Source organism: Archocentrus centrarchus, chromosome 5 (assembly GCF_007364275.1).
Source record: "Archocentrus centrarchus isolate MPI-CPG fArcCen1 chromosome 5, fArcCen1, whole genome shotgun sequence".
In the NCBI taxonomy this organism is placed as follows: Eukaryota; Metazoa; Chordata; class Actinopteri; order Cichliformes; family Cichlidae; genus Archocentrus; species Archocentrus centrarchus.
In genome coordinates this window covers 22264930-22379904 of record NC_044350.1, presented here as the reverse complement: position 1 = coordinate 22379904, position 114975 = coordinate 22264930, and the positions used below count along the sequence as shown (strand labels likewise).

The following is a 114975-nucleotide window of genomic DNA, read 5'->3' as shown; positions in this document are numbered from 1 at the left end:
CCCTCGTCCCCAGACTCTGCTTCCACTACAGAAGGCATGTCAGTGGGATTCAGGAGGTCCTCGAAGTATTCCTTCCACCGTCCGACTATAGCAGGGGTAGGGAACTCCAGGCCTCGAGAGCCGGTGTCCTGCAGGTTTTAGATGTGTCCCTGATCCAGCACACCTGAATCACATGTAGAAGTCATTAGCAGGACTCTGGAGAACTTGACTGCAGACTGAGGAGGTAATTCAGTCATTTGAGTCAGGTGTGCTGGATCAGGGACACAACTAAAACCTGCAGGACACCGGCTCTCGAGGCCTGGAGTTCCCTACCCCTGGACTATAGCCTCAGTTGAAGTCAGCAGCACCCCACCCGCACTATAAACCGTGTGAGTGGAGCACTGCTTTCCCCTCCTGAGTCGCCTGACCGTTTGCCAGAATCGCTTCGATGCTGTCCGAAAGTCTTTTTCCATAGCCTCACCGAACTCCTCCCACACCCGAGTTTTTGCTTCGGCCACTGCCCGAGCTGCATTCTGCTTGGCCTGCTGATACCTGTCAGCTGCCTCCGGAGTCCCACAGGCTAACCAAGCCCGATAGGACTCTTTCTTCAGCTTGATGGCTCCCTTCACCTCCGGTGACCACCATCTGGTTCGGGGGTTACCACCACGACAGGCACCAACCACCTTGCAGCCACAGCTCTGAGCAGCAGCCTCAACAATGGAGGTGCGGAACGTGGTCCATTCGGACTCAATGTCCTCAGCCTCCCTCGGAATGCTGTCGAAGTTCTGCCGGAGGTGGGAGTTGAAGATCTCCCGGACTGGGGCTTCTGCCAGGCGTTCCCAGCACACCCTCACAATACGTTTAGGTGTGCCAGGTCTGTCCAGCATCTTCCCCCGCCACCTGATCCAACTCACCACCAGGTGGTGATCAGTTGACAGCTCAGCTCCTCTCTTCACCCGAGTGTCCAGAACATACGGCCGCAGATCTGATGATACGATTACAAAATCGATCATCGACCTGCGACCTAGGGTGTCCTAGTGCCATGTGCACTTATGGACATCCTTATGTTCAAACATGGTGTTCGTTATGGACAAACTGTGGTTTGCACAGAAGTCCAATAACAAAACACCATTCGGGTTCAGATCTGGCAGGCCGTTTCCTCCCAATCACACCTCTCCAGGTCTCACTGTCATTGCCCACATGAGCGTTGAAGTCTCCCAGCAAGACTATGGAGTCCCCAGATGGAGCACTCTCCAGCACCCCGCCCAGCGACTCCAAAAAGGGCGGGTACTCTGAACTGTCATTCGGCGCATAAGTGCAAACAACAGTCAGGACCCATTCCCCAGCCCGAAGGCACAAGGAAACTACCCTCTTGTCCACTGGTGTAAACTCCGCCGTACAGGCAGCAAGCCGGGGGGATACAAGAATACCCACCCCAGCTCGCCGCCTCTCACCAAGGGCAACTCCAGACTGGAACAGAGTCCAGCCCTTCTCCAGGAGGCTGGTTCCAGAGCCCAGGCCATGTGTTGAGGTGAGCCCAACTATATCTAGCCAGTATCTCTCAACCTCACGCGCTAGCTCAGGCTCCTTCCCCACCAGAGAGGTGACATTCCATGTCCCAATAGCCAGTTTCGATAGCCGGGGATCGGTCCGCCAGGGCCTCCACCCTCGGCCACCGCCCGACACACACTGCACCCGACACACACTGCACCCGACCCCTGCGACACCTCCTGCGGGTGGTGGGCCTACAGGAGGGCGGGCCCATGTAACCTCTTCGGGCTGCGCCCGGCCGAGCACCAGGGGCTAATGCCCGGCCACCAGACGCTCTCCCTCGAGCTCCCTCCCCAGGCCTGGCTCCAGGGTGGGGCCCCAGTAACCCTATTCTGGGCAGGGTAAACTGTTCCCTTGCTGTTTCAATCATAGGGGTGAAGAGAGAGCTTAGTGTAAAAGCGAAGCTCTCGATTTACCGGTCGATCTACGTTCCTACCCTCACCTATGGTCACGAGCTTTGGGTAGTGACCGAAAGAATAAGATCGCGAATACAAGCGGCAGAAATGAGTTTCCTTCGAAGGGTGGCTGGCCTCTCCCTTAGAGATAAGGTGAGGAGTGCGGCCATCTGGGAGGGGCTCAGAGTAAAGCCGCTGCTCCTCCACATCAAAAGGAGCCAGTTGAGGTGGCTCGGGCATCTGATTAGGATGCCTCCTGGCCGCCTCTTGGGTGAGGTGTTCCGGGCATGTCCCACCGGGAGGAGACCCCGTGGTAGACCCAGGACATGCTGGAGGGATTATATCTCTCGGCTGGCCTGGGAACGCCTTGGGGTCTCTCCGGATGAGCTGGAGGAGGTGGCTGGGGAGAGGGAAGCCTGGGCTTCTTTGCTTAGGCTCCTGCCCCCGCGACCCAGCCCCGGATAAGCGGGAGAGAATGGATGGATGGATGGTACTGGTGTCACTTGGAGCATTTTTAATGCAGTTATGTGACAAGTATTGTGACCTTCCTAACTAAGCTTTGCAGTGCAGGCTAATAATTTAGCACTCCACCTTCCTGTCCACACAGGGCCATTCCTGACTTCAAAGACAAAGATGGGGGTGGCCTTAACCTACACTTGAGGTTTTAAAAAGGTAGTCCACAAACCAATGGGTAATGTAATTGTGACTGTGTCCAACTTGTACAGTCCACAATTCTAAGCCACAAAATCCCTTTGCAGTTAGAGAATGATTTCTACATGATTTAGTCATGTTTTACATTTAAAAAACAAACAAACAAAACAATTTGCACTTTTAAAGGAGAGGCTTGCGATTGCATCAGTTGAGACAGTCACTTTAATGGCAATAATAACATATCTGAGTCACAAAAATAGCAGTTTAGATAATTACATAGCAGCAGGAACATTCATAAAACATCTTAAACATCTGAAATCTTGCAAAGCAATAACATTTCATAAATATTCATTTAGATAAATAAACTCTAAATGGGTATACAGGTCAAACATGTTCATATATAGCAAAAAATGCATTTCTAGTTGGTCTGTAATTTCAAAATGACACCGTTTCACAATTTAGATAAATGTGATGCTAAAACTAAGTGGACACATTTTCTTTTGTACCTGATTTTCTGCTGTTTAGAACATCAAATATCTACAATAACACATTTTATTTTATATACCCTTGTTCAGTTAACTTTGAACTGTTGCACAAAATATGAAGTTTAACTGATTCCTCTTCTAACAATCATCCAATGTTGCATTATAACTTATGAGATTCCTCCAGCATTGCTTTGAAATGTACCATATTGTTCAAAGGACAAATTTGACATTTTGGGAAAGTTAGCAGAGGGGTGATACTTTGCCCGGTTCAGCAAAAAAGTTGAAACAGTAAGAAATCTCTAGTCAATCCAAAGGTAACCAATTTGCCTCAAGTTATACAAAGAAACCACCCTCTCTAGTGGTTAAAACCTCATCTCTTGATAAAACTGACTTGGTGACCCTCTGCTCTAAGTTTAAATTATGCTTACAGTCTGCCATCAGTGAGCACAAGCAGCATTCTTCACTAGAAGCGTGAGAAGTGCTTGTTCAAATGCTGCCACAGTTTCTCTTGCACGCGCAAATCATCTGTCATAATTCTTTCCTCCCTCACAATCAAATCTGTGTTGACTCAAAATTTTGTTTGTATCCATATGAAACCTTTGTTGTTGATATGCAAAACAATTCTGAACAAGGTTAAGCTTATCGGCTCACCCACTTTAATTAGCTTCCAGGGCTCTGACAAGCTTTAGGAGTCACTGTGTGCCCATCCATGTACCTTTTTTTTTTTTTTTTTTTTTTCTGCTACAAGCTTTCCACTAAAGAAAGAACCTACAGTGCTAACAACCGCGAACTGACAGCTGTCAAACATGCCCCGGAGGAGTAGAGAGATTGGTTGAGAGTGGCCTTTTTGTGGTTTGGACTGGCCATGAGAACCAGAAGTGCGTTCTCTTCACCAAACAGCTGAACTCCTACCAGGTAGCTGACCCTCTTCTATCACTATCCTATCACTCTGGCTCAAAAAACACTGAGAACTGGAGAATGAAAAAGACACTATCCTCACACTGTGACATCAGGTTCAAAGTAAAATAGCCACACAGTAGGTAGCACTTCTCTAAGGAACGGTCTTGTCTTTGTCCCAGCTCTGCTTTCAGCTTCTCCAATGGGGCCATCCCTGCTGCCTGTCTGCCTGCACCCTTTATCTTCTACATGACTGCTTCTGGTGGTCCACCATGGGTTGGATGTGTTTGTTTCTGGCCTCCATTCGGGGGACGGTTCTGTCACAGTTCATTCAAATTCTAACCTGCCATTTCCACCTGCCCTGGGATAACCCCTGCCTTAGCAGTTACCAGTTCACTCAACAGAATTATTCAAACCTTTCTCAGCTAGACTGTCTTTTGAGCCACACTGCTACATTTTCAGACTTGGTGAACCAAGTCTGCCTGTTAATTTCATGTCATTGTTCCCATCTGCCTTTGTTTGAATTACTGATCTCACTATTAAGAAATTCTAACAATTTAATACTTGTTTGTTTGTTTTTTTACCTAGCTGTGACAAATTTAGATCTTTCTTAATTTAAATATGATGCACACTGACTTTAGACACAGGCTCACTATTATTTACCCCCAAATACATTCTTTTCCATACTGTAGCCAAGTGGTACAGAAATGTAGGACTTTCTTCAATTAAAAAAAACAACAGCTTCTGAACATAATGCAGCCAGAGATTATGCTGGCCTCTGGGAAAAATGTTTAATATATAAAGTAACTGCAATTTCTAGTAGACACGGTTGTGATTAATGAAAGACAAAGGTGCTGAAAGGTAGATTTTGTTACCATTAGTCAGAGGTAGCTTTTTCCTCTTTCTCATTAAATGGACAAATGCGGACATTTATATATTTTAAGTATCTAATTCTTTTGCAGAAAGCAAATAAATACATTTACTAAAATGTCAAACATTTTTCTTTGAGACAGCAGGACACCATCAGCACATACATTCTGGGGAAAAATCTTTCAGTAATATTTCCTCCACCCCTGCTAAACACAACAGTTTATATGCCAATATGCAAAGACTGAGAGACAGACTGAGAGTATAAAGCTTCAATATGCACATTCAATTTGGCAGCCTCTGCTGAGACCTAACAGTCATGTTCAGTTTACCAAGGCCACAATAAATGTGACCAGTGACAGCGAACATTCAAAACCGTCTGTGTGTGTGCGTGTGTGTGTATGTTATCTGTGTTTGAAAGCTCTCTCCAGCACAAAAATGTTGGCTTTCTGCAGCCTGTGTCTCCATCCCCTTTGATTCTCCTGTCATTACTTGTTAATAAAGGTAGAAAATAACAGTCCTGGCCCTGGCCATCTTGTTAATGACAAACCCCATTCTTCAGTGCGAGCTTGTGGATCAGCTACAGCGGCCACCACGCTTCAGCACACCGCACTCCGTCCTTTCATCTCATACGACGCTGATCAATGCAAGATCAGAAGGCAAACCACTTCATCTGCTGCCTGTCCATGTGTATCTGAGGAGTTTTCTCCTCATTTCTCCTTACCATGTAATTGGAGGATAAATGTGTGTTCATCACTATGTGAGTTTTCACTCATGTGGGGAAAGAATGAGCACAAAACTAAAAACCAAGCACTATTTTTGGGTTAAATGTAAAATTACAGCCTTTTTCATACAAGTAGACAAAATGAATGTTAGTTTGTGTCATGTGACAAATGGCATGTGTTAGGAGTTTTGAGCTCAGCTCTTCATCAACATTTGGGAACCTCTCCAAATCAGGTAAAAGGTGATATGTGTGGAAGCAGAATAAGAGCGAGGCAGCACGCTTCAAAAACACAAAACAGCTGGGATCTAAACTGATTACAGTCAAAGGTGAGAGTAACCAATAATGCAATTAATATCATTGTCACGTCACTCTACCTCCAACAAGTGCTGTTTGTTTTCTGACAAGCTAGAAAGAAACAGGCCACAGCAAAGTGTCATGATAGACAGTACATATATAGTACATTTCTGTAATGAGTGTCGAGAAACAATCATTTGCAAAACATGGCGAAGAAACTTAGAAAACTGCTTAGCTAGCTTTGTAAATGTTAAATATCTATCCACGCTGTAAGTGTAAAAATGTTGAAAGCTGCAGCTCCCCCACAATGTTAATTTAAGGTTAAAGCTGCAAAGATTTAACAGTCTTAAAGTCTTTAAGCAATTTGTTTTCACATAACAGTGAATGACCAAACTCTCAGAGTGTGACTAATTCCTTTGTAGCTTTACTTCAGCAAAGCCGCAAGTTCTCATTTATTTCATACTCTTTAGCCAGAGTTAGATTTGCTCACCATTATTCCTTCTGAAGCGGCACAATGTCTTAAAAACAGTACATCAGATGAAAGGCTACACATTAAATCACAAAAATCCACGGAAGAGATTTAAGAGGAATTTGTTCGACAAAGGCTGGTAGGGCATTTAAAGTCAACATTATAAACCTTTTCACAAAGTCTTATCTTTTCCATGTAGCCTTTTTATTCATGTACCCTGATGTGGGACATGAAAAACAAAGCAAAAAGGAACAGCTGACCTCTTTATCCACAGACAATGCTTCAAACTTGAGAAGCAAGTTTCTTTTTTTATAATCTATATGCTTTAAATTTAAGAAACTATAGTGCACTGTAGGATGCTATCAGTTTAAAATACATCTACAGTACCGTATATGCACATATCTGTGTCATCACTCAGCCCCAAGTAAATTGGAATAAGTCATGAGCTGAATATCTCTGTGGGTTTAAACGTACAACTTATTCTTCTGATTTGAGTTGCCCGTCTTAAGAAATCAACAAATCTCAGGAGTTCTACCAGACCCGACACTTCATCTCAGGGTTCATTGGACTGCCTTTTTGGCACTGAAAAGCTTCTGAGAAATCTTCAAAATTCTGGAGCGATCCAAGTACCCTGAGGACAAAAGAAAAACAGAACATCAAGAATAATAAAAGCTAAAATATGCTGACAATGTTAGAGGAGGACTGCTGAGTGTTAGTCCAGTCTCCAAGTACTCATTTGAATGAAAAAATTGAACTACACTGCTCCAGTATTTGAGTGTGGTGAATCTTGTAGTGTAGTGTAGCTGCACTGAGACTGGAGGAAAGGTGATGCAGTCAGTCCATCCAGAGTAAAACCATTATCCAACTATGAAATACAAACTGAAGTGCAAATGAGTGATAATTATACTTGCAGTGCTTAAATTTTTGAACCATTGCCACACCTACACTGCAGCTTTAAACCCTTCTAGGACTTACCCCACAGAGGTGCATGTGGGAAAGCAAATGTCTGATGCACTCAGATCAGACATTAGTCGATCTTTAAGCTCCCTAGCTTGATGTGATGTTTGAATATCCCAGTGTATTCACTACTAATGGTTGGGTATCATGTGTTGCCTACTACACTCTCTGTCCAAGCTCACCTAAACCCCAGAGTATATTTCCAGAAGTAAAAAATGTGTCCACAAAGATTCACCAGAGAAGTCTGAATCAGTCATGATGCATACAACTGTTCTCCTGATATTGCACTACGCTGATGTGTAAGGTTAAATGGTTATCACTTAGAAAAATATCAGCATTCATGTAAATATGAATGTTTTTCCCCCTCAATTTCACAGTAATAAGCTACATTCACAAGTGATGAAATATGATTAGATTAGAAAATTAGTTTGATGCAGAGAGAATCACAACTAGAAAAAAATGAGTCTGCTATCAAACTGTAATGTGGTATATGTGGTATAACTTGTTTTGACCAATTCAATTCAATTCAGTTTTACTGATATAGCACCAACTCACAACATTTTCACTTTTGTTCTTTCTGCTTTGCAGGGTTTGCATTAACACACGCTGTTTTTAAATGTGCATATAAATAAAATGCCTTCAGATCTCTAGTTAAATATTAGATCCTAAACACAGGAAAAGTAAAGTACATTTTCCCTGTGCATAGAAAAAAACATCAGTGAAATAATACTGCACCAAACTTATATATGAATGAAGCAGGAGGACTTAAATAATATGTCAAAGGTACTGACATAAATCTTATTATTGACATTATTCCACACTAAAGCTCCTTACCTGTATTCTAAAGGACTGTGTGAGTCAGTCTTAATGGACTGGCTGGCATACTCAGGCCGATAAGCACCACACCAGACCTAGAAAAAAATAATATATTAGTGCAGTGGTCTATTTCTAAAAAGGTTTGTGCAAACTTTGAACCCTGCACATGATTTTTCTTTTTAATCTAACCCAAATATAGCTTAGAATCTTATAGGTATTTAAAATACTCCCCATCTAATAAATCAACTCTCAATTTGTATATGTCCAATTTTGGTGCCTCATTGTCTCATTGGGGAACAGATTTGATTGGTCACACATTTTATTTATTTTTTGGATCTGTTTTATCATTGATGGCAGCTTTCTGCCTTTGCTTTATGTTCTGTGGCACCAGGATGCTCTTTACTTTGGCAGCTCCTCGCATCTCCTGCATGTGTTGCTCAACAGTGATTTGCTTCAGGATTGCTCCACCGTCTCAACACCTGACCCTCTCCTTCCGCTGCTGCAAAATGTTGCTCATGAGACCTGGCATTGAGCTCATGTTCCCTCATGACTTACTTGGGCAAAGTTAAGAAAGAAAAGCTGCTTGTGATCCATGTCTAGACCAGGTAGATGAGACTCTTCACCCTCCATCTCCACCCACTTAAGATAAGCCTGTAAACACATGTGCACACAGAGAAAGTTTATTATAAGCCTTTTGGAGATTGTCATTGCTGCTGAAATAGTAACATGTGGGTTTGTGTGTCTAACATCCAACCTTATATGCTTGACGAACTCCTCCATTGTCTGCAATATTCTCCCCCAAAGTGCTGATTCCACTGATCTGCAATCATACACACAAAACCATTCTCACACACCAATGTGAAAACATTCATTGTGGCACTTGCCTAATAAATGGTATTACATCCAAGACAAAACATGTAATTTTGTGCATACCACAAGTACTTACATTTTGTCCACCTGCTAGCTTCCAGTTGAAGTTGCCATATTGTTGCACCATGCACTGTGACTGCTCTTTGAAGTGCTCAGCAGAGTAATTACTCCACCAGTTCAACATATTACCATCTTTGTCAAAATTACGCCCTGCAAGGAGACACAATGCATGAAGTACTGTTTGTACTAACTCATCATTGTCATGAGCTGGCAATAACAATTTTTAAAGAAAATGTTACTTAAAAATAAACTGTCTTTGTCGCTTCACCGGAGTCTCACCGTTGTCATCAAATCCATGTGTGATTTCATGTCCAATAACCATCCCTATTCCACCAAAGTTAAGAGCTTGATGCTGATGCTTACTGAAGAAAGGTGGCTGCAGGATTCCTGCAGGGAACACTGGATGGATACGACCAAGTAGGGAGTGAAATCACAAGTACTGGCAGTGCTGAACAGGCATGTGATGAACAGGAGTATTACTATAAAAAAAACATCTTTAATGTGTCAGAGAGGCTGCCGGTGGCCTTGTGTGATTCCTGTAAAGCTCTTACCAATCTGATTTCTGTTGGGTGAGTAGAATGCATTCACCACAGCAGCACCAATGATCCACCTGAGGAGTGACAAGCTTTATTGAGGAACCCTTCTTTTTAATACAGAACCTGTACAGTCCATGTGAAGAGCACCATCAAAAATAAATTTAAACCGTCCCTTTCAGTATCCTTTGACTTATTTTCTGAGAGCAGCAGTAGTACATTCAATGCACCTGGTCCATTTTAGATAGATAGAACTGCATTCTGAAACAGAAACAGGACAATTCATATCAGTCACTTACAAGTCTGGATCAACAGGCTCTCTGAGCTTCTTCAGACTTTTGTGTGCTTCTGACTTGAGGTTCTCCAGGATGTTCTCAAAGTAGTGTTCTTCACTGAAATTTAGCTGAAAAGAGAAATGTGACACGTCAGCGGTAAGAGCATCTTTCAGTTATTTACAATGTGACATGGAAACTAGGCTTTTACTTACATGAGCATACTCTTGGTCGAGTTTCTGGTTGGCCTCCTGCAGGATATGATCTGGATAGCCGATATGCTCCTTGATTGCCATGGCCTTAAAGTGATGCAGAACAATTAGTATGATAATATGAATCACCTTCTGGAGAACGAAATGAAGAACTTTGTTCATATTATACCTTTTCTCTCGCCTTCTCCTTTGAGGGAGTGTCCATCCAGCTTAACTCTTCCAGTGTTTCTACATACGCTGCTTGGATCTTGCTGATGAGGTCACTGACCTGTGAACATGTGACGCAAACACAAAGATTGCAATCACAGTCTCATAAAGACTTCATCTATGAGACCCCAGGAACAAATGCCGCATGTTGTGTGTATAAGTGTCTTAAGCAGTGCATGTGTCAAGGCACACATTGTAAATAAACAAATAAATGAAATTCTTTGCCACTGGTGCATCATGGTGTGCTTTTCAATATCTGGCATGATATCAAGATAAGAAATACTTTATCCCAAAAGATGGGAAATTACAATGTTACAGCAGACAAAACATGAAAAACAAGTTATTTCCATGAAATAACAAGCAGCACAGAAAGGTAAAATTTACTCTAAAGAAGGAGTTCAATTAAATCAAAAATACAAAAAACTGAAGCACTCAATAAATCTACATCTAAATATGAAACAATAAGGAGCTTAAGTCTAAAATAAATGAAGATAAAACAAAATAAAATATCAGCCAGTATCCCAGACATGGATGAAATCTAGTCCTACACTAGAAGACAAATTCAGTGAAAAAATATGCAAAAACATATGTTTTGAGTCTAGAAATCTGATCAGTGTGATTAAAGTGTTTGGCATGGCCTAATGGAAAATCATAAGTTTAGCTTCTTCATTTTGTAGCACTGCAAAAATACTGCTAAAAAGCACTGACGAGGAAACAAATTATCCGTGCTTTTACATTTTCCTGCATTGATCACTGCAACACCTTTTTTTCTGTTTTTGCCTAAGTAAAGCTGCATTTACACAATTCTGCTGGTTCAGAATGCAGCCAAATGTGTGATAAATGCTAAACAATTAGAGCACATCACCCCCATACTGGCCAGCTTGCCTTAAAATCAGATACTCTGACCAGTTCTTCCTAAACATCAATGCTCAAAACTAACAGTGAACAGGGAAAATGCCATCCCCTTAATGCCACCTGCACTTGCACTTTTTGAAAATTGTTACATAAATCTTTTTTTTTTTTTTTTTTTTTTTACAAGTTGGCACTTGAAAGGGAACCATATGCTGCGCATATTCAACAAACATCTAACAACAAAGCAGAATTTGTCTTTTACTGGTTACATCATAGTTTGATAGACTTCTGACTAATTTCCATCCTTAAAGGACAACTTCTTTCTGCTTTCAAAGCTATTTCAGGGCCAAAAGGACTCACCATTCGTTTACTTTCTCCTGCAAAAGTCTCGCGTACGTAGAGTGCTCCAACTGCGTTCTCCATGCTGCTCTGGACGTAACGGACACATTCTCGCCACCAAGCATCCTCTACAGTGGTCCCATAGAGAGTCTAACCACACACACACACACACAAACACGCAGTTATTCTGTCTTCAAACAAGCTCATGTTAACATGTATTGTTCTGTTATGTCAAACCTTTCTGTATCGGGCTCTGGCATCTTTGAAGCGGCGGCTCAAGCTATTAACTCTGTCAATGATGAGCTGCCAGGTGAGGTAGTTCTGCACAGTTCTGCAAACATTAGTAGTTTTTGTTGTGAAACTGTGCTCCAGTGTGCATTTATAATATAATCTTTATGGACTCTTTCTTGGATAATGTTCCTGGACTGACCTGATACTGTGTCTGGAGAGAACATCATTCATCTTCTCAAGATATGGAGAGCTGTACACCACCACCTCCTCGTCCAACTGAACATCAATGGACACACTCGACAGCACGCCTTGAATAAATCGCGTCCAGTTGAAACCCTTGAAAACAAAAGCCAAGACTTTAGATTTTTTTTTTAACATATTTAGTTTTATTTTTTACATAGTTAATATTCAATATGGTTGCATATGGCAGGCCTTCCAGCTATCCGTTAATTTAGAGGGTGTGGGGATACTCATATTTACAACACCAGAGCCAGTTAAGCAACTTTTCAACTAAGATAGTCAAAGCTTCCTTTGTTTAAATTAAGGTTTAATGATGGCTGATAAGTAGTATTTCTTAAAGGAACATGATAATTACTTATTGATTTTTTTGCTTTTTTACCCGAAGCCATACAATCATTATGAATTATATTCATTAATATGGTGCTTTTCACTGAAGCAAGCCACATTCATTCATTTAGAAAGTATGCATACAAAACTTTTCCCATCACACAAATGCACTGTAAAAGCCACAACGGGAAATTTACTGGGGTTCAGTATCTCACCTAAAGAGAGCATAGAGCAGATTAGAGGAGCCAGAGATCAAACCATTAACCTTCCAATTAGTCAGCCTGCTCTTTTATTATGTGTGTTTTTAGGGGATGTTTATGAAACGTTTTTGTTCTCTGTAACAATGTAACAGATTAGCATTTTTATATTTTGTAATATTCCTAATCCCCAATGTCTTTATCTTGATAAAGGTATGACAACAGCAACAACAACAACAACAACAACAACAACAACAACAGTCTCAAGGTCTCAAAAGCTGTGTCCAAAATAGTTAAGCACAGTTACATATTTAGCCTCCAGGCACAGCAAATCAAAGTGGCACCATGAATTACAATGTGCTAGGTGTAAACATTTTACAAGGTGTCATTAGGCACAAAAATAACACAACAAATAAATACACTACTTCAAACACTGTGTTATTTTCTATATCAGGACGCTTGGCCACATGGTGTACAAGAAGTGTTTCTACATCCTTTGTCTGCTGTAAATATTTTCAGCTGCATCAGTATCACATGCAAGAGTCAAAATGGTTAACTTGAGTAACTCAGAAGCAATGCTGCGTTATTTACCAGCGGTTTCATGCATCTTCATGCTGCAGATTTTTGGAAAAAAATTAAACATTTTGAGAACTTTTTCAAGTTTTATGTTACACTAACCAAACTAGTTTCTGGCTGTGTTTTCATATTTGTTCTGCAGGGGTCAATTAATTTTCTCATCTAACGCTTAGTAAGAAAACACATTAGGTAATTTTTCAAAATATAAATTATACATTACATATAAATGATCAGAAATTGGTGTTTTCCCATAAACAGTAAATACAGTCATGTAAAAAAGAAAGCTCTCAAAGGACTCTGAACACCACCACAGGTAGAAAAACTAAGTACACCATATGATACAGTAGCTCATAGAGCAACCTTTTGCAGCAATAACTTAAAATAATTATTTTCTGTATGACTTCATCAGTCTCTCACATAACTGTGGGGCAATTTTGAGCCACTCTTCTTTACAACGTTGCTTTAGTTCATTGAGGTTTGGGGGCATTTGTTCATGCACAGCTCTCTTAAGCATTTCAACCGAGGTCTGAGGTCTGCACTTTGGTCCATTGATTCTTTCCTTCTTTTTTTTTTTTCAGCCATTGTGTTACAGATTTGCTGCTGTGCTTGGGATCATTGTCCTGCTGCATGACTCAGTTTCAGCCCAGCTTTAGCAGTCAGAAAGATGGTCTCACATTTGAGAATCTCACATTCCAGAATATTTTGGTAAACAGAGGAGTTCATGGCCGACTCAGTGGCTGCAAGGTTCCCCGGGCCTGTGGCTGCAAAAAAAAAGCCCAAATCATCACCCCTCTACCACTGTGCTTGACAGCTGGTATGAGGTGTTTGTGCTGATGTGCTGTGTTTGGTTTTCTCCAAATGTGGCACTATGCATCATGACCAAACATCTCTACTTTGGTCTGTCCAAAGGACATTGTCCCAGAGGTCTTGTGGTTTGTTTAGATGTAACTTTGCAAATCTAAATTGTGCTGTCATGTTCTTTTTAGAGAGAAGAAGCTTTTTTCTGGCAACCTTTCCCAACCAGTCATACCTGTTGAGTCTTCTTCTAACTGTTCTATCATGAACTTTAACATTTAACATGATAACTGAGGCCTATAGAGTCTGAAATGTAGCTCTTGGGGTTTTTTGTGGCAGCACAGCCAAAACATCTTTTATAAAATTGCTCACACTTGCTGATGATCAGTTAATCAAGTGAATTTGATTAATAGCTCCTGGCTGTCACTTACCCTCTTAGTTCAAATGGAAGCAGTAAGGGTGTACTTAGTTTTCATTAGACTCAGGACTACAGAGAGTCTGATGAAACCTTTCTTTTTCACATTAATGTGAATCGTGGATGTAGTTATTATGATGTAATCCATATTTATGTAAGTCCTATTTTGAAGCCTCTAGCAGAGCTTTTTGGCTCTCAGCATTTTGGTGTTTTGAAACTGGACAGAGCAGGAGAGGAAGGAAATCTGACTGAATTACAACCCTAAAGCACACCTTGCTTTATTTCCCTTTAAACTACAATGAGGACCATAATTTAAATCATGTTTTATAAATTAAGATGTAAAACTAGTAAATGAGACCAAAAATTAATCAGGAAAGGATTTACTGAGGTCATTGATCAAGCGAGCATTAGGGTCATTTTCAAACAGACTTCTATGCAATTTGACATTTTGCAACCAGAGGCCCCCTGCTGGCCATTAGGGGAAACAAATGCAGATTTAAAACACTTATGCACTGACTTCATTTTTCAGACCCAAAAGTTGCATCTATCTTTTATATACAGTCTAAAGTTTCCATGACTGTAATATAGTGGTCACCTGCCCAACTCAAAAAACTGCATAAACAGAAATGTACTCACCCTGAGTGGTCTGCCTGCACAATAACGAACACAATAATGAAGTGAAATCATGCTTACATTAAGACTGTATGTGCTCTGCAGTTCGCCAAGTGTCATCTTGTTGTAAAGAACAGTGACGTCTTGGCGTTCTTCTGCTGGTGATGTAGCCTGTCAAGCATCAGGGAGAAAAAACAAACAAACAAAGCTAAGCTGATTTTTTTTTTCTTATATATTCATATTTTCCTATCCTTTCATCAGCAGAGTCTCATTTGTTATGCTCCTGGCAGGCATGAATTTAAAAAAAAAGATGGTTAAGAGCTTGGCTGATCTCCTGCGTTCCAATATGTATTTGTCTGGTTCTCTCATTTACTGGAAGGAGAGATGAGGTGCTCATTTTTCATCTTGTCATTGTTAATTTTCCTGAACCTTGTTTCACAGTTCTATTTCCTGTTGCGGCTGGCACTCACATTGGCGATGTCTGTCTCCAGCTCCAGCACTTGCATCATTTCCTCCCACACTCGGTCGTCATCCTGAGTCAAATTCTTGTCCTCTCGGGTTATCTTTGCAATGGAAACCATGAAATGTAGGTAGGCCTCCCGAACCTGTGTTACAGTTAAAATAAAATTTATAACATATGGATTTTGTTTTAACAACAGCAGGTTTGAAGGAATTATATTAGTATCACTTGGTAAAAAAGTGCAAAAGTGAAAACTCTGCAGCACATTCTTTCCCAGCCAAAATGGTCATAAAACATTAGACTGAAGGTTCCAATAGATCTTTATTCAGACACTAGGTTTTAATATTGATCATTTTCACTTCCACTGTATTGTTATGGAGGCAGAAATCTGACACATGGATATTTCAAAATCAAATACAAGAAAACATATCTGCATGATTTCAGGCAGATAACTATGTTTTTGTTAGAATTTGAGTAAAATGTTCTGCATCACCTTTTTGTAGTTTCCATCATTGAAGTAATAGTCCCTAGATGGCATCCCAAGCCCGGGTTGGTCAATCTAACCAAAATACAAGAATATTTGCATAGATGTGTTTTTAACAGCATAATAATCAAAAAAGCCACAAGCTGAGCTAAATTATCAACTACATCTGTCTGACTGGCAAATTTGATGATGTTTCAGAGTTGAAGATGTTAAGATTTTCATTGGGAGTGACCAAGATGGACAAGATTAGAAATGCATACATCAGAGGGACAGCTCAGGTTGAGCAGTTTGGAGACAAAGTTAGAGAGGCAAGACTGAGATGGTTTGGACATGTTCAAAGCAGGGCTATTGGACAAAGGATGTTGAATATGGAGCTGCCAGGCAGGAGGAAAAGAGGAAAATCACTGAGAAGATTCATGGATTTAGTGAAGGAGGACATGCAGAGGGTTGGCGTGAGAGAAGAGGATGCTAGGGATAGGGTGGAGGTATGGAGGTAGATGATCCACTGTGGTGATCCTTAAAGTGAGAAGTCAAAAGAAGAAGAAGATGATCTGTCTGATTTAATGGGCACCATCAATTTCATTGTAATCCATCAGTGAGCTGTTGAGATGTTTTAATTTTAAATGAGAGCGTGGACTGACGGATGGCGCAGCACTGCCATGGCGCTAATGTCTCTGTAAACATTAAAACACATTAATGGGACACACTGTTGGACTGGGAGACATGTGTCTTCATTATGAGTGAGTGATTGTTTATACACTGTCCTTCTGCCACAAATACCATACAGCACTAAATCCAGCTGAAATATACTCGGCGCCCAGTCATTTTAGGATGTTAGTCATCCTTCTTAAGAAAAGAATCTAGACAATTGTGTGAGTAGGCATGATTAAGATTGAGTCAGTGAACAGTTGGACAAATTGTTATTTTCCTTTTTTTTCATGGATCTTGTTGACAACAAAAAAGTCAGGCTTATCTGTAATAACAGTATAATAGCTGTTATGTACTAATTGTGCCTGGACAAATTGTTTTCTCACATAGATAATATGGCGCTGAGAGTCCCGGTCGTCAGTCCACACATACATGTCCAGCACAACCTTCTTGTGGAAACGAGCAGTAAGTGTTGCCAGTGTGTCCTCAAGGCTCCACGCTTCCTCTGCAAAAAAAAAAAAAAGGGAGAAATCTGTACTCAGTTTAAGAACCTTTGTCTAGCTGTAAAGAGCTGTTCAGCATACCCGGCTGCAGAGATCTCAGTGCCTCTGCTGCACATTATCTGGGCTCGCTGTGTAAATCTGTGTGCACAGATGCAGCTATGCGTGGCTAATTCTGTTTGAGCCACCATCCATGATTACATTTAATTAAAGTGGCAAGAGCCAGGAGCATGGGGAAGAGCGGACTATTTAAAGCATCCTTCACAGTCCTGATTGAGGACTTGCTCCTCCGCCCACGCATCACCCTCCCAGGCTCCACACCTGACTGCTCGACTGAAAAGCCTCAACCGGCCTCTTGATCCCACCAACAAAGCTTATACACAGCTATTCACTGAGAGCAAATATAGCTGCACAGGCTCTGCGTGATGTTTTTGAGAAAAAAACAGCACTTGTCTGCGTGCAAGTGTTACATGTGCACACGTGCCTGTTTGTAGAGAGCGTGCAGGAGGTATTAATCGGAGTGTGATTTCTACCTGTGGTGGTGTTCCAGTCCTCTGACGCCACAGGCCAGTCTCCAATACTCTCAATGAGTTTCAGGAGGGGCTGCGAGTCACGCTGCTCTATGAGGCCTGCAGGAGAAAAGAACAGCATCAGGTTGCAGAACATAACAGGAACATTATGGTCTCACTACTAAAAGAAATCATGCCATGTTAAGTTCAGACCAGTAGCAGGCACCACCACTGCTTTGAGATGCAAAGCATATTTAATGACTCAAAAGGCAAGTTTTCTTAAATAAATTGCTCAGTCACTGCGACCTGTTACTCTATCAAACCTTTTCATGCAATTTATCCAGACCCAAGTTGCAAAGCAGAAATTACTGGCATGCACAGCTGGTAAGTATTAAATATTAAGGTCTTAAAAAGTCTTCAGTTCAAGCTGGGGAACCCTGCTGGTACCCTGGATCAGAAAGGTCTGACTGATATAATAAAGAGCAAACCGTTTTTGTCATTCTCTCATTCTTTCTTGCCACTTTATTGAAAAAGAAAATGAGCAAAGACAGCCTTACTTTCATTCATACATGAGCTGTAAAGGACTTTGGCCTTCTTGATGGCATCTCTGTCCTGTTCATTCACTGTCTCAAGAACACCTGCAACGACAAAACACATGCAAACATTTGCTGTCTGAATGAAGCCTGTGCATCCTTTTGAAATACTGCAGCCCACACTGACCACTAAAGATTACACCCAACTGACCTTTGAGGACAATCTCCAGCTTGTCTCGCAGAATGTCAAAGACGCTGTGACGGGAGCTGGTCTCTGGGATGACATGTCGCTCCAGCCAACCCCCACAGGCATACTGGTAGAAATTATCACAAGGCTTCACGGACTTATCCATGTTCTGCAAGAGCCGAGCAGCTTTAAGACCACGGAGGGAAAAGGGAGAGAGAACAAAAGTATGGTAAAACTTCACAATACAGTTTTATACAGTGATGGAGGGGTGACTGCAAAATATAACAGCAGGAGAGCAAAGAAAAAGCAGCTTTCTCACCTGCAGTAACACAGTCTGCAGTTGTGCACACATTGTTGGGGCTGGAGCGTAACAGCTGGTCTGGAAAAATTTGTGCGAACAATTACAAGAGAACATGTGGACTCTGATAAAATGCATCCCAACTGAGAGGGAGGATGTTGATGTGTGAAGTTCAGAGCCAATTTTAAGTAGCCTAGATCTGTAGTCTGTGTGAGAGAGGAAATGTCTGTGTCAGCAGTGACTGTGTTCTTTCACTTTTGTGTGGTTCTGCTGATCAGGCAGTAAAGGGACTTACAGTATTACAGTGTCTATCAGAGGTGCAGGCTCAAATATGACACATGCCATCCCACTTATCCCACAGAGCATTCTGTATTGAGCTTAGAAGATTACACTCACCATCACCTGTTGAGCTCCTGGACACACTCGGCCTGTTTGATTGTTCTGAGTTGGATGGGGGGGGGGAATAAAAACATCAGACACACTCTGGATTCATTTATCATGAATTTCATAACTGGGTTGAATGAGATTTTCTTTTGCTAACTGGGAATTTTTAAGCAAACTAAAAAAAATTAAACAGTGTTTTAACTGTATTTGCAAGGCCACCAAAAGAAAGCCAGTTGCATTTTCCAACTTAATTTGTAGTGTACACATCACAACACCCGGGGAAGTCCTTATTTCACTCATTTTTGTGATTAACATTAAACATTAAACTTTCTAACAAGGTTATCTAAAAACATATGAGTCATTATCACATAAAGACCGTCAAGATCGTTTCTGGAAATACTTTCAAGATTATTTCCTGTGTCAACTTTGGCTCACTGTTATGAACAAATAGAGTCTGGAGACACATGCCATTACTGCTGTAATATCCAAAAATTTCCATGGTGATCCTGGCAGAGCCATTACCTTTCAAAGCTGATGTGTAGAGGACTACAAGCCCGGCCAAAGCACAGCTGACTAACAGGAGCAGCACAGACAGACCGATTTCTGCAACAGTCCAGCGACGCTTTCCAGGTTTACTTGATTTCTCCATGATATCCATTTGGCTTTCGGATTTGCCCATATTCCTCGTAACTGCCGGCTCTGTAGGAAAGACACCGTTGGAGTGTGGGATGGTCCAGGCAGAGAGCTACCACTGTGTGTTTTTGTGTGTGTATGTGTGTGTGGGCTGTGCAGTGATCCATCAATAAACTGTGCCAGCTGACCTGCAGTGAGTGAGCTTCAACTGCCGAACACCTACAACAACTTCACTGACAGGAGTTGTGAAACTGTTGGTCTTGATGCACAAATGCAGTTTGTTTTTTTCTCTTTTATAAAGTGATATAAAATGTTTTAGCTCAGGTTTCATCCCGTAGTGTTTTATTAAGATTTCTGAACCTGTTGAATCCGCAAAGCAGGTTTACAGATTTTCTTTACACAGCTTCAAAATATATCATCAACTCAATAAAATCTAAGTAGTTAGAGGGGTTAAATTGCCTTCAATTTATTTTTGATTTGAGGGGGAGGAATGCTGAATTATAAATATAAAAAAATTAAATATCCTCCATTTTCTTGTTTTAAATTTACTCCACTGACAATGTTTAAACTAAAAAGGTCACCATGTGAGTGAGGGGTAATGTAGAAGGGGGGAGAATATCATTTTGCAGAGTTTTTGTCTGATTTAAAGGAGAGAAACTATGAAAAAAAAAAAAAATTTAAATTCTGTGTCCACTTTTTGGGTACTTTTGTGACTTTTGTGCACATCTTTATCTCTCTAGACCTTCAGGAACCAAAGTCTGTACAGTCTGATCCAGTAGATGCTTCAGTTTAAGAGGACATGAGCCAAAATGATCAGGAACCACAGACAAAGATCACATCTTTGCTGAAAAATGAGCAGACAGATATGATGACTGTGCTCGAGGCACCTTGGCCTTCTAGTGAAGCAAAATGTTTAGCTGGACACCTTTGATACACAGGTGTAAATGACTGTGTCTCAACTGTTCACTTGTGAGCCCATCACCCAAGACACATTTTAAGGCCAAGTGTGTGGGTCAAATATACTCTGCAAAAGATCTCTGCAGCGGGCCTATATGTGTGTACTTTTACTATATTCCGTATATTTTACACTGTGTAGGAGTTCATTTAGAGCACATCTTTATCGCTGAGCTCCATATGTTATCAATCCAGCAAGAACAGAGTCACTGTGTATTGAATGTTAAGTTCATGTTGGGAACAATTTGACAAGCAGTAAGTTTAACATTAAACTTACTTGGGCCATTGTTTTATTGATATTTTGAAGTATTTGGCCCAACCTTACAGCACCACACACATGCACATGCACACCGAGCCATGCTTACTTCAAGAGAGCTCATTTCTATGCACAATAATTATGTATTTGTGAACACAATATTGCAAATGAGCATTTGTGCAGGGGACAAAACAACAATCACCCATGGCTTTCAGCAGCATTGCTTTGCATCTATTCACTCTGCAGCACCTGTTTCTTCCATAACCATTTCCATTGCCCTATCATTAGGCCTGACAGGGACGGGCTGTAAATCAGAGGTTCACACTGCTGTGGCCCATTAGCCCTTCCTGATGAATACTCATGGGCACATATCTGGCTCTACAGTGATGAAGAGCAGGCAGGGGCTTGTTAAAGCTTCACTACCATCCACAGATTGTATCAGCATTAGACCGTGCAGAAACACCCTCTGAGACTCGATCCTGACATAAAGAATTAAAGACCAACCTCATATTATAGAATACTGTTCAGTAATGTTCAGTCTGCTGTGACAATACAAGATTTGCTGCTCACTACAAGGACTTATTTACATATTTCAAATCTTCTTAGATAGTTTCACTGCTTCCTCCCTGATATGGTAGAATTAAGGTTTTTAAAATCTGGATTTTCAGATGAATATTAAGTCCATGGTTCATTTCTAACTAATGCAAAATTGAGTTGGCGTGGAGAATCGGACAATAAAGAAGAAAAAAATCATTATTTTTCACAGAATTACTTTTTTAACAAAAGAAATAATTCAGACCCACTGGCCCTTCAGTCAACAACATTTGAAATTTTAAATATATTTTAGACACAGTAAAGTCAACAAAACTAAAGCAGTTTGTCAGCAATGAATCACGTCTATATGATGGTTATTTCTTGTATTTTTTAAAGTTTTTATAATGAAAGTGGTCTTTATAGGTTTCATAATCATGGCAGTCTAAACTAAACTAAACTATCCCGACTGAATCTCCTGTTTTCTTTGAATAAATGAGACAAAGTAAATAAATGAGACACACAGGTTCACCTAAAAGGAGATATTCCTTAGTGCTGATTTGTTTGAATTAGTGCATGTGAGAAGTAATGTCTAGGAGCTTTTTAAATTTCATCTTATAGATGGAAATCAATAACAAGCAGATGACTATGTGCACATGCATGTGCTTCATATGCACTAAAATTAAATCAGTGTTGATTTTAGGTTTCACACGGCATCTGAACCGTGCTCTGCCAAGTGATAACCTTCTTTAGAGACCTGTAATTGGACAGCATCTCCTATCAAAAGCCAGAGAGGAGCAGGAGTCTAATTTCTTCTCAGATCACTTTCTTTACAATGTGGTGAAAAGTTCACTTATGTCCAATGAAGCCAAAAACATACTGCTTACCCCAGCTTTAATCTGAATAAATCATGGGTTAGTCATAACCATCACCAAGCAGATGGTTAGAACAGGATTTTTGTAGCCTGAGAGACACAATTTGAGATAAAAAAAAAATAAAGACCCAAAAACACTTAATGCTGTTCATCGCTGTCAGTGCAGGGTATTGATTTAGCTGCATTTTACCAACTATAAAGCTGGCAACACCTTTACAGACGGCAGGGATACCGTGCTTTAGGTGTTCAGATGTTCAGAAGATTTAAAAAGAAATGTTAAACACAGACTTTCAAAGTGAGATGATGACACTGACTCAATCAGGAGCTTTTAGCAGCAGAGGACAACTTTTGATTGAGAGCACTGCTGTCAGCTTAGCTGTGATCCACAGGGTGTTACTCGCTCAGCTTTTTGAAAGAAAGGTAAAAAAAAAAATCACAGAAGCAATCTAGGTGCTGCAGTTTAGATTAACCTCATATCCTTTACTGAAACAAGGCTTAAACTGGCAACATTAAGTTAGATTCCCGTACCAACAGCATTACCAACACTGATGCATTCACTTTATAGTTTTGATTGCAGAAAATCAACAAAGACAAAAACTTGGATCAGCTGAGAGAGTAAGAATTTCCAGCTCTACAACCAGTGTCACTGAGCGAGATTATTACTGAGTTTCTTTATCTCTTTATTGACTCAAATCATTTTGTTTAGTGCAGTTCAAAGGCTCACATGACTACCTGGTGGGTAATCATATCACCACTCATAAAACTGTGAGATTACTGTGCTCAGTTTAGTATAATACTAAGCCTTTATAAGCACCATTTAAAGGACTCACAGCTCAGAAAACCCCAAACTGCCACAAAATTGTCACATCATCAATATTCCTGTGTCCATCACAGTCTGTCAATAAGCTTTTAGCAAGACAGGATAACAATATCTGTCACAACTGAGATTTCATTTCCATTTCCATCCTCCTTTGTTTGATCAGGTAATCATATTTGGAGATTTGGCCCAAGAGGGTAGCAACATTGACAAGAGTAAAGACAATATATGGTATAGATCAAATTATTAAGTTAAAACAATACATTTTAAAACAAATTTTGTAGGGAAACAACATCTGCAGGCTAATGTTTTCATTTCTACACATGTATATGCAAAGGTAAGTGAGAACCAGCTCAAGGAAAGGTTTAAGTCAGTGGTACTCACAGTCAGCGGTGAGATGAGCATCCATGCAAAAAGCAACTCATTTGTTCAGTGCCACCGATGACTCTGTAGATTCAACATTAAAATTCTTCCAAACATCTTCAGAGGGATTTCAAATAATTTTCTGAAGATGTCCACAGCAGCTTTGACATCATATGCTACGTAAAACAAAGCCTAAAAGTACCAAAAACAATCTAATGGTCAGAGATTAATAAGAGCCTTTCTCTGAAAGTGAGACTAATCTGTACTAAATGTCTTATGGAGTCTTTGTTTTAAGCACATTAAGATTATACGGTGCTTTGTTCAGTGACTGGTACTGTACTCCTCTGAACTTTGTCTTACAAACCAAACAAGGATTATCAGGTCAGCCAACAATCTGCACACTTTCACACCAGTTCAGTCTCATTCCCTTACTTTGCCATGAACTGTGTGAGAGTGAGATCTATATTTTCCATGTAGAGATGTCTGAACAGCTTTAACAGCTTAGTGTTTTTAATCTGTCCTGGGACTGCTGCGCGCTGACCTGATACCTAAAGGCTGCAGCTTCATGGGGTAAGTTTAACCACTTTGGCACTTGACAGTAAACAAGAATGCAATCTAAAGGACCCAGAGGCTTACCTTTGTATGTGGATGGCAGAAGTCCCTGAGCCGTTCCCCCACAGCGTGCTAATATCTCAAACACCCCTGCTGAGCATCCACTCAGAGCTGGTGTGTAGAGAAATGAGTCTGTGCTGCGGGTTGAAGGAGACGTTATCCAGTTCAGTGCGCTGCTCAGGGAATGAGTGAGGCAGCCGAGAGGGAGGGAGAGTAAAAGAAGGAGAGGAGAGCGGGAGGGAGGAAGAGGAGGCAGATGGGAGGTGATAGTAATGGATTGTTTTTGATTGCATGACTGTGATAAGAAAAAAAAAGCATCACGGACATGTGTGTGTGTTTAAAAGGGCTGAGGTGGCTCTGTGTGTAACTGAGGGGTCAAAAGGATATTGGTTGTGTTACATTGAGCATCAGTTTCTTTTCTCACTGTGGAGTGTGCTCAGCTGCTGAGCGGAGAGAGCAGAAATATCTGGAAAGCTCTTAGAGAGATAAGACAAACATGTCCTTAAATCTCTCTGCTGACAGAAAATTCAGCAACACAGTGTGTTTAAACCTATTTTAGCTGTTTTGTTATCATCCCGCCAGCCACAGACATATGGATCTATACTACCATCAGTACAAGCACCACTCACTGCTGATTTTCCTGTTGCGCCTCTGTCTACGAGTGTCCGGAAAAACTTGTCTTTAGGGAGCTCTCAGATGTCTATGGTGTGCCTGGTGGGGATCTGAACCCTGGCCTGGTGTCAAATCGAAATGGCAAGACGCCTGGGCTCATTATCAGCCTGATTAACCACACTAATTAGCTGATAATAAAGAGAAAGTAATGTGTTTGGCTGATGTTCTTAGACTCCCAGTCAGGTGTTGTTGCCACCCAAGAAATTTAGAGCAACTGTAATGATTGTTAAAAGAGATCTTAATCAAACCAAAACAATAACAACAAAAACAGCATATGTTGAAGACACACTTGTGTTTCTTACTTACATCACATCATTTAAATTTAGAAAGGAATCTCGCAGAGATGTTTACAAGTGCAAAAGCTGCAGTCATTTAGCACGACTGATGGAGTGCAACGCAGCAGGGATTGGAGGTTTGAAACTGAGTTAATAATTTATTCATAGATTTTATTTAGCAGGAGTTTCCTCTCTTATAATGTTTCTACAAGAGTGCAATTAATTTATTCCAGTGTTAATCTTGAATTTGATAATCAGTTCAACTAATTTTCAAAGCTGATTACATGTAATTAAAGTTTGAAATGATAGAAAACTATTAATGCAATGTCCTCTGATATCTTGCATATCCCATTAACTTCAGTAACTAGTAATCAGTAGAATAATTTGTTAGTGACAAATAATCCTGCAGGAAAAACTACACATGCCTTTTAAATACAGTTTGAAACATAATCCCAAGCCATCATGATTGTAATTTAATGTTGGGTATATGGAGACTGGGCACGGTCCACATGTAATTCCTGCAGGGGAGTGCTGAGATGTAATTTCTTGCTCACAGAAGTCTGAAAAGGCTAAAAGAGAACATGCAATCAGGCATAAAAGTGTTAGGTCATCGCACTCGCCTTCTGAACTATGAAGTCATCCCACACGAACAGATGCTCATTAAAGTGTCGCAAAGAGCTGTGAAATTACTTTTTATGCAACAAAAAGATTTCTGCTTTAAAAGAAAGTAGCTCTATCTCAGTGAACGTTTGCAGAAATGCATGTGTTTTTGGGTTTTTTTTTTTTTGTCTGTTTGTTTGTTTTTTAATGTTTCAACTTATATGAGCTTTAATTCAGAGGAGGCAAACATAAAAGGTTGGTTAATTTGGCTGACCTCTCTTTTTCTTCTATTCCCTCTATTTTTGAATTTGATTCCACCACGGTCAGCTAAAGTGTTGCTTATTCCATTTTGCCACAATTCAAACAAGCTGCTTTGCTTGCATCAAGTCTTTGCTGCAGTTTCCAGTCTACATATTGCATGTTATACTCAAGTCCAGAGTGTATCCGCAGTTTTGCAAGAGTGTAATTATGTATAAGTAGTAAGTAGGAAATCTAAAATTAGATTATTGGAGATTTATTTGCTGTTAGGCCGTTTGTTCTCACATAGTCCATAAACAAATACTGGACTGTCTTGGTGATTAGTGGATCTGAAAAACAAGCTTGAAAGCTTTTTAATTAGGCTATTGTTGATTAATGCTACTGTACGCATTTGATGGAGAAGGCTGATTTACTTTGCTAAAAGCTTTTGCCCAAAAATGTAATGTGCAGAGTGAGGGAAGGATGTTGTTGTTGTGGGAAGACAGTTTGTATATTTAGGACCCGTAACTAAGAATGATAATAGATTATGTGTTATGTAATTTGGACAAAATGGCAATCTTTTGGGGAGGGGGTTACAATAGACAAACTAGACAAGAAAACAGCATGTTCTAACTGTAGACAGCTTAATTAATAAGCATTTGAAAAACAGTTTTTAATTTCTACTCATTCTGGCTTTGTCTATTTTAGAGCTTGTTGCTCGACAATAGCAGCAATCATGGCTTTACATTCTCGTCTCCCTTTTAATTATGTCCTGTGTGTTGTTGGATTAGCCCTGCAGTCAGCATGGGCTTAACGAGCTCAGAATATTTTAACTGCAACAATTAAAAACATGCCATTTTTTACAAAAAGCTCATTTATTGTGACTTTCTGATGAGGTGATATGAACTTATATTTGTCTCTCCTTACAAAAAATACTATAGTCTCTTGGTTATGTAAGAGTGGTTTGCTGAAAGAGGCAGCGATTGCATGAAATGTGGCATTGAATCTTGTTAGAAGCAGGTGGATGCTGAGGCTGTCTGCCTGTCTGACAGTGTAAGTTGTGCTTAAACACTCTTTGTCAGCTTGGAGGCATTCAGTTAGATTCATTGTCTTCCCTCAGCCTGAAACAAAGGCTGTGATTAACTGATATGTTCCTCCTCTGTTGATTTACTGCATGTGTTTAATAGGCCCCCGGAGAAGGCACACAGGCCATTAAGCACACCGCTAACATAAAAGCTCCAAAATGAGGTCCCGCTGCAGACTAACTCTGAGGAACCAAACAGGAAGCAAAGCTCATGGTCTCTGTCCTCGTCTTGCAAATCAGCATTCATTAGATCACAGTTTGCAGGTGCAATATGTTGAAATACGAGTGACCGCTGGCATATTCACTCCTCAGATGAAACATAAGCACGGCTGAGTATAATTGCTTTAGGAATAACTTCTTTGGAAAGGAAAGGATGAAAGTCTATACTACTTTTGTAGATTCTGCTATACAAAAAACAAAAATAGAAAAGTGTTTATTAGTATTGGGTTTGTTTTTGTTTTCTGCTACACTTTAAAAAGTCTATTATAGATGGAAAGTGTGCTGATTTCTGCTTTAGTAAAAAAGCCTTTTCATGGTCTGGTCTCAGTTTGTGAATATTATCTTTAGCTTGCCAAAGACACTAATAAGAACAAATAGTTTTCCCTTGAATTATTTTGTCAAGCAGTTGTAAAACTGCACAGAAAAGTAATAACAAAAAGAGGAAACAGTCATAGCAGCATGAAGGGTTTGAATTGGGTTAAGCTTTGTTATAGAAGGCACTGGGATACCGTTTATAATGGTGCATTTATGGAAGTAGTATATATGCTTTATTGAAGTCTATCTTCAGGCTGACATCTAATACTTCCAGTATTGCAATTAAAATAAGAGACTTTTAGCACAAACATTGGGAAATCCCTGTGTTAGTGCAGCCTACACACAAAACACAACTTAACAAAATGCCTTAAAGTTGAAAAGCTCAATAAAATTAATTCAATTCAGTTAAATTTTATTTATATAGTACCAAATCACAACAAACAGTCACCTCAACATGCTTTATATTGTAAGGCAAAGACCCTACAATAATTACAGAGAAAATGACCCCCTATGAGCAAGCACTTGGCAGCATTGGGAAGGAAAAACTCCCGTTTAACAGGAAGAAACCTCCAGCAGAACCAGGCTCAGGGAGGGGCAGTCATCTGTCGCAACTGGTTGGGGCTGAGGGAAGACAGAAAGTACAAAAAACACACAGATTAATAATAATTAATGATTAAATGTAGAGTGAAGTATAAACACAATGAAAAGAAGTGAAATAAAAGAAACACTCAGTGCATTGTGGGAACCCCCAGCAGCCTAGGCCTATTACAGCATAACTAAGGGATGGTTCAGGGTCACCTGATCCAGCCCTAACTATAAGCTTTATCAAAAAGGAAAGTTTTAAGCCTAATCTTAAAAATAGAGAGGGAGTCTGTTTCCCAAATCCAATTTGAGAGCTGGTTCCACAGAAGAGGGGCCTGAAAGCTGAAGGCTCTGCCTCCCATTCTACTCTTAAGTATCCTAGGAACCACAAGTAAGCCAGCAGTCTGAGAGCGAAGTGCTCTATTCGGGTGATATGGGACTATAAGGTCTTTGAGATCAGATGGGGCCTGACTATTCAAGACCTTGTAGGTGAGGAGAAGGATTTTGAATTCTATTCTAGATTTAACAGGGAGCCAATGAAGAGAAGCCAAAATGTTAGAAATATGCTCTCTCTTTCTAGTCCCTGTCAGTACTCTAGCTGCAGCATTTTGTATCAGCTGAAGGCTTTTCAGAGAGCTTTTAGAACAGCCTGATAATAATGAATTACAATAGCCCAGCCTAGAAATAATAAATGCATGAATTAGCTTTTCAGCATCATTCTGTGAAAGGATGTTTCTAATTTTAGAAATATTGCACAAATGCAAAAAAGCGGTCCCACATATTTGTTTAATATGTGCATTGAAAAATGACTCCAAGATTCCCCACAGTGTTACTGGAGGCCAAGGTAATGCCACCCAGAGTAAGTATCTGGTTAGACACCATATTTCTAAGATTTGTGGGGCAGAGTACAAGAAATTCAGATTTATCTGAATTTATCATATTTAAAAATGACAAAATGTCTCAATAAAGTGAAAATTACACAAAATTACACTAAAATATTTATGATATTGCTTAATAGTGGGTTAATTTTTCTACTTTTTATTTTACTGACACATTCATAACAGATACATTCAGTAGTGACCCCTGACTATAAAATACCCAGTCTGCTGTATACAATCATTGAAACACCTCTTCCTATGATGAAATACAGTTCAATAAACTCTGTATAAAAACAGTTGTTCTTTGATGGTGTCAATCAAAACTGAATATTGTATTTGCAAAGGTATCACTTGTGCTGAGCAATTGGGATACATAGACTGAACTACTCAACAGTGTACACAGCATTAAGGAATTGCTTTTAATATATACTGGAAGGGACACATGCCACCAATTTTCCAATTTGCTCAAAATACAGCCTACATCTTAATAGATCATAATCAATATTCATTATTTTCTGCATTGATGATTTAACTAATGTACTACACCTCTCCCTTTTCTAATGTCCTGTAGTTCACTTTATTTAAACATTAGGGTGCAGTGGGTTCTTATTTACACATCCAGCAATTAATATCCCAAATTTCTGCATTGTTCACTGCAATATATGCTCTACTGTGTTCACAGGGTAGTTTCTACAGTTACATCTGTTTACTGTTTCATACTGAGTGGGTAATGTAAAGGAGCATTTAGAGCTTTTTCACAGCTAATAATAATAATCACAAGAGAACAGTGAGAATCAATGGGCTCTTCATTAATTCATTATTATGGAAATATTAATGGTGAGAGTTTTTTAAGGCTCAGATAGAATTTCTCATTGTGACAAAGGATTTGCATGTCCCTAATTACATTAATATCAAATTAAATTATCACATCAATGTGAATGAATCTGTTTCTTTGGTCACAGAAAGGTGAAGTGACAAAATACCTTCTACTCTCCGCCTGTCCCTCAGGTTTTAGCCCGCTAGGACAGCACCGCGGCAGGTCTAATCCTCCTTATCTTAATGGCATCCGGCCCTATCACTGGAGCAGTAGGGAAAATCGACCCTTTGCCTTTCTTTATCAGCAAAAACCACTTCCCTCACCAGTTCTGTTAGTCACCCTGCTCTATCACCATCATTGGGTCTGTCGCTCTCTGAACTTACCATATCTTCTCATGCAATGTCATAATCCCAGGCTCAGTTGATGTCCAGATGCATGTTTCCAGGAAAACATAAAAAAGCTTCTTGGGAGACGTTGCTTCTGCTGAAAAGGGCAAATGGCTGATGTTTCTGAAAGAACAAAACACTCACACACATGCACACATACACACATATGCCACACATAACACACAGGCTGGATATGTACCTTGGCTCTGGGTTATTTTCTTTGCCTCCCCATATTCCCACTGTGACAATAGGAACTCTGCAACAGGGGAGTCAAGAGAGACTTTTTAGATCCGATTTTTAAAAAGCAATAGCTGCAAGCAGTGGACCATGCTCTAATACCATATTTTCTTTGCAAACCCTTATCACAGTTTGGATTTTATAACAACAAATGCTGGGTTCCCTGGACAATTGCTCAACTAAAAGTAAGTGTAGAAATGATGTTTTTCCCAGGCATAACTTTATATACCGTATGGACAATGAAACTCAGGAGAACGTGTACTCAGATAAACTTGAGTTCAGCCGAAATACATTTCTGCTCCTTTGTCTTATTCTGTCCTTGTCTTTTCAACTTGAACCTGAAAGTATGAAAGACTTTCACTGTCTAAAGTACTCAGTGTGCAGAAATAATTTACCATGGATGATAATCGGTTCTGGAAAATAATTACTGCTCAGGTGCTGATAACTATCAGCATCAGTTGGATTATTTTTTGCTAGTTCTGTGTTTTGCTGTGAGTTATTTTGTCTCATCCACAAGGAAGCTAAATTGTCTTTCTTTGCCACATCTTGTTTGCATTTAAATTAAAAAAAACAAAACATTTCTACAAAAAAAGCACCTTAATTTTGATTTCAGGATATCAACTGTCACTATCTACATACACTGTGTGACTACAGTCTGACACAAAAATGTCCTGAGTGTGAGGATAACAATTCCTTTTGATCACCACTCATCAACAGTACAGTAGGCTGACTGGCAAAACACAAAAGCTGTATACGCACATTCATATAGTGCTTTACCTTAGCACTTTTATCTAACATGCACACACACACACACACACACACACACACACACACACACACACACACACACACACACACACACACACACACACACACACACACACACAAGTGTGTTTTGCTATCTTTGTGGGGAATTTCCATTGACTTCCATTCATTTCTACAGCCTAAACCTTACCTTTACCCTTTTCCTAACCCTAACCATCACATACCTAACCCTAACCCTAACCTAAACTCAATTCGTACCTTAGCCCGAACTCTGACCCCTGACCCAAAAACAGGGTTTCCCCTTGTGGGGACAAGGCTCCAGTCCCCACAAGGAGCAATTGGTCCCCACAATGTAGTATATGTCAGGAAAATTGTCCCCACAAGGTATTATAAACATACGCACACACACACACACACACACTCTGATGGATGCATCAGGGGCAAATTTAGTGATCTGAGGAGGCTTTGACACATGGCTGTAGGAGCCGGGAATCAGTCCACTGACATTCTGATTGGTAGACAACCCACTCTACCACCTGAGCCACAGCTGCTCCACTGGAAGCTATTTGCAGCAATGTGGTGACCAGACAGCACAGAATGTGACATTCTGCAACTTCAAGCAACTATGGGCAAAATCACGGCTGGTGACAGGAAGTGGGCGGGATCCAAGGTAAACTTTTCTCAACTCCAGGCAAGAGATTGTGAAGCAACTATCAATGAGAGTGAAGAATACCACTGATTGACATATGACCTAGTAGTAAATACATTAGAGGGTCACCTAGGCAACCGATGGCTGGAAAGTTTGTAAGCGACCAGCCATCAGCTTCAAAGTGATGTGTGGCGAGCGAATCGCTTCTGGTGTGTACACAGCTTAAGATTTAACAACAAAATTGGCAAGAATATCATGCTGGAGAATTGGGTGACAATATCACCTGTGGTTTCAAATTGTGCTGCTTAGTGACCCCATCTGGACACGCCGTTCAGTGCACCACTGGTGGCCACTTGAGGCTAGTTCCAAAATGCCTATAGAAGGTAACTTTCAGCCAGCTTAAGAGCAAATATTAGCATGTTTATATCCTGGCTTCCTTTTTTTGTTCATTACAGCTAATTTCCCAGCAAACATTTTGAAGCTTAATAACCATCGGTTGGTGGTCTTTTCACAATGTTTAGTCATAGCTGAAAAACCTCTCCAAAAATGAAAGGTGAACCAACGCCACAACATCGGTTCAAGTTACATCTTCAATGATACCTTGACAGTCTTATTAGACTTTATAGTTAGAGAAAGTTTTCATTTTCTATTATTAGAATAAATTAAATAAACCATAGAAGCTTTATCAGTTAAAAAGAAAGAAGGGAATACAAAACATTACCACAAGGGTGATCTGAACCCACAACTTCCTGTTCCAAAAGTCACCGCTTAACTTACCAAGCTTAGTGGTTTCACATGGAAAGGAGTGCATTCCTGAGTCTATGATGTTGGCATCGTGGGCAGGGAGGCCCTAACTGTAAGAGTCTGATGTGTTACATTCATCATATCGCAAAAGAAATATAATTTATATATGCAAAACCATAAATAGCATAAAAGAAATAAGCTCCAGTATTATTAGTCTGTGTACATGAAAAGATATTCTGTGGATGTCTGTTCACAATCATGTCCCAACCATATTGGTTGTTGTGTTTGTTTGTTTTGGTTTTTTTGGGGTTTTTTTTTTTTTTAGAAAATAAAGATTAATTTCCTATTTTGTAAGCGACAAGCTGAACTCTGTTCTATGTGGAAACAACACTGACACCCGGTTGTCTACGATTCAGTTTTTATTATCGTACTGCTACCAGTTTTGACCATAGAGATGACGTTGGGGTTTCAGTCACCTTTACTGGGTTCCGTATTCATAAAAGCTGCTGGGGTTGTCTGTGTAGATTCTCAGTCATCCAGGTCATAGTAGTCTCTGGAGCTTGAAAAAGGCGACTGGACTTCTTTTTGTTTCTTGAAGACGTTTCACCTCTCATCCGAAAGGCTTCTTCAGTTCTCAACCAAATGGTGGAGAGACCCAGGTATTTAAACCCCTGTGGGCGTAGTCCCCTGGAGGTGGTTATGACCCTCTATTGATCATGTGCGTGTACACATGTGCCCAGGTGTGAAGGGTGTGAAGTGTCCCTTCCCAGACGTCTCAACCCCCATTCACACCTTTGTTCCAGTGACCTCAATAGGCCACAGGAAACAATGGAGCGGAGTCCTAAATTGGTTTCAACTGAAACCACTGATTAAATATGACCCACGCCCCCTTCACACCTGGGCACATGTGTTCACGCACATGATCAATAGAGGGTCATAACCACCTCCAGGGGACTACGCCCACAGGGGTTTAAATACCTGGGTCTCTCCACCATTTGGTTGAGAACTGAAGAAGCCTTTCGGATGAGAGGTGAAACGTCTTCAAGAAACAAAAAGAAGTCCAGTCGCCTTTTTCAAGCTCCAGAGAAGGTGCTGGGGTTGCATTTTTATATAACTCGTGTTGTCTAAAAGTTATGCATTACTAGGGTATGGCTGTTTTGAGGGTTAAGGGAGTCCGACTTGGCAGCTTTCTGTCTGCTGGGTATCACCTCAGCTAATATGAGTTACTGTTGGTGCCTTTTGGAGCATTTTTAATTGAATTGACCTGTACAGGGTATACCCTGCCTCTCACTCTATGACAGCTGGGATAGGCTCCAGACTAGAGAAGGAGTCTGTTTCCCAAATCCAAATTGGGAACTGGTTCCACAGAAGAGGGGCCTGAAAGCTGAAGGTTCTGCCTCCCATTTTACTATTAAGTATCCTAGGAACCACAAGGAAGCCAGCAGTCTGAGAGCGAAGTGCTCTGTTGGGGTGATATGGTACTATGAGGTCTTTAAGATAAGATGGGGCCTGATTTTTCAAGACCTTGTATGTGAGGAGAACTTTAAATGTAACTCTGGATGTAACAGGGAGCCAATGAAGAGAAACTAATATGGGAGAAATATGTCCTCCCTTTCTAGTCCGTATCAGTCCTGTACCGTCAGCATTTTGGATCAGCTGAAGGCTTTTCAGGGAGCTTTTGGGACAGCCTGATAATAATGGATTACAATAATCCAGCCTAGAAGTAACAAATACATGAATTAGCTTTTCAGCATCACTCTTAGACAAGATGTTTCTAATTTTAGAAATATTGCGTAAATGCAAAAAAAAGCAGTTCTACATAATTGTTTAATATGTGCATTGAAGGACATATCCTGGTCAAAAATGACTCACAGCATTACTGGAGGCCAAGGTAATGCCATCCAGAGTGAGTATCTGGTTAGACACCATGTTTCCAAGGTTTATAGGGCCGAGTACAATAACATCAGTTTTATCCAAGAAGTTTGTCTTTCAGTTTTGGTGAATAAAATTCTTGTGTTTATTCCTATAAGTAATCACCAAGGTATCTATGTCAGTAGTTTGCTAACTAGGCTTGCTTGTTAGTTGATAACATTCAACCCTTTCATCTAAATATGATCAATTCTGGCTCCAAAAACCAAGATAGCATTGGCTACAATAACAAACTCTAGGCTACAGTGGCTACGTGCAACTTTTATACACAGTCTATAGTTTATTTCTTTAAATTACTAACGTTTGACTAAATGCTTTAATAGGTTTACATTTACAACAATGAAACAATGTAAATGTAACTACCTGTAATGGTGAACAGTTTTTTCCTTATATGTGAACCATTTGCACTATGCATAGTATTCATTACATAGAACTAAACAGGACAGGATAGAAAGACTTCAAATAGTCCTCCTGAACACATCATGACAAATATAATGCTTTCACTGGGTCATGGGATTCATTTTCTAATAATTGCACCACCATTCTCCTGAACACATCACTGGTCTCTTTGAAAACAAAATGCCTTTCTCAGATTTCTTTATCAGAAATATGAATATTTTCAAGTTTTCTTTTGTTTTTGTTGTTGATGTGTCCGTTATCTGTGCCTAATGAACAATGAAGCGTTCTGGCGGCGGGCAGTAATTGCTCAGAGCCCAGCAGTGGGGGTGTAATTAGAGAGACAGGGAGAAGTATATGACTTCATGACTGGCACCGTTTAATGATAATGGGGTGCAACGCCACACTACTGTGGTCAGCTAATCATACTGGGCTGGCCTGGACAGCTTTCAGTGCAAACGAGCTGTGACTGGAATACTGAGCAGCAGCTCGCCCACGCAGTTCCACACCATTCGCTCCGCAGGGGATCGGGCATATGATTATAGGTGTGACCCTGCAACACCTGCAACAATGTCATTAGTGCTACCACGCATGGACAGTTTAATGTAAATAAAATAATGTCATCAAGCCACCCAGTAAAAAGATGACCTCATGCTACTGTGTATGCTTTAACAAGCACAGGTTGCCCTTGAAGAGTGATACAGTGAGAGGAAAATGAAAGTGTCGCTCTACAGGAAGCTGGCAAGAAATTCTGATTATCTCTACATGCTTACATCTGACAAGAATATTATCAGCTCACAGCACAGTGGCAACAGGAAAAGAATGTGCTGATTTGGTAATACTCAATGTATTACGAGAACTGTAAAGTTCTGATGACGATATCACATTCAAAACTGAGAAAAACAGGAAATAAACTGCAGTGTGCATGCTCCTTTGCTGTCTGTCCTATCAGTTTATCTTCATAAAGACTATTGTGTTATCATAAAGTATAATTATGTGCTTGGCACTAAGGCAGACAAACAGAAACATTTAGCTACTAGATACCCTGAAGCACAAGTCCATTTACCCAGTGTTGTAAGCAAGTGTTTGCCAACACATTTCCATATTAACTTTATAACTCTGAAACAATTCGGTGTCAGTTACAGAGTGTATTTCAGCAGTTGAGGAAACAAACAACAAAAAAAACATCAGCTAGGTCATGTTTATATACAGTCATGACAAAAACTGATTTTATGCTGGATAAAACTATTAGATAGACTCATATATTTGAATGCAATCCAATGCAACAGGTTTGTCTCTTAGTGTACCTTTATGAAGTTTGTTATTGCAGTTTACTGTTAAGACTCAGAGAGGCGTTAATGCACTATAGTGAAATATGTTTCTGCTGTTCATCTCCACTCGTTTTTGCAAAATGCACATGCAAAATAGTGCAAAGACCATTCAGTAGAACAAAGTAACACTTCAAATTACATAAAAATAGACATATAGTTAAATGAATGCCTCTCTGGCAGTGTTAGTGAAAACTGAAGAACTTAAACAAGAAATATGTCAGACCCTGAAGTAGATTAATTCTAGTTTTCTGGCAACTAAGGCACATTTGTGCCATGATGGGTTTTGCAGTTATTAGGGAGCCTGTCTCTCCAGGTACTATTTTACTTGCCAATATCCTAAATTCTGTATGACAGAAAGGCTGTTAATGTAAGTGTTTTAACTACAAACCTCTGACTTTTAGACCACCAAAGGTTTTATTATTTTGTTTTGGCACCTCATGTAGGGGCCTGTGGAGCTGCCTGGTCTTCTTTGCACCTAATATGGATTTCTTGGGAGTATTTTGTCCCTGTTTTCTTTAAAGCCCCAATGGTACTGTTCAGGCTCAACTCAGCTTTTGAAGGCTTGTTATGTTCACTGTAGTCTATCATATTTTGTTTTGTGTTCCTTATGCTATAAATAACTACATTTAACGTTTCCCCCCATCTATTAGTTTAATCTATTTGAGGTTTACCAAAATAAATAAATAAATAAATAAACCCTTCATAGTTATGGATTAAACAACCAAAAAAGTGCATTGGAATGTAACTTAGGACATCATAAGCACAAACTGTGTTATGTGACTTGATACTCCACTACATTTTACTCCACTGTCAGCTTTAGTTACCGCTTGCTTTTAAGGTACATTATCTTCATGCCCTTGCTATTTTAGAACATTTATAATAAGCTGAAAGATTACATTCTCCTTTATGGCATTTTTTTTATTCTCCTACTTTAAAGGTAAATACATCATTTCTAAACTCCTCTATTATCTGGACAATGAATTGTCCAGAAGGTGATATTAATCCAAAAAACATCATATATAATAGTAAATCACTAACAGGAACTATTTTACTGCACAGAGGTTCAAACCGTATCAGAATGGGGAAGAAAGTGACTCTGAACGTGTCACGATTGGTGGTGCCAGAAGGGCTGGACTGAGTGTTTCAGAAACTGATCTACTGGGATTTTCCTGCACAACCATCTCTAGAGTTTACAGAGAATGGTCTGAAAAAGAGAAAATATCCAGTGAGCAGCAGTTCTCTGGGAGAAAATGCCTCGTTCATGTCAAAGGTCAGAGGAGAATGGTCCGACTGCTCTAAGCTGATAAGAAGGCTACAATAAATACATACCTGAATAAAAAATAACTGCTCATTACAACCAAAGTATGCAGAAGAGCACTTCTGAATGCACAACACATTGAACCTTGAAGCAGATGGGCTACAGCAGCAGAAGACCACACCAGGTGCCACTCCTGTCAGCTAAGAACAGGAAAACAATTCACACAGGCTCATCAAAATTGGACAACAGAGGACTGGAAAATGTTGCCTGGTCTGATGAGTCTCAATTGCTGCAGCAAAAATTGGATGTAAACAACATGAAAGCATGGATCCATCCTGCTTTGTATCAATTCTGGTGGTGGTGTTGTGTTGTGTAGTCTGAGGAATGTTTCCAGCACTTTGTTGAATGTGTGCCATGAAGAATTAAGGCAGCTCTGAAGGCAAACGAGAGCTCAAACCTGTACTAGCATGGTGTGCCTAGTAAAGCAAGGGGATAAACTAGCCAAAATAAAATTAAACTTAAGATCAGCAGCAGTTAAATACAACACAGACAGTAATATCAATCCAAAAACATCTTATACAATCATAAAACACTGACAGAAACCATGCTACTGCACAGTGCACTTTTACTTTGATGCTTTAAGTACATTTTGTTAATATTATCTAAATGGTTTTACTCAAGTAAGCTTATAGAACCATCATTAAAGGGTAAGGCCGGTAATATTTTATATCTAAGGGCTATAGGATAACGTTATTGTTAGATAAATGAAGATTTGACCTCTTTTAGACTTTAGTCACTCCTTGATGCAGCTTGGAAATAGCTAAAGTAGTGCCAGTCACCTCTACCCATGCATGTGAAAGGGTGAGTGTGTCCAAACTTTTGACTGGTACTGTACTGAAAACAGAAACATAAAAAATTATTCACAAAACTGTTTCATTAAAAAAAATGAAAAGTAAAAGCTCGATAATGTCCTACATTACATTGTGGTTTCTTGGAAAGTCACTCAAACGGGAATAATAAAATCAAATTTGAGGGGGAGCAATCTCGTGGGATTTAATCATATTTCACGACCCGAGTTCCTGGAAAAGAAAGTGTGGGATTCAGTGCAGGAGACCTTATTAAACTGATAGATCTTGTGATTTTGACAACAGCAGGTCTATGGCAAGGAGGAATAAATATAATGAGAAAAAATTAATTAAACATCACCAGTATGATTATATAATGCAGTATGACTTACACTGTCGTAATTATCCCCTTACCAAAGTTAAAGATCGGAGCACTTCTTTCAATGTCGCAATAAAGTGATTTTGTTCACTGTACTCGAACCGTAAACGCTCATTAGTGTCTCCAGCGTGGACGTATAGCGCCCTCTGTTGTTCGAACTCGGTCGTGTCGCTTAAAGGCAAACGTGCGTCTGTCGCTTTAAGAAAAGCTCAGACTTGTGGGTCGAATGTTAGCAGCCAATCAAATCGCTGTTGTCAACGCGTTGTTATGGCGTCGGTTGATTTAAAGCACAACAGAGCCCCAGACTTCCTGTGCTTGTTTCATATACTTTCAGATAAAGCTGAATTTTAGTTGCTTTCTCCATATATTAAAAAAAAAAAATGTCCATAGATCGGCTGGGGTTGTTGCGAGAGCATAACAAACAGTTACTGGACCAGCTGAGGCAGCATGGAGAGAAACTGGAGCGGCTGTGCGGCCGCAGTGAAAGCCGCAAGAGGGAGAGAGAGGACGAGGCTGAGGAGAGGACACCACCTAAAGAAACGGTGACAGTGACCGGTGGAGACCGCGAGCCTGCGAGGGCAGCTCTAGCCAAACCTTCCGTGAAGTTTGCCGGTAATGACACTGTTTAATAACACGAGAGAAGTCTGCGGCAGTAAGCTAAGTTAGCCTCAAAAGTGCTGCCTTTCATTATGTTTGACCTAATCCAGACCCCACATCACAATAAAGCAAAGCTTTCGTTTTGTTTACGAACTAGCCAGGTTAAACCCCCTCATTCAAACAACCTCGACTCCAAAAGATGTGTAAAATGTGAATGAAAACGGAATGTAATGATTTGCAAATCCCATAAAACCACATTTTATTCACAACAGAACATAGAAAGCTTATCAAATGTTTTAACTGACATTTGATGGCAGCAACACAACTCTCAAAAAAGTTGGGACAGGATCATGTTTACCCCTGTGGAAAAGGAACAAAGGAGGTCAGCTGTTGGAATTTTGGGAGAGAAATGTTGTCCCATTCTTGTCTGATATACGAATCTAGCTGCTCAAAAGTCCAGGCTCTTCATTTTCATATTTTTCATTTCATGATGTGCCAGATGTTTTCAGTTCTGGACTGCAGGCAGGCCAGTTCAGCAATCGGATTCTTCGATGGAGCCATGCTGTTGTACTAGATGCAGTATGTGGTTTAACATTATCTTGTTGAAATATTCAAGGTTTCTTTGTTGTCATTGTATATTGTATATACAACTAAATTTTAGCACACTCTGGGATAATGCAGTAGACACTTATATAAAAGTATGCTATATTTAAAAAATAACTATTAACGACTATAAACAATTTTAATCTACCATCTGGCTGGGGCCATTCTGTGTGGAGTTTGCATGTTCTACGGGTACTCCGGCTATCTCCAACAGACCAGAGACAGTTAGTGGGGTTAGGTTGACTGGCGAGTCTAAATTGCCCGTAGGTGTGAATGTGTTGGTCCTGTGACAGACTGGCAGCCTGTCCAGGGTGTAACCTGTCTTTTGCCTTATGGCAGCTGGGATAGGCTCCAACACCCCCACAAGGCTGAATTGGATAAGCAGTTGAAAATGATGGATGGACAGTTGTACACCTATAAATATAAAAGATAAGATATAAAAATACAAGGGGAAAGTATTAAAAAACTAACTGTATTGCACATGTAATAGACAAGGTCATTTCACATGAGACAGATTATTGCGTATTTGAGGAATTATATCAGTTCATTAATGGCTCTGGGAATTAAACTGTTTAACAGTCTTGTAATGCGTGTTTTGATAGCCCTGTATCACTTGCCTGAGGGGAGGAGCTGAAACAGGGGGTGGGCAGAATGGGAAGAGTCCTTAAGAGTGTTTAATGTTTTGGTCTGACAGTGAGAACTGAAGATTTCCAGGGCAGGTAAGGGTGAGCTGGTGATTATTTGGGCCATGTTGATTACTCTTTGCATAGCTTTTTTTTGGCAGCTGCCAAGCTGTTACCAAACCACACCAGGATGCTGTGTGTCAAGACACTCTCTATGGAGCAGTGGTAAAAAAGACGCCAGTGTCTGCTGTGACAAACTGACCTTTCTGAAACTTCTTAGCAAGCAGATATGCCGGCGTGCCTTCCTGACCAGTTGGGCTGATGTTCTGAGTCCACAAGAGGTCTAATGTGGTTAGTGTGCCCAGGAATTTACAGGAAGAGCCTTTTGTGCACTGTTTCACCATTTATCTGCAGAGGGAGGTGGGCTTCCTTCTTCTTCCTGAAGCCAGTAATCAGTTCTTTTGTCTTGCGTGTGTTTAAGAGCAGGTTGTTTTCTGTGCTCCAGTACATGAGTCTGTGTACTTCCCATCTGTACCCTTCCTCATCTCCCCCAGTGACAACTGCTAGCACTGTTGTAGCATCTGCAAACGTAATGACATTTTTGGTGCTGTGAGAGGCTGTGCAGTAGTGTGTGTACAGAGAGTAGAGAAATGGGTTTGAAACACAGCCTTGTGGGGACCCTGTACTGAGTGAAAGTGAAGAGGAGTGATTGAAGCCCAGCCTGACAGTCTGTGGCCTGTTGGTTAAAAAGGTCCCATGTCCACAGGGAGATGTCACGTGGAAGACCCAGCCTGGACATAACATGTCCAGGCTGGGTTAACAGGCTGCATGGAAGGATGGCATTGACTGCCAAACTATAATCCACAAGTAACAGCCAAGAGTTGTTTCCAGGCTGTTGCGGGTGACACAGTTTGTGAGGGGCAGTAAAGGGCAGTGGAGAGGGCGTTGTCCATTGACGTGTTTGTTTTATGTGCATATTGATGAGGGGACCAGGTTGGGGGGGCAGCCTTGATGTTCTTTAAGACCAGTCTCCAGGCATTTTGCAATTATAGGTGTCAGTATAACTGGCCTGTAGTCGTTGAGGCCGGCTGCTGTCCTCTGCTTGGGGACTGGCACAATCACTGATGTCTTGAGGTAGGAGGGAACAGAACACTATGCCAGAGATGTGTTCAAAATATTTGCGAAGACTCCAGCTAGGCTCAGGATCCAGCCTGGAATTCCATCCAGAGCAGCTACTTTGTGCACGTTGATGTTTTTTAGTGCACGCGTTACCTCTGCAGTCTGGAGGATGAGACTCTGGCTTCCAGGGCCTGGTGCTGGAACATTGACAACATCTGTTCTAGGGCTGCATAAAACGATTATTTTAGTAATCGAGTATTCTATCGATTATTCCAGCGATTAATCGAGTAATCGGATAAGAAATACTTTTTTTATTAACAGTTTATCTGCATATTTTAACTTCCGTAATGCAGTTTCTCGCCATGTGAACAAACAGCGGTGAATGGAGCAGCTACAAAGTTCTCTTTTCTTCACCTTAACACTTGCTGATCAGGTGCTTGATGAAGGACCTCCAGCTGTTTCACAGATTTAATGGTGGTTACCAGAGGTGGGAAGTAACGAAGTACAAATACTTCGTTACTGTACTTAAGTAGATTTTTTAGGTATCTGTACTTTACTTGAGTATTTATTTTTCTGAGTACTTTTTACTTTTACTCCCTACATTTTTACACAAGTATCAGTACTTTCTACTTCTTACATTTTCAAAACAGACTCGTTACTTTTTAACACGTCAGAGAGAAGTTTGCGTTTCCGGTCAGTGCGCCGTCAGTCATCAAGCGATCTGAGCCTAAACGGAGGAATATTAACATATAAGAGACAATCGTACTGGCGTATCCTCCATCACCGGGGCTTATCGGGTACAAAGGGATTAAATACACAAACCCATATAATTAATGTCTCATTTTTAGCGCTATAATCAGGGGTCACAGCGGGCCGGACCGAATCCGTAAGTTATGCTCGCGGGACATAAACAGCTTAGCTAGCGCTACTGAAGAGGAGCGAGCATGAAGGAAGTAACGTGTGGCAGGTAAATGCAACATTTTTAAATGCTCAACAAATATCAGCAAACACACAAAGTGTGTGCAGTTTGTCACACAGTGTGTCTACTAGCTAAAAGAAGAGCTGCTGCATTTCAGGGAGAGCAAAGAGAGAGAAGTTCACTCAGAGATGGAGAAAGAGGACAGGAGAGGAAGAAGAGAGGTTAGAATTAAAGGTAAGGACTGGAAAATAAACTGAAGTATGCTGACTTTGTGTTATTCAAAGATTGTATGAAAATACTGCAGTTTAGTACATAATAAACGGGTTAGCTTGTTGTACTGTATTTACAGTAAAGCTCTGTGTTGGTGCACTTTGTGTTCATGGTCAGAGTTACAGGTTCCATCAGTGCAGCAGAGATGAGTTTGAATCAAAGCTGCTGATGCTGAGATTCATTCACTGAATCCAACATTTCTACAGCCTGTATGCTGTCAGTGTAGGGGATGGAGATCAGCTCAGAGAGCTGTGAAATACTGGGTTACATCTTTATGAGTTCAGTTCATCCACACAGAGCAGTAAACCTCAGAGCAGCAGCAGCAGGTCAGCTGATCACAGCCTGCACACCAACATCATTTACTGGAGCTCACAATAGAAAGTTGTGATTCTTCTCCCCATGCAGAACCACTACAGCTGATCTTAGGGTTCCTCCACCTTCTGAATCCCACTGTAACCCCTGAGTATCCTCATGTTTGTGTTTAGGTGGAGGCACAGTCACCCTCTACTATGGAGGACACAGAGAACAGAGCTGTGTTTAAATTCCCTTTCACAGTTTGTGATTCAAGCTGAGAGCATTCATTAAAATTAAAATTTAGATTGGAATAATGTTTGTGTTCTCATGTATTATTTTATATTATTACAATAATATATAATAAGGTTCAGTTAGCTTTACACAAAAATAGCAGGTAGAAACGTCCTCCAAAGAGCTACTTTTACTTTCTTACTTTGAGTAAATTTCAGAGCCTGTACTTTTTTACTTTTACTTAAGTAAAGAACTTGAACCAGTACTTCGACTTTTACCAAAGTATTTTTTAACACAAGTACTTGTACTTCTACTTAAGTACAGAATGTCAGTACTTTTGCTACCTCTGGTGGTTACTAAAAGAAAAAGCTGCTGTTTTGGACGCTGGAAAAACGTTTCCTTTTTCACTACTTGAGCTCACCGGCACAGCTTCGCCTCTTTGCGCTTGCGCAGTTAAAACCGCTGCCTGCTATGAGTGTTTTGAAAAACTAGTGGCTGCGGGAGCCATGGCGCATGTGTGAGTAATGGTGTAATGCTTTGTATTCACAAGCATTCTCGAAAATACGTTTCTACTGCAGGTCTATATTTAGTCACTAATAAGGGATTAAAGTATAAAAAATATTTTGAAGGAGCCCCTCGGTCCTGGGGGGCGGGCCTTCCGGTACCGAACCATCGCTAGTGCTAATGGCCCGCGCTCGCTAGCAAACCTGGTAGCTGGTAGCTACAGCTGAAGTAAAGACAAAAATAGCAGCTGAAATTCTCAGCGAGCACAACACACACAGAGAGCAGTGGAGGTGTGGAAATGCATGTCAGCGACAGTTGCCACCCGTCCCGTAATGTTACGGAGCCGTATTCCACGGAGTCCCGTAACATACGGGGTTCTGTATTTTACGAGACAGGTGGCAACTCTAGTGATGATCCACTCTGTGTTAAATGAAATCCATCGCAGCGACGGAGAGCTTTTTAGAATGTGTGCTTGTGTATACGTGAGTGATTCACACTCCAGTCCAGTAGGTGGCGGTAATGCAGTTCTATGTTGGTTTGCCAGCCCCCAATAAACCCACAAAAAAACGTCAGCACTAATGCTGCTAATGCTAGTGAGGAGCGCCGCTTACACCGAGACAGCTGAGCGCGGCAGAGTTTAAACGAAGCATCGACACAGTAAATTTGTGTCGATAAATTTTTAGAATCGATTTAATCGAGTTAATCGATGAATCGTTGCAGCCCTAATCTGTTCCCATCCTCTCATGGCGGCTGAAGAAGAGGTTGAGTTCATCTGCCAGTGTGGCACTGTAGCTAATGGTTATGCTAGTTCCAGTATCCTGGTTCAGGACATAAACAACACAGGCCGTTGGCTATAAATTGCAAATACTGCCCAGTCATATGTAAAGTTCCAATGTCAATATGTATATGACCCACTTGCCACTGGGACACAAACTTCAATACAAGAGCAGTAAATTTAGGTCATAGAAATGAGCAATGTCACAAACTAACCACCTCCTGTTACCAGTTTTAATTCATTTTTTTATATAAATAAATACATTTATATAAATATGTAACTATGCATACTTGTGAGTAATTTCAAACTGAATTTTTGTTATTACTGCAGCCCCCCGCAGTGCCTTTGGACCGCGGCCCACACTTTGAGAACCACTGCTCTAAAGCCTATCCCAGCTGTCATAGGGCGAGAGGCAGGGTACACCCTGAACAGGTCGCCAGCCTGTCGCAGGGCCAACACAGAGTGACAAACAACCTTTCACACTCTCATTCACACCTATGGGCAATTTAATGTAGCCAGTTAACCTAACCCCAGTTAGTGCATGTCTTTGGAATGTGGGAGGAAACCGGAGTACCCGGAGGAAACCCACCCATGAGTAATGTACAAAAAAATAATAATACAGTGAAAGTGCGGGTTTTATCAAATGTTTCTCTAAAAACAACTAAAGAAAAATTAATATGTTAATGATATAATTGCCGGGGACTGTGTGGTCCTGAGAACTTATACTCAGGTGGAGCGCAGGATTTATCCTGAGTGTTGCTTTATTACAAACTATTCCTCCATATAAACACGTGCGATATATAGAAGAACGCAAAACTGTCAGATCCCGAGCCATCCGTGTGTTAATGAAGATACTGTTACTGTGCCATGTGGGTTTTTCTACAGTGTGTGAAACTGAAACAGGGTATTATGTACCAGGGCTGCTGTTTCACATCAGTTGGAAAGCCTTGCTATGTGGGCGTCTATGAAGAAAATTTATGTTGGCTTTGCAAATGATGGTGCAGCTGCTGTGATGGGCTGATGGAGAGGAGCAGTCACACTTCTGAGTGAAAAGACCCTAACCTGACCATCAGTCACTGCATCGTTCACAGCTAGAACCTGCGGCCCATGATGCTGTAAAACGTGTTACAGAGCCAAAGAATTTTCACATATTTACTCTAAAATCCTGAAAGTCTGCTGCTGACTTCAGTAAGGCCTCTGTCACGCTAGAGGAAACAGACTGGCAACCTCTGTGTGACCACAAAAAACTGGTGGTTGGTTATTATATAGAGTAATACTATTTTTGGCTGGCTGGGACCGATTGCAAGTAATTGCAGTGACCATGCAGCACCCTGAACCTAACCAGTTTTGGTTCCAAGATGATTTCACAGGTCATGTTGCGGGAACTTGTATCTGTTCAGCTCGGACTGACTGCAGTTACTCTCAAACAGATTGCCAAAGGTCTGCAATTAATTGCTGTCTAATTTATAAATAGCAGACAGATTGCCAACAGGTCAGTCTGTGTGAATAAGCAACTCATCTGCTCCATCGTTTATTTCTCCAAGTGAGGTACAATGTAATGAATCACACAAACCTGAGTTATTAAGGTTTGTGGCAGGCAGTTTACTGTAAATTGCACTAAATTTAACACTGAAAAACATGGCTTATTTTGGCCTGATATGTGTGCAACAGTTGCCATTAGGAGTGTTTATTTATTTTGAATGAGAACTGGAAATGTTATGAGAATGAGCGCATAATTGGCATAGCTGGGTTGCACAACGCTGAGAGTTCAGTACCAAAACTTTGGCTCTGTACAGTAACATATCCTGCTCCTGAATAACACTGGGATTTTACTGAAACAGAGCAGAGCTGAACTGAGCTGAACTTTAACGGAGCGTTGGAAGGAGGGAGGAGGAAAATCCTGATGCAGGATACAAGGATACATTTTGCTTTCCTTTTTTACAGTGAGCAGAGCGGGTTCCAGTGTTTCAAGCTTTCAGTTGGTGAAAGTTGGTTGGTGTTTTTTTTTTTTTTCCACTATACAGAGATTGGTACAAAGTGAAAACATCTCTCCCCCCTTTTCTCAACAGTGCGCACACACAAAGCAACATTCATATTTCTTTCTTTTAACCCCCTCAATAGGCGCTATTACGTAACATGCGACCATTGATGGGACTGTGTTAGTGTGTTAGAATAATGTCTGAATGTTACAGTGTGTAGTTGAAAGTACCCGAGAAAAACTAAGTGCACCTTTATTATCATTCTTCAATGATGATATTTTACTGATAAGTATTAAAATGTAATTACCATTTTAAGAACTGTATTTCAAATTATAGATTTGTAATATTCACATTAGGGTTTTTTTTTGTTATGCAGCCTTTTAATGCTATTGTTAGTTTCCATTTCACTGCGAGGCTGTGGTCTGCATGTAATGTGTGAAATATCCACTTAGAAATCTTTTCCTTCCTGTCTTCATCAGATGCTTGTGAGAAACAAAGAGGCACCAAAAGACTGTTTTCGTACCATCTTTCCCCAAACACAGAGAAGGAACTGCTGAACAAACCATTAAATCAGACCTCACCAGAGGCAGCAAGACACAGGACACAGGACCATTCAGCACCACGTCCTGTCTAGTAAATCACAGCATAGGACAGGTAAGCAAAGGAGCATCAGCATTACCCATTACTACATGATCTTAATCCTATAAAGGATAATAGTAATAAATAATTCATCTCAAACTGAAAAGGCACTCACTATTATGTCACTGACAACCTTGCTTTCAAAAAACTGACACCTGAAGTGGTTTGGGAGTATTAAATTTATATAGTTACAACGAGTTTATAAACTACAACTCTGCACCAGGATGTATGTTCTGTGACCACTGAAAAGGTGGAAAGAAGTAAAATATGGTGATTACTAATGCACTGCCTGTTTTTTTTTGTTTTGTTTTTTTTGTAGAGGAGTGTGCAGAGTAGGGTCACATTTCAGTCTGATGAATGTGAAGACATTCCTGCCTCAGAGAGGCATCATTTGCCGCCCTTACTCGGATATGACTGGATAGCAGGTAAACGTCATCAGTCTGTCACACAGCGCATGAGTCTGCAGCCAAAATTCTCCTGAAATAAAGGTTATCTCTATTTAACTTTTTGAACTCTACTCTGACCTTTGATTTTATCTTCCTAGTCATAGGAAATCTATAATACTGCAAAATTATGTTTGTTTTTAAAGCACATTAAAATATCTCACAAATAGTATATTTTATTTTCTCTCATAAAATGCTTTTGAAAGTACTGTGACTCATAGAACCTACACACCAATGAAACAGATATAACCTTTGCATTTCCTCTTTTGGTGCCCTACATTAACAAATAATTAAATATGTCTGGTTGTGGGGACATTCACAGACAGACATGCACCCAAGTTTATGAAACCAACTGATGAAAAAAATTTCACCACATCACAACATCCCACATAGACAAATCCTGACCTGGCCTGTGAGGCTGGGCTCTAAATAAATTTATTACAGCTTTTTGTGTGTGTGTGTGTGTGTGTGTGTGTGTGTGTGTGTGTGTGTGTGTGTGTGTGTGTGTGTGTGTGTGTGTGTGTGTGTGTGTGTGTATGTGTGTGTGTGAATTAAGGTGAAATAACCCTGCCGTGCTTTCTAATATAATGTTGCATAATAAGTTCTATATATAGACCTTTTTCTGATTTAAAAATTGTTACATAATGAAGAAAGGTGAAATATTTCCATATGAAGTGACCAAAAACACATAAGAAGCTATAACTAAACAGTGTACATGGGTATCCCAACGGGAACCATGATAAAGATGCACGAACGTCAGCCGCAGCAAAATACCTCCAGAAGGTAAGGCAGGGTGCTGAGAAGTCAGCTGTACAGTAGGAATAAGATCCAAGCCATCAATATATACGCCCTACTGGTCATCAGATACCCAGCTGGAATAATAAATTGGCCACAGGAAGAGATAGATGCCACTGATGTCAAGACATGAAAACTCCTCACAATGCACAGAGGTCTCCACCAGAAGTCCAGCACCCTGAGGCTCTAATGAGAAATGAAAAGAAGGAGGGCGAGGATTAGTGAGGGTCAGAGCCACAATCCAGGGTGAAACACTGAGCATCTGCAAATACATCAGGAAGGAGGCCCCCTGAGATAAGCTGCACCAAGAATGCCTCAGGCAGCTGAACACAGACAGTGATGCGGAACAGGAAGAGGAACTATCATGGATAACCAAGCCCCTGTGTGGGATGTACCATCGACAGATAGAGGAAGTGGTTGACACCAAGAAATCCTACCAGTGGCTAGAAAAGGCCAGCTTAAAGGACAGTGCGGAGGCACTGATCATGGCAGAACAAGAACAGGCCCTAAGCACCAGATCCATAGAGGCAGGAGTCTACCACAGTCAACAGGACCCAAGTTGCAGACTCTGCAAAGGTGCCCTGGAGACTATCCAACACATAGTAGCAGGATGTAAGATGCAAGCTGGGATCCTGTACACTATCCCAAGTGGCTGGGATAGTGTACAGGAACATCTGTGCCACATATGGATTAGAAGTTCTCAAGTCCCAATGGGAGACACCACCAAAGGTGGTTGAGAACAACAGGGGTGTCCTGTGGGACTTGAATTCCAGACAGACAAGCAGCAGCTGGCCAACCAACCAGACATAGTGCAGGTTGACAAGAAACAGAAGACCACAATAGTGCTTGATGTGGCAATCCCAGTGGACAGCAACATGAGGAAGAAGGAGCACAAGAAAACTGACAAGTACTGGGACTGAAGGAGCAACTGGAGCAGATGTGAAAAGTAAAGTCCAAAGTGGTTCCAGTGGTAATAGGAGAATAAGGAGCTGTAACTCCAAAACTGGGAGAGTGGCTCCAGCAGACTCCAGGCACAACATCAGAGGTCTCTGTCCAGAAGAGTGCAGTCCTAAGCACAGCTAAGATACTCCACAGAGCCCTCAAACTGCAAGTAGAGGTAGAGGACCCAAGCATGAGGGACACACACATAACACCCCCAAGGGATTGAGAGGGAATTTATTTATCTATATAGTTCTTGGAAACTTGAAATAACCTATTTTAATTGTCATATTTGGTTTTAGCATGTGAAAATCTGTCAGGAACATCACTTTTTTATCTCTGAAGCAGAAAGACCAATAATAGCTGATGTTTGTTTTAACCCTGTTAGGAGTCCTGGATACTGAGGACTCCTTGATGGAGCGCTCGGACGAGTTCTTCAGCGACCTCTGCGTATTTCGATCACTCAATAAGGACGAGTGTGTCCACAGTGCGCAAACACAGTGAGTGCTTCTCTTTATATTGCAGCTCTGAAAGGTATCATGTGTTCCTGTGGTTCACAAAGACTTCCCCTCCTAGATTCTCTGAGGAGAGCAATCCAGTCACACCACTGCTAACAGACAAGAACGACCCAGAGGCTAATATGGACACTCATCAATGTAAGAGGGGTCATTTATCTGAATAGGCCATTTTCTATTTCCTCTCATTGCAGCTGAACTAACACTTGTCTCTGCTTGTTCACCTTTTGTGCAGGTACATTCTCTTACAGGATTAACAGCAGACTTTTCCCGGTCCCCCTTCACTCTCAGGAGTGCTGCCCTGTGTGCAAAAAACCCAAATCCTCCCACCCTCACACTGTTGCTGAACCTGCTCTAATCAGGTACTGATAGTGTGTACTTCAACTGCATTTTCAAAACCACTTATGAACATTAAAGCACTTAATTGGCACCAACCAAAAGGCATTAGTCTGTCACTCTCAAATGAGCACAGGAGGCAACAGAGTTACTCGGTGCAGCAGGGACTTCACATGTTTTACACTTTAAAAGCTGAAGCTGTTCCTGAATTCAGTAAAACAGTGGTGTCAAATAAAATGCAAGCTGTGGTAGTTTTAATCCTTACTTTAATATACTGCAACAAGACTATCATCCTGTGGAACCACCACTGAAACAAGTTATAATAACTAAAAGCAACAGTAGCAGTGTAGATTATCATTTTCACATTTTTGTAAAAATGTGCTGTAATTACTAGCAGTGCTGTGTGATAATGTCAAAAACATTATCAAGATCAGTTAAAAAAAAACAAAAAACTGGGCAAATTTCTATCATCTCACATTAGATTTTTTTTTTCAGATTTCTCACTCATCATCTTACTCTTTTATTTCTAAGGGTCAGCATTCCTTGCGCCAGACTCTTGCCACCTTACAAGCACAAAGCTCATCGGCGAAGCAGCTTTGATCCTTCTGACAGTTTGGGATTACCGTCGGTGAGTTACAGATTAATTTAAATGACCAAAGATCATGGCCACTGCTTGATTTGACTCAGCCGCTGTCCTGCAACAATAAACACACCTTCCAGGCATTGCTTTTTTCCATTAATTTGGCAGCATCCGAAGGTGCAACAAGAGTTTCAGTAGGTCGGACCAAGGAATATTTTGAACACATCACTTCCTAAAAATAGTTAAAATAGAAATGCAGATTTCACTTACTGCTGGTATCTTTATTAAACTGTAATGTTTCAGTCCATCTGATCTTCAGTAGGTATATGAGTAATATCCCTCCATTCTCATAGAGACAGAGATGCACATTCATTGGCTTTATTAGGTGCACCAGTTTGACAGCATCTTAACACAAATGTCTCATCAGCCAATCACGTGGCAGCAAGTCAATGCATTTAGGCATGCAGACATGGTCAAGATGATCTGCTGAAGCTCAAACCGAGCATCAGAATGGGGAAGAAAGGTGACTTAAGTGACTTTGAACATACCATGGTTGTTGGTGCTAGACGGGCTGGTCTGAGTATTTCAGAAACTGCTGATCTTCTGGGATTTTCCCACGCAACCATTTCTAGTGTTTACAGAGAATGGTCTGAAAAGATAAAACATCCAGTGAGCAGGAGTTCTCTAGGTGAAAATACCTTGTTGATGTGAGAGGAGAATGGCCAGACTGCTGATAGGAAGGAAACAGCAACTCAAATAACTGCTCGTTATAACCAAGGTGTCATGGCCGGGGAGGAAACAGGCGAGGAATGGCTGACACAAAGGACTCCAGAAGTCAGCGTAACTTAAAAGGGATTTATTTCAACGGGAAAAAACAATACAAAAACCGTTCAGAAGGGAGACGAAGGGGAACCACAGGGAGCACAGGAACACACGGGCACACAACATCAACGACGCGACAGAGAACAAATGAAAACTGAGGGCTTAAATACACAATGGGTAATCAGGGCAAGAGGAAACAGCAGGGAACAGGTGAGGCAAATGAAACTAATTACACAGGGGAAGCAAAGCTAAACACAAAGCACAAGGAAATCACATTGGCAAAATAAAACAGGAAGTGATAAACCAAGGAACACGCAGACAAGTCACAACACTGGGAACATGACAAACATACAGGGAGGACAAACTCAGGAAATAAATAAACACAAAACGCTGGGCCAACGGCCCAGGACATGACAGTACCCCCCCCTCAAAGGCCGGCTCCCGACGGCCAAAACCAGAAACAAAACCAGACAAGGGCGGGAGGCGGGGGACCAGGAGGGAGGGCCCGAAACAAAAACAAAGACAGGGAGCAAAACAGAAATCACAGGGCGTGAACAAAACAAATCAAACCCGGACAGGAAGAAAACAAAAACACAGGACCAGAACAAAAGGCGACGGCACAAGGCCGGAGACAGTCCAACAGGGGGCATCAAAATGAGGCAGAGCAGAGGCAACACAGTCCAAACAAGAACAAAACACGGGGACGAGAAGCAAAAAAAAAAAACAACCGGATGAAACAAAAAGCGACGGCACAAGGCCGGAGAGCTCCAATGTCCAAAACAGGGGGCCGAAACAAGGAACAGTCCAGGAGCTATGACAAAACAAAAAACAGCAGGGGAAAAAACAGTCCACAGTTCAGGGGAGTCAGTGGGAAATCCAAAAACAAAAAACACAGTTCAGGAGGCCGCAGAGGCCAAGGGGCCACAAAGCAAAATCCCAACGAGGGAGGCCGACCGCGCTCCCAGCGGCGGCGGCGACGAGGACGAGAAGGAATCACTGGAGGCCGACCGCGCTCCCAGCGGCGGCGGCGACGAGGACGAGAAGGAATCACTGGAGGCCGCCCGCGCTCCCAGCGGCGGCGGCGACGAGGACGAGAAGGAATCACTGGACGCCGACCGCGCTCCCAGCGGCGGCGGCGACGAGGACGAGAAGGAATCACTGGAGGCCGACCGCGCTCCCAGCGGCGGCGGCGACGAGGACGAGGGGGAGTCACTGGAGGCCGACCGCGCTCCCAGCGGTGGCGGCGACGAGGAGGGGTCACCGGAGGCCGACCGCGGGGCGTGCGGCGGCGGCGACGGGGAGCAGACACTGGAGGCCGACCGCGGGGCATGCGGCGGCGGAGAAGGGCGACCCCGGGCTCTGGTGGGGAACCCTCGGGTGACGTGGAGCGCTCGGACTGAGCAGAGACCCCCACCGGCTCGGACTGAGCGGGACCCCCTGGCTCGGAGCTCTCGGACTGAGCGGAGACCCCCATCGGCTCGGACTGAGCGGGACCCTCTGGCGCGGAGCGCTCGGACTGAGCGGGACCCCCTGGCTCGGACTGAGCGGAGACCCCCATCGGCTCGGACTGAGCGGAGACCCCCATCGGCTCGGACTGAGCGGGACCCTCTGGCGCGGAGCGCTCGGACTGAGCGGAGACCCCCATCGGCTCGGACTGAGCGGGACCCCCTGGCTCGGACTGAGCGGAGACCCCCATCGGCTCGGACTGAGCGGGGCCCTCTGGCGCGGAGCGCTCGGACTGAGCGGAGACCCCCATCGGCTCGGAATGAGCGGAGACCCCCATCGGCTTGGAGTGAGCTGAGCCCATGGGCTGAACGGGGCCTACATAGTGAGGCACCGGATGCGTAGGCTGGGACCGCGGAACAGGGCACACTGCTGCTTTATTGAGCAGCAGGGGCTGCTCGAGGAATAGCCGAGGTGCAGGGGACTGCGTGGAAGCAGGCCGGGAGACGACTGGCTGCGTGGAAGCAGGCCGGGAGACGACTGGCTGCGTGGAAGCAGGCCGGGAGACGACTGGCTGCGTGGAAGCAGGCCGGGAGACGACTGGCTGCGTGGAAGCAGGCCGGGAGACGACTGGCTGCGTGGAAGCAGGCCGGGAGCCAGAGAGAGCGGGCTGTGAGCTAGGGAGATCTGGCTGCGTGGAAACAGACCGCGAGCGAGAGAGAGCAGACTGCGTGGAAGCAGACCGAGAGCTAGGGAGATCTGGCTGCGTGGAAACAGACCGAGAGCTAGGGAGATCTGGCTGCGTGGAAACAGACCGAGAGCTAGGGAGATCTGGCTGCGTGGAAACAGACCGAGAGCTAGGGAGATCTGGCTGCGTGGAAACAGACCGAGAGCTAGGGAGATCTGGCTGCGTGGAAACAGACCGAGAGCTAGAGAGATCTGGCTGCGTGGAAGCAGACCGAGAGCTAGCTGACACTGGGGCCTGAGAGGGAGCTGACTGAGAGGGCACTGAAACAGCTGACACTGGGGACCGAGGAAGAGCGACTGGAGCTAGAGCTGACTGAAGGCGAGGAAGAGCGACTGGAGCTAGAGCTGACTGAAGGCGAGGAAGAGCGACTGGAGCTAGAGCTGACTGAAGGCGAGGAAGAGCGACTGGAGCTAGAGCTGACTGAAGGCGAGGGAGAGCGACTGGAGCTAGAGCTGACTGAAGGCGAGGGAGAGCGACTGGAGCTAGAGCTGACTGAAGGCGAGGGAGAGCGACTGGAGCTAGAGCTGACTGAAGGCGAGGGAGAGCGACTGGAGCTAGAGCTGACTGAAGGCGAGGGAGAGCGACTGAGGCTGACTGAGACCCTGCTGCTGCAGCTAACGCAAAAAACTGATGCGAAGGCTTGGACCTGGCTGCCCCCACCCGCGGAACAGGTACGGGTGCAGAGGTCAGCCCGTCCGTGGCTGCCCCCACCCGCGGAACAGGTACGGGGGCAGAGGTCAGCCCGTCCGTGGCTGCCCCCACCCGCGGAACAGGTACGGGTGCAGAGGTCAGCCCGTCCGTGGCTGCCCCCACCCGCGGAACAGGTACGGGTGCAGAGGTCAGCCCGTCCGTGGCTGCCCCCACCCGCGGAACAGGTACGGGTGCAGGGGAAGCTGGAGCTAAGGGAGCTGGAGCAGGGTGAGCAGAGGGAGCTGGAGCTAACTGAGGGGTCTGGGACTGCGACTGAGGGGGAGCTGGAGCTACAGCTGACTGGGAACACTGCCACTGAGGGGGAGCTGGAGCTACAGCTGACTGGGAACACTGCCACTGAGGGGGAGCTGGAGCTACAGCTGACTGGGAACACTGCCACTGAGGGGGAGCTGGAGCTACAGCTGACTGGGAACACTGCGACTGAGGGGGAGCTGGAGCTACAGCTGACTGGGAACACTGGGAAGAAGCTAAGGGAACTGACAGGAGTGGCTGAGAGGCTGCAGCAGTGGTCTGTGGTGCTGGTTGTAGGTGAAGGGTGGTGATTACAAAGTCTTTCACTAACCCGTGCAAGGAGTCCAACAGCCAAGGGAAACTGGCAATCAGGTCTTGAAGCCTGGTGGTGATGACTTCCTGTTCCTCCTTACACGGGTCAGATAACAAGTCCAAGCATAATCGGTCCACTCTTCGAATCAGAATTTTCCTGCTCTCCTCTGAGAGGGAGGAAGCAGCAGAGTACATGACGGGCTGAAGTTGCTCTTTCTGCTGCTGAGAGCTAAACTTCCACCCCACGGAAGCGGGCTGTAGACTCGGCTGTGCAGACGGCTGGGATAGCCGCGGCGTTATACCACGCGGCGCCGGAAAAAACTCCTCCCGCAGCTGCCGGGAATCCCTCCCCCTCCCTTGCTGCTCCGTCTGTGAGAGGGAAGAGGGGCGAGCGAACGGAGAGGCAGGTGAGGGAGCGGCCGGCGCCAAAAACAGTCCGCCCACGCGGCAGACCTGCGGTTCAGGCGGGGGCGGTGAGCGGCGTCGCCGGGAACCGTTCAAAAAAGCTGGTCCCCCCAGCGCCAGGCGAGTGCCGTTGTAGCGGCCGGAGCCTGCAGGGTCTTTAGTATGGTCGCGTCGTTCTGTCATGGCCGGGGAGGAAACAGGCGAGGAATGGCTGACACAAAGGACTCCAGAAGTCAGCGTAACTTAAAAGGGATTTATTTCAACGGGAAAAAACAATACAAAAACCGTTCAGAAGGGAGACGAAGGGGAACCACAGGGAGCACAGGAACACACGGGCACACAACATCAACGACGCGACAGAGAACAAATGAAAACTGAGGGCTTAAATACACAATGGGTAATCAGGGCAAGAGGAAACAGCAGGGAACAGGTGAGGCAAATGAAACTAATTACACAGGGGAAGCAAAGCTAAACACAAAGCACAAGGAAATCACATTGGCAAAATAAAACAGGAAGTGATAAACCAAGGAACACGCAGACAAGTCACAACACTGGGAACATGACAAACATACAGGGAGGACAAACTCAGGAAATAAATTAACACAAAACGCTGGGCCAACGGCCCAGGACATGACACAAGGTATGCAGGGGAGCACGTCTGAATCCACAATACGTTGAACCTTCAAGCAGATGGGGTACAGCAGCAGAATACTACACTAGGTGCTACTCTTGTCAGCTAAGGACAGGAAATTGAGGCCATCTTCTGATGGCAGCTTCCAACAGGATAGCACGGCGTGTCACAAAGCTCAGTCATCTCAAACTGGTTTCTTGAACATGACCGTGAGTTCAGAATCAGAATCAGAATCAGAATCAGAAGGTTTTTATTGCCATATGGGTGAACAGGTTCACAGCATTGGGAAATTGCTGCGGTACTTCGTGCTTACAGAAAAAAAAACAAAAAAAAAACAAATAAGTATAAAAACTATAAGACAATATACAAGTATACAAATTGCAAATATACAGAGATATTAGAGCTTACAAAATATACAGTGCAGAGACTAAAAGATAAAAGAATGTAAACTATATTCCACTAATATGTACATCAGTGCAATCAGACAGGTGCATAGACATAGGGTCATCAGTGTTTGTGGAGGGTGGTGGTAACAGTCTTAGGGTTATTGTTCATGAGTCCAACAGCAGAGGGGAAGAAACTGTTCTTATGGCGGGAGGTTCTGGTCCGTATGGACCGTAGCCTCCTGCCTGAGGGGAGAGGGTCAAAAAGTCTGTGCCCAGGGTGAGAGTGGTCGGCTGTGATCCGACCTGCACGCCCCAGTGTCCTGGAGGAGTACAGGTCCTGGAGAGATGGGAGGTTACAGCCAATCACCTTCTCAGCAGAGTGCACAACGCGCTGTAGTCTCTGTTTGTCCCTAGTGGTGGCTCCAGCGTACCACACAGTGATGGAGGAGGTAAGGATGGACTCAATGATGGCAGTATAGAACTGCACCATGGTCCTTGCTGGCAAGTTGAATTTCTTCAACTGCCGCAGGAAGTACATCCTCTGCTGGGCCTTTTTGACGACAGAGGTGATGGTGGGCTCCCACTTGAGGTCCTGGGTGATGGTAGTTCCCAGGAAGCGAAAAGAGTCCACTGTGGTGATGGGGGTGTCAGTCAGGATGATGGAGGGTAGAGGGGCTGTGTGCTTCCTAAAGTCCACTATAATCTCCACTGTCTTCTGGGCGTTCAGTACCAGGTTATTGTGGCTGCACCAGGACACCAGACGTTTGACCTCCATCCTGTAGGCCGACTCGTCCCCGTCTGAGATGAGTCCGATGAGAGTCATGTCGTCTGCAAACTTAATAAGCTTGACAGACTGGTGGTCAGAGGTGCAGCAGTTGGTATACAGGGAGAAGAGCAGAGGAGAGAGGACACAGCCCTGAGGAGTGCCAGTGCTGATGGTCCGGGAGTCCGAGACATTCTTCCCCAGCCTCACGTGCTGCTTCCTGTTCATCAGGAAGTCAATGATCCACCTGCAGATGGGATCTGGCACGTTCATCTGGGACTGCTTGTCTTGGAGGAGATCAGGGATGATGGTGTTGAAGGCAGAGCTGAAGTCCACAAACAGGATCCTGGCGTAGGTTCCCTGGGAGTCCAGATGCTGTAGGATGAAGTGCAGAGTCAGGTTGATGGCGTCGTCCACAGACCTGTTGGCTCTGTAGGCAAACTGCAGGGGGTCCAGAAGGGGGGCTGTGAGGGACTTGAGGTGGGACAGCACCAGACGCTCAAATGACTTCATGACCACAGAAGTCAGTGCCACAGGTCTGTAGTCATTTAGTCCAGTGATCCTTGGCTTCTTGGGGACAGGAACAATGGTAGCGGTTTTAAAGCACAGGCACGTGGCAAGCCTCCAGTGAGGAGTTGAAGATGTTCGTGAACAATGGGGCAAGCTCGTTAGCACAGTGTCTCAGTGTGGCAGGTGAGACACCATCTGGACCTGGAGCTTTGCGAGCTTTGACACTCCTGAACTGCTTTAGCACCTGGTCCTCCTGAATACAAAAGACTGTGGGGGTGGGGGATGAGGGGGACTCTGGGGTGGGAGTCCTTGATGATGTGGGCTTCTCTGAGGTGTGGGGAGTGGGGGAGGTTGGGGGGTGAATATTTGTGTTGGCTGTATTGTAGTTGGGACTGGTGGAGGTGTGAAGGCTGCTGAACTGACCATCAAAACGACAATAGAACTCGTTCAGTCTATTTGCAGTTTGTAGGTCGTCTGTGGAGTGGGGGGTTTTAGGCTTGTAGTTGGTAATCTGCCTAAAGCTTTTCCATACAGAGGCCGGGTCGTTCTCTGAGATCTGCTGCTGTATATTCTCAGAGTGATGTGATCTAGCAGTGGCCACTTCCTTGCTAAACCTGTACTTGGCCTCTTTGTAGCAGTCTTTGTCCCCACTTTTAAAAGCCTCCCACTGTACTCAAATGGCCTCCACATTCACCAGATCTCAGTCCAGTAGAGCACCTTTGGGATGTGGTGGAAGATGTGATTCACATCATGGATGTGCAGCTGACAAATCTGCAGCAACTGTGTGATGTTACATGTCAATACGGACCAAAATCTCTGAGGAATGTTTCCAGCACCTTGTTGAATCTGTGCCATGAAGAATTAGGGCAGTTTTCAAGCCAGTACTAGCAAGGTACATATTTGTGACTAATAAAAGCTCTGTAGTAAGTACTTGTACCTAGTAAAGTACCCAGTGAGTCTGTATGTTGATAGATATATGTACACATAGGAAATGCCTCAGTTATTCTGACATCCAATCAGAGGACTGATGACATAAATCTGACTAATGAACACCTTACCCTGTCACTGCCAACACAGCACAATTCAATACTGCATGCATAAATACTAATAGGTAGGCATGTGCAATATTGCCATTCCTGATAAATGTGCATGTTTCCAGTGTGTCTGAGTTGCTCAGAATAATCAACAGTTGCAGTACTGTGGCCTCCCCTGATGCAGGAAAAAAATTCTGACCTCATGCATCCTGTGTGGCTTGATGTACTACTCAGTGTCACACATATGGCACATATTATGCATGTACCGTGACTTTGTGTTTGTGGAGAAGTATGAATAACACTGTGAGGAAAATGAAACGTGAAACAATGCCATCACTTTATCACAGTGATGAACCCAGCAATGTTGCATCTCCACAAAAGGCTTAAGGTCATATTCATTTCTTTATTTTTTACAGATTGGTCAGATGTTGCTTAGTGATTGTAAATTACCCACAAATGTGAATTTGACCATTTCTCACAATTGATAAGGGCCATAGCTGATCAGCCATGCCAGTTTCTGCCTGTGATCTTTACACATTGCATTATGACCACTGTATTGAAATTAATAATAATTTAATGTACGACATTGACATCTCAATGGATTTCTTTTTTTTTTTTTTTTTTGTTCAAGCACTGTCTGTCAGGGTGGTCAAACACAGGACAGAGCACCCTGCCACTGCCCAGCAGCCTCGATCTGCGGAGCAGTGTTAATATGAAGAACTCCAAAGGGCCACTGAGTGAAGAACTGGAGGTGAGAAACTGCAGATCTGTGTGCTTTTATGCATTGCAAGCTGACACTGGCCTGATTGAATTATTAATAAATAAGCAGGTGCTCAGGTGTTCCTAATATAGTGCTGGGTGATTACATGTGTATACTTTTCAAGATTTATTCTCTACTTTTGTAATATTTTGATCTTAAGAACATCAGTTTGACGTTCTTGTTAACTTCATTTTGGAGGGCTGCTGTACATGTTGCAAATGAAAGGATGGTTTTGATATTTTTCAGGCTCTGTCTGCACTCAAAGTGTCTGGAAACCAAAACCTGAACCAGATCTCGGATGTGACTCGCTTAGCTCGTCACAGTTTTCATCACTTCAGTCCAAAAAGAAGAGTGGGAGGCACCTCTTACCCCGCTTACCCTGTGCACTGACAAACTATCAAGGTCCATTAGCTACTTTGTGTCAAAATGGGAAACAAACAATGGTTTTAACAGAAAATTTCTAAAGTTGTAAGACTGATTACACAAATTAGTTTATTTTAGTATAATAAAAACTGAATAATGTAATAAACAGTAGTTACATTTTAGTTGTTCCTTTTGTTAATCCCTGTTAAAAGCTGAACAGATTTAGACTCCACATGTGACTGTCTGCGGCCTCGGCATCAGGGTTGTGCCACAGTACAAAGGGAAGACATTTCAAACAGACTGTTTTAGACCTACACAGAGAAGCTCAAATTTATATTTGCTTTATATGTACAACATTGCAACATTATGAAAGCCATTTTCAATGTCTCAAGCAGAAGTTTGCTTCTCTTTCCAACTGTTTGTTTTGGCTCCCAGAGTGTAGCATACTTCTGTTTTTAACTTCCTTTGACACTTCCTTAATGTTGGGCTGACAACACAATAGAAGCAAAGGCAGAGGCCGACCTAGGGTACAGAAGCAGTAGTTCACAGGAAACCAAAAAACACCTATGTTAAATGTCACATGCTGTAGAAATCCCACCCATGACACAAGTTTGTTTCCAGTTTGTCCCCTGCAGGCCAACATATTTGAATATCTGAATACATTAAGTAGTATTCATGTTCAACAAATGAAATCCACAAATATAAAATAAACATAATTCCATTGATGATTTTATTTTGTGATACAATTCTGCTGCTCAGTGGGGATTTTTTTTTTTGATGGGTTTAGTTTATGTTGTTCTGTTGTGATGAGGCACTTTGAAGATTTGTGGCAAAAACATCAGAGACTGAGTTGTTATCTGGCAAACAGACTTCTGATAGTCATCTTACCATTGGGATGTAGTGACATAAACAAAAGGCTTTTGTGCAAGATTTGGCTTTGTGATAGCGCATTTGTCTTTGGTATCAACACTCGTCAATAAACGAATCCAACCCTGAAGATCTGATCAGACGTTAAACTTTTCACAGTGTGTGTATCTGCTGGAAGCGATGCAACGTCAGAGGCATTTGGCTCACCAACTTTTTCTTCCTTTGGTGAAAACAGGATTTGAAACTCACTAGAGGCTGATAAGACAGCGTCACATAATCATCATTATGGTTGGTAAGACACATTTTGGGATTTCGAGGGTGTGCACTGCGTTGTGAAATATTAAGAAGAACTTTTTTCAGAAATAGAAGAAGACAGTGTGTTCATTCCCATCTCAAAGATGTTTCATGTCTTTCATTAACAAATATCATGCTGTACTTTTGGAAATTAGTCATCAGTACAGTATGCAAAATCAGTGCCTTATCACGTGAAAGTTAAGACTTTAAGAAAACCCCTTTAAAATAGGTTTTTATTCATCCGGTGGTGCTTTTTTTACAATAACATGAAACTCGGGTGAGGGTTATGTTCTAAAATCAGCTCAAAATAACAAATGTGAGAGAAGTTTCTTAATTTAGATTAAACGTAAGACTGCAGTGGACAAGCGAGCTGTTACTGTTGAGCAGCAGAGAAATGCTGAGAATGTGGGAGGGGAAACTTTATTATGAAATGTCAACCTCTCACACAGGAACAAACACTGAGGCACAGGGGCATTAAACTGGGCAAAGCACAAACGCATGCAGTATCATGGCTGAAGACTTGTTTTAACAAGAATAAAACACTTGATGCATAAAGTATGATAAAACAAACCTGGCTGTCTTTGTTTGACTATGCTCACGGCTCCAGACATCAAGATTGCATCTCACCCAGGGACTCTTGAGTATTGTCAGTCACCACCCAGAGTGTAACCTGTGTTTCTGGTTTTAAGTTGATTTTTTTAAGATCACAAATAAGGAACAAAAAGACCTTTAGTCATGTGACTGTTAACTCTGCAAATATACTGAAGTCACCTCTATCCACATTCAGTCCTAGTAAATTATGTAGTACAGTGGCTCTTACATTTGACCCATATAATTTGCAAGCTGTGCTTTATAAGACTGCTGAGCATCTAGGCTGCTGTGTACAAAAACAATCTAGGACAGTTACTTCCTGTTTTAGAAGTGACATTGGGTTTTTTTTTGGCCAAGATGTCAGCACTTCTGTTGTACAGATTTAAAGATGAAACAGCACAGGTCTATTTGCTTTTTTGCTTTTTTTTTTTTAATTTATTTTCCTTTTTTAACCATAACATCAGAAATCCCACCAAGTGATCACATGAAAGCAGTTATCAACTCTACAAGTTGACCCAGGTCCATTCTACCAACCACATGGAAAAGTCTACTAGTAGCAGAGTGTCATATTTTACACACGAAAAGAAAAACACACACGCAATACAGGCTAAAAGCACCATAGTTGCTGCAGCCAAAGCAGTAGCGTGGGCAACACAAAACCATCTCGATACACATCAACAATATTATGGTTTACAGCAAAAATGTAAGTGTTGCATGCATTTTAGTTCAATAAGTCTCTTTATTTACACAAGGTTTATTTTGTACCAGCTAATAAAGACCACTAAGCAAATCTACATAATGTAAAATGATGCAGGTTAAAAAGATTTTCAAGCTGTTATCTAGTTGGTTACATAATATTTTTTTTTAAAAATGCTCCTGCACTGCCAATGTCCAAGGTCAATTTCTCAGATGTTTGTATGAAACAAACCTGGCACGTCAAGTTACTGATTTCACAAACCTTATCTATATGCAAAAAAAATTATTACCTATTTATCACGGTGTTCTGCTCAAGAGGGTGAAAACTTGAAGATATCTATAAATAATGTTTCCTTATTATGCAGCTAACAGCTGGAGTAAATCGTTCTTTTTTTGCTGACCCTGAATTCTTCCCCCAGGTAAACAAAAGGTGAGCTCACAGTTATCTTACACTGTGCATTTAGACATCATGTCTAAATATGTGGGAGTCCAGCATCACTTTTTAAACATGAACTGTGCCACTTCATATTAGTTTTTCACATAAGATATGTGAATGTGGGTTACTGATTTGGTTTCCTTCCTCCAACTACACTCAGTTCAAGGAAACTGCTCCTGCTTACAGTGACACAGTGAGCAGTGAGTTTTGACCCGCCTAGAAATGAAAAGTACAGTGCACACGCTGGCTGCTGTCTCGTCTCCTCTGTGGTTTACTTTAAAGAAGCAATGAAGGACATACTTTTAACGCTGGTTCTGCTGTGTGCCCACACCATTAAGGTAGGCTTTGTGTCTGTTTTTAAGTCTGTCGTGCTTGATTGTGGTGTTGATCGGGGACTGGATGGATAGATACCGGTGTGGTGGGATTCAACTGATGAGCAGGGGACAGTTTAAATGTAAAAGGAACTGAAGACTGTTATCTGAAGTAACTGAAAGAATGTCATTACAAACAATGTTTAAATGTAGATGTCAAACCTGAAATGTAAACACATTTATCTTTTTTAAACATGTTTCCACACGGTTTAATCTGGCCACCTGTGTTGAAACCAGCAAACGGAGAATTTCTCATTTAAGAGCATTTCTTAAAAGTGATTATCAATGTGATCATGTTACAGTAAGTTTTACTGTGGAATTTTAATGCATAGGTTGTGCTGTGGTAAACCTGTATGAATGTATGGTTTCAGTGACTTGCTCTCTTCTGGAGTTTCAGATTGAATATCCCATTGTTGAAATGAAGTAGCAGTTCTTTCTATCGTCTCCCTGTGCCACTGTGCATTTCTGTTCAAGATGATAAGTTAAATTAGGCATGAAGCCAAGTGACAAAGAAGCAAAGGGGGAGAAAAACAATGTTCTTACTGATTAGCTGTCAGGAATTATAAACACAAGGCTTCCTTGATGATCTTTATCATAACTCGCTGTACTGCTGGTGGTCACACTACACAAGAATTTATTGCTTTGGAGCCCAGCGCTTCCAGGTTGTCGCCTCTGTTTCCTGTAATACGAGAAACACAGTGCTGCAGTCAGCATATTCGTACATTTTGCTTGTCATTGGAGGCTACTGCGGTGAGGGAGTTTCACGTTTTCTTTTTTCTTCTTCTTCTTCTTTTTTTTTTTGCGCAGGACAAGTGTGTGAGCAGCTACAATGTACTTCAGTCTTTATTATCTTTTGGTGTGTGAGACAGAAACATAGGCAGAGATGACATGTGAGCTACAGCACAGTGGTATGCGTGCAATCCCCAAATGCCCAGAATTACTGCAGAAAACAGAAGCACTTCCTATGAATTCTGAACAAGAGTCTGTTTGTTTGACCATGTCTGCACTAAGGCCAGCAGTATTACCAGAAAGGAAAAAGTGGGTGTAGATGTGGGTAGTCTGGTACTACTTTGAGTTCCTATTTAACATAGTAAAAAACACAGCAGGTTATAGCTCAACCTGTCTGTTTCTTATAGTTTCCTATATATAGTGACTAAATCTTTGATTTTGAAATTACTGTCTTAACAGATTAGTTGGGTAAAGTTTAAGTGCATGGTCTCCGTCTGAGCACTTTTATAGCAAAATGTCTAATATTTTCCACATTATTCAGTAATTTCAGAATTACTGAATTTACCTACACTTCTGGGTCTGGGTCAGAGGGTTACAGCAAAATACACTCTTCCCTATCTACATCTAAGGAGCAGAAAATTAGATGCACTGAAGTATTGTCTGTTTCCCATAGGTCTGGTCTCAACCTTATAAGGCAGTAAATGGAAACTGTAACAATAGGACTACAGAGTACTTGATTGGTGACCGCTGCTGTAAGAAGTGTCTCCCTGGTAAGTGTTGTATTGCTAACACAACAAAGACTGCATTTTTTTCCCCCCACCTCAGTAGATAAACTTACACCAAGGCTCAGGCATAAACTATACTGAAAGCTGCATCATTATATGATGAAAGCTCTTTGACGACACAGGTCTTGAAACGTGTTAGTAAAAGCTTGGGCGTGGAGGTGTGAAAGAAGGAAATTTTCACCTACTGTAGCTAAATATATTTATTTATAAGCTGCTGTTTCCTTCTTTGATCTTCAAAGACAGGGGACAGAATAATATTGACTACTCAGAAATCCATCAGTTAATATTAAGTTAGTATTAGCTTATTTTGGCATAATGGCTTTTTTTTTTTACAAGTAGATAAGTAATTATAACCTGCACTGACTGTCTTATGATGCCTGAACAAATTTTACATCAAATAAAAGACTCTCTTTAATGAAAGGTGCAGTTACAGGTAAATAGGCTTTTGTGCACATAGTTAAAAAAAAAAAAAAAATCAAAAAGACTTTCTTCTTTTTTTCCCCCCTTTTTAGCACCATAAACATAACACAGGGTAATGAACGCAGGTTACCCAACTTTAGTTGCAGAGGCGCAAACACAAAACCTCGCTAAGACTCAGTTTTAGCATTTATGAACTGAAATAGCCATGAAAAATCAAACTATTATTGTGTGGAAGTTCACAGTATTTGCATTAGTGACAATGCTGTGTGCCCAAGATATCACAGTCTAGTCATAACACTATATAATATAAACAGGTACCACCTGACAACAAATAACAATGAAAATGCATTTAAATTACACATATATTAATTATTAGGATATTATTTAGCAGTGAGGCTTTATTTAGGGATATTCTTTTGTTTTTTCTGTACCACAAAAACTACCAGCTTGTTAAGGGTGTACTCCCTTGCCTTGGAAGAAATGTGTTGGGCAATACTAGACTTGGTCTTGTAAAGACTGCAGCCACAAAAGGTGGATTTCTTTCCTCTTTTGTTAATCTGTGGCTTGTGTGTGTTTTGGCTTTGTAAAACTCCTGCTGTTACAACAGTGATTTGGGCCATGCTGAGCAGGAATTCAGTTTTGCTTTGAAACATTTCAGCTTTTTTTTGTCCTCACCCCACCCCTGCTCGTGCAATAACTTGATCTCTGGTGCCTGCTAATCTCATCTCTCCCACTCAGTATGAAGTTAATTGTTTTACTTTCCACTTTACTACTGAGTGAGTGCAGCTTTTTATCTGTTAAATGTGTTTATTAAATGCTATAACTACAATCTCTTGCTACACTCATGCATAGAGTATAGCGTATTCAATAACAATGCATTCTATGTGTCACTGTTACATTATAATGTCAAACTATGATCATATTTTACTATGTTGAACAATGACAACTATGACAAGCAACATTAAACTTACCATTTTTATCCCTTTTGTGATTTTTGTGGCATTACGGTGCCCGTGTGCAGTTATAAAATGTATATAAACCGTTATCTAAATGTAGATTAATTTTTGTTGTCCACATGAAAAACTAAATTGATATTGTTACAGGGTATCGACTGAACAAAGAATGCACTGAAACTACTGATAGTGTGTGTGAACCATGTCCTGCCGACCAGCATCAGGAGAACTTTAACTTCAACCGAAACTGTTTCGGCTGTAACAAATGCAAAGCAGGTCAGTGGATGAACTATACAGCCCCATGTCATAATTCATATTTATTGTTTTGTTTTAGGTAACAACAAATAATTGTGCATGTAAGCAAAGAATACTTTTATGTCTTCCACTAGATAAAGGTTTACAGTATGTGCAGAACTGCTCCTCTACAACAAAGGCCATGTGCACATGCCAACCTGGGAAGTACTGCATCCTCAGATCCGCCAACACACTCTGCTCAGACTGTAAAAAGTACAAAACATGCAAACCTGGTTTTGGAGTCTCTGTGCAAGGTAATGATTTGTTTATTTGTGTATTTACTTAGTCACTGTGTTTTTATGTTGCATGTTAAAAAATTACTTTCAGATTTAAGGATAAACCATTTAAGGATTCCACCCTTTTCCATGAGGGTCTTACTTTTTTAATTACATGCTGGTGCAGTGGTTAACACTTTTACCCCAAGCAAGGCCTCTTGATTGCCACAATTGATTGCAACAAAACTGTGTTAAATGTTTGATGAGTTGGCCCCAGAATACGGTTTAAAAAAACTTTTGTTTCTCAACAGGTTAATCTGTATCACTCATACATAATCCCACCAAAGCACTGAACAAAGATCATGCTAAATAATGTACAAGAGAAGTAATTTAATTCTGTCGTTTATATCAAGAATTCTATCAATGAAATACATTAGATTTATTTTTGAGGCTAATTAAAAGTATAACATGTTCCATAGATAAAAACCCATAAAGTGAAATATGTGTCATTAAATTGGGTATCATATGTGATGGTGAAATGTTTGTGTGTTGTTGCCAGGTACATTAATATTAGATATGAAGTGTGTACCATGTCCCAAAGGCACATTCTCTGACACAGCCTCCTCCACCGACCCCTGTCGGCCCCACACAGAGTGAGTGAAGGAGAGCTACAATATTTCTACACAGCTGTTACAAACTCCAATTGCTGACTTCTTTCTTTGTTCTCTCCAGCTGCAATGGGGCGGCTGCTCTTAGAAAAGGCAATGCTACTTCAGACACCGTGTGTGAACTGCAACTTCACACCAAGACTGTGCGTACAACTGCAAGCACAAGCACGACCACAGCCATACCAAGCTCACGCCCGGCAGCTCCGCTAAGAAGCACCGTGCAGTCTGTCCAGCCCTCGGTTTCAGAGGAACCCTTCACCCATTTAACAAAAAGCCCACCGCCAAAGCTTTACAGTAAACAAGGTACTGTAACTGACTAACATGTTGTTTCTGACTACTCATTCTTAGAAAACTGTCGCGTATGAAAAGTGTTTCAAAAGTTCTCTTGTTCTTGCTCCTTCTGAGACTCTGTCTCTGCTTACCTCTGTTAGTTGGAGTCATTACTGGTGTAATTGGATTCCTTGTCATCATAATCGCCTTCATCCTTATACTGTTATGTCTTCATAAAAAAATCTGTGAGCAACGTGAAGGTATGCTTTAATACACTTATATATCTTCAACTTGAATTATAGAATGATAATGACCATACTTTTTAGCATCTTTACAAAGAACAGTTTCCCTACCTTACGCACTACTACAATCTCCTTTTTTCTTAGACACTACAAGACTACAAGATACTAAGGTGGATGCAAACGGAAACTGTAAAACTGCTGATGATGTAAGTCTTGGTTTTCTGTCTTTGTGACTGAATACACACTCCACTTAGTAAAGTACGCATCCTCTGTGATCTGTTGCAATTCAGTACAAGATCTTTGCCATGAATTCCCCCTTTTAAAGTTCTAGAAGTTCCGTTTTAGAAGGATTCAATCTTGTATCATTTCCATTCACATTTATTATTAATACAGTCCAGTACAACACCACTGTTAACTGTAACCACACTGCGACAACCAATAATAGTATTAATAAAAACTGAACTTTACAGGTACCATAAAAGTAGTCAAGATAGTTGGAAAGTATTGTATTTGACTGCAGGAAGTCGAGTGCAGTGTTGGTGATTTAAAAAAAAAATCCACTGACAATTAACCTTTCTTCCTCTTCTTCCCTGCAGAACTGTATTGCAGAATTTCAGCTGACTTCATCCACAGCTGAATCACAAGAAAATCAGCGTCTGCTAGAGAAAAGGGAACCCAGCAGTAATCACAGCCAGTGTGCAACCAATACCGACACTTTAACTAGAACTGAACTAGAACGAGACCCATTACAACCCACTTTGGGTCTTGTCAGTCCATCATCCAATCTGTCCGAGCCCATGACTTTAATGTCCAACATAGAATCTACTGTGCCGCAGCCCAGCATCCAAACACAGAGTTCCTCTCAGCCCAGCAGCCCACAGATCGTCACCCCAGTGACTACCAGTCCACATGTCAATGTTAACATCACTTTGCACATAGGAAATGGGTCTTGTAGGACACCAGCTTTCATCCCCACTGACTTGATGCAAGCTAACGATAAGCTTCCCTTTGGAGAGGAAGAGGAATCCTTTAGCACCCCACAGCAAGAAGATGGCAAACAGTCACTAATGTCAGTGCAGGAGAGTTCCAGTTACTGCACCGAGCACACAGAGCAAGAGTCATATCCATGAAATACAGATGTTATGATATGAGCCAAGGCTCGCTAAATGAATGTACTTGCACTGTAGATAAGATATACTTTTTTATATGAAAAACTTTCCATTTTTAAGAGATAAACTGTTACTTTTTGTTTATATGTGTGTATATATATATATATGTGTATTATATATATGCTGTAAATAAAGATGTAAATATTGTCTTTCCTTCACTGATTATCAAGGAATGGCAAATTAAAAAGATGTAAAGAGGTGTAGTTTGCAGTCATCATAATATTAAAATCAACTTTAGAAGTGCTACAATTCATACACCTATAACCAATGTTTGTCGAAAAATGTGTAATTTGTGTAAATTTTCATTGAAAAAATTATTTTCAATTGTCAAGATACTACACATCATTGTCCTTATGTATTAGTTGCATAGTTGCCTTGAAAAAGTGTTTGAATACCAAAACTACATTTAAAAATGAATTATGTTCACGTATTAGATGTTGTTATTTTGAAGCAAAATAGCACAGCTACACTTTAAATTATATTAAAAAAATAAATAAATTCTACATACATCCATACAGATACATAGGCAAAAATGCTTGGACATACAATAGTGGCTTCCCTAAAGATTTCAGTCACAGTGTTTCCGAAACTGGGTTGGCTTCCTTGCACTTTGCAGAACTGCTTGATGGTATCAGGGCATGAACTCAACAGGGTGAAATAGCTGTGGTTTCCTCCATGTGACAGAGGGCAAAGATTTCCGTTCATTCACACTTCTCTATGCCACATGTGCTTTGTGGGATTTAGGTCAGTGCTCTGAAAGTGGCATTCTTTGACTTTAATTTGGGTAAAACGTTTTTACAGCAGGTGGCTGGTAGGTTTTTGTCCCACTAAAAGAGCCACTTCAGTCACATAAGATCACTGGACACTTTATTAGGTACACTTTGCTAGTACCAGGTTGGATCCCTTTTGCCTTAATTCTCTGTGGCATAAATTCACCAAGGTGCTGTAAACATTCCTCAGAGATTTGGTCCATATTTTGACCCACTGCAGCCACAGTGTGATTTATAGCCTCAATTTCCTGTTTTAGCTGACAGGAGTAGCACCCACTGTGGTTTTCTGCTACTGTAACCCATCTACTTCAAAGATGTGTTGTGCATTCAGTGATGCTTTTCTGCATAACAAGTGGTAGTGGCAGTGGCGTTCGCCTTGCAGCCAGAGGGTTGCTGATTCGAGCCCCTGTCCCTGCGCTGCATTGTGTCCTTGGGCAAGACACTTAAACCACATTGCCTAACGGTAGCGCTGGTCTCTGGCTGCATGACCGCAGATGCTCGTCTCTGGATGAGTGCTCTGGAACGATCATTTCATTGTGTGCCTTGTGCGCACAATGACAATGAGTTGAATCTAACATCTAATTTCCACTGCCTTCCTATCAGCTTGAAGGAGTCTGGCCATTCTACTCTGACCTCTCAACAAGGGGTTTTCACCCAGAGAATTGCTGTTCACTGGATATTTTCTCATTTTCAGACCATTCTCTGTAAACCCTAGAGATGGTTCTGTGGGAAAATCCCAGTAGATCAGCAGTTTCTGAAATACTCAGACCAGCCTGTCTGAACATACCATGGGTGTTGATGCAAAAGTCACCTCTCTTCCCTATTCTGATGCTTGGTTTGAACTTCAGCAGGTGGTCTTGAACACTTAAACGCACTGAGTAGCTGCCATGTGATCAGCTAACTGGATATTGGTGTTAACAAGTTGTTGGACATTTTCTTCCGCTTATCCAATTCAGGGTCACTTTGCTGGAATGTATCCCAGCTTTCATAGGGTGAAGGGCAGAGTACACCCTGGAAAGGTTCCTAATCTGTCGCAGGGTTAACACAGAGAAAGACAACCATTCACACCTACAGTCAATTTAGAATCACCAATTAACCTAATCCCAGTGCATGTCTTTGGACTGTGGGAGGAAGCTGGAGTACCCAGAGAGAACCCACGCAGACAGGGGGAGAACATGCAAACTCCACACAAAAAGGCCCCAGACTGGATTTGAACCCAGCACCTTCTTGCTATGAGGACACAATGCTAAACACTGCACCACAATTCCATCAATACAGACACATTTAAACCACTGCAAAAACACGCTGTGCATGTATACAAATTTACTCATACCCATATTCTTTGGGCTTTAAGCATCACTATTCCTTTTTCACCCAATTCCTTGATCCTATTTTAAATAGTCTGTGAACTGAGTTGAATTTAATAAGTCTCATTTATCCTAGAAGTGATCCCTGTTGCTGTTTCACACCTGTTCTTCTTGCTGTTGCTCACAATTATTCAGTCCAATCTGCTGCTGCACTTTTTCAGTCTGCCTGATACCTTATGTTCTCAGTCAGAAGCCCTCCATTTTTTTAATTCTTTAAACAACTGTGAAGGATGGAAGATAGAGCAGTTTTTCCTGATCTTATGAACTGTGCACTTATCATTGAGCTAATGTCACTCACCCCAGAGATCTTTGTAGTTTGTCTTAAGCACTTTCTCAAGAACTTGCAATTTGGTTTTAAAAACATTCAGTGAAATTTACCAATTATAGTGGCATGTTTTTGTGGATCAAATCCCCGTACTTTCATTCCAAAAGTACTGTTTGGAACCACTTTAGGGTAGTCAGTCATGGCAAAACTATTTAAATCTCTAAGTATTCATATTTACTTAAGTGTCCAAAATGAAAAAAAAAAGTCTGTTAAAGGTCATTTATTCTCTTTTTTCTGCTGTATGAGGACAGAAGTTAAAATGAAGAAAGTACCATTAGGCTGTTGAGACTCAGTTATATCTGTTACTTTTATTTTAATGATAAAGCTAGTTTTTACCATTTTATCCTTTTGGCTAGTGGGGTTTAAAAAAAAAAAGCATATTTTCATGTGAAACACACCACCTAGCCACAGCATTAAAATATTCCCAATATTGTGTAGGTCCCCTACCTGCCACCAAAAACCCTTCAGGGCATGACACAGGAACTCCGGCTCCTCAAGACCTCACGTATCATCCTGATGCATGACCCTTAAGCTCCGGGGAGGTTGGAGGCCAGGTCAAAAAATGTCTCCTGTTCTCGGAGCCCTTCCTGAGCACTGTTCATTGTTTGCTTGGTTTGGAACAATGTTTGAACATGTGGTCCGTGTCAAAGGAACATCCACATGAATGCCAGGAACCAAGGTTTCCCAGGAGAATACATTATAACAAGATAATCATTGTTGTTATATAGGCTATACGCTAAAACACACACACCTTGGGATTCTGAACTGGCTTAGGAAGAAAATATAATAAAAAGGTAGCTAAATCTGTATAAATCTGTACTTTGATCAGACTGGCAGGGATAAGAAAGTATCCTGACATTCCTGATATGGCTCAAGGTTCAGAAGCACAGAATTCTACAGTTCTACAGTGACTAAGCACCCCAGTTTTACACATGGGTGCCTTGTCCCATATTTTGATTGGATCCTGGGTACAACGTAAAACTACATTTGGTGGCTAGGCCTCAGACAGGGATGTCTGAGTTTGTGGGGACTGTGAAGTTAGCCCTTAAGATAAGATAAGATAAAACTTTAATAATCCCACGACGGGGAAATTTGCGCATTACAGCAGCTCAGTACAGAGAAAAATGAAAAGGATGAGTAAAAACAAATGAACTAAAATAGAATAGAATAGAAAAACTATACACATATACATAAGCACTATATACATAAAATATATATCAATGTCAATACACACATATACATATACACACATATACACACACATCAAAACACTATATACAGATATCAAAACATTATATACATTTGTAGCTAGTAAGGTACACAGCATACACGGTATGCATTATATGGGTGAGTGTAATAAATAAAATGTATATGGACTGTATGGATAAAGTGATGGCAGAGGAGGTAAAGTGTCCAAGTGACTCAAGACATTATGATTATACAGTCTAACTGCTGTTGGGATGAATGACGTGTGAAAGCGCTCCTTCCTGCAGTGAGGATGTTTCAGTCTCTGACTGAAGGAGCTGCTCAGCTCACCCACGGTCTCATGCAGTGGGTGATGGGGGTTGTCCATAATGGATGTCAGCTTTGCTAACATCCCCCTCTCACCCACCACTATCACAGACTCCAATAGTCATTACTCCCAGGTCTGCTGTGACCCGGAGCGGTAACACCTGTTAGAGTAACAATCATGGTTTAAATGACAATCTGAAACCGGCAGAGTGGATGGAAGAAATGAATCAAGGTTCAACAACCTTGATGGTGCAGACAGCAAAGTGCTGTGGAGCGCTCAGAGCTGGTTGAACACTGAGGGCATCTTGGTCATCCATTGCGCCTAGTTCCGTTTGCCTTTCCGCTGGACCATGGTGGAATATGGGAAGAGAGTGAAGCCGACATTGCGCAACTCCCCCCTCACTTTAATCCAAGTCAAGAACAAGTCAGGATGTTATCATCTTTATCTCTCAGAGCCCTGCAGTGACAAGCAAGTGGCGACGTCAACAGGTGTCAATTCACTGGCAGTTGATTGTCACGGACCTGCACCTAGGCAGCCCAGGGCATAAGGGTGGCTCACAACTGGACTAAACAGCAGTTGAGTTCAGCAGCCCCCTGAGTGTCTGAGAAGCCCTTTTAAGGATTCACTCTGCTCACCTCCATGTCCCGATGAAGGATCTAGAAAAGGTAATCTAAACACAGTCTGCTTTACCTTTTCACCCGGCCTGCATACCGTGGTACATGGGTATCCTGCCAGTGCAGTCTAAACTGTGCATCACACTGTCTACACTTGTGAAACATGGACAGTTTATGAGCGCTACACAAGAAAACTAAACCAGTTCCACATGAACTGCCTGCACAAGCTGCTGTCTATCTCCTGGAGTGATAAGATCACCCATACTGAAGTGCTCTAACTGTCCAAACTCAAATGCAAAGATGCTTCAGAACACTGCCTTACTTTCTGTAAAAGTAAGGTAGATCATTGAGGTGTGTGTGCACGTGCGTGTCTGTATGCATGTGTAATTACAAGCATTGCACTTCTCCAGGAGAGGGCGCTGTAATTGGATCTTCGAGTAATTAACCCATTTTCAACCCAATTGTCTCAAGTGGTTCAGTGCTTCACAAAAGCTTCATTGGCCCTTCAGTACAGCTATCTATCCTTCCTTCATAATCTATCCTTCTCAAAAGACGCGCTGGCCTATGAGGAAAGAAGAATCCAGGAATCCCAGTGCAACCCTGAAGACTGGAAGAGAAGGAGTGAAAATGCATCATGTGTGATTGAATGTTTAGTGCTAGCATTAGCTTCATTGGCCATCAGCGAAGACCCATATTCAAAAATCACTGATAGCGTTATTCCTTTAATTACTCGTTTAAACTTCTCACAAGTGAACATGTCTCAAAGAAACATGGTCAAAAGAGGATGTGACAAGCTGTTGATGCAGCCCTACTGAAACCCAAATGTGAAAGAGAGATCAGCTGAAATAGCCCTTTTATTTTTTATTTTTTTATTTAACCTTTATTTATACAGGTAATCCCATTGAGACTCAGTGTCTCATTTGCAAGAGAGACCTGTAAAAAAAGTTATCACAATAGAAAAGGGAATACACAAGTCTACAAAGGTAATTGCAAAATACATTTATGCTTAGAAGAAGTTGGGATTTGAAAAAAAAAAAAAAATTTATCCTTAGCCTTTGAGAAGCAAAATTTGTGTGTTTATTTTTTTAAGTTATACAGGCCTCTCGTCAGTGACCCTAATCAGTGTCTCAGCGGAACCACTCTTCTTTACAGTATTAATAAATTTAACTGCTGCATTATTTTTAAATATTCTAAACAGTACACTTATACAGTGCACACTGGCCCGCCGTTTTTCTATAACGCTTAAGGAACCCTCTTTGATAAACTAAATTCTTATCGTTAATCATATTACCTGAACCTGAAGATTAGGGTCATTGTTTTTGCGGACGCTTCTGACACCTGCTGGTCAAAGGTGGGCACTACAACACCTCTAACGTTTGTCTAATAAAAATGTTTTTAATTAGCAGTGACAGTCATTTTTCATGGCAGTTCCTGACCTTGTTTTTTAAAAGTCAAGCAATTTACCGTATGAAAAAGTCAGTGGTGGTTGATTTCCGTGTATTTGTTTATTGCAATTAGTTAAGCAGCGGCAGCTTGTGAGCGAGGAGAGAGGCAGTGCGAGCCGCTCCATTAGGAGAGGGGGATAAAACTTTACACGTTTTTTTTTTTTTCGTCTCGTACTCAACTGCCAAATCGTGTAAATTACTAATTTAAAATATATCAGGCTTATTATCTTATGAGTTGTACCCATCGATGCAAAGTATTTATATTGTGAACATTATGTGTGATCGAACCTCTCCTCCCCTATTTTCGGTACATTTGGTTGCATCCGTTGCCGCTGTGTGTTGCTCCCTTCCTGAAAGACACTTGCATTGGAGCCACTGATGTCGCTGAGAGAAGGCTGGTGAGTTCGGGTTCATTGTTGTTCTAATTCATTACTTCTGTTAATAATAGGCCTTTTTTTTAAAAGTATTTTGGTCTCGCATGGAACCCCAAATACACTTTTTAAATGAAGTACCTCATTAAATCAGTGTTATGCCTCTTTTGTGTCCCTACCTCCTCCCGCTGTGGTTGGCGGTGTCGTGGTCCTGGTCGCTTATGTTTACAATTCCTGCCAACGAGCAAGGTAGATGAAACATGTTATATAATGTGTATATATCCTAAGCTACAGCTCATGTGTTGACCTGATAGTTTGCGATAGATGATATTGGTTTTTAAAAAGGGGGAAGAAAAAAAAAAAAGATCAACACGGGATCTTGAAGCTCTTTTCAGGAGGGTATTTAAAAGGCAGCTTCTTAACACCAGGTAGGGAGGTGGACGGCAGCGGAGATAATACTGACTGCTGCAGGTGTTTGCCTGTTGGTTTGGTTGGCTACTGCAGACTGTTGCCATTAGAAATGAGCAGATATTTCTCAGAGAGTGAGAAAATGGATGCAACAAAGTGGAGAAGTAGTTTGGTAAAAGCGTTAAGGCACGTCAGGTGTTTCCCCAGGTGAAGAGGAAGCTCACAAAGTGAAACCAAATAGCAGAACGTCTTTTATGAGTGCAAAAAATGGCAGCTTTAAAACGGAGGTAAATGTTACTGCTGAATTATATGTTGCAAATTATGTTCACTACCTTCATTAGTTCATGAGATTTTGAAGTCATTTCAAATAAAGTTAGGATAATTGTATTTACTATCCATGAATGGGCAGTTGATTGCAAATTAAGTGATATGTTAAATAGTCCTGAGCAAAAAGATACTTAATGTACTGCCATAAAAGACTAAAAAAACTAGCAAATATTCACATTTGAGAAGCTGGAAGCTTTGATTGTGTCACTGTTGCTAATAATTACAGGTCTAAAAAATATATATATATATTTAGCCATTGTTATCAGTTTGTCGAGTGCTATTACAGATCACTACAAGCTCTTGTGTTCTAGATTAAATATTAAATGGGTTGTCGTTGATGTCAGTTTTGTTAATGCGTAACTAAAAGAATGTGTTCCCATAACTCATTTGGTTTTCTGCTTTCTGATTAAAGGTTTGAGGTGCCTTAATGTGTATGTTGTTTTTTTTGTTTGTGTGTTTTTTTTCCCAACAGAGACAATAATCTCAAGATTCCTGACGGAAACTCCCACATGGCAGTCAACCGCTTACTTACAGATTGAACCAAGCGTGCTCTGCTCCACGACATTGCCCTCTTAGATGCCTTTCAGTGTCAGTTTTTGCAAATGGCTTGCTCTCTGAAGGACGAGCTCCTGTGTTCCATCTGCCTCAGCATCTACCAGGACCCCGTCAGCTTTGGCTGCGAGCACTACTTCTGCAGAAAGTGCATCACCGAGCACTGGAGCAGACAGGAGCCCCACGGAACACGGGACTGTCCCGAGTGCCGCAGGACCTTCACCGATCCACTCCTTTCGCCGAGTCTCAAGTTGTCCAACATTGTGGAGCGCTACTCAGCCTTCCCACTGGACGCCATCCTGAACGCTCAGAGGAGCTCTTACCCCTGCAAGGACCACGAGAAGGTCAAGCTCTTCTGCCTCACTGATAAAAGTCTGGTGTGCTTCTTCTGCGACGAGCCAGCACTACATGAGCAGCACCAAGTGACCACTATCGACGAGGCTTATGAGGAAATACAGGTCAGTTATAGCGCGCACACTCTGACAGCTCATTAGCAAGAGTGAGACTGACATTTTCTTAAAACCCATCAGCACTCTGCACCACGTTCAGACTCTTTCACCCCGTGGGAGCTGCCCAGACAGTTCAGCATTAAGTGCACTCCTGCCCAGAGAAGCAGTTTGGGGATTTTGTGCTTTTGCTTATGAGTATTTCAGGTACAGCAGGCGCTGATGAATGGGGTTCATCTAATTTGCTTTTCCCTGATGCCCACAAGTCCACTGACCTGAGATCATAATGAGATTCCAGTTTGTAGCTCTCGTTATGATCAGAGGTTAATGGTTTCATTTCTTGGTTCAAACCAAACTTAGTTAAATGATGGTTGGGAATGCAGCCCCACTTTTCCTAACTTCCTCTTTTTAAAATATAAGTATGCATTGTTAGTTATGGAACAGCATTTTATTTAAGTTTAAGTGGTTGTGCGCTTTGTTGTTGGTGTCTTTATCTGCCTCTTCATTGTTAAGCCACTGGTTTGGAGTTTCTCATTTAAAAAAAAAAAATAAACCTGCAAATAAAGGTTGTATTGCCTGGCTGATATAAGATCAGTTGGGCTTCATTCCTTCTTAGGCAGTGCTTTTCTTTGCAGGAGTACATGGCATTTTTTACATTTTTTTTTTTTTCTTCACATTACTTATTAAAATCCTGGAAATATTCCAGGAAAAAAGCATTTAGATTAGTTAGACATGCAACATCCACGTTTCAAATCTGGCAGGGGACCCTTGTTGCACATCAACATCATCTCTTTTTCTCCTGTCATCTCTTTGCTTTCAGCTTAGCCCCAAAGAATTTAAAATTTAAAGGGGAAATTTCATTTTAGAGGTCTTGACATCGGCAGCTAACAGATGCTTGAAATCAGGGGAGTAAAAAACACCTCAGTGCCTCAGTGATTCATTATGTTTTAGATCCAGTATACTAGGAAGAAACTGACTGTATGAAGAAATGAACTTCTCTATAAAGCGTGTGTTAATGTGTCATTTGTGTTTATCCTGAGTCATGTTTTCCACATTAACAAGAATAGTTTAGTGTTTGCTTTCCCTTCACCATTGGGGTATTTCCATTCCCTCTGAGCCAAAATCCAATAACTGTGAAACAAAGCTCCTAATCCTTTTCCTTCTTTGCTCCAGTATGCATAGCAACACATTCCAGTCTAATGTTATGGAGTTCCTCTCATTTCTCATGCCTGCTGTTACCAGTGTAGATGTTCATGCCTGCATTATGTAACATGAAAACACTTTGTTTTCTTGATAGTCAGCAAAGTGAGGTTTCTTAGAAGAAAGTGACAGTTACTCAGTGGTGTTTTTGCGGCTTCACTGTCTTTCACTACAGCTTTAAACCACAACCTCAGGTCAGGTTAGGTCTTTAGATGTCACGCTAATGAAGTCTGTGTTTTTGGTTTCACAGTCTGACTTTAGACGTTGTGCCTTACCATCCTTCCTTGTTGAATTGGAATTTAAATTGGAAGCAGAAAAACTTTATTAATCCCTGCAGGGAAAGTCTATCAGCGTGATGGTCTCAGCCTTTGACTATTCATGATGCTGACCTCAAATACTCTCCTGAAAGTATCTTTGACATTGACAGGCTCATTGTGCTGTGGTACTCTTAATCAGTGAGCAGGGTTTTATGCAGACTGCGAATGAATTCAAAGATTTTCTAAGATGGAGACAAAATTGCTAAATAACACACAGTATGTCATTTTATTTTTCAATATTTCCTCATAATATTGTTTGGCAATCAACTCTACCTACAGATTTAGTTGTGGTTCTATTACTAACTGTGCATATGGTTACCTGAACACCAAGATCGGTTTAGCTGGAGAAGAAAGTAGGTACCGGCAAGCTCAGGTTAACGCCACTGGAAAACAGTGGCCACGCACTGAATGGGTAAAATTGAGCAAACTTCAGTTAGCGTTATCATAAAAAAATCCTGGCCCCATAAAATATATTTTAAAATGCATTAAAAGATGGCAATCATGTAAGTTGGCGTATTCTTTGATTTTCAAATAAAGACTTCAAAAATTAGTGTTCACTCACTTTCTCTTGATTATGCCATGCCTAATTGGGCCACAGGACAGATGTCCTTTGAGAATCCTATTGCGCTCTGTCATCCATGACCTTAGGCAATGTTAACACATTTCATATTCATCTTCAAGTCACCACTTGATACGTACCTTATTTGCATAGAGTAAAATTTAGGAAGAATTCACAAATTTCAGTCAAAGTTACAACAGATTAGGGTGCCGGGGTGGCTCAGAGTTTGAGCTAGGTGACACCACATAAATATGCCGGATAGTGGTGCGGGCGATGCAGGTTTGAGTCCTGGCCTGTTGCCATTTCCCGCGTGTCCTCCCCCGTATCTCTCCTCCCAATTTCCTGTCACTCTCCACTGTTATTAAAAGCTGCTGTGGCCAAAAAGCTAAAAAAAAAAAAGTTACAGCAGATTTTTGTCATCGAAATACAGAAAAATGATGTAACAAAAACAAAAAATATACAAATCTGATACCAAAATAAAGTGCAAGAAACAGGCTTTTAAAGTTTTAATGTTGAATAACTGACAGCGTGCCATCAGTTTTAAAAACTGAGCCTCTGCTTGATTTATTCTTCACCGGGAAGTATTTGTAGAGCTGTAACCTACATAAGTAGCAAACGTCATTGCTGGCACCGTGCAAGACGCACTGTGGTTGTGTCCCAGTGTATTACATGCAGTGCCAGCCTATAGAAATAAAATGCTAGGGCTTTTTTTTACCTCCTGGGTCCATGCTCTTTGTCAGTTTTTTTTCGTAATTGAGAAAATAGTGGTTTCCAGTTTCAGCTCTGCACAAATTTTGTATGTAGCGGTTCCAAAAATGCCATTTTGTTCAAAACATCACTGGGGCAATTGGCGAAGACGGGCCATAACTTTTTAAATATTCTTTCTTTTTAACTGATGTTGGTGCCCTCTTGATTTCAATAAATCAATTTTCTGTATTAAATTTCAATTTGAGTTTTAGGCTGCCAGTACCTAAATAAGGGTCTAACTCGGCATCTGCATCATGTTTTTGAAGGTTCTCATTGGAAGTGGTGATTCACATCTCTGTAGCTTTGAAGCTTATTTCAGTATTACAATCTGCCCCCTACCATTAGTTAAGGCCTCAGTCACACAGTCCTAGAGATCAGTCAATGACCCCTCATCAACCACTGGCAAATATGTTTATTTCCTGACCGATTGAGCGGTTCCTGGAAGTTGTTGGCTGTTACTAGATCAAAATCTATCTATCACAAAGACTGTGCTGCTGAAAGTTGCACCATTTGAAGTATGTTGGTTGCAAAGGTAAGGCACAACAAAGAAATCACAAGGAGTTCTTCGGTGCAGTATCATATACTTCTTTGCAACAAATTTCACTCAGTGACTGCCAGCAGTCTCCAGCAACTGCTTGCCACCTGGTTGGGGTTGCAAAGGAGTCATGGATCTGTTTCTAGGCATGCATGACCGAGGCCTTAGTAAGTTACACTTCCAAGTTGTGTTGTGTGAAAGACCTTATAAAAGTAAGTCATGTCACTTGACAGTCTTCTTGGTAATACCCCTAAGCAGTTATTTTGGGTTAACAAAAACCAGGCCATAATGTACCCTGCAATGATCAGAGGACATGAAAAATTCCTATACAGAATCACAAGTCAAATGTGATTTGGTTTTTTTTTTTTTTTTTTTTCTCCCCTTAAATTGCAATTAGCAAGTGGGCATGCACCTCACACACTCCGCCTTGTCGCCAGTGCCAGACTCTTTCACTCGATCTCTGCACTATAGAATTATTTCACTGCAATTTGCAGTCTACCACTGGGCATGCCCTGTTTTGTTCACAATGTGCACATGCAATTTTGCGACGATCCTGTACACGCTTGATTTTGCGTGGCTACAGAAAGCAAAATGGCAACCAGCATGAACGTGAAGGGGAAGGACAGGAAAAAGGGAGCTCAAAGGACAATTTTGGGATTCCTATTAAACATAAAATCCCAGGAGCTGAGAAAACAGTTCACAGCAAAATGATGTTACTTAGCGTTATCGTAGTTAGCTTTTGTGACAATTTATGCTGATGAGTGATGACAGATATCCGAACATAGGAAATGCTGTTGGCAGCAGATGAATAAAACACCTTGATTATAATGTTTTTGTGTACGCAAACCCATTAGGAAACAGCGCTCTGCATTGCATGATATGTAAGTGTAACTTCAATCTAATAAGGCTTAATTTAGAGTTCTGCATCGGTCCGATGTACATAACCATAAATCCCCTCTGAATCCTACGCTATAACATACGATATAACCTGACATGCACCTCTGGAGAAATATAACTACACATCAGGTCGATGCAGCCTGCAAGGATTCTGATTACCGTGTAGGCTTCAGAGGAGATTTCCGGCTACATACGTAGGCCCCTCAGATACCAGAGGCAGAACTCTTAATTCAGGTCTAACTGTTCATCATCACTCAATTAGCAAGCAGGTGCAGTATTTAGCGGTCAACATAAGCAAGCTAATTAGCATTAGCAAATTAATTAAGCTTTAATGAACCTCAAATATTGCCATGGGTCAGTGGAATAACCTGATTGGCCTTATGTTTCCTAAGTTAACTTGCTGTAAAGCAGATGATTGGCTTTTATGGGAGGAGAGTTGGAGCAACCACTACCACTCAGGATTTTAAGTTTCTGCTTTAAAATGTCTCCCATTGTGTATCCAGTGAGCAACATCCTCATTGCTTAGCATGTGTACAGTACCAGTAAAGTGGGGACATTTGCGTGTTTAATGCTACAATCTGTACAATTCTCCTTAAAGGCATGTGTCCTAAATTCAGATTATCTACAGCAGGAAATGGTCAAATTACATGCTCAACTCATTCTTTATTATTGTGCATTTACAATAATTTGGCAGTGCACTTGACCAGCAGTTCAGTTTGATGTTATGCTTGTAGCAGCAGAGATGAGGAAATCTGGTAAGGTAAGTTTGCTTCTTTCTATCTTCACAGTCCCAGATTTTTTTCATTTTGAAACACTTCAACCGTAACAGACTCTCACTCAAGTGTCATCACTTGACTCTGTGCAACTACTTCTGGAACTACAAATGTCTTTTTCCAACTTTTTCCATATATTCCCCAAGAGCTTTAAACAGACTTTGGTTTGTAAAATCTGTGGAGAGCACTTTAACTGGAAGAAATTTGCTTAATTGGATTAAAACCAATTTGTATGATCTAGGTGTTTGTGAGGATTACAAGTAAACATAATTAGGCAACTTGTGAATAGTAAATGGCTACATTTTTCCATTGCTTGTTCTGCATTAAATATAATTAACAGTGCTGTATGTATTTATGCTGTCCTCATCAGTTTCCAATCAGGCTGTGTGCTGGAAGCTTGAGAAAGGTCAAAACTGTGTAATCTTGGAGCAGAAGTAATTAGGCCCAACACAAGATGTTTCTCTTTTCTTGGACACTGGCTTGTCCCTCTGCTTGGAGTTTTTTTTTTTTTTTTTTTTTTGTTTTTTTCATGGCTGCGATCTGGCATTTTGTATTCTGGCAGGAGCCTTGGAGGCTTCCCAGAGCCACAATACTGAAAGAGTGTGAGCACACAGCGGCCCCATCAGACACAAGCATGTCCCATGATGATCTTGGCATATTCACATTTGTAGATCCACAAGTGCCATGGTTTGTTACATAGTGCTTCACTTAGACAAAAAACTTGCATGTTTTCCGTGTTATTTAATTGGGCTTTGCAGTAAGCAGATAGGAGCCATGTGTCAAATAGAAACAAATGTGAGAGCTGTGCCTGCAGGCTTAAACTTCACTTTTAGTATGAGGCTCGGCAGCGTTTCACTAAATGCCAAAACAACATGGTGAAGATGTGTTAAAATGCAGCAGAGATCACATCCAGTGTTTTGACAGTCATGACAAAAAGGGCACATACCCTGCCAGCATCATGGTGTCTTTATAATGTATGTTAGTTTTTGTAGGCTGGGAAACCTTTAATTTTTAAAAAATGAAAGGGGGAGGGGGTCGTCTTTTATTAGATAGCATAGCAAAAGGCCTCAGGTCTGACTCAAACCCTGACCACTGCATTTCAGCCTCAGCAGCATATGGTTGTCTGCTCACCCGGTGAGCTAAACTGGCACTCGGGTGGGAAATTTTTTTAGATAAAGGAAAAGGATTTGGTAGATCTAGAGCCAAAGCTTTGCCTCATTATGTAGAAATGTTGGGGAGGCTGGCAAAGTCTTTGCTTTTTTTTTTTTTTTGCAGCAATTAATTTATCATCTTTGAATTTTTACAGAAATCTTCTGAAGAGTGGAAGGAGAACTTGCCTAGTTTGGTTATAATTGTCAGATACTCTGCAAGGAGTTGTGTTTTTTTTTTTTTTTTTTTTTTTATTATTATTTCTTGGGGAAAACAAAAGTCATACTTACTGTCAGTCTTAAGCATTACTGTCCAGTTTTGAATTTAGTTTACGTCATCCTCCTTATCACAGTGCAAGAGGATCAAGATGACGCCTACTTTTGCTCAACCTTTTTTTTTTTTTTTGTTTGTTTGTTTGTTATCACAGCTTTCCAGAAAGCAAAATGCTGATGATTTGCATGTTTTGCAATCCAGTTATCTAAGGAGGGAAAAAAATCAAGTTTCAGCATTTGAAGGAAGCATACTCCAACTCAGACCAAGTCCTGGAATGGACCTTCATGATGAAAAACGGAGACGGTACAAACATGGTCTATTTCTGACCCAAACTCTTATGTGTCTGCCTGATTTTTTTTTTTTTTTTTTTTTTTTTTTTTTCCCCTTATAACATCTCTTGCAAAAAGATCTTACTTTCAAGGAGATTTGCAGAATAAATAATGCCTAAATTTCTGAGCACTTGACCCTTTTAACTAAGCTCTTCTCAACACATTTCTATATGAAATACCTTTTTGATTTCATATTCTCAAATTAGTTTTTGATGCAATTCCCTTCTGTTACGTCATTCCACTACTGCTTTAACTCTGACGGTCTTTCTGGCTGGCCAGTGTCTACTCACAAGAGCAGCCTTTCGTTAGTCTGTAGCAGGATGTAATCTCCTTAGTCTGGCATGTCACTCCACTGACCTCAGGCCCTGAGTCTTGATGCCATGTTGAGAGCTTTACCTCCTGTTGATTTGCATCCTTTTCCCAGTAAACGCTGGCGTGTCCAAATCTGTAATGCATAAACATGTCTGACACCTGACTTTTGTGTGGTGATGCACACACATCTGCCAAACACTTACCCAGCACATAACTGCTTGTTTGCTTGCACATATATATATTTTTCTCAACATAAAGGACATTAAGGTAGGATCTGAGAGGATTTGTCTGCAGCTCTGCCATTTGCTTCAGGGAGCAGAGATTTGACAGGGAACTAATGCTTTCTGATTAGGTGGGATTTTACTCCAGCAGTCATATTGCATGATTGGGGACACCATTTAAACCTAATATAGAAGAGCAAAATACACTCTTGGTACAGCATTCTCTCAAACTTCTTGTAATCTAAAACATTAAACAGAGCCACAGACAGTGTGTTAAATCTCCACATCTAAGTACACACCAGACAACTAATCATATAATAAATATAAAAAAGACACTTTAAAAAAATAATTTTTTTGGCCTGTCAGTTTTATGTTTAATTCATCAAATGATGGTCTAAGAGGCCAGCGATCATTACCTGCAGAGCCCCATTCTTTCACCACGTTGAGCAAAAGCTTTACTTTGTGGGAAATAATGCCCTTAATTTAGTCAAAATCATCAGTCCTGCTACAGCTGGAGCACTGGAGCCATTTTAAATACAGGTTTGCTGGATTCCTGCACCTTGATTGGTGCTGGATGAAGCTGTACACTTATTACCACATTGCTGTGGCCCCAATGTTGGATGTCAAGTCCTTTTGAAGGACAAAATGGAAGACACGGCAGCCACTTTGCCTTAATTGTTGGTGGGTTGTGTGCAACCGCAGCATTGCGCGAAGAGCTTGAAAAACTCTTCCTGCTTTCTACATGCTCTAGGGATGTGTTTCCGCTCTACTTGATAGTGGTGTTAAACCAGATAAAGAGGGAAATGGACTGCAGCCCCTGGTTATCCATGCAATTTTGGGGACTTTATTTTTTTTTCCCAGAGACTATAGAGTATATATGTGAGGAGTATAGCAGCAGGCAGCTGTGTAGTAATGCTGGTCTCAGTTTGAAGCCCACGCTGCAGAAGAATTAAATGATTACTGTGGTGTTGAGTCACCCACACAGACTTGTCACTCAAAGTGTCCCGATGTACCTGTGTGCTGCTATCTATTAACACCATTCTTATAGCAAGGCATTATTTTCTTATCAGACCACAAACATGGGGGTTAATCACAGAAGCCCATTAGCATTTTACGTCTGCCTCGCTGTAATGCAGGGTAGTGTTTGAAAATACAGAATGAGCATGCCAGCCTTTGAAGTGTTCCTCTGGTGGTTTAAAAACAGGGCTGTCTTTCACTCTCTGACTGTCAGGCGCCTGGCCGAGAGCTCTCTCTCTGAGCCTGCCATCACCACGCATGGCCGTGCTGCTGCAGTAATGAGTCAGGCAATTTCAAGGGCACCCACGGCTGCCATCTCCCCTGTGGCTTGCCTCAGTCTGCTCTCTCTTCCTCCAGCAGCTCCATCTTTACTTCTTTTTTTTTTTCTTTCTTTACTGAGAAAGACCGTGAAGTAATCTTCTGATTTTTAAAATGTGCTTTATTAAGTGCCCCATAACTGGTTCTTTTGAGGAAGCTAGTTCTCAGCTCTCCACCCTTCTGTTTTTCAACCACCAACCCCAGACAAATGAGTGTCCAGCTTGGCGGTCAGTCATGGTGGCGTGGCAGAGGGGCTTCGTTCATGCAGAAATGGAGCCACAGGGAAAGGCAGAACAGTCATGTTCCATTAGAGAACAGAGAGGGAGTAGCTCGTGCTGCACTCATTACTGATAGCACTGATGATGCTTGAGGCAGAACAGAGCCAGGCAGCATGTTTACTTCAGCCCAAGCTGTTGGTAGATTAGCAGATAAACATCTGCATTGATTGGAAAAAGTGAGCTGGTGCGGCCTCCATCACGCAGAACATTTTGTATTGTTTAGATGATTACTCTGGTCTGTGCCAAGCGAGTCAGATGTCTGTACATCTGTTCTTTAAAAATGTTCATGCACGTCTTCTGCAAAGAGAAGTTGATTTTGCAATTTGCCATATGTTTACTAGCAATTTCACATTTCAGTAGAGGGCAGGACATATACAGGTGAAAGCTGTTTAACAGCCACACATTGTGGATGCAAAGCCATGTTTTTTGAAAAGTGTCTTTAGGCTAAGATGGTTGAAAATGCATCAAGCTTAACAGCTGTTTCCTAAATGACTGTCGTTTCAGTCACCCTTTCAAATGATTTTGTATTAACAAGGACACCCTGCCTTCTCATAGAAAGCGGAGGACATCTTAGGAAGCTTCTGTACCTGAAAGATAGCCATCAGCTGACACATTTTGACCAATGTTTTCTGTTTTTGGTTTACTTTTAAGTATATACTTTAACAGAGAGCACTGGTGGTCAAATTAAAGGCAAAGTATGTGATGTTTCTTGACAAGATACAACAAATAAAACTGAACTGACATACAAACAAAGGCTTGTTTATGGCAGTTTACCTCATCAGTCTTCATCATCTTTTAATTGAGATGCTGTCATCCTGGTGTGTTATGTATTATATTTATATGTAATTTTCTGATATACAATCATGACTATGCAGTCCTGTGAGGGGGAGAAAATGAGTATACCCTTACATCTAAATTTAAAGGGTAAGGAGCAAGTGTGAGCTCCTCTGTGATAGCAGAAGCTTTGACAGTGTGCTGGTTTGGAGCATTCAGGGGTGTGTTAACACAAGGTGAAAAGACATCAGCAGTGATCTTGGATAAGCAATTGATCCCCATCAGTATGGGAAGGATTATAGGGCCATTTCCACACAACTTGAAGTCCCATTGTTCTACAGTGAGGAAGATTATTCACAAGTGGAAAACATTCAAAAGAGTTTCCAATCTTCCCAGGAATGGATGTCCCAAGAAATTTGCCTCAAGAGAGCTGTGCGTAAATGAATGCCCTCATACCTCAATAAACTGAAGTGACGTTGTAAAGAAGAGTGCATTAAAATTCCTCCACAATGATGTGAGAGACTGATAGTCATGCAGAAAATGAAACTTAAGTTGTTTCTGCTAAAGGTGGTTATACAAGCTGTTTATTCATGGGGTGTAATTAATTTTCCACTGGACTGCAGAGTCCGCTGGAACCTTTTTTTTTTTTTTTTTCTATATGTATTAATTACCAGAAATTGATTGATAGGCACAATTAACAAACACCGCATGAAAAACAATTACGTGATTTTAATAAAGATTAAAATCAAAACTGTTTTAGAGAAGTTTTGATTAATTTCTTGCTGCATTATACCAAAAGATGGTAATGATACTGTGTATATAAAAGTCTTGTATACCCTGTAGTATAACTATAAAGTTACAATAATATAGTGTAAACATTATTTCTCTCATAAAGGCAGGCTTTATTGTAGAATTGTAAAATGACATCTGACTGCATGTGTTTGCTTAGCAACACTGTAAATTATACAACTTCAAATCACTTCTTCTGAGATGTGTTCTGTAGTGCATTTCATCAGACTCCCACATTAACTGCCTTCAGATGATTCATCGCAGTTAAATGCATGAAATCAGTAGTTGCACGTGTACCTGTCAGCTAGTTAAACCTGCAGAGCACAGGAGTGCCTGTGTGTGATAGAACTGGCCTGACAGGCCAGAGGGTGAGATGGAGGATGGCCGAAGATGGGAGATTAGTCATCTTAGTGAATGAAAAGAGAAATGCTGTCCTTAAAGTTTTTCAGCTTTAAGTGAGGCTTTTTGCTGAGCCCCGGCCTCCTTAACAGGAGGCAGATCAGCTGGGAGAGCGGCCTGCACACCAGTGGCACTTCAATGAAGATTACATTAAAAATAAAAACCCCGACAGTGGAAGGTGTTGTATAAACTCCCTTAGAGATGGAATAGGCTTTCAAAAGTGTTGAATATGAAATGAGAGTATGAAGAAGATGGTTTTGGGCAGAGACAATTGCAGATGTTGGTAAATGTAAAAAATCCATGAGTGGTGAGCGATCTGAGGAGTTATACTGTGGCTTTTCTGCTTTTAGTTTTGTCCATCAGTTTGGCATTTGGGTGGATGTGAACTGCTGTTCCCTGTCACTGCAGCCATGAGACTCTGAGCCCTGAGTTGATTAGCTTGGGAATTAAGACAGATTACAGGCCATTGTTCTCTGGGGTCTGGGTAGGGCTGGACGGGGGCAGTAATCTCTTGTAATTCCCCATGTCCGTGATTTGCTGCAGATGATTTAATTTGACTTGCTGCTGATAGGAGTCCTCATTTTCAGCCCTGACTCTTCCCCTGAGCTTACCAGTTGCTGGGAAGAAGAGAAAGGGAACTTGTAGATGTTCACCTGTTAAGAGAGAGTCGAGCTCTGTTGCTGTTTACCTACAAACCTATGCTTCTCACTACAGTCAAGTTACATAGGAGCAGGACAGGTAGATGGGTAGCCAGGTGCTGGGAAAGCTCTCACATGACCAGTCTATTGTTAACTGTGGGATTAGTTAATGTTGTCAAGTTAAGCAACTGCTCTTTGCTAAACATTGGTGTAAGATTTAGTTGTGAGAAAAATATTAAAGGACAATTGTTTTGCTTTAATCATATCATTATGAAATGTAGTGGCAACAGAATGATACAATCAGCATTTAGATTGGTTCCCGATTAGCTTCTGCAAATATGATTTCTAACATGTATTAAGACTTTATTGTGCAACTTTATTAAAAAAAAAAGGATGGCACCTTTTTGCTTTACCTTTTTATGCAGGACAAATGCATAACAAATGTTATGCATTTAACATTTAAACCTGACGAGTGAAGTTAAAGCCATAAGTGAGGAATTACTACCTTCTCGTTATGTGGCACTCATTATATAGCCGTATCAATCAGTGTTACAGTCAGACTACTGATTTGGAAAAAATACACTTTATTCATGTAAGTTCCTCCCAGCATGCCTTAATTGACAGTTCAGGTGTCATTAAGTTTTCTGCAGAGTAGAAACCGTTCACAAAATATATTAACTCTATACAGTGTCGTACTGCTTCAGCCAACTGCCAGGAATAGCACAAAGAATTAATGTGCAACTTCACCTCACGAGTTAAACAGAAATTGGCCTCATTAATAATTGAGATCTCAATTAGAAATTTAAACACCCTCAGTCCTAATGTGATATATAACCAGTTCAGGTTTCTGTGGGCAGAAATTCTTACACCTTGTTCATTTACCATAATGCATTGTAAGGTTCAGGCTAATTAGTGGTGAGAAGCCAGTTCTATTGTACCTACTCACTGCAGTTCTTCTACTTGCTCTTAGTCTGCACATTAACAGACACTTCCTGTTCTAGCAGCTGTTTACAGTTTAACCATTTGGCGCATGCTTTTATCTGTGTCTTATAGTAACTGCAGCTGTAAAAACAAGTGAGCATTCCTCAAGCATTAAAAGTGTATGTTGTAAGATAATTTAAAGGGCTGTGAAAAGTGTTACTCAACTTTTCTAATTAAAGCTGTACGACCATCCCTCTAATCTGCAGTATCATCTATTGGAAAGCTTCCCCTGTGAAATCCACAATTTTTTTTTTTTTTTTAATCAGAAGCTCATCAAAAATATGCTGTTTCATTCAAAATGCATTAGAGGTAGTGGTGTTGGTAAATGTTGCTTTACTTATTGGAATCTCAGTCTGTGTCCACAGTAAGCCATGATGAGAAGTTATCAGTCACTTTTCTATCACACTAAAGTAAAACCTTAGACCCCAAAACAAGGCATTTTGAACCTCTGGAAGAGTGTGTTTTATTTAGAATTACCTGAGCTTTCAGAATGACCTTATTCTTTTTTGGGGATCAACTGTGATAAATTGCCAAAAATCACAAATCTATTGCAAATCTGTTGCCTTCTACCTAAACATAAATTCACAATAACTACTATATTCAGAGTCCAGCCAGAACCTCATAGATGTGAAACAGAAATTCCTTCCCAAATAGTGGCATAGTTGCTGCACGACGGTGATTTGACTGCGAAATGACAGATTGCCTCCCATCAGACAACCTGTGCATCATTATAATCAAAAAGTCGCTCAGAGATTGAGGGTGTGTATTCGCAAGTAGTTGTTTGCCACAAGACGTGCTGTGGGGGCTGAAGGGGAAGAAAGGTCAGGGCACGCACGGGGCAACCGGGGGGGGGGGGGGAGGGGAGGATAGAGATAGAGAGAGAGATGAGAGAGAGAGATAGAGAGAGGAGAAGATATAGATAGAGAGAGATAGAGATAGAGATAGAGGATTTATTAAGATTGTAGAGGTATATATATTATTTATAGTATATATATATAGGATATATATATATTATATATTATATTATATATATATTTATATTATATATATTATATATTATATTATATATATATTTATATTATATATATATATTATATATTTTATTATTATTATTTCTTCCCCCTAGTCACAAGGAGGTTGCTGTCCTATTTTTTGCTGTACTGTAAGCCATAAGTGTACTGATTTTGAAATTTTATTCTTTGTTATAAACACTTTGTTTGAACAACACACTGTACTTTGTGTGGCCTCCGTGTCTTTATGGAAGTAAGACTATTCTCTCTCATCCTGTTTATACTGCTGTTGATAACGTTTTGTCTGAAGACCTGTGTGGGTTGCAGCTGGTCATTACTGTACAACATGGCATGCATTAACTGTAAACAGCTTTTTTCTTTCTTGTTTAATCCACTCTGTGCATGAGTCTCCTGAAATTAGTTTTTTTTATTTTTATTTTTAAAGGATGATTCAGGCGTACGTTATTTGAAATTATCAGAGTTAACCAACATGCAAAACTGACTTGAGGCTATACTTATAATTCATACAACCGTACTGCCGGTGTCTGCAGAAATGATGTTACTTCACTGTGTGCCTTGACAAAAGAGGCGTACATCCCAAATATTTATTTGATATCAGGGAACTGACTGAAAGAGAAGCAGGCGCACACTTTATTTGGTCAGAGCTGTTTATGAGCCAAAGCCTGCGTAGTGCATACGCACCAGCTACAGCAGAATAGCTTCCAGCTGCAGCCATGCCACAAAGATGAAGTAGAGGCAAACAAATCTGTTTGTTATCCCTGCCGTGTGGCACTGGCTGACATACAACCACATGTTTTTTTTTGTTTTTTTCACAAGGTGATTTGTGCAGCTGACACATACTACATGGTTTTATATTAACAACATGCTTACTGTTAGAGGTCTGACTAATCCTAAGACGCTTTTTCTAAAAGATGACACAAGCTTGTATGCGGTTGTGGTGGAAATCTCCTGGCAGTCAAGCAGATCCAAGGGTCATTTTCAGGGTGTGTTTACAAAGTGTGACCAAAGAGTGAAGTCAGTCAGAAAAGCAGAGAAAAGAGAAAAGCAGCAGAAAATAAATTATAGTGTTAGCAGGGAATGCAGAAAGTCAGTGGAGTGTTGTTAAACATTAGTTTGTTTTCTGTATCCACAGAAGTTGTGGCTGAAGTCAAATCATAAGCTTATCAAAAATTGCTTCCTGAGTACAGTTTTGGTTATTTTCCATTACAGTTGAGTACCGTCTCAATGTTTGAGGGGTCATTATAGCAAGGCGTCCCAAAAGTCCCATGACCACATTTGTATGCAAAACGCAAACAGTCCCTCTGGATTCTGTCATCATCCACCAAGCACAAAAACGTCTGTTGGTTAGTGTGTAGCCATTTCCCTTGTTGCTGGGTTTCAAAAATGGTGGGTTTGATTCTTGTGAAGGAATCGCTCTCATGACTCCTGTAGTGACAGCACTCCCTGTCCAATCAGAGGCATGAAGTCTGACATCACATTTTCGGCTCGACTCAGTTCGCTTGGAATCCTGACTGAGTAGGTACTTATAAAAACAAAACAAGCACCTGTACCAGGTACTACCACCTAATGGAAACCCTAAAAAACCCTAGTGGAAAAGAGGCAATGGATCATAAAGCTCATATTCCCACTTATGCTTCTAAGCAGCATTTAATCTGACTTGCATGTCTTTGCGCTGCAGTTCTTGTGGTGCTCTGATTTCCTCTTAAAGATGATTATAAAAGTTGTACAGAACTTCCTTTAAACTTTCTTTCACTCTAATTGCCAGCAGGAGGGAAACTCCTCTGTTTGCACATCAAAGTCTAATGGGTGTAGAAGTGCATGAGACAGCAAACTTACTGATCACTAGTGAACGCTTTGCTGTTAAGTTTGTGGTCTTAATTGCTCATCCCATTTAGAGACAGTAAAGCTGTGGATTGTTGTGATTGGCATATCCTTACTATATTTTTTTTCTTCTTCTTTAAATTTATTCTTATCCTTACGGTATGATGCTGTGGGGTCCTTGGGTTCTCGATTGTGACTTCTGGTTTCAAAAAACCAAGATGGCAATGTGCTGTTACTTAAATGCAGATAACAAAAGAATTGCAAAAGTTACTACTTTTTGAGAAAAAAAAAAAAAAAAAAAACTCCCATACTTATCATTCTGTATCTTAAGATAGTGATGAACTCACTTAGTAACATTTCAGAGAGTATCTAACATTATCACAAATGCTAGTGTTTGAATGTAACAGTTTCCATTTGGCTTTGTACTTTCAAAAATGTAAAGCTCTGTGTTTGATCTCTCCAAAACCAGATGAAGTTTCCAAACACAGCGACATAAACCAGCTCTAATGATGATCTCTTCCTTTTGGAAATAATTTTAGAAGCTCGTGTGAGGAGATGGAAATTTGTTTTGGATTTTATTTTATCTCACATGCATAAAAGAAGTGCTATCATTTTTTTTTTTTTTTTAATCCACTGCCTGCTGAGATGATGTATAGCTCTCTCCAAGATTACCATCTTGCTCTTGTCAGTGTTGATTGATAGTTCTTCAGAGAGAGGCTCTAACTGGTTGCTGCACTGGAAATTATTCTGAAATCTCATATTAGGCTTATAAGCCTTTAAACTTGGCTGTCTGTCAACTTCAGCTGTTTTGTAAAGGTGTACATCTTGGAATAATTATTATTTTATTTTTTTTTCAAATAGAGACCAGTCCTGCTTAGCAGTCAGAAGACAAGTTTTAAAAGCCTCAGGGCTGAAGGTGAAGCAGTGAGTAGCTCCTGTCAGGCTGGTGAGTGACTTTATACAAGCAGCAGACTCGCTCTTATCGGTCAACACCTCTCAGATTTCCACTTTAAAGCCAAGAACAACCCCCCCTGTTCCTCTTTAATGACTTGTCCTGCACTGTGTAGATTATCAGACGTAACACTGATGGCTCTGAGATCTGTTTGTCTCTCTTAAAACCCTCAGACATCCACCTACTTTGCTGCCTTGATAAAGCCACAAACCTCCTTTGTAGACCTTTGTCAGCACTTCAAACACTATGAATCTTTTTCATTTGAAGGATTAATCTGTTAGAACGAACGTTAGAATTGACTTGCAGAGTTGATGGGGTTTTTTTTTGTTTGTTTGTTTTTTTTCTTAGCAATTCGTGTTCAGAGTAATACATTTGCATACTCTGTGCCCTTTCTCGCTCTAGGAAGTGGAACAGCAGCCTCTGAGCATTCATCATTTACATGACGTGCCCTATATTCAGAGGACTGGCGGAGGCCGCTAGCATCAGTGCTTCCCCAGAGCTCATTACTTTTACTAAATGTTGCCGGTAAAATATGAGGGGGTCATCTTGACAAACCCGGGGTCACATCAGATGAGAACGGCTCCTATCATCTTTCTATCTATCTAGATAACGATGCTAAAATTGTAGTAGCGGCTTTCTTTAAACCATGAAATGAATTTACTCTTTAACATGTTTAAGTTGAACAGAAAACATTCTGTCCTTTGAGATAGTTGCACATGTACTGCATGGGCCATTCTCTTCTCGGGGCACCCCCATCTCACTAGGACAGATGCTGGAAGTGAATAGTGTGTATCTGTCCTCTAGAGCCAGGCTTGCTCAGTCAGCTCAGCTGGCCTCTGCCTGCTCTGCTGGCTGATCTTAGGCTGCAGGGAGATACTCGTCCCCCCCCGAGAGGCTGGAGGCGCTGCTGATGCTAGAGGAAACAAGGCTGTGGAATGTAAGGCACAGCTTGAGCTCAGTTTGATGTCTTGGAACAAGAACGCCAGAGTTTGCAGCCTGAAACAGCATTTTAGTTCATTTTAGTCCTGCTTTCTATATAAGTTACAAGTTTTTGTTTTCATTACTACCACCGTCACACCAGACAGGTGAAACGTTTCAGATCCTTTGGCAACCAGTTTTAACACGACTTTAAACACAGTTCCAGTAAATCTGCCACTCTATATCCAAGAAAACCTAGGCTACATGTTTGCACAATGTGTTGTATTCCCAGCGGTCATGGGTTTGCATTTTTTAAACTGCACAGGCTGGCACTTTCAGAGAAGAAAATGCATGTACACAGCTCATATCATAGCAGGTATTTTTGCAGCTGTGACATCAGCCATTGCTGTTTGTTTGTGGAGCTCTGATGTTAGCTCCTTCATTGCAGCCTGTGTCAGTGTCTTCAGGCTGCACTCGGTTTGGCATCAAGTGCTATGAAGGGGCCTTCACTGTGCAGACAGGACCACGCACAGGCTAGTCACATATCAGCATGAGAACAACTTGCAGATGATAAAACATGCACATGTGGCTTCTGTATCTGAATTAAATTCATAAATTGCATTGAAATGAAACAATTAGGTCAACTATGCATGTCAAAGGCAGACAGAGGGTATATACGTCTGTCATCTAGAATATATACCAGTCAGCCAAAACATAAATGCCACCTTCCTAATATTACCTTGTACGCTAACCTGTCGGAGCATAGACACGGGTGGGTATTCTGCGGTGTTGTAGATGCTCGATCAGATCGGGGCCTGAGCATTTTAGCAGCCGGGTCAGCCTTGGGCTCTTTGTTGTGTTTCTTAATGGCGGTCCTGAGCTGTTTTTGTGGTGTGGTGCCTCCTGCCAGGGAAGGCTGCTGCCATGGGGAGCTTGTGCTGGTCTGCGACAGTGTTTAGGTTCAAGTTAACGTTTGCAATAAATATCAGGACCCCAAGGTTCCCCAGCAGAGCAGTGCTTTGTAACAAGTTAATCCATGTCATTCACTTCCTGTCGGTGCCGTTAATGTTGTGGCAGATCAGTGTACGTTACTGCGCAAACATTTTAGGTACTAAAAGCATAGATAGCTTCCTTTCTAATATCAAAAATAATATTTTTGACCCAACAATTTTTGGGGGGATTTTTGTATTGAGTACAGGACCGTGATATTTCAGTCCTGTTCTAAATGTTAAATCGCCACAGGCCCGTAACGCTCACTGGCTGACTGTGATGTCTGCAGTTTGTTCACCGCTGTGTTATTGGCTGACATCCTATTTACCCATACTGTCTGCTATCTGACAGAATTACACCCTCAGCTCGATGAAGGTTATGCCAAACCGCCCTCCTGAAAGTCACTTTGCAGCACTTTGAGTTACTGTGGCCTGTGCTGGGGTGTGCAGTCACTGCTTTGCAATAAACAAATGAAAAAGATCCCAGTGTAATTAGAAGCCCACAAGGCATATTGGCTCTGCATTCTGTATGTCTTCCAGTAAGAATATGAATTCCAAGTTTTCATTATATTTTTCTTCTTCCTGTCACTGCGTGTGGATGAAATAACTGGAAGCTACTCTTGTCTGTGTGTGAAAGGAAGTTCTTCATCCTGTGAGCTTTTTATTATTCATGCTGCGACACTGCATGACTGCATGTTGTTTTGTTCGCCTCTTCGTTGAGTCTAGCAATAATGCTCTTTAAATCCCGAACGAGTTGCAGAACAGAAAGTTTGAGGAATTGTAAAGCTCATGGACATTTTTCATAAAAACTATGCCAATAGACTGTTATAATATTAGACTATTATTTATTAATTGATATACTTCTATGTATCAGCCCAGGAGCTGCTAATATGTCAGGAGAGTAAGAGGACGAAGGGAATGACAGCAGGATGAAATGAGTTTTAGATTTATAATCCCCTAGCCGTGACCCCTATTTCCTGCAGCTTGACGTCCTGGGGAAATGTCATGTCAGACTTGTGTTGGCCAGATTCGATGGACAGGAGAGAGACGCCTCCACACAGAACACACGAACGCGCACACAAACACTCCTGCACAGACAAACGCTGATGTCAGTATCTGCTTATACCAGCATTCGCCTATTATTTATTTATTTTTAAACATGAAATAAGTGGTTTGCTTCCCATCATGCTCACTTTTTCTGTAGATGCCCAGTTTCCTGTTCATGGGTTTTAATTAACACTTTATCTCATAAAATCTTCATCTGAAGGATTTTTTTTTTTTTTTTTTGGAAGATTAAAAAGGATTACAGAACTGATTTGATTCGAGACCTTGAATGAAGATGTCTTCACCAAGGTCGAGGCTGCAGAACTCCCAAATAATGTAAATCTAAAATTGTATTTATTAATAGAAGCATTCAACAGATTACTTTTCAGAGATGCAGCCGTTCATGTTTATACATCTATCTAATGGTGTGATGGCAGCAACACTTAAAGCTGTCCTTCCCTGACCGGTCAGTCAGTGTGCAGCAGATAAGTGGAGGAGCGTTTATTTATTTATTTTATTCTGCCAGTCTGTCAGTGCTGGTCTATCTCATTGTGTGGGAGTGGCCTTTGACCCGGTACAGACAAATGCGTAGCGATGAGGCGGAGAGCCTGCTGAGCCTGCCGCACTCCTATCATTAACATGGAGAGTCACGCTCCCCCTCTGCACCATCATTGTTTTCTGTTCCTGTCCTTGGGAAGAAACATGCTTCATTCCACAGCCCACATTTGCTTCTTTTAATGTTGCAGGAAATCATGTAGGTCAGACACTCTTCTAAATGGATGCTTATTTCTTCCTGAACCACTGTAGACTAAATGCTGGAATTTTTTGTTGTTGTTGTTGTGGGGTTTTTTTTGGTTTTCTGTCAGACAGCCTTGGATAGTAACGAGGAGTGATGGTTGTTTTATTAGCTCTTCTAAGCTGACAGTTTCATTGTTGGATTTTTGCTGCAGTTACTGTTCAAAGAAAGTGACTCTTAGTGGATCACAGAGAAGGGGGCACACAGGTTACTCAAGCAAGCCACACCAGGCAGCAGGAAAGCTTAACAGGGGGCCTTGAATAAATGAGGCTTGAGGTTGTTTCCTTTGATTGAGTTTTGCTTTCCCCTGAATTAAAGCAGTTAGTACATGCCCAGAATTTCACGATCAGTTCATCACTAACACTAATGCCGATGTTTAAAATGTCTGATAACCAATACTGACGCGTTTTGTATTTGTTGTTGTTTTATTTCCCCTTTTTATGGCAGGGAAACGAGGATATTTATAATGTATCAAATAACTGAACTTTTTAAAAGTCTTTCAGTGCTTTATAAGTAATGTGCTGGCAACAAAATTCTATCAAATATGTTTATCAGTCAACAAAGCCAGTATTGAGACCAATGTTTGTCCAACGTGAATGCACCACTTTTTTTGGATCTCTGTTTACATTTTTTGAAACTTGCAACTTCATCTCATGTTAAGAAGCGTTATGTAGCTTCATACAGTCCCTGTCTTTTACTCCTGTTTCTTTGGCTTTTAGTTCTAGTTTTGTTTCATTCTTGTTATGATCATGTTTTGAAAAATGTGTTAATATGCTACAAAGGACAAGTGTGATTAGGAGAGTGCTTCAGCTAAAATGCCTCTGTCCTAAAACCGGAATCTAAAACACCGGTGTTGTTGGCATGTGGGACCTGCTTAAAACTCTGCACCATTCGTGACAACGGCCATCCCGGCCAGTTCCCGCAGAGCCGCCTTCCTGCCTTAGGGAGCTTGGAGTGGCTGAGCAGTGCAGGTTCTGCCAGCATGTGCCTGACTAGAGATGAGACCCAGTTTCTCTGACAGAGCCCAACGTCTCCAGAGATTTAGTCTATCTTTTTCATATCTCACTCTCCGGCTGGCTAGTTTGTTTAAGCTGTGGGTTAAATCTTTGCTACCTCACACCCAATCAAAGAGGGCTGTTATGCAAATAACACAATTTAAATAAATAAAATATCGTACAGTTGGAAAAAATACTGATCTGCAAACACTCTTAGCATTATTTCAATGTAAGTGATGGTGTTTTTGAGACATTAGCAGAACTGAACAGATGCTGATTGCTTTAAAAGGAAAGGGAAATCTTTCAAGTGCATTTCCAAATTGAATCAAGCTCAATAGTTCTTTAGTATTTAAGTCTAGTTATTAGTCGTTGATCTGTGTCTTGCTGTTTGTGCTGCAGAGGGAGATGAAGGAGCAGCTGGCTACCCTGCAGGACAGTGAGAGGGGGCACACTGAGGCCCTGCAGCTCTTGCAGAGACAACTCACCGAGACCAAGGTACTGTAAGGGCTCTTCTCTTTGTAAAATAAAATAAACAAAATTCTCATAAGGAGCTTGATCAACAGCAACCAGTTCCTCTAAAGCTGCATCTAAACATAATTTCCATTATCTGCTGTGTCTATAAAGCCTTTTAAAAATAGTGATACTTTGAAGACTTTAAGTCCAGAAATGTTCAATTTACCATGATATAAACAAGAAGTGCACCATAACCCATTATTCTTTATTCTGGACCAAAAAAAAACAAAAAAAAAAAACAAGAAACCTCTTATATCCCTCAGCACTGAACATCACTCTACCTGTTGAAACAGTTGGGTTTATTTCTTAGTAAATCTGCAACTTTATTAATAAGGTGTCAGAATAATTTTTACAAGAAAAAAGTGCCTTTGCTACCTTTTTTCCTTTAAGAGTAGTAAGCCCAAATATATTTTAGGACTGCAACTCTTCAGCTTTTCATTAGCTTTTTTTTTTCTCCGGTTACTCTTTAGTCGTCTAAATTATAGATATACAAGGGATCAGAGGAAATGTCTGAGCAAATATTTACAGTTGAGAAGTCAGAACTTCTTGATATATTTGCTTAAAAATTCTGTTTTAAAAATTGTTTTCAGTTAGGATCGTTTAATAGATAAATTACTTACAAGGGATTTTAGACTGTCATCTTGGGCTTGTTTATTATTTTTCAGGCATTTTTTAAAAAAAGGAAAAATTTAATCCAGAAAAATAAACTAATTAGTAAAACAACCATTTTGCTTTGAGAAGCTATTAATTATACAACAGCAAATGCCAGAACATGTCAGTTTGAAAAGACTGTATGGATACTTACAGAAGCAAGAAATCTTGTTTCCATTTTAGACATCCAAATAGAGACAGTAAGGCTTGCTCATTACAAGCTGTACAACAAATGAAAGGGAAAGCTCTGTGTACTTTTTCAGCCACTGATTATGCAGCTTTCCTTCTTACTACATTGGACTGACAGTTAAGTTTCAACACATAAATTGGTTTATTGAAAAACTATTTAATGTTAACACCATGTTTTAATCAACGAGCCGCGAACATCCGCTCAATATGTCAGTCTTTTGACCTCTCGCGTACACCTCTCCTCTCTCCTGTGACTGTCTTTGAAGATATTGACCAGGGAGTGAGTTCCGACACTGTTGCAGCCATCAGCATTATTTGTCGTTTAGGGAGTACATTTGTCTTTCTCCTTGTTTTTGTATGCACTGTCTGACATCGCCACACAACTCAGCTTGGTGTCCAAGACCTGCCAGAGCGAGGCTGGCCTGTCCATTTCATTGACTTGCTCCAACTGCTGTGCGTGGGCCTTTCAGCTGCCCCCACTTCTCATTGGAAGCGAGCTGTTCTCATTAGATTTACATCCATTTGCAGAGAGTGCTCTGCCTGGAAGAGGGCTGCACTGTGACTGTATTGATCTCTGATGCATTTAGGTAGCTGACAATGAAATGTCTCCTTGCATTGCTTATTTGTTTCGTTGAAAGATGCGTTGCAACCGCAGTAGTGTAGCTGGCAGTGTCCACCTTGTGTGGGTGTGTTTGCTATCACAGCAAACCAAAACCATGCAGAGCAGAGTCCTGAAACTTTACAATTTAGTTTTAGTCAAAATGAAGTCTGAGATTAAGGATGGGTGCAGTCCAGTGTGTGAGCACTGAATACGCATGGATTAATGTAGTGATCACTGTGTTACTGCACATGCTACACATGCAGATTGATGCGTAAAATCAGTGACGTTCCCTTTAACATTAAACCCTACTGCCATCTCAGTCCTGGTACCAACACCAAGGAAGAATCTCTCAAGCTGGTCGGCATTCATCTTAACTATATCTGGCTCCAGTTTGATTCCTTGGCTTACATTTGCTGGGGAGGGTCTCCATCTGAAGGATTGGCATTGTGTCTCATTCACATGCCCACCAGGGATTCTCTTGATAATCACTTGCTCCCAGGAAAGGTAGCCAGCCTGCTGTCTCCAAGGGCTGCAAATAGCAATCACAGTCTGCTGGGCCAAAACAGCAAACACGTCAGTGTGACTGATAGCTGGGCTGCTGCAGTCCTCCTCCACCTCACCATCAGTTTTCAACTCTTAACTAGGTAGGAGGACTGTGTTGCAGCCCGCTTTAATGCCATAGCACCCAGAGTCATGTTAACAGCTTCTCACAGGCAGAGTACAAATACTTGTCCCTCGCCTATGAAAGCCCCAGAGAGACACAGCCTGCTGTTTGAAGAGGATTGATTGAATTTTCAGGCAAGTGTAATTAAAAAAACACAGATGAGATTTCCAAAATCCAGCTCTTCCCGTAAAGATCAGAGGAGTGGTTGAAATTCTGATCAGGCAAAATGTTCATCGAAGCTACTTAGACACAACTTTCATCTGAAAAATCTTTTTTGGATCACTGTGATTCTGAGGTCATTAATTTTCTCTGATTTCTGAATTGCTCTGCAATGGGCAGCTGTTTGGATTTCTTTTCAGTCAGCGTGCAAACACAAGTTACTTTTTTTTTCTTTCTATTAAATTGATGACTGTTGGAAAAAGTTTATTAAAATCTCACTCAGAAGTTTCAAACTGAAATCTCTCTCCTCGTCTCTGCAATTTCTGCTGGGTTTTTACGTCACATCCCTTTGTTCTGCCTCTCTGACACTCCAACTGCTAACACTCAGATGATTAATTCTCTTTGATGTCCATCTTCACATTCTTTCCTCTTGAGCTACAAATCATTTTCTCCAGCTCTTTAGCTTCTACTCTGCCGTTCTCTGTAAACTGCTTAGTTCACTCTGCAGTATCCTCTCCACCGATCTTCCTACACAGGATGTCCTTTGTGACCTCCTCCTGGTCATCTGTTTGGGTTATTTCTGTTAGTGTGTACTCTTGTTTCTCCTCAGCACAGTAATATAAAAGAAAGCAGCATGTGTACACCCTCCCAGGTTGTACACATGCTGCTCTCAGAGAGCCACTTAAAATCAATACATGTACAAGCTAAATCAATGAATGACTGTTAATGTAATATTAACACAATTTAGAAAACTGTGTAAGCCTTTGAATTATTGACCCGTGTCTAATTAAGAGTTTGACTGTTGTGGCTGAATCACTAACTACGGTATGAAGTCTGTTTCACAGTGCTGTAATGACATTTTTAAATGGCCTGGCTGCGAGAGGTTTAATTTTGCTTTTGCTTTTCAGTCCTCAGCCAAGAGTCTGCGAGCAACAATCGGTGACGCATTTGAGCGCCTTCATCGATTCCTGCGCGAGCGTCAGAAGAGCATGCTGGAGGAGCTGGAGATGGATACAGCCCGCAAGCTTGCCGACATTGAGCACAAGATCCAGCGCTACAGTCAGCAGCTGAGAGACGTCAAGGAGGGCATCCAGATCCTGCAGGAGCGCTTGAATGAGACGGGGCGACATGACTTCCTGGAGGGTGTAGCGGTCACATCTGAGAGGTGCTTTTTTTTTTTTTTTTTTTTTTTTTTTTTTTCCCTGAAACAGCCGCAGTAATATTGAAGTGCAATAAGAAAATATAAAGAAGGATTAGGGGTACATGGCAGTAAAATAGTTGTAGTAATATCGCAGAACATGCCAAATGTGTGTTCTGCTTGTGCTGACATTCAGGAGAAAGTACAGATTTGAGCAACAGCAGTAGCTAATCCCACAGCAGATGGAGCATTAGGGCTGCAATAAACCAGCTGTAGTGTTTAATCTGGGAGGGATGCCTGAGCATGATTTAATTGAACAATTTAATATCTTAAACTGTCTTGATAAGGTTGACTATAGCGTTGGTGAGACAGACAGGTTTATACATCACAGTATCTTTGATGAACCAAAGGGTTTCTTAAATTTCCATTTAGCACATGGAAACCTGTGTCATGAAGCTCTCAACCCACAATTTTTGTGCTGATGTTAATGCCAGAGGAGGTTTGGAGCTCTGCAGTTATTGAGCATACACACTATGCACCGCTCGGTGACCCCACTCTGTAAGTTTACATGGTCTGCCACTTCTTGTTGCTGCTGTTCCTAAACACCTCCACTTTACAATAACACCACTTACAGCTGACTGAAATATCTAGGCAGCTAGAAATTTCATGGACTGACTTGTTGCAACAGAGGCATCCATATCAATCTGGAATTCGCTGAGCTCTTCAGAGCGACCCATTCTTTCCCAATGTTTTAACAATGTTTCAGTGTTTCACATAGACATTTATAAAGGCAGACTACATGGCTAATGCTTGATTTTTATACACCTGTGGCATTAAGACTGAAAACATATGAACTCAAAGATTAAGATGTGTGGCCCAAGACTTCTGTCCTTATTGTGTATTACATCATTGTATGAGGTTATTGTGCCATTCTTTATTACGGACTCAAATGGTCCAAAAAAGAGAATCACAAAAATGTAATAAAAAAAATACAAAGACTAGAAAACAAGAAATTCATAATTTACCCAAAGACAACTGTATCAGTGTGTCCATACCTGAGGTTAGTAACACTGAGACTGTACATTTGTTCACATTTCTTAAGACAAACTTTTCACTTGGACTGAATAATCTGTCCAAGTGAAAGAATGCAGTGCAGAATGCAGAGGTGTACGGTATGCTCTAAATAAAGACATCTGCACTCTGTCCACACATGCATTTATGTGCGTAAAAGACTGTTTACTTGTGTACACATTTTTTGTCGTTGCCTAAATATATATAAATATTTTGTTCAGAGTGCAACAGATTTAAGAAGTGGTCATGGCTTAACAAAAAAGGGAACTAATATCCTCCTCCCACATCCTCTTGATCTGCAGTGGAGATGGGGACTAAAGTGAATTGAATTGCAGACACGCTCTTCTTGTAAATGCAGATCCAGAAACACTTCTGTGAGCTTACAATTTTTTTTTTTTTTTAATGCAGTGAGATGGCTTAGCTACTTGACCCAAATCACCTTTTGATCAGATAAAAGAAAAAATGGTTGCACTCTAAATCTCAGGATGAGTCACACAAATATTACAGATAAGATAAACAGAAATTCAAGATCTTAGATATAGACACGTGGAAAAAAATTTTTCTTCTTCATGAGTCAAAGCATTTAACTCCGATAAATTTTAAAAAAAAAAAAAAATAACCCAAACATTTGAACAGAAGCGCTCAGAAATGTCAGAAAGCCCCATGAAGATTTCAGTGTTAACCAACACACTCAGTGACGTGCCTGAACTCTGAACTTCATGTAAGTGAGTGACTCGTGTGGAGGTTCATATTGAATTATATTGTAATGATGTTTGAGTCCTGTGGCTTGAGATTCATGAAGCAGTTTGTCAGCTGCTTAATGTCAATAATGGCACATTTAAACACACAAAATAGATTCATTACTTTAGGCATCGATGTTGTGGTCTGAACACCACAGGCAGATTTATAAGAAAGGAAAAAATAAACGGCAAATTGGATTTAGCCTGTTATTGATCTCTTTCTGTCCTAGGATCAAGGGGAAGATACATGAGACCAACCTGACGTATGAGGACTTCCCAACATCAAAGTATATGGGCCCCTTACAATATACAATATGGAAATCACTCTTCCAGGACATTTCACCAGGTATGATGTGTAACTACAGATCCTTAAAGTCTCATCACATCTTAAAATCAGTTTGGATGATTCTTAAATGCTTAGTTGCACCTATTATGAGAATTCCCAAGACCACAATGCCACTGCTTGAGCATATTTTACTGTTTAACTAACTCATTCAGGTTTGTACATGTGTAAATATATAAATTGTTTAAGTAGGCTGAAAAGATACTTAAGAGTTGTAGATCCTGCCTTATGCTACAGTCACACTAAGGAAGACAGTGGTTGGAGACCATATCCCAACCAAAACAACGGTGTGCAATGAACTTGTGATCTTGTTGGCTTTGAAATGGTTGCTTGAAAGATGGGAACCAGGTCTGCAACCACTTGCAACTAGTTGCATCTTCAGAGCAACGAGATTTCTTTGAGATGATGATAAATGGCAGAAAAGGCTGGGACAGATTATCAGTCTGTGACTGAATGTGGTCAAGTTGACAGATAATATGGTGATTAAATTGGCAACAATCACAAATCTGTTGCTGTCTACATACACAGAAATTGACATTAAACAGAATTCAAGTAATCTACTTGCATTCACAGTTCAGCCAGAATCGAACAGATCTGAAAGAGAAATCCTTTCTCAAATGTTGCAGGATGGCATAAGTGCTTGGCAGCCTTGCTACTGTAAAGGAATATAACCACAGTGCAACCAGTTTGCCACCAGTTGAGTTGAGAGCCCTATTGCAAAGAGATGAGTTTTACTTATTGGTGCAGACTGACTCACATTGATTGCGTTTATAAATTAGAAAGCAATTATTTGCAAACCACCTCCAATCTTTCTGGGTGTGATTGTAGTTGGACCAAGATTGTTTAGCGACAGGTTGCCACCAGAGGGCTTTAGTACAAAGTGAGATTAGTGGCTTAGTGAGCTATGTCGAGCCTAAAGTCAGAGTTTTCTGCTCTTTTTACCTGGCTAAATCACCGTGGCAACATGCTGAATATGTAACTTGGTTGGGAGCACGTTATGTTCTGAATTTTGGGTGAAAATAATCTGAAATCGCCACATTTTTACTGATTCTGTTTTGTTTACGGTATGTTTTGAGTGCAGTATCGATTTAGTGCTGGGAGAATACATTTTATATGTGCAAGCAGTTAAGCTCTTTTACACTGCTGGAATTGCAGCTACTAGAAGACACACCAAAAATACCTGTTCAATCAATGAAATTCATTTCACTTTGATCTGCTGACAAACTAAAGTGATATCCACGTCTCCTTTATTAGGCTACGAGACATTAACATTTAATGTTTAAATGTATCCAGTTTAAAGTTTCAGAGCTCTAATGTGCAGCCAACACCTTAGTAAACAGCAGCACAGAGAGTGCACTCAGTGATTTAAAATGCTCATTATACCTCTCTGTGTGTTTTCTGCCATTGCTGTTTTGCAACAGTGTCATATTTTATCATTTTTATCATCCTCTGATAACATCTCTAGGGGAGGCAGCACTCATACGCATCATTTTGTGTGAAAGGAGTCATATGACCCGTAAAACACCCTTTTTAAAAAAAATTTTTAAATCCTCAAGCAGAAAGCCTGGCTTAACAGAAAGTTGATAACTATCATTGTGTAACCGGTTATCTCCAACTGCGGTATTAGGTTTTGTTGAGCTAACGCAAAAAAACCTGACTGTGTTAAAATTCCTTTGTAGTATACTCCTCAGGCGATCTGTGGAGTTGTCACTGCAAGTACTTGCATTCGGTCACTGAATGCAAAAAAAATTCAATCCAATCACCAGGCAACCACTGAGTTTTATTTTGTTCCTCCCCTAGTCACAAGGATGTGACTGTCCTATTTTTACTTTAGTGTGACTAAGCCATAAAGGTGGTCAGTTGAGGCAAAATGGGAAATTCTGAAGATGGTGGTGAAGAAGAAGTATGTGGTTTAGTTAGTATACAGAGTGAAATCAACAGGTTTTAAAGGATTAGTTACTCACTGAAAAATGTTAGGTGCTTTCAGTCCTCGCTCTCACGTCCTACCACTAAATGAGGCTAGACTGTGGCTAGCTTATCAGGGCCCTGTTCCAGGAAGAAGGTTTACAGTAGCTAACAACTCAGCGTTTAACTTTGAGATGAGGGGAAACTCCAGGTTTTCTGTTCCACAAAGTGAGTTAACTTCAACTCTGAGTCTGTTACAGACTCACTGGCAGGTTTTCTTCAACAAACTCCCGAGTGTCTCTGACTCCTCCCTTCCTGCTGCACCTGAACCAGCTGACTGACACTCCCATTCATCTCCTCATTCGGTCATTGTGGAAGAACATAGAGGAGCAAATTAATTTGTAGAAGCTTATGTTTCTAAAAAAAAAATTGAAATGTCAACTAGATGTTAGTTATTAATATATTAGGATGCAGACAGCAGTTATGTCATGGACTTATAATCAGCTCAGAATGAAATCTATAAAGTCTGTATATTTCTAACTGTGACACTGTGGACAGTAATGCAGCTGTCAGGCTGTCAGTTTAAATTCCACTACAAACATTTACTTTAAATAAAAATGATCTATTTAAAGGTTTAGACACAGAACAGTGAGTGAAGATGAGGCTGAAATTATTTTAAGACTATAAAACTGAACTAAATGTATTTTAAAGTTTTAAATGCAGCCTGCAGACAGTCTGTGTTCTGAATATATATTGAAATTTGGCCATAGATTGAGATTCACTCATTAAACGCTGTCAATATTGTGAAAGGTGCCGTGTCTGAAATTTAGACTGAATCTGTGTCTGAATTTCTACATCTATTTTCCACTCAACTCACCTAATCTAGTCTCTAGTGGGTCGCCCCAGAACCAGATCTACTCAAAGGCACTGTGTACTCTGTCATGGCTTACTGTGTCCAGATTGAAATCCACTTGCACAGCAGGGCAGGTCCAAGATGGATAAGGATCACAGACTGGATCAGGCCCAGCTCCAGTTCGGCTTCAGTCATTTCCAAGCTCAGCCCGCCCGGATCCGTTCATAATGGCTTAATTTCTCCTGACACGTTCTGCATTAATCTTCCCCAAACTGTACTGAAATATTTAAAATCTATAAAAGCTGAGGCATTTTTTATTACATGTTTGTCTTTATTGATAAAACTTTACATTCATTAAAGATTTGAAAAGCTGCTCTGCAGTTTTTTCCAGTTTAAATGTGACACTATTACTGAACTCTGACAATTAATAGTAAGTTAGTAAAACATCTTTGCTACAGCTGTGAGAGAGCCGTCATCTAGGCTCTCTCACAGGCTGAGATTAGATCAGATTAGAAATGGTTAAACTGGGAAACATTTTTTTTTCCTGTAAATCTTATTAAGCATTTTTATCCAGTAATGGCAGAAATAATGAAATTCACTATAAAAACTGAGGTTGCTACATTCCATCAGTAGATTAAATTTTTACTGAATAAATTATTCAAACAATGAAATGGTTAATCTGTAGGAAAAACTGTTTTTATTTAATGAAAAACTGAGTTGAGGGTGGAGCTGCCCCCGGGGTGTATTACTGTCTGGGTCACTAATATCACAGGTCCATCAGTAAACTGTGTCTGAGCTGTTTCTCCAGATTTTTATCTTCATTTTCTGTCACCTACATTTTGTCCTTGTCAGGTTACAGCTGAACAATTAGATTTAAAAATCAAATGTAAAATTAGGATTCCAGCATTATCTAATAAAATTTTAAGTTGGGCAAATGAAGACAGCAGATGTTATAAAAATTATACATCAGACTTTTGTCTATGGTGATGAAGAAGTGGCCCAAGCTATTTAAGATGACTCTCCTTCTTCCCTCTTGTTTTTTTTTTTTTTTTTTAAAGATAAATGTCATGGTCAGCACTGACACAGGGAACTGAGACTTGATGATCTCAGAGTTTATCAGCTCAGAGTTGTTGTTCACCAAACTGAGTTTAAAAATAAGCTCTGTTGCTTCCTGGAATAATGCCCAGATACAGTGGAAACAAAGGAAAACTGCTCGCTTGGCTCTTTGCATAAGTGACAAAACCCACCTAGCAGCTCCTATAAAGCTCTCATTTACGTTGCATGTTTGCTTAAATCAGTTTAAAAACAGCACTTTGCCTTCTGTGTGGCTGTCTGTCACACACTTTGGGGTTTTTTTTTTTTGTTTTTTTTTTTTTTGCCTGTTTGGCTTTCTTCTGAGTTTAAAACCACAGTTTGTTGTTTGTCCACAGTAAACTGACAGGACATTACACGTTAATCAGAGAAATTAAAATGAGCTTGTTGCTGGCTTTGGTTGTATTTGGACAGAACCATACTTACTCTTTTCACCCTGTTTCCAGCTGTTGTTTATGTTTTACCCAAGGATAATAGAAGGCATTAATCATCGTAACTAACTTGGAAAGAAAGCAAGTAACCACATCTTCCAAAATGTCAGCCTAGAATAGGTTGATAATCTAATTTTCCTCACAAATATGGAGCGTAAGAACATCCAACTTTAATATTGCTGGGAAGCTTTTGAGCTTCTTTCTCGTATGTAATCGAACCTGCAGGTTGGTAATGTCCTCCTCCTGTGTTTGCAGTCCTGAGATGAGCTCTGCCATCTCTGCCCTACAGCCATCACTCACTCAAAGGAGATTATTTAAAATAATGTGCAGAGGATTTTTTTTTTTTTTTTAAAACTCCCATCAATCAATTCTCTCATTTCAGCCCGCTGCTGGCTGAGTGGAGACCGGGCACTTTCTTGGCCTCCCTTGACTGGCTGCCAAATGGAACAATTGGTTACGATCCATCACCAGCCGTTGCCAGAGATGCAACAAAGACATTCTTCCCATCATCCCTTGCTGTCACTGATGAGTTAGCAGCAATAACTACCAGACACTGTGCCTTCTTTTTTTTTTTTTTTTTTTTTTTTTTCTTCCCCCCCTTGTTTTCCTCACATTCAGCAGGGAAAATTGAGTCTCCTTGTGTGTCTCCCTGCATGTTTCTTCATATGACACACGGAGGCACTCGGGTTATGAAATTTTAATGGCTCGATTGTAACAAACACTGGAGATGTCATTGTGTGAAGAAGCCATTGTCTGGCTGCTGGCAGGCTGCCAGACGTTTCACCTCCATTTATCCTGGCTAAAATAAATACGGGAGAACTGGAAAATTGCCCTTCCTACTCTTTCCTGAATCTGCTCCATATAAGAGGGCAAAGGGAACAAGGTGCTGTTGTTCAGCCTGAAGTGCTTTTCCCTTATAATGCTTGCAGAGCCATCTTAAAAGTGCATAACTACACTGAGAAATGCCCTCCTACAGGCATGGAGAGCTGTGAGCTGAAGCTGCTCCTCCCATCACTCTAATTACTGCTTCTTCTCTTCTCATGGTCAGAACTTGTGCAGACTCATGAGAGCACTTGATTTTTGAAGTATCTGTTACTGTATAAGCATGAATGTAAAAACACATCATAAAAATATGCACACTCACTTGCACATGTCTCATGTTCCTGAAATAGGATTTGAGCTGCAGTGTGGTGTGCTATATAATAACAACCTATTACTCATCTTTTACCATAGGCCATGACTCTGATCACCTCCTCCAACTCTGGCAGGAGTGACATATATACAATATACTGCAATGTTGTTTGGCTTAAATGGTCAGTTTTCCCAAAAGATGCCACAGTATTTCTTACTTACCTTCAGTGGTATCTTGGAGTGTAGAAAATTTGGGATTTATCTGTCCATTTGCCCTCTCTGCAGTACAGCTACCTTCATCGGAGTTTACAAAAATATATTTCATGAAGAATGCACAGGAATAAAGTTACATTACTTTATTCATTTATTCCAGAAATGCACCAGCTTATGGTTCATTCACGCTAGAGTAAAAATGCCTCCTAGCACTAAGAAAAATCTATGGTTTCCCAGTGATTGCATTCAATTTTAATTGTCTCCAAACAATCACATCAAAAAATCTAGCTTGGAGTAGCGGCAATCTCAGATTGGTGAAGGTTTAAAGATAATTGCCATCCAGTTTATAAATGCAGACAGATTGCCAACACGTTACAATCGACCTGTTTCAGTCTGCACCAACGAGCGCAACTCGGCTATGACACGTCTCTGTGCGACAGGGGACTCAACTCAGCTGGCAGCCAACTGGTTGTATTCCTATACAGTAAAGTAAGTTTGAGGAGTGCCAGTGTCATTCTGCAGCTGAAACTAATTTTTCTGGTTCTGGCTGGACTTTGAATGTAAGTAGTTAACATAACTTTCTGCTTAATGTAGATGCCAACAGACTTGTGACATTCTTTTCAGATTTATCAGAGTTAATCACCATCTTATCACAAACAGATTGCATGTGATTGCCAATTTGATCCTATTCAATTACAAACTGGTAGCAGACTCACCAGAGTCGCTTTGAAGGTGGGAACTGACTGCGAGTGGTCCCGGTTTTTATGAGACCATTCTTTCAGTCAGACGTCAAAAACACGACACACAAATTGATTCCCTGAATCGTTTTTAGAAACTTTTTAATGTTTATACAAAACTCGATCAGTAAAGAGTGATATTTAATTTATCAAACTGATGCAGTGTTTAAAAAATTAATCACAGTGAGAATACAAACACTGATGCCACAATTCACCAAATAAACACCTACACAGAAATTGCGATAGGTTATTGTTGTCTGGTTATTGTCATTACCGTGGACAGCATATGGCTATCACATATGGCTTTCTAATTAATAGAAAGTTAAAGCAATATGTGCTGTCACCATCCTGTGCCTTTTTAAAAAAGGGAGCAACCGCAGATCCTGAAGACAGTTCTTCATAACTCTGCCTGGAGGTTTGGGATTGTTGTCATACAGCAGAATAAATTTGGGACTCATCAGAAGCCTCCCGGATGGATAAGAAAGTTCTAAAGTTTAAAACTTTGAAAAACTTCTTGCAAATTACTGCATATCAGAGTCTGGGAGAATAAAGCCCAAAGTTTTGTTCAGCTTTAAGTTTATGATTCTGAACTCGATATTGTCCTTTTAACCAGCTGTCTGATGAAATCAGGAGTAACTTTTCTGTTTCATCACCCCGACCCCACCTCTCCTGCGAAGTGACCGAGCAGCCTTCGTGCTTTTACTCACTGCCTCAGCATAAAAGTGTTCCCACAGCGACGGCATGATAAAGTAAAATGAGTTGCTAAGAATGACACTGCTGTCCTTTTTCTGTCTGGTCATGCAGAGTCATAACATATTAATGTGTTAGTTTTCTTGTTTCATTTTTTTCTCTCTCTGACTGACTGGTTCAGTCTCCTATGCAGGATTTAATCTAAAACGAAATTAAATGTTGACTCTCTAAACTTCCCTTGTCTTCCTTTTTGTTTCCTTCTTCAGTGCCAGCAGCTTTGACCCTTGACCCCATCACAGCCCACCAAAGACTGATTCTATCAGACGACTGCACCATCGTGGCCTACGGGAATCTCCATCCACAGCCTCTGCAGGACTCCCCTCGGCGCTTTGACGTGGAGGTGTCGGTTCTGGGTGCAGAGGGCTTTTTGTCGGGCGTTCATTACTGGGAAGTGATGGTGTCGGAGAAGACGCAGTGGATGATCGGCGTGGCCAGCGAGACAGTCAGTCGCAAAGGCAGCATCCAGATCCAACCGAGCCGTGGCTTCTACTGCATCGTTATGCACGACGGGAACCAGTACAGCGCCTGCACCGAGCCCTGGACCCGCCTTAATGTCAAGAGTAAGCTGGAGAAAGTGGGGGTGTTCCTGGACTACCCCAAAGGCCTGCTCATCTTCTACAATGCAGACGACATGTCTTGGCTCTACACCTACCGAGAGAAATTTCCCCCCAAGGTCTTCCCCTACTTCAGCCCTGGCCAGAGTCACGCTAACGGCAAGAATGTGCAGCCACTGCGAATCAACACTGTACGCCTTTAAGAGCTGCACGTCTCTGTGATCGCAGTCGTCCTAACAGATGAATCATCGTTGATGAATTCACTGGACTTGTGTGTTTTCAAAAGATGTTTAAAAAATCAGTTAAAAAATGTTAGGGTGTTTGAAATGCTTATTTCCTTCAGTTCGGTGTAGGAATTGTGCTTGATGTTGCTCTTAAAACTTGCGCTTTTTTTTTTTTCCCCTCTCCTTCTTTTTGACCTGAAGTGACCATACAGGTACAGCCTGCTCTTGAGCCTCATTCTGCATCTTTAATGAAAAAGATGATACTAAATGGAGACAGTAGGGACCCCTGGGCTCATTCTGAGGTCTGTGGCAGCAGTGAAGAGAAAAAGGAGAAAAAAAAAAGAAGTTATCCTCTATTTTAAAGTAACTGTCTAAGGCCCACCTTGCACACTCCCAGGGGGCTCTCTGCTCTCCATATCAAGCTCCAGGCTTTTCAGACTTGACATCCCTCTCTCTTTCTCTCACTCTCCCTGTCCAAACAACTGGACAGTGAGTACCGGTCACTTGTCTTCTCTGCGCTGTACAGTTGGCTTAGCTTTGTCTGTGGAATGCGATTAACAGCACTTGGCTCCTATTTTGGCTTTTGGTTGGACAGCGATCCGCTCGTCAAGTCTGCTGGCACTTTTTACTCCTCTCTCAGACCACGATAGTTCTTCCTGCAGGTCATATCCATGTGTGTCTGTATAGTCTTTATCATTGTGCAGAAAGCTCCTGTTCTGTGTGCACCAGCACCTGAAACACTACATGAATGATGTAGAAGTCCATAGGCTGCTGAGCTGATGAGAGGGAGGGTGTGCATACATGTGCTGCTTATTGGTGGAAATGAGAACTTTTGTGTGTATATATAAAGTATCAGTGGTAAAAAAGGAATAAATCCCATCATGCTGGCTCATGTTTAAGTTACACTACATCTTATGTTTGATCATTTGTCTTAGTGTTAAACTTTTTATATCATACTGACTGATAATCAGTTGAATCAGAGGCATAAATTCTCAGATATGAAAATCTGACCTTTTAAAGATCAGTTGCTGTTCTAAACTGCTACTGAGACCATTTGTCTGCTCTGTTATTCTAAATCATGTCTTTTGTGTAAATTAAATTGAGCTGTACATCTTAGGAAATTTTAATTATCAAATACAACAGTGATGGATGGATGAACTTGAGCAGTAATAGGATATTTCCTACGACTTTCATTCCCAAAGCTGCTGCTGCTGCTGCCGCCGCCACTGTGTTGCATGACGGTTAAAATCCCCGATAATTCCTCCGAGGCTCACTTGTGTTTTTGACATCGCCCCACGTGCCTCAAGTGCTCTTGTTTATCATTAGTTAAACACAAGTCCAGCAGAATCTGCTCTAAGAGGGTCTTGTCCCTCAGCCAGGTCCGGCACACTGAGAGACGCGTGAGGGGCTCAGAGGGGATGTTCACGGGTGTGTTTGTGCAGCCTGCTGCAGCTATAATTTTAAATCCAGCTTTGGTTGTGGTTGCTAAATACCCATCTGGCCATCCAAGCATACCCATGCAGCAGCCAAAAGTGGTTTATTGCAAAATACTTTGGTATCAAGCAGAGCTTAATAGATTTTTTTTCTTTTTTCTTATGTGGGAAATCTACAAATGAACAAAAAAAAAAGGATCCCTTTGACCGTCTGTTGCCACTTTACATGTTGCATTTGTATGTGTGTCCTCTGTTTTGTCCATTTAAAAGAAAAAATCGGGGCAGTGCCCCTGTTTTTGTAGGATGTGATTGCGGTATGTGCAGTATGATGCAAACTAGGGTCAAATTCTGAGCATCTGCAGATGATTCTGTGTGCTTGTCTTAGCTTGCAGAGATCTGCAGGGGCCTGCGAGTTATTCGCCAGTTTTCTGAATAACGTGGTTGAGTAACACGTGGCACATCTGTTACCCAGCAAAAATGCATCCAGATAACTCAGAGACTAACACGAGGTTTTTTCTCTTTTTGATCGGTTATTATGTAAAATATTACTTAGAGTGATTTCGAACCAGCTTGTGCTCTGTACAAGTGAACACAAAATTTGACCCTAGTTTGTTGCAGACCCTTGTGTGGTCTGCTTCATTAAGACTATGTTCAATATTAAGGAAGAGATTATTGTGAGGTAGTGTTACTGGTGACGGTGATGCGAATGGTTAAAATGATGATAGCAACTATAACGCTTTTAATGATTATTATGATGATTGTGTCTTTTGATGAGGGTCCCTGTGCACCCATCATTGTGTGAACATATTCTAGTGAGCTTTTGCCCTGGAGGTTTGTGGGAAATGTTTTAATGTACAATAAATGACTTCAAAAAAAAAAAAAAAAAAAATCACACTGTCTCATTAACTTTGTCTTGATGTGCGTCGACACGGACTCCGTGGAGCAATAGTGAGGAGACAATCCGGTTTGTATTTTTTTCATGATACCATTTCAGAAAACTCAAATCTGCGCCTCACTCTGCCATTGGAAGAGTGAATTAATGTATGCAGCAAAACAAATGCTGTTTAATACAGATCTTAAATAGCAGCTGCAATGCGAGAGGAAGGGCTGTCCACAAATCAGAGGATCGGTGAATTGATCTCCGGCTCCTCCAGTAGCCCCTCCAGTTGGAGAGGTCACAGGATGATTTACACTCACACTCTTACATTTTCTTGAGAAACAGAGGACAACTTTATCTTGGAGGATAAAATCAAAACAGAGTCTTCAAGCCCAGTATCAGCAGCCCTTTTTTGTAGCACCATCTGGCATTAAACCACCCCCCCCCCCCCCCCCCCCCCGTTTTTTGTTTTTTTTTTTGTTTTTTTTTTAATAGGCGGTTTCTTTTGGGCATCGAGGGGGTTGTGGTCATTTATTCCTCCATGTGTGATGATCTGTCACATTCCTTCTAAAACAGCATCAACATGCTGTAGTTGAAACCGAAACCCTCAAAATGAAACCTCTGGCAGGCAGATGAATCTTGTTTGAAATGTAGGAAGGCTTTGCTTCAGCTTGTCAATACCTGCTCAGAGTGTTTCATGCCAGACATTTTATTGAGCTGTGCCAAACTAGCGGTTCTGTTAAGGTATCCAGCAGGGAGGTGGGAGGATGTG

General features: G+C 41.2%; 4 protein-coding genes across 5 annotated transcripts; 3 read left to right on the top strand and 1 right to left on the bottom strand.

The window, feature by feature from the left end:
• Positions 1-6573: 6573 nt before the first annotated feature.
• mmel1 (membrane metallo-endopeptidase-like 1) lies at positions 6574-24006 on the bottom strand. The gene is made up of 24 exons (XM_030729875.1): positions 23891-24006; positions 19349-19525; positions 18839-18883; positions 18464-18523; positions 18169-18330; positions 17982-18062; positions 17449-17544; positions 16802-16920; positions 15777-15842; positions 15294-15428; positions 14905-14994; positions 11861-11997; positions 11668-11761; positions 11452-11580; positions 10202-10300; positions 10036-10119; positions 9848-9951; positions 9567-9625; positions 9295-9414; positions 9032-9165; positions 8840-8905; positions 8641-8736; positions 8104-8180; positions 6574-6943 (listed from the first exon to the last, which is right to left on the bottom strand). Exons 2-24 carry the CDS (start codon positions 19503-19505, stop codon positions 6844-6846), a joined length of 2310 nt encoding a protein of 769 aa, XP_030585735.1. The 5' UTR covers positions 19506-19525; positions 23891-24006; the 3' UTR covers positions 6574-6843.
• Positions 24007-38728: 14722 nt separating this feature from the next.
• On the top strand, positions 38729-61430 carry miip (migration and invasion inhibitory protein). The gene is given in 11 exon segments (XM_030728454.1): positions 38729-39076; positions 39561-39640; positions 46858-46889; positions 46891-47032; positions 47337-47442; positions 49583-49694; positions 49771-49850; positions 49945-50071; positions 50577-50673; positions 59253-59372; positions 59628-61430. Coding segments are annotated over 11 exon segments (1272 nt in total). The 5' UTR covers positions 38729-38844; the 3' UTR covers positions 59772-61430.
• A 1367-nt stretch (positions 61431-62797) lies between these two features.
• Positions 62798-68853, top strand: tnfrsf1b (tumor necrosis factor receptor superfamily, member 1B). Its single transcript, XM_030729897.1, has 9 exons — positions 62798-62966; positions 64402-64498; positions 66037-66162; positions 66276-66434; positions 66955-67048; positions 67128-67366; positions 67495-67593; positions 67720-67781; positions 68172-68853. The coding sequence occupies exons 1-9, from the start codon at positions 62916-62918 to the stop codon at positions 68703-68705; spliced, it is 1461 nt and encodes a 486-aa protein (XP_030585757.1). The 5' UTR covers positions 62798-62915; the 3' UTR covers positions 68706-68853.
• Positions 68854-75130: 6277 nt separating this feature from the next.
• Positions 75131-114202, top strand: trim62.1 (tripartite motif containing 62, tandem duplicate 1). 2 transcript variants are annotated; one of them, XM_030729674.1, is made up of 6 exons: positions 75131-75176; positions 76357-76894; positions 98334-98429; positions 101620-101876; positions 103891-104006; positions 111322-114202. In XM_030729674.1, exons 2-6 carry the CDS (start codon positions 76487-76489, stop codon positions 111870-111872), a joined length of 1428 nt encoding a protein of 475 aa, XP_030585534.1. In that variant the 5' UTR covers positions 75131-75176; positions 76357-76486; the 3' UTR covers positions 111873-114202. The 2 variants fall into 2 exon arrangements, with proteins under 2 accessions (XP_030585534.1, XP_030585533.1); XM_030729673.1 differs by lacking the exon at positions 75131-75176 and adding an exon at positions 75265-75398.
• The last annotated feature ends 773 nt before the right edge of the window (positions 114203-114975 follow it).

Excerpts from the sequence above, each read along its gene's own strand:
- mmel1 (XM_030729875.1), bottom strand. The coding sequence starts at position 19,505 with ATGGGCAAATCCGAAAGCCAAATGGATATCATGGAGAAATCAAGTAAA. Across the intron at positions 15,843-16,801 it reads CTCAGCGCCATATTATCTAT|ATTGACCAACCCGGGCTTGG; the intron begins GTGAGAAAACAA and ends TATTTTGGTTAG. Across the intron at positions 10,120-10,201 it reads AGGAGAAGGCGAGAGAAAAG|GCCATGGCAATCAAGGAGCA; the intron begins GTATAATATGAA and ends CATCACTTTAAG.
- trim62.1 (XM_030729674.1), top strand. The coding sequence starts at position 76,487 with ATGGCTTGCTCTCTGAAGGACGAGCTCCTGTGTTCCATCTGCCTCAGC. Across the intron at positions 76,895-98,333 it reads AGGCTTATGAGGAAATACAG|AGGGAGATGAAGGAGCAGCT; the intron begins GTCAGTTATAGC and ends TTTGTGCTGCAG. Across the intron at positions 104,007-111,321 it reads CTTCCAGGACATTTCACCAG|TGCCAGCAGCTTTGACCCTT; the intron begins GTATGATGTGTA and ends TTCCTTCTTCAG.
- tnfrsf1b (XM_030729897.1), top strand. The coding sequence starts at position 62,916 with ATGAAGGACATACTTTTAACGCTGGTTCTGCTGTGTGCCCACACCATT. Across the intron at positions 66,163-66,275 it reads CTGTAACAAATGCAAAGCAG|ATAAAGGTTTACAGTATGTG; the intron begins GTCAGTGGATGA and ends GTCTTCCACTAG. Across the intron at positions 66,435-66,954 it reads TTTTGGAGTCTCTGTGCAAG|GTACATTAATATTAGATATG; the intron begins GTAATGATTTGT and ends TGTTGTTGCCAG.